The sequence below is a fragment of the Gobio gobio genome (assembly GCF_949357685.1).
Source record: "Gobio gobio genome assembly, chromosome: 5".
NCBI lineage: Eukaryota > Metazoa > Chordata > Actinopteri > Cypriniformes > Gobionidae > Gobio > Gobio gobio.
Genome location: NC_137101.1, coordinates 49,105,823 through 49,242,558, shown reverse-complemented (window position 1 = coordinate 49,242,558; position 136,736 = coordinate 49,105,823). Strand labels below are relative to the sequence as shown.

At 43.5% G+C, this 136,736-nt stretch overlaps 1 protein-coding gene across 1 annotated transcript; it reads left to right on the top strand.

The window, feature by feature from the left end:
* Positions 1–27,788: 27,788 nt before the first annotated feature.
* On the top strand, positions 27,789–64,866 carry LOC307126318 (guanylate-binding protein 4-like; the record flags this gene model as incomplete). The annotated part of the gene is made up of 11 exons (XM_079816782.1): positions 27,789–27,963; positions 28,044–28,171; positions 36,650–36,759; positions 41,150–41,340; positions 41,698–41,940; positions 42,034–42,314; positions 42,573–42,785; positions 42,875–42,977; positions 52,795–53,188; positions 62,621–62,773; positions 64,782–64,866. The coding sequence occupies 11 exons, from the start codon at positions 27,789–27,791 to the stop codon at positions 64,864–64,866; spliced, it is 2,076 nt and encodes a 691-aa protein (XP_079672908.1).
* Positions 64,867–136,736: the final 71,870 nt, after the last annotated feature.

The window sequence follows — 136,736 nt, the reverse complement described above, 5'->3', positions numbered from 1 at the left end:
CACACACATGCATGATGTACAACAGTGCAAATGGCTAAATGTTTAGAGGTAGAAATGTGCAAAAAGAAAACCAAATCAGTCTATGATGTATTGTTTAGCGTCTGAGATTGGAGTTCAGTAGGCTGACAGCTGAGGGAAAGAAACTGTTCCTGAATCTGCTGGTGCGACAGCGAAGGCTCCTATAACGTCTCCCTGGTGGGAGTAAAGTAAACAGTGTGTGGTTTGGGTGAGAGGAGTCTTTAGAAATACTTCTTACTCTCTTTAAGCAGCGTTTGTAGTAAATATCTTTGACAGAAGGTAGAACAACACAAGTGATGGGCAGTTTTCACCACCCGCTGGAGGGCCTTCTGGTCTGAGACAGTGCTATTGCCATACCACACTGTGATGCAGTTTGTAAGAATGCTTTCAATAGTGCAGCGGTAAAAGTTCAGTAGGATGTGAGGAGACAGGTGAGCTTCCCTTAGTTTCCTAAGGAAGTAAAGGCGCTATCGCGCCTTCTTGACCAGTATGGATGTATTGAGGGTCCAGGAAAGATCCTCAGAGAGATGGACACTGAGGAACTTGAAACTAGTCACACGTTCCACTTCAGCTCCATCAATGTAGATGGGCGTGTGCGCATGGTCCTTCCTTGTTCTCCGGTAATCCACAATCAGTTCTTTGGTCTTCTGGGTGTTAAGTTTGAGGTTATTATTGGCACACCACACTGCTAGATGCTGAACCTCGTCCCTATATACTGTCTCGTCGTCACCGCCGATCAGGCCAACCACAGTGGTGTCATCTGCAAACTTGATTATGGAGTTAGAGCCATGCACAGGTGTGCAGTCGTGGGTAAAAAGGGAGTAGAGGATTGGGCTCAGCACACAGCCCTGTGGCACACCAGTGTTTAAGGTGAGGATGGAGGAGGTATGATCACTGATCCTAACAGACTGTGGTCTGTTGGTAAAAAAGTCCAGAGTCCAGTTGCAGAGGGAGGGGCTGATGCCAAGATCACTGAGCTTGGAAATCAGTTTGGATGGCATCACAGTATTGAAGGCCGAACTCAAATCAATAAATAGCATCCTGACATACGCATTGTGACCGTCCAAGTGAGTCAGGGCAAAGTGGAGAGCTGAGGCAATGGCATCCTCAGTTGACCTATTGGGTTTGTAGGCAAACTGATATGGGTCCAGTGTTGGAGGCAAGCATGTTTTCAGGTGGGAGAGAACTAGCCTCTCAAAGCACTTTGCGATTATCGGAGTGAGAGCGACAGGGCGGAAGTCATTGTGGGCCACTGCAGCAGCATGCTTTGGTACTGGTACAATGGTAGCTGTTTTGAAGCAGGTGGGGACAATGGCCTGAGCCAAGGAGAGATTGAAGATGTTTGTGAAGACCTCAGCCAGCTGATCCGCACAGGCCCTAAGCACCCGGCCAGGGATGCCGTCAGGCCCGGCAGCTTTATACGCGTTTACCTTACTCAGGGTGGAACTCACATCACTGATGGAAAAGGTGAGCGGTAGGTCTTCAGATGTGAGCACAGCTTTAACAGGCTGTACTGTGTTTCCATGATCACTGCTGTTCCGCATGACTGCAACTCTGACCGCAACTCCAAGATGGTCATGTTGGTGCAGTGAGAACATGAGACATCCACCAGTGCTGCCTCAGCGTGCTGAACGGCCAAACACGAGATACAGCGCTGGTGACCATCCCTCGGTGACAGATAACCTCCGCATCCAGAAACACACAGATAGAATGTCATCTGTGTAAGCTCTTTTAGAAGTACGCTCTCCTTGGTGCTGAAGCCCGCTGGAGGAACGGTTGTGGCGTCACAGTCAGGGAAGTAGTGCAGCCTGACATGCACACTCGCTCTCACAAAGGCGCTCTCTTACCAGCCATAATAAAGGCTTTTTAGCGCTCCCCACCTAGCGCACCGAACCAGCTGTCAGAACAGCCTTTGTGTTTGCTCTTACGAACAAAAAACAGAGATAGTATGAAAACCACGCAACCCGCTGCTGTGCTGTCACACCAACACCGACTGAAGAGATCCACTTCCAAAAGGCAGGCTCAGTCAGTTCCACTGCTTTGTAGAGCGTGATTTCAGGACAAACCATCCACCACTCGGCTCCGAAGCAAAAAGCTAATTTGATGCAAGCACCTGTGCCTGATTTAAACCCGCGCTGCGTGGCATGAGCAGCTGGATCTACAAACTGTATCTAAACCGCAGAGGTGTGTATCTGTGTGTGAGAGTGAGTGAGTGAGTGAGTGAGTGAGTGAGTGAGTGAGTGAGTGAGTGAGTGAGTGAGTGAGTGAGTGAGTGAAACTAGTGGGGTTTTTAATGTAACATAATTTTCCTACATTAATTTTTTAATAGTATTTTTATGATGTAGCCATGTGGACTTAGACCAGTGGTTCTCAAAAGGTGTGGCATGGAGTGTTGCCAAAAGTACTTTGGTACCAAGTCAATCCCAAAGTTGTAAATATAGTATTGATACAGATTGATACTGAAATTGTAGAAATGTAATGATACTTTCTGCCATACAGATTTTTTTTCAGCACGAGCTCAGATTAAGTTCTGTATGCTTGCAAATCCTCTTATTATAACCAACAACAGCAGACACAGCTTGTAGGATTATAATGGGAGTTTTTGCAAATGTGCAGAATTCAGCGAGCTTGCACTGAAATGAAGTGATTAACAGCTTCAGTGATTATAAAGGGAGCCTTCTTAATATATCCAACTATTGGAATAAGAGTTGAATGCTGCTACAAGGACCATACTGATAACCATGTTAACAGATGAAAAAAAAAAAAATCAAATGTGTCAAAAAAGATCAGAGAAAAAGACTGATCGACCTGCGACTGCAACACTGACACACAAAAAAACACAAATAAGTGTTAGATAAATAAAAATATATACATTTTATTATTTATGTGCCTATTTGTTATTAATTTTATAATTGACACTTGACCTTTTTAAAACAATGTTTACTTAACCCTTACATACATGACTGTTTTGTGAATCATTCTTACATTTTCGGGTCTTTAGCGTCCCGTATCTATATCTAAGACGGATGACTCTCTACCTGTTGCGATAATATAAAACTCTCCTGATGTTAGAGCAACAATTACATAATAATAAAATAAAGTATATTTTGTTACCTTTTGGAGCTTGGAAGGGTTCAGTTTGAGCAGATGTTTTATACCATCCTCACTGTCCTCGTCAGAGATAATTTCCCAGTACATTCAGCATCTGGCTCATATTCATGTCTCAAACATATTCTCAAAACTATCATTTTCAACGTCTTCAAAATCAATATTTTGATCACTGACGGCTTCTTCACCAGATCCACCATCAAGTGACAGTGACACTAATATTTGATTGCGTTCAGTACTTGCTCTGCTGTAACAATAACGATCGCTGAGCCATTTCAAGGTTTGCAGATTATAATTATTATTTTTTTTGTTTTCGGTCTGCAGTAAGTGTGAGGGTGTAATGTCACTTCATTTTTGTTTATCCCCACCTTGTGGAATAAAGGTGATTTGCACTTATACAGTCATCAAAGAATAAATTATTGTTGTGAAGTTATATTGTTTATAATGAATTGATTGAGGTTTACTAAGAAGGTTGATGTCTAACTTTAAAAAATGAATTAGGAGGAGGGCAGTGAATGACGTCCCGGGTCGCTAAAGACCCGAGGTATGCATTTAAGGGTTAATTGAAAAATGTTGGCAGGCTATATGCTAATATTGTATTGTATTGTATTATTTACTTGAAATAAATATAAGCATTAACTTCTTTATTTATTTTGTTACAGTCAAAATGTTACAGTTTAAAGTGTTACAGTTAAACGCGTTAAAGCAGTTTATTTAAAGCTGCGGTTTGTCTTTGCATCATTACGTCATAAGGAGTCCCTTTTGGTTTTCCCAACCGACAACCGCTGTTCATTATCTGATTATTAACCGTTAACTGATAAGACTATAATATTGAATTGGCATTATATAAAAATACGATTGACGAGTGTCTGTGACCCTTTAAAAATACTTTTTTCACAGGTTTATTTTACCATGCAAACAGCCTATGTAAAATGATTGATAGTGTTAAACATCTTTACATTTTCACATCTGTTAAACCACTACATATGTCTACCTGAAGGTGATGCAAACGCTTCATCTCGAGTCTTTTTTTGGGGGGGCTTCTCATGGCCGGACTCTCGTTGTCTCTTCCCGGTCATAGTTCTTGTTTGGCATCCATCATTTACGAGGGGGGAAACGGACGCACAGCGACGCATATTGCAGTGCACAGCAACTTATTGAACCTACTTATTAAAAAATATAAACATATATTCTCTGTATTATATTTACATATTTTAATTTGGTATGAATGGACTGAATGTCCCCTACCTTACCTTACAGTAGCTCGATCTGAGTTGTATGTTGTGGCTTCATGATATTCTACCTATATATTTTAGACATCTCTAGGTCCAGCCCCTGAAAGCTGATTGGTTTAGAGTGAGTTCTGTGAGGTCGAGGTCTCTAAGTATCTCTCTGGTTATTATCTATAATCAACCTTTTATTGACCATGAATGGTAGTGTGCAGTTTAACATTTGGTTTTGGTTTCAAAATTAGTAATTGTGACGGCAGATAAAATGTAAAAACAAAAAAATGTTGTGGCATACTATGCCACACAGGTTGGCATCTTGTATATCTGAACTATGCAACAACAATGGCAGAGAGTTACAGTTAAAAAAGAAGAAGATAGTTTTAACCTGTGGTGTTTTTTTCTTATAAAACTCAATGGAAATTCCCAACAATTTCCTTTATCTTTTCTGTGCATAAGACACCATTAAAAGAATGGGAGAAATATCATATAATCCTGAGTTAATAAGTAGTGCATGATGCTAACATTGCAAAGTTCAAGAGTTCAATATCCAGCTGTCAGGGGTGGTTGCAGTAATCGCATGACGATAGAGACTTCAAACAAAACAGTCTTTAATAAATCCAGCAGGAGATAACAGGAGTAACAATAAAACACAACCACGTAAAAAACAACGACAACACTGAACCAAGAACTGTGAGAAATAAAGGCTTAAATCAAAAACCTACAAAGAAAACATATAAGCTTAATGATTTATATATTAAAACTGTATATTCATACTAATATAGATGCAAAGTTTGGTAACACTTTATTTTGATAGTCCATCAGTTGAGACTCTAGTTATTAGTAGCCATTCAGTAGCATTTCAACAGTGCATCAGTTGACATTCAACAACACTGTTTCAGCAGACAAATACCATTCATTCAACTGACTGCATATAGACTATAGAGCTCCGGAGGTTGACGTCACGCAATATAAACTCCGTCATTTTGGCAGGAAATCAGGGGAGAGCTAGAGCAGCTGTGGCATTGACATCTACAGTATAGTGGTCGAACAATAATTTAAAACCAGACTGTTTAAACTTACTATTTCAACATGGTGGACAGCTGCTGTGCGGAGAATAGGCGGGGAAAGCTAATGGGAAATCATTTTATCGTAGTAAGTTGTTGAAATGCCGTGAATTTCAGTTTATTCTTAATTCTTAACTACGTTTGCCTCACGAAACCTAATGATAAAAATAAGTTCCCATTAAATACGATACTTAATCATGGATAACATAAGTGCTTTTAAACTTAAGTAACATTTAGAAAATGTAGGCTATTTGAAACGAAATTAAGGATCAATAAATAAATACTGAAACAAAAAAATAAGAAATTACATTTAATTTTTATGACTGATTTATTTGACATGTAAAAACACGGACCGATGGGACAGATGCACACAGCGGCGCGCTGTTTTGGACAGATTTGTGTTAACCACTAACATACGTTAATCTATTCGCTTAATGATTTCTCTCTTAAAATGTGAGCCAGTGTATATGTCAGCATTATCATATATGTGTAAAGAATTTAATTATGTCATGTAAAACAAGAGCTTATTGATGCAGTTCAGTCTGCCTGCTATTTTATTCTATCTGTTAACGTTACTCTTGATCGGAGGCTTCCGTAAATATTTAGTTTACGTAGATTTAGTTCCCTTTCGTTCAGTCACTCCAACGTACGTCAGTGACTGACGAATGGGGATTTCGCCTAGAAGCCAATTACCTTCGAGGTGTTTAACAGCGCCCAATGGCGTGCCAATGCCATGGGCATGCGGAATTTGCATGCGTAACTCCGCCCCACCTCGTGGGTATATAAGGAAGTACGCTAGCAACATCGCATTATGTTTCTGCTTTGGAGCCAAGAGTATCTCTTCACTCCTTCAAGCCTGCTAACTGAGTCTTTGTCAGCCTTCGAGACGAACAGCTTTCCAGAGGCGTTGGATCTACGGCGCGTTCCAGCGATCGCATACTGCCTGCCTGCTGATCTGCGCAGTCCACTGCGGGGACATGACCATCGCGGTGCTGCAGTCGAGACTCAAGGATCTTCGTAATGAAGTGAGAGTCCCCTCAACCACACCCGATCTACCGTGCCCCCCGTGGTCGGTACTTTGGCTGGTGGTCAGGGTGACCTGAGGGTTACGGTGTGGAACAAAGCCCCGACGCTCATGCCTCGGGCCACACCCCCCTCTAGCGCTCTGCAACCCGCGAGTGTCCAGGCTGAAATCGCGGGGCCAGCTCCGGCTCCCTCACGCATTTCGTTTGGCGCTCCGGAGGATGATGCAATGTCGGTCACCGCATCACAAGGTGGGCTCGAGTCCTCTGAGGATGATGACTCAGCTGTGCTGCCGCCTTCGGGCGCGCCAGCATTGCCCGAGTCAGACCCAGAGCTGACAGCCATGCTATCTCGGGCAGCCGCGAGTCTAGGGTTAGAGTGGAACCCTCCACCCTGTCCCGAACGCTCGCGGCTTGATGATTGGTTTTTGGGTGCCCGCGCTGACTCACTTCAGTCCCCGCCCCCAATACCTTTCTTTACCGAGCTGCATGAGGAGATTGCCCGGTCCTGGAAGTCCCCGTTGTCTTCCCGTGATCGGTCTGCAGTCTCCTCCGCCTTCTCCACCCTTGATGGGGCCGCGGCCAAAGGGTACACTGGGGTCCCCCAGGTTGAACGTTCTGTTGCGATGCAACTGTGTCCTCAGAGCGCTTCAACTTGGCGAGGTGATCCTAAGCACCCCTCCAAAGCCTGTCGATTCACATCAACCTTGGTGGCGAAATCGCACAGAGCTGCGGGGCAGGCTGCCGCCTCGTTGCATGCCATGGCGATCCTCCAGGTCTACCAGGCCAGGATCCTCAGGGACATGCACGAGGGTGGAGTTGATCCGGGGCTCTTAAATGAGCTGCGTGCCGCCACCGACCTCGCTCTCCGGGCGACGAAGGTGACCGCACGCTCCCTGGGTCAAGTGATGTCCACAAATGTGGTCCAGGAGCGACATCTGTGGCTAAACCTGGCCGATATGCGGGACACCGAGCGGACACGTTTCCTCGATGCCCCCATATCCCAGGCTGGCCTCTTCGGCGGAGCGGTTGAAAACTTCGCCCAACAGTTTTCAACCGCCCAGAAGCAGACTGAGGCAATCAAGCATATACTGCCCCGGCGGCCAGCTGCTGCTTCCACCCAGCCGCCGACACAGTCGCCTCAGCCTGCTCGCCGCCGAGGACACCCTCCTAAGGCTCCCGCCCCTCCCACCCGGTCCAAGCAGCAGCCTTCACCCGGGCCGGGTCGCGGAGGAAGCCGTCCCAGTCCCCTCAGGCCGCCCCGCTAAAGGCCGCCCCGCATCTTGGGCTTTAGCGCATGACGCCTCGCTAACAGACATCTGCAGAGCTGCAGGCTGGGCGACACCCAACACATTCGCCAGATTCTACAATCTCCGAGTGGAGCCAGTGTCCGACTATGTACTCACCCCCCGAGGGGCCGTTAATGGACCAGGCTCTGGTGTCTTCGCTTGCTCGCCACTCCACTCCATGGACTGGATACGTGCGATATTTTCCTCAGGTGAGCTCCCCGGGAGCCCTGAGCTCCTCCAGCACTGTCGACGCCGACATCAGTTCAGTCTGCCCTTTCGAGCCCAGACCCTCATGTCCGGCCAGGTGCCCCGTGTGCATGGTTCCCTCCGGCGACCCCCACACGAGTATTTCCACCGTAAGCCTCCTCAGTGAGCAGGTGTCTTTCCCTTGGCAAGCCCCTGCCACCCCTAGGGTTAAAAATCCACCTTCGGCTGGTACCCAAGAGTTTCCCATATGCAGCCCACAGAGGGTCATATGTGTACTCTCTAAGTCCTCCCCACGGGTAGGCATCTTTGGCATTCCCTCACTGGGATATGCTTCCCAGTGTACCCTGGTAATCCTGTGATAAGTGGGAGTCCTACGGCCTTAAGTGGCGGGATCTCACACTTACGCAGGGCACTGGACGACAGCTGAGTGGCGCGGTTATATTGGAACCCCCATTCGTCAGTCACCGACGTACGTCGGAGTGACTGAACGAAAGGGAACGTCTCGGTTACGTATGTAACCCTCGTTCCCTGAGGAGGGAACGGAGACGTACGTTCCTCAGCCACGTCAGCTGTGCTGCTGGAACGCGGAGTTCAGATCTTGGCTCCGCAGCAGATACATAATGCGATGTTGCTAGCGTACTTCCTTATATACCCACGAGGTGGGGCGGAGTTACGCATGCAAATTCCGCATGCCCATGGCATTGGCACGCCATTGGGCGCTGTTAAACACCTCGAAGGTAATTGGCTTCTAGGCGAAACCCCCATTCGTCAGTCACTGACGTACGTCCCCGTTCCCTCCTCAGGCAACTAGGGTTACATACGTTACCGAGACGGCTTCAACTAAGTTTAATGGTGCAACGCAAAAATATTGAGTAGTGCATAAGTTGTAACTTAGTGCCCATTTACATTAAAACTAGGCTAGTTGTAACTTGCGCACAGCTGGTGCAACCAGGTGTCCTGACAGGAAAGCGATCAGTTCCTTTATCCATACACGTGAAAAGCACTACGGGGTCATTAAAAGGATCTGTTATGTTTAATCTATTAAGTTTTGCTATGTACAGGTCTAGGTCTTTTGAATTAAAGTGCACATTGAACTCCATTGCCTTGAAACTCATGCTGGCGTCATTAGGGTGGCTATTTCCATAACACCAAAAAGGAGGACACTTTGCGGCATTTAGTGAGGCAAGAATAATTGCATACTACATAGGTGTACTCGCAACTACAATATAATTTTGTCCATCATATCGATGGTACAGTGATTCTGAAATAGCCTACTCTGTTCATTGCCAGACAATTTGATCTACGATATATCTTGATGTAGACCTATGTGTAACAGAAGAGGGAAAAAAAAGTTCATAGTATTTGTATTTATTCAAGACATTGTGATGTCTGTTTCAAAAACTGACCACTGAGAGGAACCTGTCTTGCAAAGTGCTCAAGTTCACCCTCTGCAGCAGCTCAGGCGGCTCTTTGGTAAGAACTGAAATGTGTATTTATTTATTTTTCGCATTCATTATTTGTTTATTTATGTATTTCTGTTCTTTCCAGAAGTCCAGAAATGTTATGTTTTCTGGCACTGTGCCAGATTATTTAGTTATTTATGTATTTATTTTATACAGTATGAGTGGTGATGCTTGTCTGCATGATTATGATAGATTTTACAAAGCTCTGCAGCGGAGATTTTGTCATCCTGAGGTGACAAAAAAAATGACCTAAGGGAAGACGTACCTGGGGCTCGTCATTAACTTGTATGTTTTTTTCGTGCTGGCATGTCGGTCAATGGCAGCTTTCCCTTGACTACAGGGACACAGTGTGCTTTTTGATATAAATTTGTGCTCTTTACTTTAGTCCATTCCGGATTAATGAGGTCTGACGTTTCGGCATGATAACGTTATGATATGATGTAGCCAGCACGTCGTGGAGGCTTGTTTACATTTTTAACCAACAATGATATATCAGATATTTATTTGACACCGCTTTCAGCCAATCATTTGTTTGACCAGAGATCTTACGGTATTATACACTATGCTGCTGCGTCCCAATAAAGATTCTAGAGCATGGCTTTTTTTTTTAGACCGATTCAGTGCAACTCCAAAAAGGAGGACAAATGAGTGTCCAGCTTGAGGCTGCGCCGGACAGGGGGCTTAAAATCCGGACTGTCTGGACAAAATCTGGATGTATGGCCACCCTAGGCGTCATTCATTTAATATTCGCTCTTGTAAGATTACAAATTGAAGTATAGGTTTAAAACTAAGGGAAGTACACTGTGTTTAGCATTTAAGGTAAATATGATCAGATTGTAAGTCAAATGAGCACCATTTGTCTTTAATGGCTCTTGGAGCCCCTGAGTGATTGAATTATCATATAATAATTATATATAATTATAGTTATACTGATTGGATCAGAACTAGTGATTGGTCATTGCTTTGTTTAGAATTGTCTCCTCCCCTACTGTGTGAAGACCTTTAAAGGTCCCGTTTTTCGTGTTTTTTTGAAGCTTTGATTGTGTTTACAGTGTGCAATATAACATGTGTTCATGTTTCGCGTGTAAAAAAAACAGTATTTTTCACACAATTTACTTATCTGTATACTGCTGTTTTCACTGTCCTCAAAACGGCTTGAAAGATTTCCCTGTTCTATGAAGTCCCTCCTTCAGAAACACGTAACGAGTTCTGATTGTGCCAGCTGTTCCTGTGTTGTGATTCGACAGCAGCTTAGCGCACGCAGAGCGCACGTTACCGGAAAGGTCACGCCTCTCACCATAACGGGGATGCATGCGCTCAATGATCTCTAAGTACAGCGTCCCTGGGAAAGCCAAACAAAGGTGACTTGACTCCGGGATGAAAATAACAGCGTCTCGACGACATGGCAACAAACAAACTATACGAACGCAACCGAACGAAACACTTCCTATTCTCCACGCGGGAGCAACAAGACCACGCCCCCTTTTTCGCGTGTTCTTGTGGGCGGAGGTTAGTCGACATACTGCTCTACTGACGTAATTAAAGCAGGAAATACCAGGATGTAGTCCTAACCAGCCGTTCGCTGTAGGCTTTGAAAGGGAACTTCTGTTAAATAAAATATCTCGCTTGGCATTGAACTTTGAGCTTTATAATTTTACAGGTATTATAAATGCTCTAACAGCAACATTACACACTAACTAAAGTTTGAAAAATGGGATCACGAAGAACAGGACCTTTAAGGACTGCCCACTGAATGCCTATAATATACCATGTGCAGCTCCCTTATTTAGACTTGTTTAGATGACTACAGCCGAAGAACAGCACGTGTTCTCAATAAAGAGTAAAGTCTTTTTGAAAGATATCCCAACGTCTCCTGGTCTCTTCTTCAAACGAGGAAAAGAAGTTCACAACACTCCCGGCTGTCCCTGACTACCAATATGGTTTTGTAAACAGAATAGGTCCCGTGACGTCTATAAGGTGCATTTCAAGTGTTAATTAATCTACAGATTTTACAAAAGGTGCCTGTTGACTGTCAATATGGTAATATTGACAATAATATAGGTTGTTAACCAATTGTAAACCAACTTTCTGTTGATTGAATCACCATCTAAGTTATCTATGGAGGACCAGGAGTGCCACTTAAAAATAAAATGAAGAATCAATTTATCAATTTAATAATTCAAACATAAAAATCTATGTTTAAATGAATCACTTTTTAATGGACAAATTAATAGACATATTTAAAGTTGTTTATTTAATTTGTGTTTTTAAATGTAGTTTAATAAAACAATAAATTAAATTAGATATTTAAAATGTATAAATAAATAGACACATTTAAAACTGTTTATTTAATTAATGTTTTAAAATGTACATTAATAAAACAATAAAAAGTACATTAATAAATAATTTTAAATGCACATTTTAAATCGCTTTTTAAAAAAGCATTTGCCAAATGCTTTTCTTTCTATTTGTCAATTGCTTTTCTTTGTCGTTTTGCCAAATGCTTTTCTTTATCCATTTGTCAATCGAGTTAAAAATGCCATTGAACAGTACACACGTGGGAGCCACCAATCAACTTTCATCTCACATTTTAAGAGAGAAATCATTAAGCGAATAGATTAACGTATGTTAGTGGTTAACACAAACCTGTCCAAAACAGCGCGCCGCTGTGTGCATCTGTCCCATCGGTCCGTGTTTTTACATGTCAAATAAATCAGTCATAAAAATGAAATGTAATTTCTTATTTTTTTGTTTCAGTATTTATTTATTGATCCTTAATTTTGTTTCAAATAGCCTACATTTTCTGAATGTTATTTATATTTAAAAGCACTTATGTTATCCATGATTAAGTATCGTATTTAATGGGAACTTATTTTTATCATTAGGTTTCGTGAGGCAAACGTAGCTAAGAATGAAGAATAAACTGAAATTCACGGCATTTCAACAACTTACTACGATAAAATGATTTCCCATTAGCTTTCCCCGCCTATTCTGGCATCCTGCCGCGCAGCAGTTGTCCACTAGGGCTGTGTATCACCAACAATGTCACGATACGATACGCATCACGATACTGAAGTCACGATACGATACGTATCACGATATGGATCAATTTGGAATTAGATTTCTTTTTAGCAGAGTTTAGTAACAGTAATATCTGTTTATTGAATAACCAGTGTTAGAACAGTTGTGATAACTGAAAAACTATTTTGTTTTTGTCATTAAAAAAAACAGTTAAATTAAATAAATAAATTGTCACAAAAAAAACATTGGAAAGGCTTGGTTCTTGATTATTTTGGATATATATAAGGTACAATACATGGCAAATTTTGGAATGTAAAACAAACCTCATGATAAATCTAAAATCTAAAACAAATTTGGGAAAACAAATCTCTTAACTAATGCTGTAAACTATGGGAGTCAGTTGTACTATAATATTAAAGGTAAAAATAAAAAAACTGATTTGTACAAACACTAAAATTACACAAAATTACATGTTTTTTTATAATAATAAAGTTATAATGCTAACTTTACAAATTACATAATCATATACATATTTTTTGAAATATAAACATTTAAATGGTGGCAGTCATAAAAACTTGCCAGGTTAATTCAAACATGCATTCAAAATTGAAGAACATTACAAATTATAATGAAAATGGAATATGGTACATTATATTTAGCAAAATGCTCCTCTCTAGAGTAAATTTTTCTAGCTGACTAACGAGTTTATGGACACTGGATATATTTTTTTTCTGAGGTAAACGTTACATGACATTGTTTACAAGCTTTTACTGGCGCCTTTCTGCGTTTGAAACACTGATCGAGTGATATGTGACATGATACGGATTTCGATAAGTTGTACTCTATCTTTTAACACAGGTTAAGATGTTCATTCATGTTTATTCCACGCTGTAACTGGTATTAAAGGGGCTATATGCAACTTTTCCCCCAAAATAAATGTAACAATAGCCTTTTTATTTTACCATTTATGACTCAAACATCTCCTGATGAGCATACTGACACCTTGTCCGCTCACAGTGGGTTCACCTATAAGCCTGTATCCTATTTTTCCTATTTTCTGTCGGGTTGGATTTTTCCCGCGCTGTCTGCGGATGTGACGTCACCACCGCTGCGAGAGCGAGCAGAAAATAAGAGCAGTTCTGTTTTTTGGCCACAGGTGTCAGTCGCGAGTTTAAATTTCAGAAAAACGCATATAGCCCCTTTAATGCTGCGTTCCAGGCAGGTTTTTGAGCCTGTGAATTACAACTTCAAACCACGACTCACGACTTTGTAGTGTTCCAGGCAAAGTCACGCCAAACTGCCTAGCGCAAGGAATTGTGTGGTAGTTAGATGTAAACAAAGCATGTCGGACCGTACGGGGTGTATGCTCATTTACAATCAAAGGTGCTTACTCCTTGCTTATTTGAGGGAAACGGAAGAGAAAAACAGCGCAGTCGGCAATAAAAACGGTTATACCTTTTTATTTTATTTTTACCTGTTTATTTTTACCTGTTATTTGTATATTTGTTTCATAAACACTGCATCCGTAGGGGGCTGCCATTGTTGCTTCGCTGGCTATGTGACATCAAAACTCGTAACTGGGAGTACATCGATCTAGTACGAGGTCACGGGTGGGAAGTCACGGGTTTGGCTGCCGTTCCAGTGCACTTTTACGGTTAGAAGGTTGGAAAAACACGGGTTACGGGTTGCCTGGAACGCGGCATAAGTATTAATGCGGAAGAGAAGATCCGTTCACGTGCGCTGCACGTGGCCACTTCTCTAGAGCTGAGCTGCGCCAAAACGATCTCACGCCACATTGCCAAAGCGGTATATGTTTTTGAATTTCGTAATAAAATGGACGTAATTTGAAATCCGAGACTTTGTTTTATATCAATAGCAACAAATCACAAAGAATATTGCTATTTAATGGATGTGAGGCTGCAATGCTCCGTTCATTCATTAACTGAAAACCTTTTCTCCATTGTGAATGTCTTGCACTGCTGCTCGCGTCGCGTTGGTTACATTCAAAAGCACACAGTATTGATACGGCAGCTGCTCTATCAATACACGCATCGTCAGGAGTTCATGACGATGTAACGCTGTATCGATATTCTGAGCACAGCCCTACTGTCCACCATGTTGAAATAGTAAGTTTAAACAGTCTGGTTTTAAATTATTGTTCGACCACTATAGATGTCAATGCCACAGCTGCTCTAGCTCTCCCCTGATTTCCTGCCAAAATGACGGAGTTTATATTGCGTGACGTCAACCTCCGGAGCTCTATAGTCTATAGGCAGTCAGTTGAATGAATGGTATTTGTCTGCTGAAACAGTGTTGTTGAATGTCAACTGATGCACTGTTGAAATGCTGATGTCAACTGATGGACTATCAAAATAAAGTGTTACCAAACTTTGCATCTATATTAGTATGAATATACAGTTTTAATATATAAATCATTAAGCTTATATGTTTTCTTTGTAGTTTTTTTTATTTAAGCCTTTATTTCTCACAGTTCTTGGTTCAGTGTTGTCGTTGTTTTTTACGTGGTTGTGTTTTATTGTTACTCCTGTTATCTCCTGCTGGATTTATTAAAGACTGTTTTGTTTGAAGTCTCTATCGTCATGCGATTACTGCAACCACCCCTGACAGCTGGATATTGAACTCTTGAACTTTGCAATGTTAGCATCATGCACTACTTATTAACTCAGGATTATATGATATTTCTCCCATTCTTTTAATGGTGTCTTATGCACAGAAAAGATAAAGGAAATTGTTGGGAATTTCCATTGAGTTTTATAAGAAAAAAACACCACAGGTTAAAACTATCTTCTTCTTTTTTAACTGTAACTCTCTGCCATTGTTGTTGCATAGTTCAGATATACAAGATGCCAACCTGTGTGGCATAGTATGCCACAACATTTTTTTGTTTTACATTTTATCTGCTGTCACAATTACTAATTTTGAAACCAAAACCAAATGTTAAACTGCACACTACCATTCATGGTCAATAAAAGGTTGGTTATAGATAATAACCAGAGAGATACTTAGAGACCTCGACCTCACAGAACTCATTCTAAACCAATCAGCTTTCAGGGGCTGGACCTAGAGATGTCTAAAATATATAGGTAGAATATCATGAAGCCACAACATACAACTCAGATCGAGCTACTGTAAGGTAAGGTAGGGGACATTCAGTCCATTCATACCAAATTAAAATATGTAAATATAATACAGAGAATATATGTTTATATTTTTTAATAAGTAGGTTCAATAAGTTGCTGTGCACTGCAATATGCGTCGCTGTGCGTCCGTTTCCCCCCTCGTAAATGATGGATGCCAAACAAGAAGTATGACCGGGAAGAGACAACGAGAGTCCGGCCATGAGAAGCCCCCCCCAAAAAAGACTCGAGATGAAGCGTTTGCATCACCTTCAGGTAGACATATGTAGTGGTTTAACAGATGTGAAAATGTAAAGATGTTTAACACTATCAATCATTTTACATAGGCTGTTTGCTGCTGTTTGCATGGTAAAATAAACCTGTGAAAAAAGTATTTTTAAAGGGTCACAGACACTCGTCAATCGTATTTTTATTTAATGCCAATTCAATATTATAGTCTTATCAGTTAACGGTTAATAATCAGATAATGAACAGCGGTTGTCGGTTGGGAAAACCAAAAGGGACTCCTTATGACGTAATGATGCAAAGACAAACCGCAGCTTTAAATAAACTGCTTTAACGCGTTTAACTGTAACACTTTAAACTGTAACATTTTTACTGTAACAAAATAAATAAAGAAGTTAATGCTTATATTTATTTCAAGTAAATAATACAATACAATACAATATTAGCATATAGCCTGCCAACATTTTTCAATTAACCCTTAAATGCATACCTCGGGTCTTTAGCGACCCGGGACGTCATTCACTGCCCTCCTCCTAATTCATTTTTTAAAGTTAGACATCAACCTTCTTAGTAAACCTCACTCAATTCATTATAAACAATATAACTCCACAACAATAATTTATTCTTTGATGACTGTATAAGTGCAAATCACCTTTATTCCACAAGGTGGGGATAAACAAAAATGAAGTGACATTACACCCTCACACTTACTGCAGACCGAAAACAAAAAAATAATAATTATAATCTGCAAACCTTGAAATGGCTCAGCGATCGTTATTGTTACAGCAGAGCAAGTACTGAACGCAATCAAATATTAGTGTCACTGTCACTTGATGGTGGATCTGGTGAAGAAGCCGTCAGTGATCAAAATATTGATTTTGAAGACGTTGAAAATGATAGTTTTGAGAATATGTTTGAGACATGAATATGAGCCAGATGCTGAATGTACTGGGAAATTATCTCTGACGAGGACAGTGAGGATGGTATAAAACATCTGCTCAAACTGAACCCTTCCAAGCTCCAAAAGGTAACAAAATATACTTTATTTTATTATTATGTAATTGTTGCTCTAACATCAGGAGAGTTTTATATTATCGCAACAGGTAGAGAGTCATCCGTCTTAGATATAGATACGGGACGCTAAAGACCCGAAAATGTAAGAATGATTCACAAAACAGTCATGTATGTAAGGGTTAAGTAAACATTGTTTTAAAAAGGTCAAGTGTCAATTATAAAATTAATAACAAATAGGCACATAAATAATAAAATGTATATATTTTTATTTATCTAACACTTATTTGTGTTTTTTTGTGTGTCAGTGTTGCAGTCGCAGGTCGATCAGTCTTTTTCTCTGATCTTTTTTGACACATTTGATTTTTTTTTTTTTCATCTGTTAACATGGTTATCAGTATGGTCCTTGTAGCAGCATTCAACTCTTATTCCAATAGTTGGATATATTAAGAAGGCTCCCTTTATAATCACTGAAGCTGTTAATCACTTCATTTCAGTGCAAGCTCGCTGAATTCTGCACATTTGCAAAAACTCCCATTATAATCCTACAAGCTGTGTCTGCTGTTGTTGGTTATAATAAGAGGATTTGCAAGCATACAGAACTTAATCTGAGCTCGTGCTGAAAAAAAATCTGTATGGCAGAAAGTATCATTACATTTCTACAATTTCAGTATCAATCTGTATCAATACTATATTTACAACTTTGGGATTGACTTGGTACCAAAGTACTTTTGGCAACACTCCATGCCACACCTTTTGAGAACCACTGGTCTAAGTCCACATGGCTACATCATAAAAATACTATTAAAAAATTAATGTAGGAAAATTATGTTACATTAAAAACCCCACTAGTTTCACTCACTCACTCACTCACTCACTCACTCACTCACTCACTCACTCACTCACTCACTCACTCTCACACACAGATACACACCTCTGCGGTTTAGATACAGTTTGTAGATCCAGCTGCTCATGCCACGCAGCGCGGGTTTAAATCAGGCACAGGTGCTTGCATCAAATTAGCTTTTTGCTTCGGAGCCGAGTGGTGGATGGTTTGTCCTGAAATCACGCTCTACAAAGCAGTGGAACTGACTGAGCCTGCCTTTTGGAAGTGGATCTCTTCAGTCGGTGTTGGTGTGACAGCACAGCAGCGGGTTGCGTGGTTTTCATACTATCTCTGTTTTTTGTTCGTAAGAGCAAACACAAAGGCTGTTCTGACAGCTGGTTCGGTGCGCTAGGTGGGGAGCGCTAAAAAGCCTTTATTATGGCTGGTAAGAGAGCGCCTTTGTGAGAGCGAGTGTGCATGTCAGGCTGCACTACTTCCCTGACTGTGACGCCACAACCGTTCCTCCAGCGGGCTTCAGCACCAAGGAGAGCGTACTTCTAAAAGAGCTTACACAGATGACATTCTATCTGTGTGTTTCTGGATGCGGAGGTTATCTGTCACCGAGGGATGGTCACCAGCGCTGTATCTCGTGTTTGGCCGTTCAGCACGCTGAGGCAGCACTGGTGGATGTCTCATGTTCTCACTGCACCAACATGACCATCTTGGAGTTGCGGTCAGAGTTGCAGTCATGCGGAACAGCAGTGATCATGGAAACACAGTACAGCCTGTTAAAGCTGTGCTCACATCTGAAGACCTACCGCTCACCTTTTCCATCAGTGATGTGAGTTCCACCCTGAGTAAGGTAAACGCGTATAAAGCTGCCGGGCCTGACGGCATCCCTGGCCGGGTGCTTAGGGCCTGTGCGGATCAGCTGGCTGAGGTCTTCACAAACATCTTCAATCTCTCCTTGGCTCAGGCCATTGTCCCCACCTGCTTCAAAACAGCTACCATTGTACCAGTACCAAAGCATGCTGCTGCAGTGGCCCACAATGACTTCCGCCCTGTCGCTCTCACTCCGATAATCGCAAAGTGCTTTGAGAGGCTAGTTCTCTCCCACCTGAAAACATGCTTGCCTCCAACACTGGACCCATATCAGTTTGCCTACAAACCCAATAGGTCAACTGAGGATGCCATTGCCTCAGCTCTCCACTTTGCCCTGACTCACTTGGACGGTCACAATGCGTATGTCAGGATGCTATTTATTGATTTGAGTTCGGCCTTCAATACTGTGATGCCATCCAAACTGATTTCCAAGCTCAGTGATCTTGGCATCAGCCCCTCCCTCTGCAACTGGACTCTGGACTTTTTTACCAACAGACCACAGTCTGTTAGGATCAGTGATCATACCTCCTCCATCCTCACCTTAAACACTGGTGTGCCACAGGGCTGTGTGCTGAGCCCAATCCTCTACTCCCTTTTTACCCACGACTGCACACCTGTGCATGGCTCTAACTCCATAATCAAGTTTGCAGATGACACCACTGTGGTTGGCCTGATCGGCGGTGACGACGAGACAGTATATAGGGACGAGGTTCAGCATCTAGCAGTGTGGTGTGCCAATAATAACCTCAAACTTAACACCCAGAAGACCAAAGAACTGATTGTGGATTACCGGAGAACAAGGAAGGACCATGCGCACACGCCCATCTACATTGATGGAGCTGAAGTGGAACGTGTGACTAGTTTCAAGTTCCTCAGTGTCCATCTCTCTGAGGATCTTTCCTGGACCCTCAATACATCCATACTGGTCAAGAAGGCGCGATAGCGCCTTTACTTCCTTAGGAAACTAAGGGAAGCTCACCTGTCTCCTCACATCCTACTGAACTTTTACCGCTGCACTATTGAAAGCATTCTTACAAACTGCATCACAGTGTGGTATGGCAATAGCACTGTCTCAGACCAGAAGGCCCTCCAGCGGGTGGTGAAAACTGCCCATCACTTGTGTTGTTCTACCTTCTGTCAAAGATATTTACTACAAACGCTGCTTAAAGAGAGTAAGAAGTATTTCTAAAGACTCCTCTCACCCAAACCACACACTGTTTACTTTACTCCCACCAGGGAGACGTTATAGGAGCCTTCGCTGTCGCACCAGCAGATTCAGGAACAGTTTCTTTCCCTCAGCTGTCAGCCTACTGAACTCCAATCTCAGACGCTAAACAATACATCATAGACTGATTTGTTTTTCTTTTTGCACATTTCTACCTCTAAACATTTAGCCATTTGCACTGTTGTACATCATGCATGTGTGTGTATGTATGTATGTGGATACCTCATTGATTAACGCTCATTGATTAATGCACCCCCTGTTTTATATTGTACTTGGTGTCTCCGTTCCCTCTTTCAGGGAACGAGGGTTACATACGTAACCGAGGCGTTCTCCATGTTTCATATCCTCTCCAACAACTAAGCAATTAAAGGGATAGTTCACCCAAAAAAAATATTATGTCATCAATTACTCATCCTCAAGTTTCACCCCAAACTTGTATGAGTTTTTTTTCTTCTGTTGAACACAAAAGAAAATATTTGGAAGAATGTCGGTAACCAGACAGATTACGGTAGCCATTGACTTCCACAGTAAATTCAATCTGTTCATCATATAAAGTGGTCGTGTCTCTCCATATAATTCGAAATAGGCTGCGTTCACACTGCAGGCTGAAACGACCCAATTCCGATTTTTTTGCCCTTATGCAACCAGTATCTGATCTTTTCATGACAGTCTGAACGACACAGATCCGATCTTTTCAAATGCGACCCAGGCCACTTGGGTATGTGGTCCAAATCCGATACATATCCGATCTTTTGAAATGCGTCTTCAGTCTGAACTGCCAGGTCACATGTATCCGACCCGCACGTCGTTGATACGCGACAAACGTCATCATTGTACGTTGAAGTAGGCGGGAATGAGAAGATAAACAACTATAAATAAAAGAAGTATGCACCTGTTGCTAGCCAATACACTCCAACTCCAACTCCAACGCGTTTCTGCACTGTTATGGGCCGCCGCAGACGTGTCTCTTCCCGTGACAAAGTTAGTTGAAGGCGCTCACAAACATAATTGAAGGTGGATCTGGTCATTCTGAAGTTACTGACGAATTCGGTATCAGTAAAGCCACTCACATCAGTATCCCACCACTCCTGGCTGCGACTCACACGTTTCTCTGTACCGACGTTGCTACCACTGCTCCACAAAACGCCATGGCAAAAAACCTTGCTCTCCTCCTCTTTTTTAATTTTCTTCTTAACATGAGAAGATTGTAATGGTGCCGGCTCCGTTGCGAAAATAACTTTAATAAAGCTAAACGAACTCCAATGCTGACACCCATATTTGGCTACTTCCGTAAACAACAAGTGACGTCGTTGACCGTTGAGTACTCTTCTGCGCATGCGGGTCACTTCTGGGTCATTTCACGTTCACACAGGAGATCACAAAAGGTCGCATTTAATTGGAAATGTGAACGGCCTTGCAAAAAAATCGAATTTTTTCGAAAAATCGGAATTGAGCATTAAGCCCTGCAGTGTGAACACAGCCTTAGTTCCCTTTCGTTCAGTCACTACGACGTACGTTAGTGACTAACGAATGGGGGTTTCGCTTAGAAGCCAATCATCTTCGAGAATTCAACAGCGCCCAATGGCAGTGCCAATGCCATGGGCATGCGGAATTTGCATGCGTAACTCCGCCCCACCTCGTGGGTATATAAGGAAGTACGCTGGCAACATCGCATTATGTTTCTGCTTTGGAGCCAAGAGGATCTCTTCACTCCTTCAAGCCTGATCTGAGTCTTCGACAGCTTTTCGAGACGAGCAGCTTTCCAGAGGCGTTGGTGTTACGGCGCGTTCCAGTGAAAGGTATTCATCATACTGCCTGCCTGCTGATCTGCGCAGTGGTGCGCTAGACAGCTGGTGTGTGGTCCCTGGGCGCTTCGGCGTTCTCTGCGAAGCTTCCTCTCCTAAAAGAGCTTACACGTGACGCGTCCTTTTCAGGATGTCTCGTCCGTGTACTTCTGGGTGTGGCCGGTTGTTATCTCCCTCTGATGGGCACAAACACTGTCTGATATGTTTGGGCTTTCAGCATGCTCAGACAGCGTTTGTGGATGAGTCATGTTCCCACTGCGGGAACATGACCATCGCGGTGTTGCGGTCAAGACTCCATGACCTTCGTAATGAAGTGAGAGTCCCCTCTACCACACCCCGATCTACTGAGTCCCAGAGGCCCAGTACTTCGGCTGGTGGTCAGGGTGACCTGACGGTTACGGTGTGGAACAAAGCCCCGACGCTCATGCCTCGGGCCACACCCCCGTCTTGCACACTGCAACCCGCGAGTGTCCAGACGCAGATCGCGGGGTCAAGTGATGTCCACAAATGTGGTCCAGGAGCGTCACCTGTGGCTGAACCTGGCCGATATGCGGGACACCGAGCGGACCCGGTTCCTCGATGCCCCCATATCCCAGGCCGGCCTCTTCGGCGGGGCGGTTGAGGACTTTGCCCAACAGTTCTCAATCGCCCAGAAGCAGACTGAGGCTATAAAACACGTACTGCCCCGGCGGCCAGCTGCTGCCTCCACCCAGCCGCCGGCACAGTCGCCTCAGTCTGCTCCACGCCGAGGACGCCCTCCTAAGGCTCCCGCCCCTCCCACCCAGTCCAAGCAGCAGCCTTCACCCGGGCCGGGTCGCGGAGGAAGCCGTAGGAAGGCGTCCAAGTCCCCTCAGGCCACCCCGCGCCCCGCTAAACGCCAGGCCAAGCGGCGCTCCTGAGACGGACGGCTCAGGGATGGGAAATTCTTTCGAGGAGATGGTAGCAGGACCACTCCTTCCCCCGGTGGAGGGCCAGGGGAGAATCCTTTGTTCAGCTGCTGGCCCCCGGGTCAGCAGCACCCTATTTTGGTCAAAGAAAGAATTAACACTCCCATCCCTGAGCCCACAGAGTCCGGTGATGACGGTGCGCGCCACCCATGGGTCCCGCCACTCACATCCCACTCTGTCGCCAGCCTCCTGGCAGAGCAGACCCCAGTGGAACGTGCGTCCTTCCCTGGTCTCCTCTGTCAGGACGCAGCAGTCAACCGTGCCCCCGCACCGGGACGCCCCTCAGCCTCCCATGTCCGGGCCGGTGACGCTGCATCGCTGCAAGCCCACACCGGGTATGTCTGTACTCCGTATGACCCCGCTGGTGCAGTTTCTGGATGTCTGGCTTCAGCTTCCAGGGCTGTCCCGCTGGGTCGCGCGGACCGTCAGGCGCGGCTACGCGATTCAGTTCGCGCAGGTTCCTCCCTGCTTCCGGGGAGTCCGTTCCACTATGATCGGGGCCAATGCCCCCGTCATGCGAGCGGAGATTGCCACCCTACTGGCGAAGGGTGCGATCGAACCTGTCCCTCCAGCCGAGATGAATTCCGGGTTTTACAGCCCGTACTTCATTGTACCCAAAAAGACCGGTGGGCTACGACCGATCCTGGACCTGCGCGTCTTGAACCGTTACCTTCACCGGTTTCCGTTCAAGATGTTGACAGCGAAATGCCTTTTCGAATGCGTTCGTCCAGACGATTGGTTTGCAGCGATCGACCTGAAGGACGCCTACTTCCATGTCTCCATTCTACCTCGACACAGACCGTTCCTACGGTTTGCTTTCGAGGGGCGGGCATATCAGTACGCAGTTCTACCATTCGGGCTATCTCTGTCCCCTCGCGTCTTTACGAAGATTGCCGAGGCAGCCCTTGCGCCCCTTCGGCAGCACGGGGTTCGCATCCTGAACTACCTCGCCGACTGGCTCATACTGGGTCACTCTCGAGAGCAGGTTTGCGGACACAGAGATTTGGTGCTCCATCACCTAGCCCGTCTGGGCCTTCGGGTCAACTGGGAGAAGAGCAAACTTTGCCCCGCGCAGAGGATCTCTTTTCTCGGTATGGATATCGACTCGGTCGCCATGTGCGCGCAGCTTTCGAGCGAGCGCGCGCAGTCTCTGCTGACTTCCCTTCGTCAAATCGAGGGCAAGAGTGCGGTTCCACTGAAACTATTTCAGAGGCTCCTGGGGCATATGGCATCTGCAGCCGCGGTGACGCCGCTCGGATTGCTTCATATGAGACCGCTTCAGCACTGGCTACGCGATCGAGTCCCGAGATGGGCATGGCGGTCTGGCACGCTCCGGGTACGAGTGACTCGGGCCTGCTTACAGACACTCACCCCGTGGTCGAACCTCAGCTTTCTACGGACCGTAGTGTCCTTAGAAGGAGTTTCCAGGCATGTTGTTGTATCAACAGATGCATCATCCACGGGCTGGGGTGCCATGTGCAATGGACAAGCAGCCGCGGGCTCCTGGATAGGACCCCAGCGCCTTCTGCATGTCAATTGCCTCGAGTTACTGGCAGTACGGTTCGCCCTGCACCGCTTCCGAGCGTTGCTGAGGGGTCAACATGTACTAGTCAGGACAGACAACACGGCCATAGTAGCGTACATCAACCACCAGGGCGGTCTACGCTCCCGCCGTATGTCTCAACTCGCCCGCCATCTCGTCTTGTGGAGTCAGAAGCGCCTGAGGTCCCTTCGTGCTGTCCACATCCCGGGAGACCTGAACCGTGCAGCCGACGAGCTCTCACGGATTCAGCCTCTCCCCGGAGAGTGGAGACTCCACCCCCAGACGGTCCAGCTGATATGGGAACGGTTCGGCGACGCACAGGTAGATCTTTTTGCCTCCCAGGACTCTTCCCATTGCTCCCTGTATTATTCCCTGACCAAGGGCACCCTTGGCACGGATGCACTGGCGCACAGCTGGCCGCCAGGGCTACACAAGTATGCGTTTCCCCCAGTGAGCCTTCTTGCACGGGTACTGTGCAAGATCAGGGAGGACAAGGAGCAGGTCATGTTGGTCGCCCCGTATTGGCACGGCCAGACCTGGTTCCCAGTACTTATACTCCTTGCGACAGCCCCTCCCTGGCCTATTCCTCTGAGACCGGACCTCCTCACTCAGAGACGGGGCACCTTTTGGCACCCGCGTCCAGCGTTCTGGAAGCTCCACGTGTGGCTTCTGGACGGGACGCGGCAGGTTTGAGTAGTCTTCCACCTGCGGTGGTCGCTACCATCACTTCCGCTAGAGCTGAGTCTACGCGACGTCTCTATGCGTTGAAGTGGAACCTCTTCGTCACATGGTGTTCTTCCCGCCAAGAAGACCCCTGGAAATGCCCGATCGGGTCCGTGCTATCGTTTCTCCAGGAGGGGGTGGAGCGAAGGCTGTCTCCTTCCACCCTTAAAGTGTATGTGGCCACAATATCTGCCTACCACGATCTCCTGGGAGACAAAAAGGTAAGTCAGCACGACCTGATCATCAGGTTCCTGAGGGGGGGCCAGGAGACTGAATCCTCCTCGCTCTCCTCTCGTTCCCTCTTGGGACCTCTCAGTAGTCTTAAGTGCTCTGCAGAGGCCTCCCTTTGAGCCTTTGCGGTCGGCTGAGATTAAGTTCTTGTCTATGAAGACGGCTCTGCTGACCGCATTGGCCTCGCTTAAGAGGGTCGGGGACCTGCAAGCATTTTCGGTTGACGAAGCGTGCCTTGAGTTCGGGCCGGCTAACTCTCACGTGATCCTGAGACCCCGGCCCGGATATGTGCCCAAGGTTCCCACCACTCCGTTCCGAGATCAGGTGGTGAACCTGCAAGCGCTGCCTTTGGAGGAGGCAGACCCAGCCTTGGCATTGCTCTGTCCAGTACGCGCTCTCCGCGCCTATGTAGACAGTACGCAATGTTTCAGGACCTCAGACCAGCTCTTTGTCTGTTATGGTGGAGAGCGGAAGGGAAGTGCTCTCTCAAAGCAGAGGTTGTCTCACTGGATAGTGGACACCATTGTTTTGGCTTACCAGCAGCAAGGTCGACCATGTCCCCTTGGTGTGAGGGCACACTCCACCCGGAGTGTGGCCTCCTCTTGGGCTCTAGCGCATGGCGCCTCGCTAACAGACATCTGCAGAGCTGCAGGCTGGGCGACACCCAACACATTCGCCAGATTCTACAATCTCCGAGTGGAGCCAGTGTCCGACTATGTACTCGCCCCTACGGGTGGCCGGTAATGGGCCAGGCTCAGGTGTCTTCGCTTGCTCGCCATTCCACTCCAAGGACTGGATACGTGCGATATTTTCCCTCAGGTGAGCTCCCCGAGAGCCCTGAGCTCCTCCAGCACTGCTCACGCCGACATCAGTTCAGTCTGCCCTTTCGAGTCCAGACCCTCATGTCCGGCCAGGTGCTCCGTGTGCATGGTTCCCCTCTGGCGACCCCCACACGAGTATTTTCACCGTAAGCCTCCTCAGCGAGCAGGTGTCTTTCCCTTGGCAAGTCCCTGCCTCCCCTAGGGTTAAAAATCCACCTTCGGCTGGTACCCTAGAGATCTTCCATATGCAGCCCTTAGCGGGTCATATGTGTGTTCTTAAGCCCTCCCTACGGTAGGCATCTTGGCATTCCCTCACTGGGATATGCTTCCCAGTGTACCTTGGTAATCCTGTGATAAGTGGGAGTCCTTCGTCCGTACTAGTCTTACGACAGGGTACTCACACTTACGCAGGGCACTGGATGACAGCTGAGTGGCGTTGTTGTATTGGAACCCCCATTCGTTAGTCACTAACGTACGTCGTAGTGACTGAACGAAATGGAACGTCTCGGTTACGTATGTAACCCTCGTTCCCGGAGGAGGGAACGGAGACGTACGTTTCCTTTGCCACGTCAGCTGTGCTGCCTGGAACGCGGAGTTCAGTCTTGGCTCCTGCAGCAGTAACATAATGCGATGTTGCCAGCGTACTTCCTTATATACCCACGAGGTGGGGCGGAGTTACGTATGCAAATTCCGCATGCCCATGGCATTGGCACTGCCATTGGGCGCTGTTGAATTCTCGAAGATGATTGGCTTCTAAGCGAAACCCCCATTCGTTAGTCACTAACGTACGTCTCCGTTCCCTCCTCAGGGAACGAGGGTTACATACGTAACCGAGACGTTTTATGATCTCTTTATGATCTCTTTAAGCGTTAAAGTGGTAGTTGCGTGGCTGTCATTATAGAGTACAGAAAGCTCACAGATTTCATCAAAAAGTTCGGGGGAGTGATTAGAGACAGAATTTTCATTCTTGGATGAAATAAACCTTTAACTTTTCACTTCTAGTATGCTGCAGTTAAAGGATTAGCTCACTTCAAAATGAAAATTTCCTGATATTTTACTCACCTCCATCTCATCCAAGTTGTTTGTGTCTTTCTTTCTTCATTTGAAAATAAGTTTTTTTGAGGAAAACATTCCAGGATTTTTCTCCACATGATAGACAACCAAAATGTTGAATGTCCAAATCAATGCAGTTTCAAAGGGCTTCAGAGGCTCTGCACGATAATCTCAGACGATGAATAGGGTCTTATCTAGCAAAAAAATGTATATACCGTTTAACCTAAATTGCTCATCTTGTGCTGCTCTGCGGCTCCCCATGGATTGCGTAATCACATTGGAAAGGTCATGCAAGACGTAGGCGGAAGTACCGCCCCAAGCGAACGTGCGAGGACTAATAGAAACGCCCTTTACCAAATAGCACTCCATCTTCAACGTGAAAATCGTCAGACATCTTCGCTTTACCTTTTTATAGCTAAAGGACATTTGTTTTAGTCTCCGCATGTGCGCTTTGTAAACATGGGGCGGCACTTCTGCCTACGTGTAGCGTGACCTTTCTGGCGTGATTACGCAATCCGTGGCGAGCCGCAGAGCAGTGCAAAATGAGCAATTTAGGTTAAAAAGTATAGACATTTTTTCTATTTTTTGAAAATGACGTTGGTTTCACTAGATAAGACTCTATTCCTCATCTGGGATTGTGCAGAGCCTCTGAAGCCATTCAAAGCACTTTGAAACTGCATTGATATGGACCTTCAACATTTTGGTTGCCATAGAAGTCTATAATGTGGAGAAAAATCCTGGAATGTCTTCCACAAAAAACGTAATTTCTTTTCGACTGAAGCAAGAAAGACATGAACATCTTGGATGAGATGGGGGTGAGTAAGTTATCAGGAAATTTTCATTTTGAAGTGAACTAATCCTTTAATTAAAAGGTTTAAAATGTGTATATCTGTTTAACAGCTCCATTTCCAGTGACCATGGACAAACCAATCTGCTTGATTGACACGGAGTCAGATGGGAAGCTGTGTGTGCAGCAGTCAGCGCTACAGATCCTGCAGCAGATCCAGCAGCCAGTGGTGGTGGTGGCCGTGGTGGGTCTCTATCGCACTGGGAAGTCCTACCTGATGAACCGCCTCGCAGAAAAACAAACAGGTTAGACCCCACAGAGAGCACTGATAGCATCCAAAAGCTTAGGAGAAACATCATGCAGGTTTTTGATGTGGCATTATCAGGGTTTGCATTGGGTAGCACAGTCGAGTCCAAGACGAAGGGCATCTGGATGTGGTGTGTGCCCCACCCCACTAAAGCAGGAACCACTCTGGTACTGCTGGACACTGAGGGACTTGGAGACGTGAACAAGGTGAAGTAACAAGTAAACTACAAAAACACAACTGGCATCAAATGTCACAAGCAGTTTTGAGTTCAAGAATACTTTTACTTTCAAAGAAGAGAACCATATTCATATAAAAAACTGCAGTACAGCTTGATGTTTAAATAGGAGGCAACCAGGCAGGGAATGTAAAAACTGTGTTTTCCTAAATATGTGTGCATGTGTGACCTGTTGAAATACATAAGTTAATAATTAAAGTTTCAAACATCTCATTTTTAAATTATTTGGTAACAAAATTGACAAAGTAAATAATTCAATGTGTTAGAAAACGTACTCGGTTACGTATATATGTAACCTTGGTTCCCTGAGATAAGGGAACGAGTACTGCGTCAAAGACGCTAGGGGTTAACTCCTGTTCCCCGATTTCACTGAAAGCTTATAAAAGCACACAGTGCTACTGCACAGCCATAGCAGTGAAGAGGGCTCTCGCACGCTATTGGCTGGCCAGTGGGAACTGCATGAACCAATGGCAGAACGGCGTAACTGCGCGAACCAATCGGTGCTGAGCCCGCGAAGCTGAGCGCAGAACCCGCCAATATAGGCGGGGCATCTGCCTATAAAAGACGCTCGTAATGCCGACGGAAGCGACGGTCGCCAGATGGTAGCATCATAGCATGGCAGTCTTATGCAGTACTCATTCCCTTATCTCAGGGAACCAAGGTTACATACGTAACCGAGTATGTTCCCTTTCGAACGGTCAGTTGTTCTACGTCGAAGACGCTAGGGGAACCTATAAAATCCTGCCGTGCTTATGATAGCATAACGATATATACTCCCTCATGCTGAAGCGCTGGAAAGAAGGGCCCCAGACCAGATTTATTGACATATCTTGATATATCCTCTTGCAAACTGGGCTCACCAGCTATACACTGGAGGGGGAAAAAAAACACTGGAGCATCAGGACACAAGGCTCCGAATGTCACTTAGCGAGGAGCGGGCTCATAGAGGCCATCCACCCTCTTATTCATACCCCAAGGATTTCTGCCTGCAGAGCAGGGACCTCCAGGTTATAAAATCTGGTAAATGTAGATGGTGAGGACCAACCTGCAGCTCTACAGATATCATCGATAGAAACCCCACTGGACCATGCCCAGGAAGAGGCCATGCCCCTTGTGGAGTGCGCCTTGATACCTATGGGGCATTGTAGGCCCATAGAATCATACGCCAACGCAATAGCACCAACCAGCCATCTGGATAGGATTTGTTTGGTGACTGGACGGCCTTTCATGCAGCCACCAAAGCTCACAAAAACCTGCTCCGACTGTCTGAAGTGGGGGGATCGCTCAACACGAGTGCCCTGACCGGGCAAAGCAGGTGAAATTGTCTCTCGTCCTCCTCAGGGGGAAGGGCAGAGAGGGTATCCACTTGTGCTCTAAACGGTGTTGAAAACACTTTGGGCACATACCCATGTCTTGGTTTGAGGATGACTTCGGAGTCACCTGGGCCAAACTCCAGACAGGAAGCGTTCACGGAGAGCGCTTGTATGTCACCCACACGTTTAACTGACGCTAGTGCTAATAGCAGGGCAGTCTTAACCCTCTTGAGTCGGCAATCACACCGGCGTGATTGGCTTGCTTTTTTCTTATCAGTGTCAAAGAGACTCAAATAACTCTGTCATTTTTTATCATTCAGGCAAGTGTTATACATCATTATAATCTGTTAAGTTTCTTCTTTTTTTTTTAGTACAGTCACAATAAAAACAAATTGTTGTGCTTTTTGCAAAATAAAGAAATTAAACATGATGCGCGATCTGCAGCCTGTCAAAGACGTTCATTCAGATAGTCTTCAGAAAATGACCTCTAGCTTATTGAATACTTTTCTCACAAACATGAGCCATAAGTCTAAAGAAACGCTGAAATGTCAGGTTTTAAACACAGTAAACCAAATCAAAAACAAATATTCTGTGTTTATGTAATCCGTTTGAAAGCAGATCGATGTTAGTCGTTCCTGAGCGGCTCATTATACGTTAATGCGACCACGCCCTCGAAGCGTGCGCTCTATTGAGATTCAAATACTGAGGCGACGCCCACACACACATCAGCTCAAACAAACACATCGTGCAACGAGGCGCACTGAAGCTTTCTTTGTTTAAATTAGCTCAAAATTACTGTCAGATGTAAGTAATTACCCTGACAAACTATACATCATTTAAAAGATCTAAGACTCAAGCTTCCATTTTTGACCTCTGTTTTATTCTCAAAGACATATAGTGACCGTAATTTGTTAATATGTGTCAGGAGTTATGAATATGAAAACCGTCGGTACCTTCTAAAGATAGTAATACGAGCATCAGCTGCTCTCATTCATAAAAAACTCTTCATACTTCATACTGGCAGCCGGAGGGCGCTCCGTGCACATGTAGTCCATATATAGCATCTTCTATCTTCTTCATGCATGCTATATATGGACTACATGTGCACGGAGCGCCCTCCGGCTGCCAGTATGAAGAGTTTTTTATATTTTATAAGCCAATATATGGCTTATCTGTGTTATTTATGCCATGTTGGGTGTTTTCATAATAGATTATATTTATAATGCAATGCTACTCGAGCTTTTATAATTATGCAGAATATTGTGAAATATATATTCTCTGTCTGATTTTTTGATCCAAAGCCAAAAGTAAGTTTGGAGTAAAAACATGGTTTTAATCTCATTAGCAAATTGTTGTGTTTTAATAAATTGGTGTAATAAATCATAAAATATAGTTTAATAAAGCATATATTGTTGTGGCAGAGAATATAGATTGCTTTAAGTTATCTGGTCTACCTTTATGAAGCAAATCTTGATTTAAGAATTTTAAATATTTGGACTGGAAACAAGAAAAAATACCAAATAAGAAGAGCATTTTTTGCAGTGTAGTCAAATCTTCTGATCATTTAAAATATAATAGGCCTTTGTTGATTACATTCCAAATATAATAAACTACAAAAAAATATTTTTCCTTTGCCCTGTTGCTCTCTGTCACAGACTTAACTGAAGCTCATTCATTATGCAGCTCATTAATGCGAGTCCTTTGTTATCTCATTATTATTCATTAGCTATCACGCCTCCTCGCATATTGGCTTTGAGAAGAGAAACTGTCTTACAAATTTTAAATCAGTGTATTGTTTTATGTGAATGAGTAGACTCAATGAAAATACAAGATGGAGTCAAAAGTCTTGGGAACAGATATCTATTGTGTGTTTTGAGGCCTTCATTTTAAAACAAATGTTTTTGTTTTTTCAAAATCCGTGCATAAACATTTTTCTCTCAAAAATACAAGCATGTACATACATGTTGCTCACATATTATGGTAGCCCAGTTTGTGCTGAATACAGTGTAATTACACTTTAGCCATTAATGTGTTTATAAGCAACTGAAAAAAACACAAATGTCAGAGCATGTCAAAACTTCTAAAGGGCCCAAAAAGAGCTCAGACTCCAGAGGGTTAAACGTGAGTGGCTTTAATTCGGTCGTCTGCAACGGCTCGAAAGGAGGCTCTTTAAGTGCTCGTAGGACTAGAGAGAGGTCCCAGGAGGGCACCATAGGAGGCCTGGGGGGATTCAGCCTTCCGGCTCCCCTTAAGAAACGCACAATCATGTCGTTTCTACCTACTGATTGACCAGCTATTGGCGCGTGAAAAGCGGCAATAGCTGCCACATAGACTTTGAGTGTGGATGGGGCTCTTCCCGCATCCAACAGCTCTTGCAGAAAAACGAGTATCTCTGATACATCTCATGATAATGGTTCCTGGCTTCTGGTTGAACACCAATCAGAAAACACAGACCATTTAAGAGCATAGAGGCGCCTGGTCGACGGGGCTCTAGCTTCACTCATGGTGCTCAGGACGTTCGCTGGGAGGTCACTGAGCGCCCTTTGAGTGGCCATACGTGCAGCGCCCACAGTTTGGGGTGGGGGTGCCAGATTGTCCTGTTCGCTTGAGAAAGGAGGTCTTTCCTCAGCGGAATTGGCCATGGGGCTGCTGATAGCAGCTGGACCAGCTCGGGGAACCAAAACTGGGTCCGCCAGAGTGGGGCCACTTACAAGCCTGTGTGGTCGCTCTTCCTGATCCTCTTCAAGACTTGGGGATGGAGCGGAACTGGAGGGAAGGCATAAAGCAAGTGGTTGGGCCATGGAAAAAATATATTTTTCACTCTTAATAAAAATATATTTGGCAATGAGCGTTGTCTTCGGAGGCGAAGAGGTCGACCTCAGCCCTCCCGAAAACTTCCCATATTATTTGAACCGTCTGGGGATGGAGGGTCCATTCCCCTGGGGTCACGAGGCCCCTGGAGAGCATGTCTGCTCCCTGGTTCATTTTGCCCATCACATGCACCGCTCTCAGCGAGCGCAGGTTGCCCTCTGCCCATAGGAGGAGACTTCTAACCAGCTGGCTGAGTCGTCTCGACCTGAGCAGACTGAAACCACTGTCGTGTTCTCCGTGCGGACTAAGACATGATGACCCGAAAGACGAGGTAGGAAGGTATTGAGGCCTAGCACCACCGCCAGCATTTCTAGGCAGTTAATGTGCACCCGTGACTGTGCACTCGACCCCGAGCCGAAGGCCGGTTTGCCCTCAAACAGAGCGCCCCAAGCCGTGTTGGAGGCGTCCATGGTTACCACCATTCGTCTTGAGACCGTCCCCAAGTCCACCCCTGTCTCGTAGAGGTGGGGTTTTGACCAAGGGCCCAGGGTGTGCGGCCACAGCCTCTTCAAGTGGGGGAAGCTTCTCATATCCCTTTTCGTCAGCGCCGTCAATCGAGGAGAGCGCGTGCGAAGTGGATGAGCAGAGGCGCGCAGAGTAGGGCGCACGCCATGACTTTGCCAGTTCTTGATGAACTTCTGGGGAGTATGCCGCAGCTCACTGACGAGGGGCCTGTTGACGCCCCGGCAGGAACCATTCATCCAAACGGCTGCGTGCAAGCTCTTCTGGCAAGGCCCAGCTCGCCGACGGCTTTTGTGAGGACGTGGGTGAGTTCGGCGTCAACACCAGCCCTGGGTCATCGTGACGCTCCTGCGTGTCATCATCAGACACACCGTAAGAAACCTGTCCCTCGTCGTCGAGCGGAGGGTGCAGGTCTGTTCGAGAGAACATCACCGGAGAGAGGCGAAAGCGAGACACGCAGGCACTGGGACGACGTGAGTTCACTGGCCTCAGAATACTCAGCCCTCTGGCTTCGCCACTTTTTCCGCCGAGGCTCGGACGGGAAAGGGAACGGGAGAGCGAGAGGGGCGGGGTCGCACTCTGAGAAGAATGCTATCCGCGAGCGGAGGGAGGAAATGGGCATGCTCTCGCAGTGAGAGCAGCCTGACCCGGTGAGAGCTGCATCCGCATGGGCTCTGCCCAGACAGTACAGTACACACTCATCATGGCCGTCCTCCTTGTACAGTTCCAAGCTGCACGTGCCACAGAGGTGGCTCGACATTAAAATGTTGTCTGCTCTTTTTCGAGTTAATGTCAGAAAAAAAGGATACACCAAGTGCCGGAGAGCGCAGAGGAGACGGCGCAACAGCTCGCGGGATCGCGCTGATATCAGGCCGCTGACTGTCTCTCAGGAAGGCCGGGCTGGGTAGCTCGCTGTTCTGCTGCTGGCTCGCTGTTCTCAGCAAGGTGAAGCTTTCGAGGAGGGATCAATGAGGTGAGTAGACCGTCACTGAAGGAGAAAAATCTGAATATATGGCATTACGAGCGTCTTTTATAGGCAGTTGCCCCGCCCATATAGGCGGGTTCTGCGCTCAGCTTCGCGGGCTCAGCACTGATTGGTTACGCCGTTCTGCCATTGGTTCATGCAGTTTCCACTGGCCAGCCAATAGCGTGCGAGAGCCCTCTTCACTGCTATGGCTGTGCTGTAGCACTGCATGATTTTATAAGCTTTCAGTGAAAGCGGGGAACAGGAGTTAACCCCTAGCGTCCTTGACGCAGTACGACTGACCGTTCGAAAGGGAACTAGGCTATATAACGCATTCCTATTCAGAGTAATCCACATTTTCTATTGGTTTATTAAATTTAACAATACTATTCGAATTAAAATTTCATAATGAACTCTCATGTGTAATAATCTAAAATACTAGTACAGTACAGTAAAAAAGTAAATGCACTGTAAAAGTAGTCGGTTGCACTTTATTTTACAGTACATGCACTTTCAATACTCCCAGTGTACTTACCAAGAAAGTACTGAGTACTTTAAGGTAACTACATGGGTTAAGATTAGGTTTAGGGGTAGGTTCAGGACTAGAACCTGGTTATTACCCAGTTAATTACTACAATAAGTATATAATATGTATATGCTACAGTGCCAGCAAGTAGTCAAATAGCTGGAACATTAAGCACAGTAATAGGCATTTTGGTTGACTACCTACTGTATGTACAACATTTTGAAGATTAGCAACTAATTTCTCAAGAAAACCACAAAAGACCTTAAAGCTTCTCTTTTTTTTCCACTTCTCATTTAATAAATTGGGCAACAGCATTTACTGTGTTTAGTTGCTCTGAGACACTGAAAACACTGTTATGATGAACTGTTTGCGAGTAAATGAACACAGTGCTAAACAATTCTCTTTGATGTTTAGTGGAACATTTCAGCAAAATACGTTGAAAGGGGGTTACACACATTCACCATATACATGTTTTTTTTCACTGTCATTTTCATCAAATTCATCACATCAGTTCTGTAAATTTAGCATTACCTGGTCTTTATTTAAAGTGTTTTGCTTGTGTGTGTTGAGTGACAGCTGAACACCTGTCCGTATCCAATTTGCACACTATAAAGGCTACAAACAGTGTTAATTTTGACAGCCATTCTTCGTCTTCAGATGAAAATGCTTATTAGTCTTAGTCACATTTTAGTTATTTTGTCTTTCATAGTTTTAGTCTAGTTTTAGTCTACGAAAAGTCATTCCATTTTTGTCAAGTTTACTTTTAGTCAAACTGCCTGTTACCAACATTAATTTTGGTAGCTTTTTTATATATAGTCTTTAGACAAAAATGGTCATGATAATTTTTCTCTATTTAGACCAATTAAATTGGTCGTATGAGAAATTTAAATCTAGGTAACAGACTGTATTGACATTGCAATCTTAGTAGTAGCACTTGTGCAATGCTACATATTCCTTTTCCTTAGTTAGATAGCCTATATGCTGTGCGAGGTAGGATCATACATGAAGGATAGATAAAAATTGTATTATAGTTCAAGAATCAAGTAAAACAAACTCTCTCAGCAAATGCCTGAGATGCAGGCACAGCAAGAAGGTCTTGGGCCAGGGGTTTTAGAAGCTGATAGGTAGAGCCATGTGCACAAAGCTTTCTGAAATTTATAGAAGAAAAATTGTGATATATTACTTTAAAAAATAAAGTTTTGATCATTTATTATTATTACATTAGTGTTAGTATTATTATTACACTGAGACGCATCTCAATTCTACTGTACAAATAAACCAAACTTTTATTTTGACGGGTTGCCGTGAATACCTTTGAGTTTGTGTGTTTATGATATGATGGTATTTTTTCTCAAATGAAATGGTATAATGCAAATTAATTGACTGACATGTCCTCTTATGAGATGTTAAAACGCGACCGTCACACGCAATTCTCTCTCTGTGTGTGTGTGTGTGTGTGTGTGTGTGTGTGTGTGTGTGTGTGTGTGTGAGAGAGAGAGAGGTAAATAAACTGCGTTTCAGCATCATTCATTCACAGAGACATGCAGGAATCGTAAGACTGTATAGACAGTCTTCTTGCTGTTTACTATTCACAGACACTAGTCTATATCACCAGGTGCGTTCGCAACTTCTCAGGTACCAAAATTTGGTACCGATTGATTAAATGTGAAAAAATTGTACAGACGTAATTCGGTCTGTGCCCTTAAAAGTGTTCGGTACCTAATCCTAATAGCCACAGGGCTTCTCTCCGTGTTCTGTGACACTTGCAATGTTTTCCCTTCAGATAACATATAACAGAAATGCTTCCGTAGGTGCTGAATAAACCCATTGTTGCCGCGAGCTTGCTAGTTCGCGTTTTGGTAGCCTAGACTACCCGTACTTGTGACGTCAGCTACCGCTGCGGCTGCCTGAGAGACGGACAAACATTTTTGAGACAGCATAGGAAGAAGACATCATGTATTTTTAATGTACAATATTCCTCAAATAACATTCTAGTCCCGTCTCGTCTAGTAAACAAAGAATAAGCATACGTTTCGTCATAGTCTTTATCATCAGATATTAGTTTAGCTTGTCAATGTCTCGTTTTAGTCACAGAAAAAGTGGGCATTGACGAATATTTTTCGTCATCGTCTTCATTAATGAAATTAACACTGGCTACAAATACACAAACAAGTAAAATGAGTAAACAAATTAATATCGAGAATGGGAACTCATGAGCTTATGACATTTATTGTCCAAACAGAAAAAACGTATTGGGCGAGGCTGATCATTAAAAAATGGACCCCTGTCCATGATTGTCTTTCTACCTCACAGGGAGACTCAAAGCATGACACCAACATCTTCTGTCTGGCTGTGTTACTGAGCAGCACTCTGGTCTACAACAGTCGAGGGACGATTGACAACAGGGCTGTAGAGGAGCTGCAGTATCCTTCTGACCATTTGCAGATACCTACTGTCTCTGCGGTCAAATTCTCGTTTACATCAAATTTATTACATTGTTTCCCAAAATAAGGCGATGTGAGCATTATGGAGTGCCAAACACTCTAATCTAATGTCTGTTTCATTCATACTGGAAGACGGAGGATTCCCTTGTACAGAAATCCACAAGGGAGACTCAAAGTCAAAAATCTTCTTATATGGACAAAGGCATCTAGAGATCGCTAGTCCATGAAACATGATTTTCATAAGAATAATGTACATTTAAAATGCAATGCTAATCGACATAGCCTTTATCACTGTGCAGAATACTATAAAATAATATTTGTTCTGCCTCGTTCTGTGATAAGCCACTTGAGATCACAGGTTATTTCAAACACTCGACTGATGTTAGAAAGTGAGTGTAATGCAAAATCATGGTGTTAATCTGTTTAATCTGTATTTTGATGCTGCGCTAAGATAACATGCTAGCCAGCCCTTATTTACTGAAGGCTACCAGGATGTTCATTCACAATATGTACACATTAATGCGTATATATATATGTACACTATGTCTAATACAGGGCCGTAAGCCGGTCTTTATAAGCACACAGGTCATACATTTGAGGTTGTCAGGGGGTTCGGGGGCTCCCCTGAGAACATTCTATTTCTCTGATCTATAAATGTTCATTTCAAGATGTTTGAAGGCCAAAAAAGGGATAAAAAATAGCTTTCTTTAAAACCATGTCAGAGGGCAGTAGACTATTTGTCAATTCCTGCTCTCTCCTCATCTCCATCACTCTTTCTTTTTCTCTCAGTCTACTTATCTTGCCCTGTCTCTACCCCTTTTAAAGCTGAGAATTTTTAGCTTTTAGTATGAATAGGTTAGCTTTAAGGTTATGAATAAGCTGGTGTGTTCCAAAACAATGACAAAATTCGCATTTAGGGGATATAAGCATTCAAAACATACAGTCTTTCACATCCACTAAAATTGATCACAGATTTTTTATGACATCACCGCGGACTTCAGCTTCTCATCACATCTTCTGTCCAATCAAATGCTCTCTAGAATCTGAAGCGTCCCGCCCCTAAATAGACGCTGAAGCTGCGGCTGAAATCGCTCACTTGTTCACACATTTACTATTTTCTACATGATAAATGGCACATAGTGCACTACATAGGGGATAGGAAATGATTCAGACAGTGTAAATATGCTTTCAGTTGAGGCAAATGAGGTCTGGTTTCATGTTAGTTTCATGCGCATCGCCGCAGCAATTAGGAGATAACAGTGGCTTTACCGATCTGAAAGGATCTATTCACATTGATTATTAATCTTATGCCTAATATGATGAAAACAGCTTTCTTAATGTTTGTTGTGATTGGCTGACATATTTGCATTTGAAATGAGCGGAGGGGGCGTGGTTTGACGAGGTCTACGACGCACGAGCTGCTGCCAGAGAGACGGATGGACCTGAGTTCACTTCTCATCAGTTCTCTTAGCATGTCTCAGTTCAGGGTGAACTGTTGTAGTTACTAGAATATACTTCAGGTTATTAGTTTATTTCTAGTCGGAGGGGCTGTCACTCATGTCAGAAAGTTAGTAACTTTAGTAAATTATGGATCAGCGCTGACTCGAGACGCGAACCGTTTAGAACGATTCAGTCCGATTTGGTGAACTGGTTCGGTTCACTAAAAAGAACCGATTCAAAAGAATGATTCGTTCGCGAACCGGACATCACTAATGTACCAGGACATCACGGAGACGGAGCGATTGCTAACAAAGTTATTTATAGTAACTACTGAGTTGTGAGAGCTCTGTCAGTCAGCGCGAGTTTATTGTGTTTGTATCTGAGAGTTCTGAATAAACACGAGTCCCAGTCACGCCGAGTCCGTCTTCATCATTATTCTACCAACTTTGTAACACATGCAATGTACCATTACAGCGAGATAAACGAGTTAGTAAGTTTGATTAAAGCATTATTTCTAGATATGTTCCAATCATATGAAAAGCGTCAGTGACGCGCATTGAGGAACTTACACAGCGCTGACAAAGACACAACAGCAGTAATCGAATGTAATCCAGTTTATTGTGGGGAAAGCTGGCTAGCCTAGCCGGATATGCTCACGCTTACCCCCCTTCTGCTTAATCTCACGCCGCGTTTGGTGCCTCCGCTGTGGGCCAGATGCAGTACTGGGGGTTGGGGATGTTGAAGGCCGAGCTTCGGCGTGCGTGAGATTTATCTCTCAAGATGTGGCTCTGCCGATGTTAAGCAGAAACTCCCGACTGTATGCACATTTAAGAACAGATAGACACGACGAGGACGTACAAAAACACTGACTCACAAGATAGAAAACACGAAAACACCGTTCTGTCGGGAGAGAGAGAAGCCGCAGTGTGTGCACGAATAATAAATAATTAGCTACACATAAGAAATCACAGATCAGAAGGAACTGAAAAAGAATTCTGTTTTCATTTGTACATCCAAACACTGAGAAACTGCCAGCGTTCACTCGTTCACAACCCATGATCTCTCGAGCGTTTGCATGGGCGTGCCAGATTCTCTGGGCGGAGGAAAGGGAGGGAACCGTTCCTGCTTGGACGTCAAACCAGGAGACTTCAGGATTGGCTCGTCTGGCCTGTCATTTTCTCAAAGGCAGAGAAAGACAGCCAGAACTCGGTTTTACACCGATCAACATTTCTATCCACTTGGGAACAATATTCAGGCTAGGGGAACTCATATTAATGTTGAAATACCTCATAAAATGAAAATTTCATGCCATGGGACCTTTAACCCTTTGTTGCAATTATATTGTTCCGTTCTGGAGATAGTTAATAATTACAGAGTAATTCAGAAAGGATCAAAATGTAACAATTTTATTAACAGTGAGGTAAATGTATAATGCCAATTACATAATCAATTCAAAGATAATTTGTACATAACATCAAATACTCTGTAGCAAAGAATAAGATATCGATACCTGACTGAATATTACGCAACGCAGAGTGTCGGGTCGAACTCATTACAGTAAGCGCCCCGAACTCATTACTACATTGCTTTAAATAACTCAGACCAGAACGAAAACTGTTTCAAATGGAAATACATGAAAACAAAGGGAATTTAAATTGAGTCGAATTCCCATTTGGCTCGATTGAAAGGAAACCAAATGGCTCCAACAGCCACACCCACCATCATTAGTAAAATACCTCTAAGCTCTAAACATTCTTATTAACTTCTTGTATACTTCTGTGATTATGAGATTATTGTACCATTCGCACTGAGACATTTCAAACGATACCAAACACATATAATATTGTATAGTGAGAAATTACATTGAAATATACCCAAATCTATTGGATTTGGTGATATCCCAGGAGAGGGGATCAGGAGTTTGGGGGAAGTTTGGGACAAGGTAAATACATGCAAATGAAGCCATTCTCAGTTGACTCACTCAGTGGGACGTTGTCTCAGATGAGAGAGATAATTGCATGAGTGGATTCAGATGTTAATCTCTTTCATTTTTTTCAGACAGTCTTTGTTCCTCATCCAGACAATCTGGCCTTGTTCTTTACATTCTTACAAAAGTTTAGCCGATTGACACACACACAGTCTGCTCCGGTCCAGACACAAGAGCACAGAGCGGATCACATACGCGAGTCAGCGCAGACAACAAAACATATCAGACCCATTTGAATTCTATTATTACATTACATGAATCACGTTACATAGGCCAATTTTCAATTGTAATTTTTGTAATTCGTTTAACATTTCTGACCAAAAGCAGCTGTCAAATATGTACTATTTAGCTATACTTGCATATTATCCCACCTAAGCCCGCCTACTTTGATTTAATTGGTTATCTCAAATATTTTGACATTGACGAGTGGTGACAGACCAATGAGGCTCAGATGAACGCACACACCTTGTCCTCTGCTTCTGACGTGCGCTCTACTCGGTGCTGTTGTGGATTGAAGAAGCGCGTGCTGATTTACGCAGACTAAAATACAGGGTGAAGCCACAACCTGCTGCCGGTTTCATAAAGTGGAATGATGCAATCATGAATTAGTCTTCTAATCACGGAGTTAATCACACATTTTATTAGTGGGGCTGGGCAGAAGTAACTAGTGACCCCCATGATACCAGCTGACAGGGCACTCTGTATGTTTACAGCATTAGGTGAGGTTTTTTTTCATATATCTGACTGCTTGTATTCATTGACAAAAATGCAGCCATGTGCAATAATATTGAAAATTGAGGATGCAATACATCGTGATATCAAATCAAATTGTTGACATGATAATCGTAATCGAATTGAATCGTGAGACCAGTGACGATTCACACCCCTACTATGTAAATTTTTTTTTTGTCGCTTTGTGTTCATGCCTGAACAAACTGTCAGATACATTACTGAACTAACTGAGTGCATTAAGGTCAAATCATCAGATGAGGATGCCGACGATTCAAGTGAGTTTGTGAAGTTCTTCCCTAGTTTCATCTGGGCTGTGAGGGACTTCACACTGGAGCTAAAGATCGACGGCAAAGATGCAACAGTGAATGAGTACCTAGAGTTTGCCCTGAAGCTGAAACATGGTAAGTAAAAAATACTGCAAAAGTTTATTTTAAGAGTCCTCCTAATCACTATAACAATGGGTTCTTGTGACTAGCTTCTCAGACTTGACTTCTCAGGTTTGTCAACAGATCTGTTGTAGTACTATTTTAAAATTTATAATTTATTAAGGTAATATTTTTGGTTTCACAACATGTGATCAAATCATTACTGTGGTGAATTATTTTGGTATTCAAGCTTACTATTTCTAGACTACAAACTTGTCACAATTCTATCCAGTAGTTCAACCAGCTCCACTCTAAACATAGAACAAGCATGCTTTTCTTTACTCCTCTACAATACAATTGAGAGCAGCTAGAGAATTATCTAATCTTTTCTAGGCACTTCAAGAAATGTGATGGAGTACAACTTTCCCAGGGAGTGCATCAAAAAATTCTTCCCTTCCAGGATGTGCTTCATTTTTCCGTTTCCAACTGCCCCAGAAAAATTGTCTGGTCTGGACAGCTTAAATCCTGCTGACCTTTCCTTTGAGTTTCTGAAGGTCACAGACAATTTCTGCAAGTTTGTCTTTCATGACAGCAATGTGAAGAAGCTGAAAGATGGAATCACAGTCACTGGCAGAGGTGATTTAAATATAAAGAGTTGGCATGTACTTACAGATTGTTGTTCAATACATTTTCCGTATTATAGTGTTTGAATGCTTTCCTTCTCTGAAGTTCTGGGTCAGTTGGCAAAAATGTACGTGGACACCATCTCCAGCGGGGCTGTGCCATGTCTGGAGAACGCTGTGATCGCCATGTCAATGATTGAGAATGAGTCTGCAGTGAAGGAAGGGCTTGAGGTTTACCAGAGTGGAATGGAGAAGCTAAAGGACTCCTTCCCTATGGAACTGAAGGAAGTGTCTTCAGAACACCAATGTCTCCGCAGCACAGCAACACAAACCTTCATGAACCGTTCCTTCGGGGACACTGACGGGAAGTACCTGAAATCTCTAGAGGTAGACCGGATCTCTTCACAGATTTCCAGTTTCAGTTAATTTAGGATGAATGATTGTCAACCAACTAAACACTGAATCTCTCTTCTGGCCTTTTGTTGTTTCTGAGTACATATTGCATATCTAGTAATCAATGTGATTATTTTGCTGCCCCTCCCTAGGGTTTAGTGACATGAAAATATGTTGAAGTTTATGTCCCTGTCCTCTGATTCATTATAAAACTGAGAACTACTACTGTCATGCCACATCTTATGATTTTAGGAAAACATTAATAAACTCTTTGATGGATACCTGTGCCAAAACGGGCAAGCTTCAAAGAGACGATGTGAGGATCTCCTTTCATCCCTCTCGGCACCAATAACAAAAAAACTCAAACAGGGTTTCTATGCTAAATCCGGCGGCTATGATCTCTTCTGCAAGTATCTGGAGGACATTGTGAAGAAATATAACAGCCAGGCCAATAAAGAAGTCAAGGTTGTGCCCATATCAGACATCACAGGAACATGAACTCTTTCATCATTATCGTCATAATTGTTTTCCTGTATGTATTTGTATGTCAATAGGCTGTAGAGGTCCTAGAGGAGTTTCTGAAGCAGAAGTCTGTGGATTCTGAAGCCATTCTGCAGGCTGACAAGAAACTAACTGACAAGGAAAAAAAGATTATGAGTGAGCATTTAAGTCATAAAATCCCAATTTCTCTGTTTCTAAATTCTTCCTAGGTTCCTTATAAAAGATGTTCAATTGTTTAGGTACTTGTGAGAGTGCTAATGCACACTGAAGGATGCGTCCCAATTCAGAGGCTGCATCCTTCAAAGGATTGGAGGACTGTTTTTGTCACCTAGCAAATGTGACAGCTGCCATTGATGAGTGGCAGTAATGTTTGTAGTGGGCTTTGTAAAGTTATATTCAACTGCCTAAAAACAAAAAAGCGTTTTAGCCAGCAGCCATATCACCCTGTAGCCCAAGACTGGTTTCCCACTGAAGCTAAGCAGGGCTGAGTCTGGTCAGTACCTGGATGGGAGACCTCCTGGGAAAACGTCTCGGGTTATGACTATAACCCTTGTCCCCTTCGAGGGAACTCGCACTGCGTCGTCGAGTGACGACACTCTGGGGAACGCCCACAGCGTTACGCATCTGAAGTATGAATGAAATCAAGCCAATCTGATTGGTGGTGCGTCGTGACGTAGTGGATGACGGCATACCCGGAAGATACAAAAAGGAAGCTGATGCAAACACACACTAGCTCTTTTGCGATGAAGCAAGCGCTCTAGCCATGATAGGTGTGGCGACGAGACGCAGTGTCTCGTTCCCTTCTCGGGGAACAAGGGTTATAGTCATAACCCGAGACGTTCCCCTTCGAGGGAACTCGCACTGCGTCGTCGAGTGACGACACTCTGGGGAACGTTAATACCCACTAGGCCACACCAAATCACCCCCACGTCCCTGTGTGAAGCTGGAAACCCAGGCACACTCAGGACGCAAGAACTCGAGCACCAGGCGTCACCGGGAGGTGCAGACTGTAAAAACGTATGAAGGTGTGCGGGGTGGCCCACCCGGCCGCCTCGCATACCTCTTGAAGCGAGACGCCGGAAAGGAGGGCCACTGATGAAGCCATGCTCCTGGTGGAATGGGCCCTCACGGCCATGGGTGAAGGCAAATTGCACACCCTATAGGCCGTGGCTATAGCCTGGACGATCCAGTTACTGATCGTCTGAGTTGACGCAGGCAGCCCCTTCTTGGGTGAGCCAAAGCACACCAACAACTGGTCTGACCTCCTCCAATGGGAAGACTTCTCTAGATAAATACTCAGAGCTCTGACCGGGCAGAGCAGATGAAGTCTCCCCTCTTCCGCCGTCAGGTGGGGAGGGGGATGGAAAGCCTGAAGAACCAGAGACCGGGCTCCCTGAGATGGAACCTTGGGAATGTAACCCGGTCTAGGGTGAAGGATGGCCCTTACTCCGCCGGGGGCAAACTCCAGGCAGGTTGGCGTGACCGCCAAGGCCTGGAGATCTCCTACTCTCCTCAGAGAGGTAATGGCGAGGAGAAAGGCCACCTTCAGGGTCAGGTTCTTGGGCTCAGCCAGCTCCAGTGGCTCGAAGGGGGCCTCAGCCAGCCCTTCCAGAACCACCGCCAGGTCCCAGGTTGGGACTCTGGAGCGAGCTACCGGCCTCATCCTCAGAGCCCCACGGAGGAACTGTACAACCAGGTGGTGCTTCCCCAAAGGTCCATCACCTAGAGGTGCGTGGAAAGCCCCAAGGGCAGCCACGTACACCTTCAGGGTGGACGGGGTAAGACCAGCGGAGAAGCGATCTTGGAGGCACTGAAGCCACTGGGCAGTTAACTGGATCCACCTCACGCTCTCTACACCAAGTGGAAAATACATTCCACTTGAGGCTGTACAGTCTCCTGGTAGAAGGAGCCCTGGAGCTGAGTAAGGTACCGAGCCCCCTCAGGGGCCAGACCCAGAGGCTCCACAACTCTGGCCGGGGGTGAAATATTGTGCCCCCTGCCTGAGAGAGCAGATCCCTCCTCAGAGGAACCTGCCACGGAGAGCCGTCTAGCAGAGCTATGATGTCCGAGAACCATACTCGAGTGGGCCACCGAGGTGCTACTAAGAGCAGGCTGATGCCCTCCCGGCGGACCCGCTCCAGAACTCCCGGGAGCAGAGCGATCGGGGGAAATGCGTACAGACGCAGCCTCGGCCACGTCTGCATCATGGCGTCCAGTCCCAACGGGGCTGGATGCCTGAGAGAGAACCACAGTGGACAGTGGGACGTCTCTCGAGACGCGAACAAGTCCACTTCCACTGGGCCGAATCTCTCGCACATGGCCTCCACCACCTCTGGGTGGAGTCGCCACTCCCCGGGCCTCAGCCCCTGCCTCGACAGGATGTCTGCTCCCTGATTTTGGTCCCCGGGAATGTGCATCGCCCTGAGGGACGATAACTTCCCCTGGGACCACAGGAGGATTTGATGCGCCAGTCTGCATAGAGGGCGCGACCTCAAACCCCCTTGGTGATTGAGATACGCGACAACCAAAGTGTTGTCTGAGCGTATCAGGGCATGGTGGCCGCGGAGGTCCGGGTAAAAGCTCCTCAGAGCTTTGTAGACCGCCAGCATCTCCAGGCAGTTGATGTGCCATGAAGAATGCCGGGTCTCCCACAGACCTCTCGCAAAGCGGCCTTCCATGACCGCGCCCCAACCAGTGAGGGAGGCATCTGTTGAAACGGCTTTACGGCAACATGATGCTCCCAGCACTGGCCCCTGGGACAGGAACCAAGGTTTCCGCCATATGACGAGGGAACGAAGGCATCTGCGCGTTACCCTGATCATACGAAACGGATTTCCCCTCGGGGAAAACCCCTTGGCCCTCAGCCCCCACTGTAGGGGTCTCATATGCAGCAGGCCAAAAGGTATCACGTTGGACGCTGCTGCCATGAGCCCCAGCAGTCTCTGGAACTGCTTCACAGTGAGGCTGCGGCCTGGCTTCACTCTGGAGACCGTCGCCAGTATGGATTCCACGCGCGGGAGACATACGTGCCCGCATCGACGTGGAATCCCATACGACTCCCAGGAATGTGGTCCTCTGGGAGGGCGTCAACACGCTTTTCTTCGTGTTGAGTCTCAGCCCAACGACATCTCGCGCGATCTGGCCAGTATGAGCCAGTCGTCGATGTAATTTAGTATACGGATGCCCTGGAGTCTCAGCGGAGCCAGTGCTGCATCCATACACTTGGTGAAGGTGCGAGGGGAGAGTGCCAGGCCGAAGGGAAGAACCCGATATTGGTACGCTTCGCCCCCGAAAGCGAATCGCAGGAACTTCCTGTGGGTTGGAAGGATGGAAATATGGAAGTATGCGTCCTTTAGATCTATCGAGACGAACCAGTCCTCGGACTGGATCTGACTCACGATGGCTGGAATTGTGAGCATCCTGATCCTGAATCTCCTCAGAGACCGATTCAGGAGCCTGAGATCTATTATCGGACGCAACCCACCATCCTTCTTGGGAACTATAAAGTACCGGCTGTAGAACCCGGAGTCCCTGTTCGCCAACGGAACCCGCTCTATGGCTTCCTTGGCTAACAGGGCCTGTACTTCTTGTTCCATAACCCGAACCTGCTCTGGGCCGACCACAGTCTAGACCACCCCGTTGAACTTCGGGGGAGGAGAACCGAACTGTAGTCTGTAACCCAGCTCTACAGTCTGCAGGACCCATGTAGATACACTCGGAAGGCATGTCCATGCGCCAAGATAATCTACTAAGGGAACCAGCCTCTCGAGGCAGGCCTCGGGTGTCAACCGAGCCTCGTTCCGGCAGGGAGAAGTCGGGAACGATTTTCGGTGGGTGCACACGTTTGCGGGAGATCAGTGAGGCCCGAAGCGTCTGTGACGGCGGGAACACAGCACTGATCTCCCGAGAGCTCCGTGGGGAAGACGACCTCGGTCGTTCCGTCCCGAGGGGGGCAGCTCTCAGCGATCCAGCCGCAGCTAGGACCGCTTAGTGGCAGCCTTCTTCGCCTGAAGGACGGTCCTCAGATCGACCTTAGGCTCGGAAGGTTTGCCACGAGAGCGCCGCCTCTTTTGCCAAGCTCCCTCAGGAGGGGCACGAGAAGCGACGCTCTCTTTCTGCACCTGCCGGTGCGAGGAGCTAGTAGACGGCCGAGGCTGTCCCTTTGAAACAGCCTTCCCCGAGGAGCTGGATCGACGAGGGAGATACTGCTGGAAGGCCGCCGCCTGCTTTCTCACCTCCTGGAACCTCTCGACGACGGTGTTAACCGCGCCGCCGAAAAGCCCAGAAGGCGAGACCGGGGAATCTAGGAGAAAGTGTTTCTCTCTCTCCTTCATCCCCGACAGGTTTAACCATAAATGTCTCTCCACACACACCATACCCGCCATGGAGCGGCCGATGGAACGGGCCATCTCCTTGGCGATGCGGAGAGACAAATCGGTGGCCTTCCTTAGTTCGAGGACATCGTCCGGAGACGGGCCCCCGCCCTCGTCGAGCTCCTTGAGGAGGTCGGCCTGGTAGGCCTGCAACACCGCCATAGTGGCCCAGCCGCCATATATGCCCTCCCTACCAGCGCTGATGTATCGCGCGCTGGTTTGGAGGGCAATACCGGGGTCTTCAGGGACGAAGCGGCCTCGGGAGAGAGGTAGCTCGCGAGAGCCTCCTCTACCCTCGGCAGTGTCCCATAACCCTGTTCGGCCGCCCCCAGTACGTTACCAAAGTCGAGTACTGGAGGGCTGGTGAGTCTGGCCGAATAGGGTTTATCCCAGGACCTACACAACTCATTGTGTAGGTCCGGGAAAAAAGGCAGACCCCGGCGTGGAGGTTGAGGCTTGCGCCTGAAGAACCGTTCATCCAGTTTACTGGGCGGCTGGATTTCCGGTTCTTCCTGTGGCCAATGGATGTTTAACTTGGCCACGGCGCGGGTCAAAACCTCCACTAGCTCCTCTGGAGCGGGTGCGTGAAGCGATGGCTGAGGCTCCACTGCACTCGCCTCGACGCTCAGCACATCCGACTCCTCGGAGCCAGACAGCTGAAACGTCGGGTTCTCCACCCCGCGGGAAGAAGCCGCATCGCGGGCTTCCGCACGGGCCGGGAGAACATCGGAGTCCTCGGACAAGGATAGGGAAAGTGCCTGAGCAGTCCCATATCCTGTCACGAGGTCCCGCTGCGAGCCCCATGATCTACGGCGCCGCCGTGCCTCAGCAACAGCGGGCCCAGAACCCTGGGGCTCGCGGGCTTGGCCGGTCTCACTGAACACAGCCAGCCGTGAGCGCAACACCCTGAGCGGCAGCTTTTCACACTCGCTACAGGCGGCTCCCTCGAGAGCCGCCCTAGCGTGCTGCACGCCCAGGCATTGTACACACAAAAGGTGTGTGTCCGTGCCCGAAATGAATCGCGGACACGGGTGCACACACCTTGTGAACTGTTGCTCACTAGCCATCTTGGAGGGAATATTTTGTGACAAAACAACACCAAATAGACAGACAATTTCACATATAGCGCTTCGCTGAAGAGCAAAAAAGCTAGTGTGTGTTTGCATCAGCTTCCTTTTTGTATCTTCCGGGTATGCCGTCATCTACTACGTCACGACGCACCACCAATCAGATTGGCTTGATTTCATTCATACTTCAGATGCGTAACGCTGTGGGCGTTCCCCAGAGTGTCGTCACTCGACGACGCAGTGCGAGTTCCCTCGAAGGGGAACTAGGTAGCTGCTGGTAGAGCTATTAGTGAGGCCAGCAGGGGGCGCTCACCCTGTGGTCTGTGTAGGTCTTAACAGCCCAGTATAGTGATGGGGACACTAGACTGTAACAAGCACCGTCCTTCGGATGAGACGTTAAACCGAGATCCTGACTCTGTGGTCATTAAAAATCCCAGGATGTTCTTCAGAAAAAGAGTAGGGGTGTAACCCCGGCATACTGGCAAAATTTTATACCATGTATAAGAAAGAAAATAACAATACTAAATTTGGGGCTCCCCTGTCTGAACAGAAGAGTCAGAGATTTTCTGTTTGTGAGACACACTATAGCAGCCCGGCTTCCAAGTGACCTCCTGCCCTTCCAAGGACCCGGTGTTCCACACTCACCTGAGTGTGTACCGTCTTTCTTCCCAACTCTCACAACCAGAAAGTACTAAACAAAAATAAAAAAAAGTTTGAATTAAAACAGTTATAAAAATAATTAAAATTAAATTAAAAGAATAAAAAGATGATACATACAGTGTTAATTTCGTTGACGAATAATTTTCGTCATAATTTTCGTCAACGACCTTTTTTCACTGACAAAAACGAGGCGATAACTAAATAAAAACTAGTGTTGGATGACTAAAACTATGACGAAAACTTACTGTGTAACAGTACTGTCCTGTGTAACAGATGCGCACATTTGATTTGACCGTGCTAATCTAACTGCTGGAAAACACGGCTCACGCATCCCCAATCCAGCGCTCCAGCGGTTCAGAATCAATGAATAGCGCACATTTATGGCAGGCAATTGTATATGAACTAATGCTGATGAATAATGAATAATTTACTTTACGATGATTATATAGTAATATGTTTTAGACAGTTGTAACAATGCATTTTTTATCTCCTGAACTTGAACGAGCTCCTGCAACTGCAACAGAGGTGCAGCAGACATTTCAAAATAAGAGTCCCAATGTATTTCGAGCTTGTTTATAATTTAAAAGTCACGCATTATATAATTCGTATTTGGTTACACAATAAGCTGTATTTCATTTAATTCCCATTTAATTCATAGTCAGGAGGAAAGACCAGTATTTGACACATATTCAATAAAGTATCAGGGTTATAATAGTTAACTAAAACCATAAAAAAAAATTACTTGAAATTAAATAAATGTTAACTGAAATTAAAAATAAATAAATAAACAAACTTATTTGAAGCTTTAGCTTTACCTGATATGGCCTACTAACTAAAAGAAATACAAAGTTATAAAAACTATATAGATGTTTTTAAAAAACAAACAAAAAAGTGAATTGAGCTCTCTTTCGTGTATTTTTAATGTCAAAAACAAAATGATGTCAAAATTAAATGGAGCTTAAATGCTTAATGTATTACAATTTAACTAAACTCATTAGATTTTAGGAGACTAAATCTACAGTAGATTTTAGGAGACTAAAATCGTATGATATTTAGTCAACTAAAACTAGACTAAAACTAAAAACAATTCAGGTGACTAAAATATGACTAAAACTAAATGGCATTTTAGTCAAAAGACTATGACTAAAACTAAATCAAAATTTGCTGTCAAAGTGAACACTGGATACATAGATAAGATAAGGTGCAATCAGTCGGACGTACAGTTGCACAGCTCATTCAGTAAATGCACAGCTAAACAGATGTGTTTTGAGTCTGGATTTGAAAGTGGCTACTGTTGGAGCACATCTGATCTTTTCAGGAAGCTGGTTCAGCTACGGCTGGCATTATAGCTAAAAACAGACTCTCCTTGCCCTTGGTATTTCTAATTGACTTGATCCTGATGATCTGAGTGATCTGTTGGGTTTATATTCAGTGAGCATATCTGCCATGTATTTAAGTCCTAGGCCATTGAGTGATTTACAAACAAGTAACAGTACTTTAAAATCGATCCTAAATGTAACTGGAAGCCAGTGTAAAGACCTGAGGACTGGTGTGATATGGTCATATTTTCTGGTTCTGCTCAGGATCCTGGCAGCAGCGTTCTGTATGAGCTGCAGCTGTCTAATGGTCTTTTTGGGAAGGCCGGTGAGAAGACCATTACAATAGTCCACCCTGCTGGTAATAAAAGCATGAAAGAGTTTCTCTAAGTCTTGTCTGGAAACAAAGCATCTAATTCTTGTGATATTTTTGAACTAGTAAGCTGATTTAGTTATTGCTTTGACATGACTACTGAAACTCAGGTCTGACTACAAAATCACACCAAGATTCCGGACTTGATTTTTTGTTTTCAGACCTTTAGGCTCAAGATATGCGTTCACCTTGAGAATTTAATCTTTATTTCCAAATGCAGTGAGTTCAGTTTTGTCTATGTTTAACTGAAGAAAGTTTTGCCACATCCAGTTTTTAACATCAATGCATTTTCACAGGGAGTCAATGGGGCTGTAGTCATTAGGTGATAGGGCTAAGTAGATCTGGGTGTCGTCAGCATAGCTGTGGTAAGCAATTTGGTTCTCTATCATTATTTGGCTCAGTGACAGCATATAGGTTGAATAGGATTGGTGCAAGAATTGACCCTTGTGGGACTCCACATGTCATGGATGTCCACTCAGACTTATGGTCACCTATACTCACATAATAACCTCTCCCTTCTAAGTATGACCTGAACCATTTAAGGAACCATTTTTGTGGCTCTACAGTAGCAAAAAGAGTGCACATTTTGTTTATGTTTCTGATTATAATATTTGAGAAGAAGGTCTGTCTAGCTTTGCTTAGTTCCACATTGAAAGCATGAAGGCTGTCTTTATAAATGTTATAATGGACTTCAAGTTATGTCTTTCGCCACATGCGTTCAGATTTCCTGCATTGTCTTATCAATATTTGCACTGCTGTTGAGTTGCACTGCTCCAAGGTGCTTTTAAGTCTGCAACACTTTTTCCAGACGTTCACAGGAGCAATATCATCAATTACACTCTTATCTTTTGAGTTAAAGGAGTCAAGGAGAAAATCAACAGAGTCTGTAGATATGCTTGGTGTTAGAGATATAGCCTTCATAAATAGTACACTAGTGTTCTCATTTAAGCATCTCATTTTGACAGAGACAGATCTAGTTTCAATGGCAGGAGAGATTGATATATCAAAGAAAATACAGAAATTATCAGACAGTGCCACATCCTTAATAACAATCAATGAAATGTTTAGACCCTTACTGATAAGTAAATCTAGAGTGTGTCCAAGATCATGTGTGGGTTCGTATACATGCTGAGTCTAATCAAAAGTATTTAAAACAGTTATGATTTATTTTGCCATATTGATTTCTGCATTATCTATGTGAATGTTAAAATCCCCAGCAATAGCAAAACAGTCATACTCAGAGGAGATTGTTGATAACAGCTCTGTAAAGTCCTCAACAAAGGCTGGGGAGTATTTTGGAGGCCTGTAAATAATGATAAGCAGGATGCGTGGAGCACCTTTTAACACAATACCCAGATATTCGAAAGACAAATAATCACCAAATGATACTTGCTTTCACTGATAGACAACTTTTCAATAGAGCAGCAACACAATCTCTCCTAACCGCTCTGAAGACACCCATAAAAGTAAAGTTAGGAGGGGCTGTTTCATTGAGGACTGTTGCACTACAGCTGTCTTCTAGCCACGTTTCATTTAGAAGCAAAATGTCTAGGTTGTTAGTGAGCTAACATGATCATAAAACAGAGGCTCTGTCAGAACCCTGACATACAGCGCAGCTGCACCTCCGGCAAAACTCTTTCTTTTGATATATTCACCGTTAATCTAACAAAATATTCTGGGGGCCATGAAAGATTTGTGAATATGATCAGAAATGCTGGTGGTGGCCAGCAACTTAAAAATACTCTGGCGGGGGAAGAGTTAAACTGTGTATTATTATGTTTAGAAACACCAGCATATTTAGAACAATGTTAGAGCAATGAATCATATTTTTAAAATGTATTACCATGCAAAATCTCTCTGCCTTAAGAGGGTCACACACTCCAGACGAGAAGCATGGTGCCATGTCTTTAAAATTTGAATTCAGCTATGACTTGCATAGTTTTCCTTTACATAACATTATAATTGAACCAAATAACTGTTAATGCACCTAATGACATCATCCTTGGCTGCAAAATACATTGTGTATAGACATTTGTTCTGTAACAAGTTTGCTTTTTTTTTGGCGGTTTGAAAAAAGTAAAAATTGTCACTAGTTTTACAGTAAAATAGATCCCTTAAATATCATGGTTTAAGTTTCTTCTCACATACTTTTTCTTCCCTCACTTTTTGTCAATGAATGACCAGAGGAAAAAGAGAAAGCAGCCCTCCTGGAGCAGGAAGTCAAAGCTAAAGAGGAGAAACAGCGACAACTCGAAGAGAAGATGGAAGCAGAGAGACAGAGTAATGAAGAGAGGATGAGACAGATGAAGGAGAAGATGGATGAGGAGATGAAGCTCCAGAGAGAGGAGGCTGAGCGTGCCATGGACAGTAAACTGAGGGAGCAGGCCGATCTGTTGGAGAAGGGCTTTAAGGAGAAAACAGACAGGATGAGCCAAGAGATTGAAGAGTTCAAGAGACGGAACGTAGAAGCTAATAGAGCTAGAGAGTTTGCAGAGATGTTAGCTGCCAAAAGGAGACATGAGGAGTCTATGGCTATGATGATGCAGCGGCAACAGAGAGAACAGATGATGGCCATAAGGCAGATGAATGCACACTCTTCAGACGATTGTTGCATGATGTGAAATGCTTTAATTCTGTGATCATCATATATCAATAGGAAATTATAATTTCACTTCACAAGCTTGTTTGTCATGTCCAAATGGCCTATAGCTATGATCCATCGTTATTACATGTTTATTTGATGTTGCTAATTAATTATAAAATAATATATAGATACCTTATATCCCCCAAATCCTGTAAAAACATAAATATGGGATTGTGTATGTTAAGAATGAACAGGTAATAATAATAACTAAAAAATAAGTACAGTTGTTAAAAAAGGAATAAAATAATATATGCTCAAGATGGGACTTTGAAATTCTAAATGTGTCTTTATTCATTTATTACACGGCTCTCCGGAATACTTGATTCTCATTGGTCAATTGTGCCATTCAGGTGTTTGTTATTGCCGGCACTAGTTTCATATCTCACGTATTACACAGCAGAAATGCTCTCTTGATTCATTCAAACACAAACACAAACCTGCCATCTTGCGTCTGTTATCGATTGTATTAAAAATGACGTCGTATTATTAAATAAGAGGACGTCAGTATTAAAATTACTATAATATTGTTGCAGTGTTTGTCTTGTTGCCAGGCTCGTTGTTTTGTGCATTGTAATGATTTATCTTTTCCTTAATGGAATACATTAATATAATATATAGGCAAGATTTTAAAACGATTTCAACTCCAATAACAAGCAACTGAAGAATGTGAGGAGATTCTGTCTGTTCTATCATTGGTTCATTGTCTTGCTTGTTCTTGTGTCCCTTATCCTACACATTAGTCCTTGTGTATTTAAGCCCTCAGGTTTGCCATGTGTCCTGGTCTAGTATTGAATGTTTGTGAAACCGCTGTATAGTGAGTTTTGTCTGTTCATGTTTCAGAGTTTAGTTAATGTGTCAAGTCTTTGTTTGTTTAATGGATGGTTCATGCACCTAATGTAAATAAACTGCACTTGGGTTCTGCAAGCTTGCCTTCAGTGGATCACTCTGTTACACATGTTCCCATATAAATGTACGTCCCATATGAATGGATGTCTGCATCAACACGCACTCATGCTCATCTATATACTTATTCATTAACAAACTGTATTCTTACTTCTATGCCATAGCTATTATATTGATTAATAATAGATAGTTAGCTAATCTGTGTGCTTGTATATGTGCAATTCTGAAATGCATAACATGTACAAATCAATTAAATTGTAATGTAGATGCTTTTTCTGTGAAGCTGCTTTGAAACGATATGTATCGTGAAAAGCGCTATACAAATAAATTTGAATTTAATTGAATTGAATATGTACTAGTGCAAAACGTCGGCAAAGTAGTCTCAATCTTTTGTGTTGGTTTGTGCCGTAAAAGATTTGCTTGTGCTGCTTTAGTTTTTAACTATTGGCAATTACGTCAACATTTTCTTAATAAATAATAGACCAATTTACTGTTTGTAAACATACAGGATGCGCGCTCAGCTAAGTTGCAGAAAACCAGGGGGAGATAGCGTTTACGTATAGAAAATTACATGAATACGGTACAAAATCGTTAGATTTAAAAAGATTATAGATTATTAGATGTTATTTTCAAAATGTTGTCCGCATATTACATTAGTTTGTCACCCACCGATAGGGCTGTACGTGACAAAACGAATAAAAACGAGTATCATCAGCGCTGGTCGGACAAAAAAAACTTAAACAAAATAAATAATAGATTCGCAATTAATTAATTAAATGTTACATCGCAGCCATGAAAACATATTATAGCCTATTCATGGCGAACGAGAGAGGTAGGCTTTGTAAGGTGAGCCAAATTCAAGATTTGCCTACGTTTTGCGATCTGGTCACCCGATTTTCCATGAATTTAACAATAGGCTTACTCCATTTTATTCTACTGGACAAGGAATCTCTTATTTATTTTCCCAAATCTTCATTCACGTCTCTCAGGGGATTATACACGTTTCTTCCTTGTTTGCTTTTAATTAGGAGTTTGCATAATTTACTGTGGTAAAGTAGAAAACGGTGCTGTAGGACAGATACATTTTACTTCAAACTATTTAACACAGTTTGTGCTTGTTATAAAACTTAAGGTGCGTCAAGTTTATGTGTATAGCGCTGTCACAGTTATGTTCTGTTTGGTTTTGTTTTCATGGACATTCAGTTTGGTCTCATCTGTCACATGTCTTCCTTTGTTCTGTTTTCACGCTATCTTCAATCACCATGGACACTAATTTTCATCAGCTGTTTGTCATTTGAGTGTCACCTGATGTTCGTCATCTGTGTTAATTCATCTGTGTATTTAGTTCTAGTTCGTCTTCAGTTCATTGTCTGGTATTGTCTGTGCACGAGCACACTGTTTCACATGTTTGCTGTATTTTGAGACTTATTATTAAAACCCTGAGTTATCTTCATCGACTTCGTCTCCGTCTTCATCTCCCTAGAACCTGATTGTAACAAGCGCATTTCATAAATGCCGGATATTTTTTGTTTCGCTTTCTCTCGCAGCGCATTATCAAACAACACATTCTCACACCCAACTCGTCACATATGGACGCTTGACCCGGACCCCTTGTCGTCACTTTTCAACGAACTGGGCGTACCTTTATCGTCAATTTTCGACGTGCAGGGTAGTCTGATAGACTTCTATAGAACTCTGAACTGGAGCCTGTGGCGTTGAAATTTGACGTATTGGGTAAGCACACCGCAGCCCGTTGTTTGCGGTGAATGGGTCGAGACTACAATAAATAAAAATTAAAAGGAATAGGCTACAATAAATGATCTATGCCAGGGCTAGTCAAAAGGCAGCCACCAGATCATATTTATTTGGCCCTCCAACTGGTTTTTGATGTTCAAAACCCCTCGCAATCTGATATCAAAGTGCCCTCTGTGCAAAGGTTTAGCTCGTTCATAGGCAACCGCATTCAGCGGTGAGTTTAACAACGCAGGTAAAATGGCATTCAGAGGTGAGTTTAACCAAGACAACGCTCAACTGCAGGTAAAACAGCATTCATAGGTGAGTTTAATAACCCTCCATGGCGCGTTCAAGTAAGCATTTAAGCGTTTTCTTGTCATGGGTAACATTAGTGACAATGCTTTAACTAGAGCATGATGGATAACGGATATTTAATCGGAGGTTTGTTGATGTTAATAAATATATATTTAATATGCTACGATTGTGTTCAATTAGTCAAAGTTGTGTTTAATTAATTATTTATATTTATTAAATCCTCTTAATTAATTATGTTGACGTCACTGTGGGGCGACCCCAAGGACCATTGAGATTTTTGCGATTTTCCACTCGGTAAGTAGTAGAGTTCATTAATAGAGGTGGATACTATTCTTAAATTTACACATCAAAAACTGTTGAATCAGGGCACTAAGTTGTGTTTAGAACCTTTAGACGTGTAAGGTGGTAATTTCTAATGACGCTAAATGATATAGAAGACATTATTAATAAATATATAGGCCTAGCTTTCCTACACCTACAGGCTAGCAAAGTTAGCTAATCAAATACTGAAAGTTCATTTTTGTCGTATATAATCATGCAAGGTACAATCATAGGGAAATGTAAGATTTACAGTATTACATTAGCCCACAACTTTTATCCAACATTATAAATGTTCAGATGAAGAACGGTGTTGCCAGATTGGTTTTTTTACAGCCCAGTAATTGTTTAAAATCCACACAAAATTTTATAATAAACACCCACATAAATCTATAATAAACTTTACAAATGAATTCATAACTACAACATTGTGCCTCATCACAAGTTTTCAATATGAAATAAAACAATTAATGTGTATAATTAATGTAATAAGTAATGCTGTCATAACTTATTGACTGATTCATATATATATATATATATATATATATATATATATATATATATATATATATATATATATATATATATATATATATATATATATATATATATATATATATATATATAATTTAAAAGTTCTGCTGTGGGTTTGTTTGTTTTTTTTGGGGGGGGGAGAAATAGAGCAAAACTTACATTACTATTTTTTTTGTCTAAAATGTAATTATTAACAATAGTAACTTGTGTATTGAACTGTATAAAATCAATATCACATACACTCTAGCCCATTCTGGCAGCACAGATGAAGAGAATACTGGTGTAAAATGTTCAAATCTGTTTTTCTTTTTTTTTTTAGGTCCTTCAAATTTGGCAGCATCAATTTCATTTTATTCTACCCCCCACCATATATACACACACACACACACACACACACACACACACACACACACACACACACACACACACACACACACACACACACACACACACACACACACACACACACACACACACACACACACACACACACAAACAAAGGCACTTTTAAGAGCCACGTCCGTCCGTCCGTTAACTTTGTTAACCTGTACTCAGTCTCTCTCTCTCTCTCTCTCTCTCTCTCTCTCTCTCTCTCTCTCTCTCTCTCTCTCTCTCTCTCTCTACATCTACATATATTTGTTTTATCTGTCCATCTCTTTGTTGTGAGTCTTTCTGTTTTTTTTTGTTTTTGTGTATATTTGTCTAGTCATCATGACAAGGCCCAAATTCAGGCCATGCCCTTCTTGCCAGACTCCCAATCAGGCAAGCAGGAAATCTTGCCATGTCTGCTTTGAAAGCTTGTCTACCAAAAAAAAAATACAAGAAAAAGTGGTGTCACTGGATAGGCAGTGGGGGAAATCTGTCCTTAAATGCAGGAATGCCGGACGTATCATTGATTCGGCCCGTATTGCAGTAAGTAAAATTGTTAATATTTCATAAGTTAGTGTTACGTGAAGTGAAGCTAAAAGCCTGTGTTTTTCTCATACTGAATATCAGACAAGTACCAATGTGATCTGGCCTTTAAAAACATAGTCTTATTATTTAATACGTGGAAGAATCCATCTTTACCTATAAATTGTGCTAAAGAGTAACAATAAGTTGTGTTCTCTGTCAAGTAAGTAAGTCATGATGGCAATGGCATAAATGGCTTTATCTGAAACTGGCCATTGATTGTATACAGTTCAAGAGTAATGTTTCTTCTAAAATAATCATAATGAAACAGGTTACGGCACATTTTCTTGCATTGTACTCCAACTCCATTAAATCTCTTTAAATTAAAATTGCTTTATACAGTACTGATGTTTCAAATAATTCAGTGGATTTAACTAATGTGTTATTACTGCCTTTCCTTTAACCCTCCCTTGTCTGGCTTATGCTACTCTGAGCAATGCCTGAACTTTGTATTTTGAGCACTTCTTGCGTTGTTTTTACCTATTCACAATGACTCGCTTGCTTTAATCCTCAATTGTAAGTCACTAAATTACAAATTACTAAATGCTAAATGACTAAATGTAAATGTACTGCTTTTGTTCATTTCAGGTGAGTAAACTTGAAGCTGTGGGGTACAAGCCGATTTTATTTATTGGCAAGCCAGATAAAAGGGCTTCCAATAAATGGGTTGCAGAAATTATTACCCATCTGCACCCCACTCCTGTCACTAAAAATGTTTTGGAGAAGATGCGGAGGGCCTATGAACTTATATTGACAAAATGTAAGTAATGTTTTGGTTTAGAAATTATGAATATTTAGAATACATTTATATTTCTTTGTTAATATGTACAGATTTTAAATGAAAGTAAACTTTTATTATAGCAACCTCCACAGCACAGCAACCAGAAAGTCAAGCCGTGGGGGAGAGTCAAGCCGCCGCAGAGGAGAGTCAAGCAGGAAGAGCAAATACGGTCTCAGACTCCGCGGAGGAGAGTCAAGCCGCCGCAGAGGAGAGTCAAGCAGGAAGAGCAAATACGGTCTCAGACTCCGCGGAGGAGAGTCAAGCCGCCGCAGAGGAGAGTCAAGCAGGAAGAGCAAATACGGTCTCAGACTCCGTGGAGGAGAGTCAAGCCGCCACAGAGGAGAGTCAAGCCGCCACAGAGGAGAGTCAAGCCGCCACAGAGGAGAGTCAAGCCGCCACAGAGGAGAGTCAAGCCGCCACAGAGGAGAGTCAAGCAGGAAGAGCAAATACGGTCTCAGACTCCGCGGAGGAGAGTCAAGCCGCCACAGAGGAGAGTCAAGCCGCCACAGAGGAGAGTCAAGCCGCCACAGAGGAGAGTCAAGCAGGAAGAGCAAATACGGTCTCAGACTCCGCGGAGGAGAGTCAAGCCGCCACAGAGGAGAGTCAAGCCGCCACAGAGGAGAGTCAAGCCGCCACAGAGGAGAGTCAAGCCGCCACAGAGGAGAGTCAAGCCGCCACAGAGGAGAGTCAAGCCGCCACAGAGGAGAGTCAAGCAGCAAGAGCAAATACGGTCTCAGACTCCGCGGAGGAGAGTCAAGCCGCCACAGAGGAGAGTCAAGCCGCCACAGAGGAGAGTCAAGCCGCCACAGAGGAGAGTCAAGCAGGAAGAGCAAATACGGTCTCAGACTCCGCGGAGGAGAGTCAAGCCGCCGCAGAGGAGAGTCAAGCAGGAAGAGCAAATACGGTCTCAGACTCCGCGGAGGAGAGTCAAGCCGCCGCAGAGGAGAGTCAAGCAGGAAGAGCAAATACGGTCTCAGACTCCACGGAGGAGAGTCAAGCCGCCGCAGAGGAGAGTCAAGCAGGAAGAGCAAATACGGTCTCAGACTCCGTGGAGGAGAGTCAAGCCGCCACAGAGGAGAGTCAAGCCGCCACAGAGGAGAGTCAAGCCGCCACAGAGGAGAGTCAAGCCGCCACAGAGGAGAGTCAAGCCGCCACAGAGGAGAGTCAAGCAGGAAGAGCAAATACGGTCTCAGACTCCGCGGAGGAGAGTCAAGCCGCCACAGAGGAGAGTCAAGCCGCCACAGAGGAGAGTCAAGCCGCCACAGAGGAGAGTCAAGCAGGAAGAGCAAATACGGTCTCAGACTCCGCGGAGGAGAGTCAAGCCGCCACAGAGGAGAGTCAAGCCGCCACAGAGGAGAGTCAAGCCGCCACAGAGGAGAGTCAAGCCGCCACAGAGGAGAGTCAAGCCGCCACAGAGGAGAGTCAAGCCGCCACAGAGGAGAGTCAAGCAGCAAGAGCAAATACGGTCTCAGACTCCGCGGAGGAGAGTCAAGCCGCCACAGAGGAGAGTCAAGCCGCCACAGAGGAGAGTCAAGCCGCCACAGAGGAGAGTCAAGCAGGAAGAGCAAATACGGTCTCAGACTCCGCGGAGGAGAGTCAAGCCGCCACAGAGGAGAGTCAAGCAGGAAGAGCAAATACGGTCTCAGACTCCGCGGAGGAGAGTCAAGCCGCCACAGAGGAGAGTCAAGCCGCCACAGAGGAGAGTCAAGCCGCCACAGAGGAGAGTCAAGCCGCCACAGAGGAGAGTCAAGCCGCCACAGAGGAGAGTCAAGCAGCAAGAGCTACGGTCTCAGACTCCGCGGAGGAGAGTCAAGCCGCCACAGAGGAGAGTCAAGCAGGAAGAGCAAATACGGTCTCAGACTCCGCGGAGGAGAGTCAAGCCGCCACAGAGGAGAGTCAAGCCGCCACAGAGGAGAGTCAAGCCGCCACAGAGGAGAGTCAAGCCGCCACAGAGGAGAGTCAAGCCGCCACAGAGGAGAGTCAAGTCGCCACAGAGGAGAGTCAAGCCGCCACAGAGGAGAGTCAAGCAGCAAGAGCAAATACGGTCTCAGACTCCGCGGAGGAGAGTCAAGCCGCCACAGAGGAGAGTCAAGCCGCCACAGAGGAGAGTCAAGCCGCCACAGAGGAGAGTCAAGCCGCCACAGAGGAGAGTCAAGCCGCCACAGAGGAGAGTCAAGCAGGAAGAGCAAATACGGTCTCAGACTCCGCGGAGGAGAGTCAAGCCGCCACAGAGGAGAGTCAAGCAGGAAGAGCAAATACGGTCTCAGACTCCGCGGAGGAGAGTCAAGCCGCCACAGAGGAGAGTCAAGCCGCCACAGAGGAGAGTCAAGCCGCCACAGAGGAGAGTCAAGCCGCCGCAGAGGAGAGTCAAGCCGCCACAGAGGAGAGTCAAGCCGCCACAGAGGAGAGTCAAGCCGCCAAAGAGGAGAGTCAAGCAGCAAGAGCAAATACGGTCTCAGACTCCGCGGAGGAGAGTCAAGCCGCCACAGAGGAGAGTCAAGCCGCCACAGAGGAGAGTCAAGCAGGAAGAGCAAATACGGTCTCAGACTCCGCGGAGGAGAGTCAAGCCGCCACAGAGGAGAGTCAAGCCGCCACAGAGGAGAGTCAAGCCACAGAGGAGAGTCAAGCAGGAAGAGCAAATACGGTCTCAGACTCCGCGGAGGAGAGTCAAGCCGCCACAGAGGAGAGTCAAGCCGCCACAGAGGAGAGTCAAGCCGCCACAGAGGAGAGTCAAGCCGCCACAGAGGAGAGTCAAGTCGCCACAGAGGAGAGTCAAGCCGCCACAGAGGAGAGTCAAGCAGCAAGAGCAAATACGGTCTCAGACTCCGCGGAGGAGAGTCAAGCCGCCACAGAGGAGAGTCAAGCCGCCACAGAGGAGAGTCAAGCCGCCACAGAGGAGAGTCAAGCCGCCACAGAGGAGAGTCAAGCCGCCACAGAGGAGAGTCAAGCAGGAAGAGCAAATACGGTCTCAGACTCCGCGGAGGAGAGTCAAGCCGCCACAGAGGAGAGTCAAGCAGGAAGAGCAAATACGGTCTCAGACTCCGCGGAGGAGAGTCAAGCCGCCACAGAGGAGAGTCAAGCCGCCGCAGAGGAGAGTCAAGCCGCCACAGAGGAGAGTCAAGCCGCCAAAGAGGAGAGTCAAGCCGCCACAGAGGAGAGTCAAGCCGCCACAGAGGAGAGTCAAGCCGCCACAGAGGAGAGTCAAGCCGCCACAGAGGAGAGTCAAGCCGCCACAGAGGAGAGTCAAGCAGGAAGAGCAAATACGGTCTCAGACTCCGCGGAGGAGAGTCAAGCCGCCACAGAGGAGAGTCAAGCCGCCACAGAGGAGAGTCAAGCAGGAAGAGCAAATACGGTCTCAGACTCCGCGGAGGAGAGTCAAGCCGCCACAGAGGAGAGTCAAGCCGCCACAGAGGAGAGTCAAGCCGCCACAGAGGAGAGTCAAGCCGCCGCAGAGGAGAGTCAAGCAGGAAGAGCAAATACGGTCTCAGACTCCGCGGAGGAGAGTCAAGCCGCCACAGAGGAGAGTCAAGCCGCCACAGAGGAGAGTCAAGCCGCCACAGAGGAGAGTCAAGCAGGAAGAGCAAATACGGTCTCAGACTCCGCGGAGGAGAGTCAAGCCGCCACAGAGGAGAGTCAAGCCGCCACAGAGGAGAGTCAAGCCGCCACAGAGGAGAGTCAAGCAGGAAGAACCAATACGGTCTCAGACTCCGCGGAGGAGAGTCAAGCCGCGGAGTCTGAGACCGTATTTGTTCTTGACCTTGTTCCTCTGTCTTCCCCACTCTCTCCAACCTCTCTCTTTCCTACTTCCTCTTCTACTTTTCTTCCTCCAGTTTCTTCCCCACCACCACTGTCTTTGCGACAGATGAAAAGGGAAAACTCCTCAACCTCTTCACGCTATTCTGCCTCTGTCTCTCCTCCATCTGCCTCTTCCATTGCCACGTCTTTGAATCCGGAGGGGCCACGTGTGAAAACCAGAAGAAAAGGTAACTTTTTGCATAGTACATACTTACTCTACACTGTTAATAAATTTGCTCCCAGTCACAGTTGACTTAATGTAAATTAGATTCATCGGCTTACCGAGTCATTTGTAGCCAGTTTACAGTATTTAGTTATTTAGCTGTGGCCAATGTCCAAGGGTGGTGATTAATGTCAATCCCTGACTTAAGCTAAGAGGACTTTGGGAAAACCAATCCTGTACTTTTTGCTTGATTCACATAAACAGAGACAAATTCACTTTGACATGAATGGAAAGGACTGCATATCACCTCACATGTGAAATTATTAATATGGACGGATTCAGCTACTAAGCATGGCATTCATGGCTTAAAAAACTTTCCTTGTCTTTTCATCATTTCAGGTTGCCGAAAATGTAATAGGCAGAAGGTGTTCCTTTTTGATCGTATAACTGGGGAACGGATAAATGTGGTAAAATATGTTCTGCAAGGCTGCTTTCTTGTCTCAATGGCTGATTCCGACCTTTCAAAGATAATACAACAATATGTTATGCCCTATTCAGTGATTGCATAAACAGAGTATTTATTACTTGTGTTTGTGTGTGCAGGGGAAAGCCGAATTGAGAGTCCACTGGTTGCCTTGCACTGTGTGGTAAGTCATGTTTTATTAATTATTTAATTCCATTGCGATGCAAATTAGTCCATTCCATGACAAATACAATATAGGCAAAGTTCAACTGGTTTCTTGCAAGCAGCATGGAAGTTCATGTCAGTGTTGTCTGTGGCAAGAGAAAACTCCCCGGTCCTGTAGTTGATCTCGTCAGTAAATCATCTTCTGTGGTAGCCTTTAGAAAAACTGTGAGGTCGATTGTCAGTACTCAGAAGCAAATAGCGATGAGGGGGAGGCATTTGGAAGAGTTAGATCTGGCAGGTAGGCCCTTGTAACCTTTAGGACATGCATTCCGATGATGAAAAAGTATGGAGGAGGTAAGGAGGTAGATCATTCTCCCATTTGTCTTTAAAATTATGGAATAGTCTTCCGAGCATTCCAAATTCAGACTCAGAATCAGAATATCTGTAGTGTCTTTAGACTGGACTGAGAGAGTGTGTCCTAATTTGAAATGCTCAGAAGACTATTCCATGATTTTAAAGACAAATGGGAGAATGATCTACCTCCTTGTCTTCATTTAGAAAATTCTATTTGTAAGATCCTGGAATTTTTTGATTAACACAATGGATTATAGGTAATGAGGAGCTGGACCATTCAGTGCTTTCTGGGTAATTAATATAATTCTAAAATTAGCTGACAGACAGCCAATGTATGGAAAATAAAATGGTCCTGATGTGATCATGTTTTCTGTTTCTAGTAAGTATAGCGGCTAGCTCTAGCTCTGAACTAGCTTATTTATTGAGCCTGCAGGACATCCACTCTGTAATGCATTACAAAAGTAGCAGTGATTCATGCACACATAAATTAATCTTTCGGCATCTGAAACTCGTATGTGTCATAATTTAGTTTTTCTAAGATGGAGAATCCAGTTGTATGTGCTGGAAATGTTATTTTTAAAGGAACATAAGAACATCAAACATAAGATCTGTGTTCTAAACTGTTGTAGATGACATAACATTTTCCTCATCCCACCAATGACAACTTAATCCCTCAGTTTATTAGAAACATTTTTAAATCAGGAAATTTGGAAATACATGGATTTCAATGTACAGAAACTGTATGGAAAATTGTGTAACTAGAGCTGCCAGACAATTGTAGTTTAGGAAAAAGTACCATATTTTCCTGTGAGATGCAATGTTGTATAAAAAAGTGTAAAATGAAAATACACCAATTAAGTCCAAGTACCTCAAATTTGTTATTAAGTAAATTGAGTAAATGTAATCAGTTATATTCCACCACTGGGCTTAACCAGGGTTAATGCTACTTTAACAAGCATCAATACATTTCAATGAGCTCTCTAAATTGAACCCAACAGTGATTTTTTTCTCTTTGTGTTCTAATGAAATTTTTTTTTGCACTATTTTACAGTGGCAAAACCTGGGATGACACATGGGAGCCTGCCAGTGAATTCCTACATGTTATGCCCAAGTCCCCAGATCCCAACCAGCTTTAAGCATGACAGCCTAGTCACCTGGACTCATCCACTCATCCTCATGAAGTTTATTTTTGAGGGGCTTTTTTTCTTCTTTTTTTTCCTTCTTGCTTTTCATTAAAGTGTTTTGCACAATACCCGGTCTCTTTGTGGGTTTATTTTCTTAATGTGTTTTTAAAAAATAAAAAATCTTTTGCATTTTTCATGAAATGAAAGCTTTAGCGTAAGTTCTGCCGAGAAGACTCAATTGTTACGTCACTTATTACCTTCGCATCTCTCCAATCATGTGCAAAAACTTGCTGTACAAAAAATCGGTACTTACACATGTCTGAGTTTGCAGATGCTGACGCCTACATTCACCTCTCCCCTCCCAACCCCCCCACCACCACCAGCAGGATGGTCCCTTCTCCTCCTCCACACCACCACCAGCATGATGGTCCCTTCTCCTCCTCCACACCACCAGCAGGATGGTCCCTTCTCCTCCTCCACACCACCAGCAGGATGGTCCCTTTTCCTCCTCCACACCACCAGCAGGATGGTCCCTTCTCTCCTCCACACCACCAGCAGGATGGTCCCTTCTCCTCCTCCACACCACCACCAGCAGGATGGTCCCTTCTCCTCCTCCACACCACCACCAGCAGGATGGTCCCTTCTCCTCCCCCCCACCACCACCAGCAGGATGGTCCCTTCTCCTCCTCCACACCACCACCAGCATGATGGTCCCTTCTCCTCCTCCACACCACCAGCAGGATGGTCCCTTCTCCTCCTCCACACCACCAGCAGGATGGTCCCTTCTCCTCCTCCACACCACCAGCAGGATGGTCCCTTCTCTCCTCCACACCACCAGCAGGATGGTCCCTTCTCCTCCTCCACACCACCACCAGCAGGATGGTCCCTTCTCCTCCTCCACACCACCACCAGCAGGATGGTCCCTTCTCTCCTCCACACCACCAGCAGGATGGTCCCTTCTCCTCCTCCACACCACCACCAGCAGGATGGTCCCTTCTCCTCCTCCACACCACCACCAGCAGGATGGTCCCTTCTCTCCTCCACACCACCAGCAGGATGGTCCCTTCTCCTCCTCCACACCACCACCAGCATGATGGTCCCTTCTCCTCCTCCACACCACCACCAGCAGGATGGTCCCTTCTCCTCCTCCACACCACCACCAGCATGATGGTCCCTTCTCCTCCTCCACACCACCACCAGCATGATGGTCCCTTCTCCTCCTCCACACCACCAGCAGGATGGTCCCTTCTCTCCTCCACACCACCAGCAGGATGGTCCCTTCTCCTCCTCCACACCACCACCAGCAGGATGGTCCCTTCTCCTCCTCCACACCACCACCAGCAGGATGGTCCCTTCTCTCCTCCACACCACCAGCAGGATGGTCCCTTCTCCTCCTCCACACCACCACCAGCAGGATGGTCCCTTCTCCTCCTCCACACCACCACCAGCAGGATGGTCCCTTCTCTCCTCCACACCACCAGCAGGATGGTCCCTTCTCCTCCTCCACACCACCACCAGCAGGATGGTCCCTTCTCCTCCTCCACACCACCACCAGCAGGATGGTCCCTTCTCCTCCTCCACACCACCAGCATGATGGTCCCTTCTCCTCCTCCACACCACCACCAGCAGGATGGTCCCTTCTCCTCCTCCACACCACCAGCATGATGGTCCCTTCTCCTCCTCCACACCACCAGCATGATGGTCCCTTCTCCTCCTCCACACCACCAGCATGATGGTCCCTTCTCCTCCTCCACACCACCACCAGCAGGATGGTCCCTTCTCCTCCTCCACACCACCAGCAGGATGGTCCCTTCTCCTCCTCCACACCACCAGCATGATGGTCCCTTCTCCTCCTCCACACCACCACCAGCAGGATGGTCCCTTCTCCTCCTCCACACCACCAGCAGGATGGTCCCTTCTCCTCCTCCACACCACCAGCATGATGGTCCCTTCTCCTCCTCCACACCACCAGCAGGATGGTCCCTTCTCTCCTCCACACCACCAGCAGGATGGTCCCTTCTCCTCCTCCACACCACCACCAGCAGGATGGTCCCTTCTCCTCCTCCACACCACCACCAGCAGGATGGTCCCTTCTCCTCCTCCACACCACCAGCATGATGGTCCCTTCTCCTCCTCCACACCACCAGCATGATGGTCCCTTCTCCTCCTCCACACCACCAGCATGATGGTCCCTTCTCCTCCTCCACACCACCACCAGCAGGATGGTCCCTTCTCCTGCTCCACACCACCAGCATGATGGTCCCTTCTCCTCCTCCACACCACCAGCATGATGGTCCCTTCTCCTCCTCCACACCACCACCGGCAGGATGGTCCCTTCTCCTCCTCCACACCACCAGCAGGATGGTCCCTTCTCCTCCTCCACACCACCAGCATGATGGTCCCTTCTCCTCCTCCACACCACCACCAGCAGGATGGTCCCTTCTCCTCCTCCACACCACCAGCAGGATGGTCCCTTCTCCTCCTCCACACCACCAGCATGATGGTCCCTTCTCTCCTCCACACCACCACCAGCAGGATGGTCCCTTCTCCTCCTCCACACCACCAGCAGGATGGTCCCTTCTCCTCCTCCACACCACCAGCATGATGGTCCCTTCTCCTCCTCCACACCACCACCAGCAGGATGGTCCCTTCTCCTCCTCCACACCACCAGCATGATGGTCCCTTCTCCTCCTCCACACCACCACCAGCAGGATGGTCCCTTCTCCTCCTCCACACCACCAGCAGGATGGTCCCTTCTCCTCCTCCACACCACCAGCATGATGGTCCCTTCTCCTCCTCCACACCACCAGCAGGATGGTCCCTTCTCTCCTCCACACCACCAGCAGGATGGTCCCTTCTCCTCCTCCACACCACCACCAGCAGGATGGTCCCTTCTCCTCCTCCACACCACCACCAGCAGGATGGTCCCTTCTCCTCCTCCACACCACCAGCATGATGGTCCCTTCTCCTCCTCCACACCACCAGCATGATGGTCCCTTCTCCTCCTCCACACCACCACCAGCAGGATGGTCCCTTCTCCTGCTCCACACCACCAGCATGATGGTCCCTTCTCCTCCTCCACACCACCAGCATGATGGTCCCTTCTCTCCTCCACACCACCAGCAGGATGGTCCCTTCTCCTCCTCCACACCACCACCAGCAGGATGGTCCCTTCTCCTCCTCCACACCACCACCAGCAGGATGGTCCCTTCTCCTCCTCCACACCACCAGCATGATGGTCCCTTCTCCTCCTCCACACCACCAGCATGATGGTCCCTTCTCCTCCTCCACACCACCAGCATGATGGTCCCTTCTCCTCCTCCACACCACCACCAGCAGGATGGTCCCTTCTCCTGCTCCACACCACCAGCATGATGGTCCCTTCTCCTCCTCCACACCACCACCAGCAGGATGGTCCCTTCTCCTCCTCCACACCACCAGCAGGATGGTCCCTTCTCCTCCTCCACACCACCAGCATGATGGTCCCTTCTCCTCCTCCACACCACCACCAGCAGGATGGTCCCTTCTCCTCCTCCACACCACCAGCAGGATGGTCCCTTCTCCTCCTCCACACCACCAGCATGATGGTCCCTTCTCTCCTCCACACCACCACCAGCAGGATGGTCCCTTCTCCTCCTCCACACCACCAGCAGGATGGTCCCTTCTCCTCCTCCACACCACCAGCATGATGGTCCCTTCTCCTCCTCCACACCACCACCAGCAGGATGGTCCCTTCTCCTCCTCCACACCACCAGCATGATGGTCCCTTCTCTCCTCCACACCACCACCAGCAGGATGGTCCCTTCTCCTCCTCCACACCACCACCAGCAGGATGGTCCCTTCTCCTCCTCCACACCACCAGCAGGATGGTCCCTTCTCCTCCTCCACACCACCAGCAGGATGGTCCCTTCTCTCCTCCACACCACCAGCAGGATGGTCCCTTCTCCTCCTCCACACCACCACCAGCAGGATGGTCCCTTCTCCTCCTCCACACCACCAGCAAGATGGTCCCTACCATACCTCACAGGGGGTCGGCTGCGGCCCTGCCTACATCTTCAGGCAGGAAATGCAGATTCCGTACCCTCGGATTGCGAGCTACGCACAGGGCCTATATGCCAAATAACTTTATATCTCAATACTTGCTTGTTGGGCTGTTATTAAATGCATGATTGTTACGTTATTTTGCCTCACGAGTTTCTGGTAGAACTGCACAACAGCCAGGAAGTGTGAGAAGTGTGTGTAAGTCTACTTGCACTATTGGTCTGGTATGCCAGCCATGAATAAATGCTAAAGAAATAAATAAAAATACTACAGAATACTACTAAAGCTATTAAAATGTCACTTAAATGTTGTAGTCCTGTTTGAAATGTTCAGTTACAATATTATATATTAATTCCTTTAACATTTATAATTGTCATTAACTATTTATATTTGCCTTGCATTCACAGCAAAATAATTTAAAATGAATCATATATATATATATATATATATATATATATATATATATATATATATATATATATATATATATATATATATATATATATATATATATATAGTTTTATTTTGGGGGGCCATTTGTTCTTCAAAGGGAAGAAAATAATGTATTTTCTGGTGGCTCCTGGTTTGTTTGTTTTTTTAAAAAGAAAAGAAAAATTAAAGTCTTTAAATAGTTTGGCATATCAATACATTCTGTGAAATTTGTACAAAGTATGTGCAATCATCTTTAAATGTTACAGAAGCATTTTATTTGATTAAGAGATGAACTTACATCTGTTTAAAACAAAATGCTGCATGCTAGAATAACTATAAAGAGTAGGCTACTTTTCTTTTTCTAATTAAAAGGTAGGCGGGCTCCCTACAGTCGGAGGAGCCTGTTTTAAAAAAATATATATTATTTATTGCAGAACTTATAGGCTACATACATGATGAGGGAAAGCGTTGTTGTATTTCTTTCAGTGAAAAATAACAACAAAATAAATAAATATGCTGGACGTACATCAAAAGTCGGAAGAGCTTGTAAATTCCATATATGGACATGTGTGACGTGATTTTGACGTTTCCTTGGCACAAGCAGGACAAGCTGTGGGTGGAATAACGTTTAGTAAAATATAAAGCGCTCCATATCGCAAACTATGTTTTGCTGTCGTTATGACGTAAGTAATACTGTCAGTTAACAATGAGGTGTTGCTATATTGAAAGAAATTACACGTTTACCGAGATCCCAACCCTAACCCTATAGTGTAACTACACACTTCAATGAACTACAATTTACAGCGCCAGTCCCATCGACACAATGATAGAGGCTTATGGGTAATGTAGTTTAAAAACGTCTAGTAATATAATTAAATAAATACAATCTCTAATGAACAAAGGGACATCCAAATATGTTCATTATACAAACCTCTTCGACATATTTGAGAGCCAGACTGAAATTTGGTATTTTACTGTGGGCACTTTTTAAAATGTTTTTATAACACCTTTCCATGTATGCCAGACATCTCTGTCCAACATTATGTATTAAACATAGCATAAATAATTGTCCTACAAATTTTCACTTTGATACGCTTATCAAACTTTGCATTTACAGACTTTGCAGAATGTGCATTTTTTTGCTCTTCCATGGGTGCTGTGGGACCCCAGAGGGAGGAAGGGCAGTAAAACCTACACAGATGTACTCTCTTCATCATGGACTGTATTGAGTCACATTTATATCTGAACTTTTTTTTTCTCCCCCCCCTTTTCTATATTGACATCATGCTTGTGTTAGGTTTTGATTATATTGCAAGACTCGAGATTATATATCGAGGAAAACAGACACACACACACACATACACACACACACACACACACACACACACATTATTGAGAATGGTGATGTTAAAATTGGTAAACATTTTCAAAAGCAGTGTGTTTTTTAGGAGAAACGCAAACAAAATCTAAGATGCATGAAACACAAATGTCTCCAAACTGTCACACGCATAACGTTTTTTGGTATGTTTTAGAGTCAGTATACTACAATGAAAACTTTGTCACTTGTGTAAACTTTGTTAAGCATGAAAGTACTGATAAACATGCTGTGGGCAATAACTGTTTAATACAAACTAGAACCCAACTCTGATGTGTTTGTTTCACATTACTGTAAATGACCTCACTTGCAGTTGCTAGCTAACTATTGAAATGTACGATATGTTAAAAACATTTTGGTATTCTGCCGATGAGTACAAAAGTTGCTCACCATATGTTTAGCATTTTTATATAAAGGTTTTTGGACAAGACCTAATAGACGGACACCTAAAACACTGGTGTTACCGTATTGATGTGCAGCGAAAAAAAACATGAATCATCCCACCTTTCACCTAAAATATCTACCCATCAACTGTAATTAATTTACTTAGCCGTTGTTTAGAGACGTACACAAAATAAATGTGTATGACTGCTGTGAAATGCACAGCTTTAAGTGTAATAGTTAGAAACGTTTGACATGAATTAGTTGTGTAGTTGTAACAGAAAAACAGAAAGACTCACTTTGACATGTTGAGGTGTCATGTCCACATCATAGACAAACCAGAAAGATGTCCTAAAAGAAATATCATTTGTTTAGTCTTAAACACTCTCATGTAGAAGGACTGTCATTGTTCATGTGTTTTTAATTAGTTCCTATGAACATGTTTGACCATGCCCAGTGACTAGTTTTATTACAAACTGTACAAAACAAAAGAAACAAAATCGACTAGAGGAAAAAGGTCACTTACAAATCAACATAAACTTTCACAATAGACCAGGAGAGAAGATTTCTGTATTCATTTTAAATGGTTCATGCTATTTATGTTTAGTAAGTTGCTCTCTTGAATAAACTTTTGTGCAAACCTAATTTCTGTATAAAGATTATGTTTGAATCTTATCCATAGCCTTTAAAAGAGGAGCATCATAGTTCTTAAATGTATTAGTATTAGTGGTGGCATATCTAACAAACCCCACAGAAGAGCAAAAATGTGCAAAGATTCTTAGCACACATAGTACTTTCATTTGCATGATGATGATGATGATGATGATGATGGTAAGATGGTGATAATAGCTGAAAAATACTATAATCTTTAATGTCAAGTAGGATGTTGAAAGAAGCCATTCTGTGTACATTAAACACCTTAGGGGGGAAAAATATATATTTGAAATGCCTGTTTGTCAAAAGAGAAAGTTCAATCTTAAAAGTTTATTAAATGAAAGGTCTGCGTTTAACACACGCTTTCCCATGTGAGGAATAGCTTGAACTCACAACTCTTTGTTGACAACATCCAGAGAAGCGTCTTCACCTAAAACAGAACTCACTCTAGCAAACAGAGAAACGTGAACAGTGTTATGCTATCTGGACAAGATGGCTAAACCATATTGGAGTAAAAGAAAAAAAAAATGTAAATCCACATTTACAAACTTGTAACAAACTAGCAAATTGCTCATACATGGATTTTCTGTATGCATTACAAACAGTGCTTTTCTTGTATGGTGTATGTTTGAGCTATATTTTATTTGTTATTTGGGGGTCTTGAATTTAGATGGTGTGTTGTTTTTTCTCATTTTGTTTACGGGTTTTACCAGAGTTGTACCTTTGTTTAACAACCTCAAACTTTAATGAATGTGTAGCTTTCAGTACAATAGTCAGATGTGATTCAGTTGTAATTGTTTTAAGTGTAAAATACACAAATTTATTTGTGTTGTACTTCATGCGATACCACATCATAGATAGCTATAAAGTGGCACTAAAATGTCAATTTGATCAAACCTTCTCAAACAGAAAGACTATTACTTAAATTCTTTATTTTTTATTTTATTTATTCCAATAAACATTGAATGTTGACAGCTCTCAAAAAGAGTCTTCACCTAAAAACACATACAGTCCAACACATAAATGTGAACAGTGTCGTCTGCTTTCTGAACAAGATGACTAAAAATCCTGTCTAACTTTACAAAAAACGTAATTCACAAAACAACATTTACAAATTTCCAAAACTACTCACGAATGGATTTTGTGTGCTTATTATAATTGGTACTTCACAAAATGTGCTGTGCCCTCTTAGTTATTTAGTCTTTTGAATTTTACATGGATGTTCTAGATACACATAATACCTGTGAAGAGTTTATGTTTGAAAGTTATCTTAGCCTTTACAAGAGTGTGAAACTTTGCATCACAGCGTTGTGACATATCCCTGACAAAATATGTAGGTGTGTAAAAATCAAACAAAGATTTTAGCACAACTACTGGGTAATCATGTGGTATTCCCTGTGGTTGTTAAACACTTCATGAAATTAATTTTAAATGTAGGTTTTCTGCTTTTGTGACACACAAACATGTATAAATGTTTAAATCGACTTTGGATCATTCAATTGGAATCCATGCTTTAGAGCATCATGGTTTTAGTTTTTAAAAATACAGAAATAAAGGAATAACTATATGGCTAACTGGGGAAAAATAACTGTGGGTGTAAGTGAAAAATCCTACGTTTTGTCTTGTTTTAGTAAAATAACCGTACTTGGACAAGCAAAAGTTGCATTAATGTTTTTATAATGGTTTATCAATTTCTTGAGAGAAACCTAAATTGTATATAGGCTATATGTAAAGGTTTGCAATGCCAACCAAAGGTCACAATGCCATCCAGAGTTCACGATGCCAGACCCTTGCAGATTGACCAGAGCTGTGTTGTAAAACATCGCAAAACATCTTTAGCACATGTTTTACAGCCTGTGACGCTTTACTGATTCTACGTCACGACAAGACATCCTTTCTCGTTATACAAAACAGCATGATACAAAGTATTTACATTCTGTAAGATGGAATTCTACTGTCTGTGTGTGTGTGTGTGTGTGTGTGTGTGTGTGTGTGTGTGTGTGTGTGTGTGTGTGTGTGTGTGTGTGTGTGTGTGGGGGGTGGTTGTGCTAGGGCTAAGATGCTTGAAAGATCAAAGAATGAGTGAATAACTAAATTAAATAAAATTACGTTTAATTCTTTTACCAAAGTTTAAATCTACACCCCTGGTGTGTGTCTTTGCGTTGGCCTACATTTCCTTTGGTCGGGGAGATACAGCTATACACACCAGTTCTATCCTCATTTCAAACATTTGTCATTTGCATGTGATGACGTCTCAAACAGAACAGATTAAGCTATTTGATGTTGAATGTTAAAAACTGCTCGTTGGACAAATGTAAACTACTGTTGCGTGATATGTCTAATGCTTACGCATTGTAATCGTCACTTACAGTAACTTACTGGTGCATCTGTTCATCTGGTACCTTTCATGACAAAGGAACATTTCAACTTTGCGTCGAAGCTGGTTTGAAAACAGTAGCTTAGAAACACATTTTACTTCTTCTGAAATTGTTTACATCATGTGAAAACATTGTACCTATCCTATCCTGTCTTGGCTTTTCTGTTGTTAGCATTTTTAATGTTGTTTAATGTTTTGATGGGGAACCACTCTTCAAATGTAGGCCTATGTTAAAATATTTTAATTAAAAACACCCTGATTGCAGTATTTAAGATCAAAAGTTTCACATTTAAAAAGCATATAGTTTTATACTGTTTCAATACATTTTACTTTTTTCTGATAAAATTTTACAATGCCTGAATAGGCCTACTACATTTTTAAAGATCTGCATCACTTTAAAGTTTTAAAGTTATATGTGAAAATGTTACATGTGTGTGTGTGTGTGTGAAAAACTTTCTTCAAATGTATGTAGTTAATAAAAATGTTCTTTAATAAAAAGCCCCGTCGAATGTACTGTTTGGAGACAAATGTAGGCTATAAGATTTTTAATTAAAAAACCTGAATCAGCTGAATCTCAGAAACTTGTTTCACAATTTTACATTTTTAAAGCGTTTCAGAAACACGTTTTACTGTTTCTGGTAACATTTTACAATGCCTGAATAGTACGTTTTTGTTTTTAACTATATGTATCGCTTTAAAGTTTTAGTTGTATGTGAATGTTTCATGTGTGTGTGTGTGTGTGTGTGTGTGTGTGTGTGTGTGTGTGTGTGTGTGTGTGTGTGTGTGTGTGTGTGTGTGTGTGTGTGTGTGTGTGTGTGTGTCTGTGTGTGTGAAAAATGTTCTTCAAACGTATGTAGTCAATATAAACTTTCTTTAATAAAAACTCCCCTTGATCACACTGTCTACCACCCCAACTGTATGGGGTAAGATTTTTAAATAAAAACAACCCCTGAATCCAGTGTTTAATCTCAAAACCTTGCTTCACATTTTTTACCATTTTAAAATCATATAGTTTTATACTATTTCAGAAACACATTTTACTTTTTCTGATAACATTTTACAATGCCTGAATACTACATTTTTAGTTTTTAACGATCTGCATCGCTTTAAAGTTTAAAATTAGTATGTGGAAATGTTACATGCAAAAATAATTTCTTCAAATGTAAGAAAAAACTTTCTTAAATAAAAATCACCATGTTGATCGCCATGTTTACTACCCACGTTTTGCCCTTTTTTAAGTTTAAAGCACATAGTTTTGAACAGTTTAAACTTTTTTTTCTTTTTTTAAAAGTAAAATAGTTTATTAAAAGGGGGGGGGGCTTGAGAGACGATTAGAGTTGAAAGAGCTAAGAGAGAATAACTAAATAAACAATGAACTAAACAAAATGTTAAAACTAATAATATTTATAAAAGTCATTTGTTTAATTATTTTAAGAGGGTGTATTCTTCTGCTCCGAGGGGAGTGTTAGGGGCGGAGTCTGGCGGGGTTTACGCACAGCCCCCAGAGTCCATTGATGATCTAGCCATCAGGGAGAGAGGACGCGTTTGCACGGAGTTCCATGTGTGTGTGTGTGTGTGTGTGTGTGTGTGTGTGTGTGTGTGTGTGTGTGTGTGTGTGTGTGTGTGTGTGTGTGTGTGTGTGAGTGTGTGTGTGTGTGTGAGTGACTTGAGGCTGTTAGAGTTGGGAGAGCTAAGGGTGAATAACTAAATGTTAAACCAAATACTAGGCCTATTTATTAAAAGTCATTTGCTTAATTATTTTACCGTTATTTAAACGTCTGTATGACTGGGAGGTGTATTCTTCTGCGCCGAGGGGAGAGTAAGGGGCGGGGTCTGGGGCGGGTTTACGCACAGCTCACCTGAGCCCATTCATGTTTCATCGTCAGAGAGAAAGGACGTGTTTGCTTCTTGGTGTGTAAGAGAGTGTGTTTTTGCCTAAACTAAATAGAAAATGAACAGTAATTGTAATGTGAAAAACTTTATATTATTCGTTTTTGCTTTATTTATTTATTTATTTTATTTATTTTTAACCTCTGTTCCGTACAGAGTGTGGGTGTTAGGGGCGGAGCTGAGGGAGGGGGCTTCGCGCGAGCCTCCGGGTACATTCTTGTTTCTGTCGTCAACCTGAAAGGACGTGTTCGCACTGATGTCCGTAAGAGAGAATTATTTTAACTAAAACTAAAGAAAAACTTGATATGTTTAATGCCTATACTTGTTTGAAAACAGTGTTTACTCTATCTTTACAAACCGTAAGTCAAAGATATTCTCTAACTTGTTTTTATATTTATGAAAAAACATTTTAACGGCTCAAAGTTCAAATGTATGTGAAATACTATCTTTGTTTAATAAATACTATTCCCTGATCTTGTCACTGTTATCCAAACACAATGTCTGACATTTTAAAACGTTTCAAGCACATTCGTTTTTAAAAATTCTTTGATCGTTTTCTAACTTTTTAGAAAAACACACAAAGTTACAAACAGTCGTAAATTCCTTTGAATGGGGAGGAATAGCAGGGGGAGGATAATAAAACAGGTGTCCAGAACAGGTGTCCAGAACAGGTGTCCAGTCCGGTGGGAGGGAGGGGGGAGGAGGGAGGGGGGGTGGAATGTTAATTAGGGGTCATAAATCAATCAAAAGTGACAGTACGTGCCCTTTATTACTCTCTCTCACAGATGTGCACAAAGCACAAAATCAAAACCACAGATGTGCACAAAGCACAAAATCAAAACCACAGATGTGCACAAAGCACAAATTCAAAACCACAGATGTGCACAAAGCACAAAATCAAAACCACAGATGTGCACAAAGCACAAATTCAAAACCACAGATGTGCACAAAGCATAAATTCAAAACCACAGATGTGCAAAGTACAAATTCAAAACCACAGATGTGCACAAAGCACAAAATCAATCCACAGATGTGCAAAGCACAAATTTCAACCCACAAATTCAAAACCACAGATGTGCAAAGTACAAATTCAAAACCACAGATGTGCAAAGTACAAATTCAAAACCACAGATGTGCACAAAGTACAAATTCAAAACCACAAATGTGCAAAGTAAAAATTCAAAACCACAGATGTGCAAAGTACAAATTCAAAACCACAGATGTGCACAAAGCACAAATTCAAAACCACAGATGTGCAAAGCACAAATTCAAAACCACAGATGTGCAAAGTAAAAATTCAAAACCACAGATGTGCAAAGTACAAATTCAAAACCACAGATGTGCACAAAGTACAAATTCAAAACCACAGATGTGCAAAGTACAAATTCAAAACCACAAATGTGCACAAAGCACAAATTCAAAACCACAGATTTGCACAAAGCACAAATTCAAAACCACAGAAGTGCAAAGTACAAATTCAAAACCACAGATGTGCAAAGTACAAAATCAAAACCACAGATGTGCACAAAGCACAAATTCAAAACCACAGATGTGCAAAGTACAAATTCAAAACCACAGATGTGCAAAGTACAAATTCAAAACCACAGATGTGCAAAGTACAAATTCAAAACCACAAATGTGCACAAAGCACAAATTCAAAACCACAGATGTGCAAAGCACAAATTTCAACCCACAGATGTGCAAAGCACAAATTCAAAACTACAGATGTGCAAAGTAAAAATTCAAAACCACAGATGTGCAAAGTACAAATTCAAAACCACAGATGTGCACAAAGTACAAATTCAAAACCACAGATGTGCAAAGTACAAATTCAAAACCACAAATGTGCACAAAGCACAAATTCAAAACCACAGATTTGCACAAAGCACAAATTCAAAACCACAGAAGTGCAAAGTACAAATTCAAAACCACAGATGTGCAAAGTACAAAATCAAAACCACAGATGTGCACAAAGCACAAATTCAAAACCACAGATGTGCAAAGTACAAATTCAAAACCACAGATGTGCAAAGTACAAATTCAAAACCACAAATGTGCACAAAGCACAAATTCAAAACCACAGATTTGCACAAAGCACAAATTCAAAACCACAGATTTGCACAAAGCACAAATTCAAAACCACAGAAGTGCAAAGTACAAATTCAAAACCACAAATGTGCACAAAGCACAAAATCAAAACCACAGATGTGCACAAAGCACAAATTCAAAACCACAGATGTGCAAAGTACAAATTCAAAACCACAGATTTGCACAAAGCACAAATTCAAAACCACAGATGTGCAAAGTACAAATTCAAAACCACAAATGTGCACAAAGCACAAATTCAAAACCACAGATGTGCATAAAGCACAAATTCAAAACCACAGATGTGCAAAGCACAAATTTCAACCCACAAAATCAAAACCACAGATTTGCACAAAGTACAAATTCAAAACCACAGATGTGCAAAGCACAAATTCAAAACCACAGATGTGCAAGGTACAAATTCAAAACCACAGATGTGCATAAAGCACAAATTCAAAACCACAGATTTGCAAAGCACAAATTTCAACCCACAAATTCAAAACCACAGATTTGCACAAAATCAAAACCACAGATGTGCACAAAGCACAAAATCAAAACCACAGATGTGCACAAAGCACAAATTCAAAACCACAGATGTGCACAAAGCACAAAATCAAAACCACAGATGTGCACAAAGCACAAAATCAAAACCACAGATTCGCAAAGCACAAATTTCAACCCACAAATTCAAAACCACAGATTTGCACAAAGCACAAAATCAAAACCACAGATTTGCACAAAGCACAAAATCAAAACCACAGATTTGCACAAAGCACAAAATCAAAACCACAGATTTGCACAAAGCACAAATTCAAAACCACAGATGTGCACAAAGCACAAAATCAAAACCACAGATGTGCAAAGCACAAATTTCAACCCACAAATTCAAAACCACAGATTTGCACAAAGCACAAAATCAAAACCACAGATGTGCACAAAGCACAAAATCAAAACCACAGATGTGCACAAAGCACAAATTCAAAACCACAGATAAAACCACAGATGTGCAAAGTACAAATTCAAAACCACAGATGTGCACAAAGCACAAATTCAAAACCACAGATGTGCAAAGTACAAATTCAAAACCACAGATGTGCAAAGTACAAATTCAAAACCACAGATGTGCACAAAGTACAAATTCAAAACCACAGATGTGCAAAGTACAAATTCAAAACCACAGATGTGCAAAGTACAAATTCAAAACCACAGATGTGCACAAAGCACAAATTCAAAACCACAGATGTGCAAAGTACAAATTCAAAACCACAGATGTGCAAAGTACAAATTCAAAACCACAGATGTGCACAAAGTACAAATTCAAAACCACAGATGTGCAAAGTACAAATTCAAAACCACAGATGTGCACAAAGCACAAATTCAAAACCACAAATGTGCACAAAGCACAAAATCAAAACCACAGATGTGCACAAAGCACAAAATCAAAACCACAGATGTGCACAAAGCACAAATTCATATAAATTCAATATTTCGTTAGATAAAAACATGTTGTGAATTATGGAAATGATTAGAACCATCTTTTTTCAATGCATTTTGACTTTTGGACTTTACAATGCTCTGGAGTTATTGGAAATGTTTAGATCCCTTGAATCGTAAACACTATGCAGATACCAGCATCTTCAAGGCTCACAAGCAAGGTTAAAACCTCTGCGCCTCACAATTTCTTGCTGATATTTCAAAGGTCAATAGCATAGGCCTATTTAAACAACTAAAAAGTTGCTTTAGGCATCAGTGACGCGCATCTTCACTGGCGGGGAAAATAGCAAACTGAAATACGCGACATTCCGTCTGTAGTGTGTGTATGTGTGTGGTCAATTTGACCGTTATGGCCATTGTACAAATACTCAGAACTCTTTTGTAATTTTAATAAAACAAGAATATTACAACAATTTAGGTCAAAAGTCAGGGTACAATAGCTGTAGGCTATGGGTTTAATTTCAACAAGGTTATTACATTGTAAAATATAAAAACGGTCTAACTGACTGCCTTTGGTTACTTCCATTTAGATGATTTTCCCCCAAAACAAGACTTGTAAATGCTTCTTGATTTCATAATTTTCAGATGTTTGAACTACGCCTACAAACAAGACACAAATTGTTTTTTTTGTTTTTGTTTTTTTTAGCCTTGAATTGTAAGAATGTATACAAGTAAATAAAACCGCAGCACTAAAACTGTTACTAAAAATTTAACAATTGCACAGTTTCTTTTGTCAAGTAGTCTGAGGCTGAACTTGTAATACTTTTTGTTTCAGAGACAAAGGAGCAGACCGCTGAATTTATTAAACTGAGGGCCGAAAATGACCACCTATTTACTGGGGCCAAAAACTCTGCCCTTGTGGCCTGGCGGTAAGGCATTAACCTTTTGTAAAATTTCCATTAGCTGCCTCTTGGTTATACAAAAAAATAGCCCTCACCCTATAAAAATAATGGCAATGAGACGACAACTACATAAAGCAATAGTCTTTCACTTTGCTGTTGTTGTTTTTTGTAGTGCCGTCATGCAAGATATGTCTACAAATATATATATTTTTTTATCAAACTTAAGGATCCAGGCAAATAATTTCTGGAGTATTTTCTATAGAAACAACTGTAACTTTCTAATGTTAAGATTGCACCCCTGTGTTAATATTTTTTCATTAGTCCTTCCTTTTTGTCTTATTTTAGGAGAATTCTGGAGAAAATGGACCTGTTGGGGAAGGTCACTCCCTTGCAGGCCAAAAAGAAATGGGACAACTTAAAAAAAAAAAACAAAGTAAGCAAGTCAATTGACCCGTTTGCTGAAATGTGTTGTTGTAGTTGTTAACAAAAGACATGGTCTATTTGCTCTGCCTTAGGATTGCAAGTGTCCTGGGACAGGTGAGGGGGTGAGCGGGAAATCCACTGCTGCAACTTGGCCGTGGTTTGTCCAAATGGATGAGGTCTTGGGACAGAGGCCTTCCAACAACCCCCCTGTCCTAATTGCCTCCATCCCTGATGACCAACCAGGGCCAAGTTCAGCAGTGGAGGAGGAGGCCCCAGCCCCAGGCCCAGCCCGAGCCCCAGCCTCAGGCCCAGCCCGAGCCCGAAAAAGAGGCTGTGAGGAGGACCTCATTGAAATAATGAGGGAAGACAAGGCATTTCAAAGGGAAACTGAGGCAAGGAGGGCACAAGACAGCAGGGAGAGGATGGACAGACTCTTTTCTCTCCTTGAGAGAATGATAGAAAAATAAATCACGCACTTTAAAATTTTGTATATATTTGTTTGTCACTTTTTTCTCTGCACATGTTATTTTGGCAATGCAAATTAAGTCGTATTTATATTTTGAAAAGTGTTGTAAATGAAGCGTAGCATTTTTTTTAATATAATATACAAGTTGGCATTTGGAAATAAAAATATGGAAACTGAAAACTGATTACTTTTTTAAATTATAAACAAACATACTTTTTTTTTTTGGCCATGTAAATTTCAATTTGTACATAAATGATTTATTTTAACAACTATTTACAACAACAGAAAAACAACTTTAAATTAATAATACATAAAATTGATTGGGAAAAGTTATGCATGCTTTCATTGAGCTGAGCAGGGAGACCCTGATGGTGCTGCTGGATGAGATGGTCCACAATAGAGACCCTGGTAAAGTCTCTGCCGGTGGGACATCATCTGGGATGCTCTCCTGAGTGTTTGAGTGCATATTTCCACTGTCCACTGCATTGTCTACCAGCAGGTTTGCAGGGCTGACTCAATCGACAGCTGCCATGTCACTATTTTCAGAAAGAGGGAAGAATAAAAGAACTCACATCAAACCATAAAATATAAACATGCAACACCTTTTTTTCCTTAGGCATTGTAGCTTTATAGCTCTCTTACTTGCCTGTTACAAATAGTCATGGTCAGCGGGTACCTCCTCCAGGGCAGACAGCTGGTCACGCCATGGAGCACCACTGACGGTCTCCAAACCCTGCTCCCCCTCATTCTCAATTTACTTACATGAGGTACAAAGGTGTGGTGCACCTCCAGCGCTTGCAGGAAGATGGCCCTAAACCTGGTCTTCATCATCCCAAAAGCACGCTCTATAATGGAGCGAGCCCTGGAATGATGAATATTGAAGCGCTGGGCTCCCACACCTTGTACTGGCCTCTTGTAGGGAGTGATGAGGGGGAGTGGGCGTTGGAGGCATGGGTACCCTCCGTCTGCCAGGATGAAGTGCCCTGGAGGAGGGTACACTGACCTCCTGTACAGTGGGCTGTGGCGGAGCACTCGTGCGTCATGCACTGACCCGGGCCAGCCCACATAGGTGTCAATGAAGCGGCCCTGATGGTCACAAATCCAGCAGCACTGTCAGGGCCTCCCTGCTCAGCCGAAAGTCAGGACGTGTATCTGAATTACTAAAAAATCTGTCCAGCAGTGGGACATTCAGGTTAATCCTGCAGTTCAGGGGTCTGGTCTGATTTAGGAGAAGAAGGAAAAGAGAAATTGAGAAGTCAATGATGGCTTGGGTGGTACTTCAGTAGACCTACTTTACATTTCTACATGAATATTTTAACAAATTTAGTTCCTTACAGTCCACAGTTCATTTTGAAAATTAAAGTAACAAAATATATATTTTTTGATGGTTAAATTGCCTACAAATAAAACTGGGTTGAAAACCTGTCTAAATACATTGACCATGGTGAAGAGAATAAACTATAGCCTATGAAATAGCATCTTGGCAACGTATAAGTCAACATTCAAACCGCTTTATGTGTATTTTGTGTTTTCATGAGTCATAAGTTTATTCAAGTTAGTTGAAACCAAATGCTAGCAACAAATACAATGTTTAATCCGTCAAAAAGGATACAGCAAACCAGTTTAACTTACCTGCCTATGGTCTTGGCAAAGTCTGAGATAAATGAACCGGCGGCGCCGGGGTTGAAACTCCACCATCTCCTCCAGTAACACATAAAAAATTAAAATAAAAAGTAGCAATTCTGGCTCCATAGTTCTCAGGATGGCAGCTCTCCTCTCACACACAGCTAGGTGACAGGAGCGGTAATAGGGCACACCTGGTGGCTCAATTACCAATTACCAATGAAGGCTACATGTGGAGCCTCCTTCGAAGGCCATGTAGGCTCCTGAATTGGGACACAGGCTGCGTTCGAAACCGCATACTCATTGAGTAGGTACTCATTTTCAATAAGTACTTACTTAACGAGCTCTAAAAGAGTAGGTACTATATTGCCTGATCTCGTTAAGCATGAATGCGATCCGCACTTTATGCGCCAGGTTGACGTTATCATGTGACCTTACGACGTTATCACAAGCGCAACAACTTGAAAGACGAGTGACAGGTTTAATTCATCGATCTATAAATATCTTAATATTGATTAAACTTGCTAATTGTGTGGGCTTGTTGAAGAAACAGCTGCCCATTTATTTTGTGATATTAACCCTACTAATCTGACCCAGTTTTATCCTTACCAAAACCCACAATCGTGATCTCTTAAATATGTTGTTAATTTCTTTATTTTATATGCAAAACATGTCATCCACAAGCAAAATTGGCCTAAATCTCCTTTATATTTTCCTTTTTAAATTTAACTCATGTTTTATCCCTCAATCCCTTATTCAAAGATATCAAACCTTGTTATTGTTTTTTCTTTGTATATAATGTATGCAAACCCATGATATTTGTTTTATTATTAGGATTGTTAAAGATACAACCATGTAATTATAAAATAAAAGATAGGCCTATGAGTGACAGGTGCAGTAACAGCTCAAAGCATCAGTAACTCCACCGCCCGACCTGTGCGGTTTCCCTCAGAGTCTGCAACGAGGACGTCTTTCAGCTGCTCGAAGATCTCACCTTTGGAGAACACTGTTGATTTTATACTCTTAAAATGTAAGTTATTACTATTCAAAATTAAGATTACCCCAGAATGAATTGCATTGCTAGCCCACTAAAACACTTACAATAATAATAATAACAAATGCTGACCAATACTTAATTATATTACTTTTTTTTTTACTGAAAATTATATTGTTTTAGTAAAACAAGCAAAATGCAACTTGTTGTCATATGACATAGCGATGCATGAAAATACACTAGAACAAATGCAGCCGATGTGAATACCAATTTTCAGTCAAGCAATGAATAAATGCATGAGTTAATAAAATATTTTATTTACTGACAACAATAGGAAACATGAATTAATGAGTAAAAGAATGAATAAAAGTAAACATCACAAATGAATAAGTCACCATGAAACAAAGCTTTATTCAAACGTATTGTTCTAACAAACCATCACACATTTACAGACGGTGAAGCCCACATCTGCTGCCATCTCAACACAGCTTGATGAAGCAGTTGACCACCGTGAACACCTTCGCCTGTCCTAGCCGTCCCTCATGTCCTTCTGAACCCCACAACCTTGAAGCAAGAGTGGAGAACATGTGTGGGACAATCTCTGACTGCTGATGTCTACTCCAAACATCCGTGTGCCTGCTCTCCATCAGCATGACTACTTAAAACGTTTTACAATTCATGTTGTCAGCATCCCATTTCTTGCCATATTTGATTTAATATTTTTTACAATTACATGCTACTTGTATTGTAGCTTTATGACTTTTGTGGTGTAGTGGGCTGAACACTGAACTGATAAGCAGAAGGTTTCTGCTTGGATCTCCGCAGCCGTCACCACCAGTGTGTCCTTGAGTAAGACTCAACCACAGAAGCTCTGCAGCAAACGCACAGACATCAAGAATCAGAAAAGTGCTGAAATAACTCTGTTTGAAATTAAAATAAAATCAAACTTAAGATTTAAATGTATGTTTTATTCATTTCTGTAGTATACTCAAAGCCTTTGATGACAGGCTTCCTTCATCACCCTCTCTCCAGTCTCCACCAGATAAACACACACGTGCTCTTCTGCCCCTGTAACATCAGACAACATTCATCTTAACTGGATCTTAAACAACACCTTGATAAAAGCATAAAAGTTTATGTGCTCAATAGCCTTAAATGTTGAGGTAGTTGCTGATGTGTTAATGTTCCTCAATTCATCAACATTAGGCCTACTAATGGACAAATAAAAAAAGATAACTTATGTTTAGTTACTTTATGTAGATCTATTAACATTACTGACGTTCATGTAAAGCAGTGTTGACCACAGTGAACTCTACATTATAGCACACACACATCACTCTGATCAGATGTCTATTTCATGCTGTGATGTCATCTGCAATACTTATCGAAAATGTTCCTGTCAGATGTTAAATAAACATTTAGTAAGCATCTTTATCTTTAAGTATATCGTTTATGTAAATCCACTTTGGAGACGTGTGTGTGTGTGTTACTGGATCTCATACATAATAAAACGTGTTTTTACAGCCCAATCACAACTACACTATACTGTCTGTCGTCTTTACACTTTTAACAATTCAACAGTTTAACGTTACTCTACAGTAGTCCAACAAATGCGATTTTAACACAAGGAACGGTGATTTTGGTTTGTAATACTCACATTTGATTGGCTTTTCTCCGCCTGACGTATCCTTTCCTGTGGCCTCATGGGAAGGCAGGGATAGAAAAGTATCCGACGATGGGTACTTCACAATCTGGGTGGAATCAGTAGGCCATCCGGGAACTTCTCGCCTACTCTTTTATGAAAACTGAGGTTTCGAACATACTTCTCCTTTCACGTACTGTTTTCTCCTACTATATATTAGGTAAGTAGGCATATTCGAACGCAACATCAGTATACGCACGTCCGAATCTCGCGAGAAATACTCCAAAACCCTGGTAGTTCTCGCCTACTCTTTTATGAATACAAAGGATTCGAGCATACTCTTCGCTCGCCTACTGCTTTTTACATACTATATAGTAGGGAAGTATGCGGTTTCGAACGCAGCCAGTCTCTGGCCAGTAGTGATGGAGAACTGAACTTTTCGAAACTCCGAGTCAATTGAATCAAAAATTTTGCAAAATGATTCAGTGATTCGAATCGTGACTCGAATAAAACGGTGTAAATTAACGAGAACAAACACTAACATGTGTTATGACAACTTTAACACACTAACTGCTAATGTTTTCATGAAAGTGCAATCCTTAAAATAAAATCTGTAATTCATTAAATATCAAATGTTGATCATAAATGCCACGATGTGTCTGTAATCCCTCTCTGACTCTTACCAGTGACTGAACGGATTGAGACACTCAGAAATTGAGATTTGATTTTGCTTTCCTTTCTGTTTTTTTATTTTTATATCATCTTAAACAGGACAAACACAAAGATAAACTCTGGGTGAAGTGACTGAGATCCACGTGACACTATTATAAAGATGGAGTTTATTAAAGAGGAGAGTCAAGACATGAAGATTGAGGAAACATTCAGAGTGAAAGATGAAGAAACTGAGGAACAAACAGAGAAAGAGGAGAGTGAAGACGTGAAGATTGAAGAAACATTGAGAGTGAAAGATGAAGAAACTGAGGAACAAACGGGTTGGTTTCATTCTCAAAGCTGAACTCACTCATGTGATCTTTATTAAAATGTCCAGCTCTACAGAAATAGAGAATATACAGAAGTATAATCATACAACGATTTAATACTTAAGTACCCTAAACAAAACAATAATTTAGTGTTTTAAACCCAATATCTACTTGCTATAAACATTTTAATATCCCTGAACATAAATAAAGGGTAACTAAACCCTAAACCGACTTTTTTTAGTTAATGATCTGTAATACTGGGGCTTTATTAATACGCCTTATTCACCTACGTCACTTCCTTAAACCAAACCGAGGCTGTGTGGTACAGAAGTAAGGTTGGCGCTCAGCAGCTTCTGCCATCACGTTACTACACTGCCGCCGCATTGTTGTGTTCCCAGATGTACATCGTCAAAAAGAGGACGTGTTTGTTTCCAGGGCAACGCTGATGAGAGCTCGGAAGACTTGTCACAATAGACTGTAAAAAAATATGGACGTAGTGTCCTTGACGTCACCCATAGGATTCTGATGAGCCGTTCTGAAGCGCAAAGTAGGGTCGAGCTGGTCTTGGCTGCATCTTGGCTGCGCGTCACTCCCGGATAAATGAAAATGGGCAAAAAGGCGGCACGTGGGCGGAGCTTAAGTGACGCGATGACTAACAGACAGCAGATAAACGGCTATCCACCTGTCACTCAAAGTGGCCACGCCCTTAATTATGCAGAACTTTAATGCTTTATATAATGTAATAGTGTATAATGTATAAAAAAATTCACCCCCCTCACAGTCGTCATGAAGGGCAAAATTAGCCGTATAGACCAAAACCACAATTTGTACCAGGCTGTAAACATGCTTTATTCTGATGTAAAGTTGGCCATTTTAACATAGGGCTCAATGAGATTCTGCTATAAACGGGTCTTACAGGGGTCTTAACAGGGCTCAATGAGATATCTTTTATAAACGGGTCCTAGAAAAAACAACATTAATGATGTGCATCTTTACACAAAACATTGAGCACGTTTACATGCACACCAGTAAACTGCCAACGCAAGTAAACCGTGTTTACATGACTTAATTAATAAATCGGATTATTTCCTTGAAGTGACGTGAAAAATAATAATTTCCGTATCTGACTCCGAGTATTCCTAATGTTATGTCAGTTGTAATAAAGTTAAATAAAGCTTGCAACATGTGGAAATTTAGGACTCATATTATTCTCTCGTGCAGTTACAGATGCAGCGTTTTAACTAAACCTCTTCTACTTCTGCTGCATGAGATGAGAACACATTTTTGCAAATGTTCTGGGTCTTAAAGCCCTGTCCAATTTTCAAAACCGCATCTTTTTCTATGCGGTTTGGCCATTCGTCCACGCTTAAATGCAGTATCCAAAGACTGAAACCGAACTTTTTTGAAAACTCTGGCCAGGGTGAAGATTTTTAGAAACTCTGGTTGCACTTGTGTCATGTGGACAGTGGAACCGGAGATTTTGCTTGTTGCGTCAGAACCGGAACCGGCAATAACCTTATTTCCAGGCTTCTGATTGGCCAACATGGCTTTATGGTTAGGGTTATATTGCCACTTGTTGGTTTGGCATGCTCTTGACAGCGCTTCCTAGTGTGTAATGCGTTTTCATGTGGATGCGATTTTTTTTTTTTATTAATTTTTTTAAACGGAGGAGGGAAATACTCGGTTTATAAAAATACCCATGTACGTGTGGACTAGGCCAAAGAGTCTGTGTTTGTGAAATATTTCCTTCTTTCTTTCATGCAAAACGCTCGCTCTGTCTGGATGCGTTTAAATCTGCTCTAAGGATGCGTTCCTGTCACGTATCCCACATGCGCACTTCAATAAGCCCACAGAAAGCAGGTTAATGCATTTACATGCCGCGCAAAATCGGGGTAAGAGGCAAAAACTACCTGTGTCAACCTGTTTATGTTTAAGCCGTTTATGACCGTACTCCGATAAAAGAAAACGGATTACCGCATTTACATGACCATGTTCGTTGTCGGCTTATTAAGCATAATCGGCTTAATAATAATAATAATAATACGTTTTATTTATATAGCGCCTTTCCCAAGCTCAAGGTCGCTGTGCAAGAAAATACATACGTAAACATAGTATCAATGTAGAACAATGTAGAACATAGACATACAAATATACAGGGAAGAGGGGGGAGGAGAAAGAAAGAAAAAAAAACCTAGGCAGAGGATGGTTGGAAATATACTGTAATGTATGTTTTTAGCGGTGTCGCGTAGAGATAGAGGGAGGGAATTCCAGGCTTAAGAACGTGCATGTAAACACACTCAATGTAAACTCTATTCAGACAGGACTAGTTTTTCAGGGGGACGTTAGAGAAATTTGTACTTTGCGATTTTAATCCTGTCCAAATCTGCCAAGTGTTTTTTCTCACACAACCTTCAGGGTAAATTACATACTGTTTTTCGGCAAATTCAGCGGTCCTCTGAGAAATCTAATCCTGTCCGAATGTGCATGTCCGTCATATTATCCTAACACTTCTCCTCATGTGTTTTTTGACTTACCTGAGCTACCGTTTGCACACCAGTCTTCAGCATGCTGTCATTTAGTTTATTAATAATAATAATAATATTAATGTTTTTTTTATAGCGCCTTCAAGAACCCAAGGTTGCTTCACAAAGTAGTACAATAGTACAATCAATTGAAAAACGTTACAGTCAGCCTGCTTATTATTACAATCAAACAAGCAGATGGAGACAACAAATGACTACAGATAATGAACATAAGTTGAGAGCTACGGACGGAGCGCGAGCGCAATCCAGTGAAAGGTGGTAAAGAGTTCAGTGTGTCTGTGAAGGAGAGCTGTGAGGGCGTGCAATGATGTCAGTGCAACGTGTCCATTAATTCATGCATGTAGTATAGTCTAATGTTTATTTTAAAATATTGAATCACGATTCATTCGATTCTAAGCATTTTAACTCGATTATTGACCAAAATCAACGATTCAAAAATACATGTTTCAAGATCGATGCATTGAGAAAACGAGTGAATCGTTACACCTAAGCTGAGGCTGTCAGGTGATTTTAATTTTTTTTATTATCTGTGGGTATTTGATATGAGACTCAACTAATCTCTGCGACTCTCCATGTGTGATCCTTGGAGAGTCTTTGGCCACTCAGACTATCCTCCTCATCATGCATTAAAGGGATAGTTCATCCATAAATCACCCTCAAGCCATCCTAGGTGAATATGACATATGATCTTTTTTCAGACAAATACAATCGTATTTATATTAAAGGGGTCACGAACTGGCTTTTAAAAAATAAAATTATACTGTTGCCTGAAGTCAACTTATGATGTTCGGATAGTTTTTACGTTCAAAAACATCATAATGAATAAGTAATATGCTATTTTATACCCTGTTATTTTAGTTGAGCCTAGCTCCTGAAACGCTTGCTTTTTATGGGCGTGCCGCATTGAAAACCTTGAAGTAAACGCCCACAGCTATGATTGGATTACAGTTTTGCATATTATAATGAGCTTCAGCTCCCCCATCAGTACATGTGGGAATTGTTTTGAAAGCGTGTGAGAAAAAGATTCGTCCACAGGGTTCACAAAATGTCTTTATCAAAAAAAAATTGTTTTTTATTTCTCATCGACCCGCATTTTATTGGAATGCTATTTTTATTGGCCCGCCCGATCAGTGGATATAACTGCAAACCGCATCACTAACACACACACACAAGTGCACACGTGCATCAGCAAAACTTCACAGCAGACAAATCAGCATGTTCAAAGCTTCAGCTATTGTATTTTTTATTTAAATATCAAGTCAAGACAGTGAATAATGCACATCAAGAAAGGAATGTTATTTCACTATTTAAGATAGCCCATCGGGCAGGCCGGGGATACATTTTGGACGTCGGGTTTTGCAAGCCCTGGCCCGTACATGTTCTAGTTTGATCTCAAAACACAGGACAATGAACCAACAACACCTCAAATACAAAGGATACTCCAGCCTGTGACAGCGTGGTAAGTTATGTTTAGTTAGACACATAATCAGTAGATATCAAACGATCTGTAACAATGCAACACTATCACACATAAAAAAAACCTGTTTTACTCACATTGGTGTGTTGCATCATTCCTGTTGGATCGAAATGGCACAGCATTGTTTTTAATCTCAGTCTGTCTGCAAATCCAGTCTCGACCTGTGTCTTGTTTACAAACGAATCCACAGTGAAATGAACAAGGAAGTTTTCAGCTCTGAAACTTACCGAATATTATTATATTGCCATGACATTTTATATATCGAAAGTTGATTTCTCAATTCATGACCCCTTTAAAAAATGTTCTGTCTAATCCAAGCATTATAGTGGCAGTAAATGGCAGCCCAAAATTTGAGCCAACAAAGAGCATCCATCCATTACAGAAAAGTAATGCATACGGCTCCGGGAGTTAATAAATGCATTCTGAAGTGAAACGATGGGTTTGAGTAAGAAAAATATCCATATTTAACACCGTATAAAGTTAAATATATAGCTTCCTGCATACTGACTTCTGGTGTAAAGTGTTGAAAAAGTGTGAAGCACTTGAAAGTGCTTGAATTTCAATCTAGGAACCTTGAAATGAATAATGTAAAAACATTGGACTATTTCCGCCACAATACCATTGTTACAGTTAGCGCTATTATATTAAATCCACGGTGAATGTTGGTGAAAACTTGCATTGTATACTTCTTATACCTTTCATATTTCTAATACCTCTTGATGGGTTCAACATTTCATTCAGTAACGTTAAAAAGCTTTGCTGAATAATGTTTGATGATTGCATTAGTTTGCATGTACTTGATCAAAGCTTCTATCACTTGTTTCTGCTTCTTCTTTGTTGTGTTACGATCCGGAGATTCTGTACTGATTCAGATGTCGTCATATGACACCAGTGACACCAGTGAAAACATAGACTGCCGGAAACTCCCGTCAATGGCGGCAAAGCATTGTGTCATAAATGATAGAAAATCTCATCAATGGTGTAGCAACAATGACCCGATTCAATCAGATTTTGGGCCGAATACATCACCGGATGAGGCTTCTACACACCAACTCGTGACTCTCCTAATCAAATCAGACATAGACAATGGGGTGTGTGTGTAAGAGATATCGAAGTTAATGAACAACCACGATGTCCGCCAGATTGTCTGAGTCTAAAGAATGGACCATCGAATTGTTCCGCCTAAAGGCATTCACATGACTTTACTCCACACACACACACACGCGGTTGACCACGTGAAGTTCGAACACGCACACACACATAGTTGAACACACGGAACCCAACTTATAGGAACCATGCGGAAAAACAGCCTCCATAATGTTTAAATATATATATTGTGTTGATTTGATGTCCTTATACAATGTATTAGAATAACTAGAATGTTTACTGTTGTAAATCAAAACCTGTATGCCAGTAACTGTGATAATCTTGTATATCTGGACGCGCAAATCGCAGAATGACCGTTCTTAGTATCTCTGTTATCGCAAAATTATGACTAGGCCAAATTTGGTTCAAAAATCAGATTTTGATGCATAATTTCAGAAATACCAGCTTTCTAAAGAAAAAGAGGCTTAGAATTTCCACCCTATTGATTAACTCAGAGGAGGGGGGTTCAGAGAACAATGGAACACTCGCGCCTTCTCGAGAAGATCTCTCCACGGACGTGATTGGATCTTTCCATAAGTCGGGCTCGGCCAGTCCATCTATAAATGCAGAAGTTATCATTAACTCCTTGCGCTCTGCCACTACGAGGAGAAGACGACCCTGGCCTTCGGCCCCTCCCCTTGAGAGAAGGACCCCTTTGGCACCAAGCCAAAAGAGAGAGACGGACCTGCAACTTCTGGAGCGACTTTCCTGAACTTCACAGAAATTCTCCGGACTCACCTCCTTAGCGAACTTCCACGACGATTCGAACTCAGACACGTACACGAGAGAGCCTAATGCAAGTATTATATTTCACCTTTAAACTGCTTGTACGAGGTTGTCTTAATTAATCCTGATTCACGAAATCATAAATGTCTGAAGGGTTTTGGTGAAGTGATTGAACTGTCTGTCTCTCTCTCTCTCTGTCTCTCTCTCTCTCTCTCTCTCTCTCTCTCTCTCTCTCTCTCTCTCTCCCTCGTGGATTCTCTCTTCCCATCATTCTCTTCCCTTTGATTTTATTCGTTAAATTTGATTTTTCCTTGTTTGTACCATATCGTTTGTTTCTCCTATATATATGCATATTTACCCCCGTGTGATTCGTAGCTTTGTATTCTATAGTGTTTTATTAAAACTCAATAATTGCATTAAATTGAATCCTTATTGTTTTGCTCACAAATCTCGAAGTCACTGAAGCGTAAGATCTAAGCTACCCATTTAAGCTTGATTTTCATGTATTACTACTTCAGTAATACAAATTGTGCAAACATAAGAGATATTATTTGTCCTGATCAAACAGATCAATGTTTCTTAAGGTTTGTAAGATTGATAATTGATGAAGAAATCAATTTGGATAAAGGTTACTTTTAAATGATTAAAGGTTCCGTTATACGTAAATTTTTCTGTACAACAAGCTAATAATATTCATAAACTCATGAATATTCATACCATTTGAATTAATTATTCCCCAGAACTTATTGTTGCTACAGTGGTGGAGATATATTCGGGCAGTTTCAAACTTTGTTTTTGTGAGCAATATTAATATTCATATTCATGTGTAATTTTTGGGTATTAATATTATGCACGCGCGTTTTCGTTCGTTTCTTTGAACTGTGAGACAAATCGCGCAAGCGAACTCACTCACAAAGGCACGACGCCGAGCTCAGTTTAAAGCATATTAACAGATGCTAAATTGGCAATATTAAATGTCCTGCAGAGATAAAGAAATCTCTGTTCAGTCCGTACATGAGTAATATTGTTTTGTCCCGCTTGACTTGAACGACGAAATCTTCTTTCAAGCGGAAGATTGAAATAGGGCGAGCCTCCCCTATTCAATAATAGGCCTAATATAATATTAAATCGTTAAAGATAAACGATAAAACTCCTGGTTTCGCATTGGGGTAGCTATCCAAAGCCAGACCTAACACATGACTCATAAATGCTGACGGACCGTCAGCCAGTTTGATAAATGTCTATTGGAGTTATTTTAAATGTGAAGCAAAGCAGATGTTAATTCCTGTAGCCACATGTTTCTTGTGCCATTATAGCACAAAAAGGCCCGCCGTGGTCTAAAAGTCATTATGTGTTAATTCTGGGTGCGGCCATTATATGATTTTTGGTCTTCAACCCCCACGAGCGTGTGTTGCAACTCCGCGTGCTAGACGCCCGAGGGCGCGAGCTCACAGCTCTCGAATTACACTTCCTCATAACTTTATCCCGAGCGAGCGCAACAACGCCATCTCGTGGGTATTTTCGGATAGTTCTACTCTCCGCTAGTAATTTTGTCTTGACAGACTTAATTTTCCTTCCTAAGTTGAGCATGTGAATTGTTAATGATTACTGTTAGGAACGTTTTCATTTATGCAATTTTACTAAGCATTAGGCAGCAACCAGGTCTCATTCTCGCTGATTAAAAACACTTATTTGAATTTGGGTTTAAAAGGAAAAATGAATTTCCTCTAACTTAAATTGAAAATAGGTTCTTAAAGTTACTGACAGTCCGCTTGGAAGGACGCCACCGTGTGGCCGTACCCTGCTAAGTCAGCTTACAGCTCTCTCTCTCTTTTCCACTTTCTTCCAATTCTGTCTGAAGTGCTTATTCCTGTTTCCCTTGCTGATTATTAATTTTTTTTTTTTTGGTTATTAATGATACTCCAACTTAGCATTAAATTGTTATAGGATATTATTTGGACTTGCTTTCTTTTATTTACATTCTCCCTACAGGCTTATTTAAATTTAAATTTTAAACTTGTTTTGAATTTAATTTGAATTAAGTTTGTCTTGTTTAATTTTAATTTTAATTTTCTATTTAATTTTATTTTATTAATTTTTTTTATTAGTTAAAATTTTTATTTTTTTATTTTCTTCCTCTCATTTGGGTTAGGTTCATTTTGATAGTTACCAACATTATCAAAATTGCCTTTTGTTTTATCATTAGTTGATAGAAACCTTTGCCTTTTTCTAAATCACTCTCGATATAGGATTTTGCATTTCCTTTTCGCCTGCAACCATAAATCACTTGATCCGGTAAACAATAGAGTCTTAATTAATTTTGATTTCGCCTGTTTACCCTCTTTTGTGTATTTATCGTAAGGCTCACAAGCATCTGTGGTGAACTGAGAATCGTCTCAACGTGGTCTCCACGAGCAAGGTTGTCCAACCGACGTGACCTGCACCGGCTGTGTGTGAATCTCGGTTTCTTTTACCTCTGTCCGCCGTTGCGGCACGCAGTGGCGACATCAGCAATCTGACACTCCAAAGCCGGTCAACCAGTTCAGCTGACACACACAAGGCAATGTCTGGTGCCCGTACCCAAACCTTGGCTTAATAGGGAGCCACTCTTGAAAAAGAGGGTTCTGGGGAGCGTGCCAACTTTGCTGTGCTGGCTGGCGGTTGACGGGTGGGTGCTGTCAGGTCGTGTTTAAAGTCTAAACTGTTTGAGTGGGCGTAACGCGACAGAGTAACAAGGACCGAGGACACGGCAGTTGGGTGTTTGGGAACGCCCGGAAGGCCGACTGCGCCACTGGTTTCCACCTGAGCGACCTCAAATCGCCCCGGATAAACTAAAGGTAATAAAATCCACATTATAAGCCAAATATTAGATACTCCCCGAGTATAGCCTAAACGTTTGGCCCACCTTTCCTCTCTAAGCCGCAACCTTTTCCTAGGTTTCCCACCCCGATAGCCACACATGCTGTAGGCCCTATCAGAAACTCTTACGAAAGGTAGCAAGTTTAACCCCTTTAGTACTTCTCTAACACTCCCAGCGTTCGCGCTTATTCTCCTTGTTATTGCAGACCAATTCATTTTGTGTTTGTTTTCACTGTGCTCTTTCCTACTTTCACTGTCTGGACTGTCGTAATCTTGTTTCTTTCAGTTCACCAAGAGACCCCAAGGAAAGCAAATTAATAGAGTGACAACCAAGCAGCCGGCGTCACCAGGTGACCCACAGGGCTACCGCCCGTCAAAGCCTCTATTTCAGGCCGATCCAAAAATTGGCCCGCCTAATTGCCTAACTGTCTAACAGTCTACATCAGTTAGCCAAAATTCTTGTCGACGGCATAGTCCGTACAAGAGCTCGTAAACCTTAGAACAAACTTGCATTGGCCTCTTTGTGTGTGTGTGCTGTGTTTCTCTCGCCCACAGTGAACCAGTATGTCCCGTTCATCCAGTCCCGCTGTCCCTTGGGATCGCCTAGCGGTATGGTTGGAAGCGATGACGAGCACTGTTCCGTCGGAGGACACCAGTGATCTGCAACTGCTGAACCAGGAGGAACTGGACACAGAGCTAGACAAGCTGACGGCACACGACCCGACGCAGAGTTACTCTCACAAAGAACTGGCCAAGATCCTCGGGAGCCTCGCCCACAACCTTATCACCCAGGCACGGCTAAGAGAAAAGAGCCACACCGACCTGGAACAGGAAGCGGCAACACTAAAGCTCCAAGCCGAGGAGGCCCGGAGAAACCAGGCCCTCACCCAGCGTCATCTAGACCAGCTACTTCTAGAGACCGAGGAAAAGGGTGAAACGGACACAGAACGAGAGAAAGAAGTAAAAAGACTTCAAAAGGCCCTGGAAGATCTGCGTCTGGACAAAGACCGCAGAGAGCAGTCGGAGAAAGACACCAGGGAAGAACTCAACGAACAGCTCCGGCGAGGCGAAGCTCTCCTAGAGACAGCCAACACTGCGCTCAAAGACAGAGATGCTAAAGCCAAAGCCTCCGAAAACCACTTGCAGGCTGCCCGAGCCGAGATCAATGAGCTGGTCCAGCAAAGACATGAGCTCAAAGATGAACTTGACCTTGTTCACAGAGAACTGAAACATTCCTATAAACTGCAAAGTGACCGGGAAGGGGGAACGCACCACACAAAGTTTCCCCCGACCAGCTGGTCCGCACCTTTCAGCCAAGAACCAAGAGCCGGAAAGGGGGGTGACAGCCCACTGCTCAGACTGTCACCTGCTAGCCTCCCCGAACCCCCGCCAGCAGCGGAGGAAGGGACGCCCTTCCAGGAAGTCAGGGCCAGCAGCCACGTAGCTCATAAGGACCTTTACAAGCTGGCCAGAAATATCCCTACTTTCAGCCCAGACCCTGCAGGAGGACACGATGTTTATGCCTATTTGCAAGACATAGACTTTCACCTGCAGACTGTCGCTAACGCGAGCACTTGGGACAGATTGTGCCTACTCAAACTCACGTCTAACCGGGACGTGCGTAGCTTTCTAGACCGCCAACCAGAGACTGTCAAAGCGGACTACGGCCAGCTACGACGAGCTTTAATTCGTGAATACTCTGATCCAGAATCAGTCCAGGGGCTCATCGCTGCTGTGGACCTCAGGCAAGGTCGACTTGAAACCCCACAGAACTTTTATAATCGACTGCGACATACCTACTTCGGCGCACGAAACGAACCAGGTATGGAGGAGGACCTCAGCTTCAGAACCCTGTTCCTCCGAAACCTCCACCCCACGATTAATCACCATCTGGGAGTTCTGGTTTGTCCACGCAGCATGTCCACCCAACAGTTAAGAGACTTAGCTCACAAGGCTTACACCAAGCAAAAGGCTATTTCTGAAAAGACTGTAAAACACCCAACCATTTGCCCTGTCTCTGAGCATCGCCCAGAGCTGACCCTAGAGGGCGCCCAACAGAACCACAGTTACGGACCCGTCAACAGAGAGTCTACACCGTTCCAAGCCAGCAGAGGGCAGCATGATCGTGGTAATGCCCATCCAAGGTACCAGAACGATCGCTCTGGAGGATCCTGGGACCGGCCTCGTCCCCTCCACAACCAAAAGGGGAGGGGCACATGGGAAGCCGGCCGGCAACCCAGAAGGAGCCGAACCCTCTCTCCCAGAACGCCAAGCCCAGAAAACCGACGGAGGGACCACTCTCGACGTGGTACTGGTAAGCGCGGATCTGAGCCCATGGCTAACAAGAAAAGTACGGTCGAGTCCGAAGCTGCAGAACTGCTGAAGGTACTGAAGGAGTTTCTACAAAAGAAACCCCGCAAGACAGACAAGAAGGATGAACCAGACACCGCATGACTGGACCGGACGCCTGAAATCAACCTTCCTGACCTTTCTGCAACTGAACCTAACACCCAGAACACTGTTTCCCAACCACAGACTCTCGAACTAACTGTTGCACCCCCACACGTCAGCAACACCCACTCACTCCAGCTGACGGCAACACTTCCTGACCGAGACAGTGTCACTCCGCCCACCAAGGTACATGAAAGTGCTGTCCTGGTTATCTGCACTCACAGTGAGACACAAGAGACATATCCCGACTGCCTACCGATCAACACACAGGCCCCAACACCCAGACTCTTGGGGAACCTGATCGAGAAGGGAATGGCTCGAAAACTCTACCTAACCATCACCTTGGAAAAGGAACTGAGGCTCGAAGCCCTGGTTGACACCGGCTCCGACCTAACGTTGATATCCGTTCAACTGTTTGACAAACTCAAATTTGAAGCACAGAGACAGAATCGCACTCTTAACCTTCACACGTGTAAGCTGAATGTGCAGTCGTACAGCCAAGACGACATCCAGCTCAAAACCATAGCTCCCATTCACCTGACAGTTGGGCCTATGAGTCTTGTACATCCTGTCTATGTGTCACCTATGAACACTTATCCGTTTCTCATCGGCAAAGACCTGCTGGACCGTTTCGAACCTTTACTGGACTTCAAACAGCTGAAATTCTGGGCACAAGTGCGAGAACCTCTTCCCCTCCAGACACACAGGTCTTCTGAGCAAGACTGTCAGGTCACAGAGGTCACGGCAACCCCAACAGAACCAGACTGTCAAGTCATAAAGGTCACGGGAACTCCTGCAGCCAGCCGTGAGAACACAGTCTCAGACCCAGAGCAAACTTCAAGTTCGCTACTCTGCACATTTCAGCTCACCATAGACTCTGATACCTACAGCCCCAAGGTCATGACTAACCTGCAGCTGAATGATATCACCACAACGAACACTATTCTAGCATTATGGGCAGACAACTCAGCCATTAGTCTCTCACTGTTCAATGCACTCAGGGAACACGCACCAGACCCGCCTTATGCCAGCAAGCGCACCCGTTTCCCTTTGAACTCACACCCCTCCTCTATGGTGTCCGCCAGAGGAATCTGTGCGCTGCGCTTGACATGGAATCATCGGTGCCTGACCCATTACTTCCTGGTCCTTCCGGACCCGCCCCACGATGTTTACATCGGAGCAGACATTTTGGTTCGCCTCCGGGCTCATGTGGACACGTTTAACGAAGTGGTATGGGCCCCATTGACTTTACAGCCACATGTTTCCATCAGCCATGACAACCTCATGTCAGGACAGACCATCCCTGAGGTCTGCACCCTAGTCAACGAACAGGGAACGGTGGTACCAGCATACACCAAAGGGGTCGCTGTTCGGCTCAACATGCGATGTGGTCAAACCTTAAACCACACGCTGGGTTTCTTCCAACCCTCACCTGAATGTGTGGAACTCGGACTCACACTTGAAGCCACACCCCTCACTGAAGTGTCATCTCGTGTAGTCTACATCCTCTTCAACAACTGCACAGCAACTGACATCAACATTCCCAAGGCCTACCGGCTGGGATGGCTAGTGAGCCATGACTTTCATGACTTTGAACTTGTACTACCCATCATTGGGCCCATTCCACCTGCACTGATACCCGAAGGGAGCACAGATAACACACTGTTCACCGCACCCTTCAAATTCATTGCCATCACGTCTGTCATGCCAATGACCAAAGACCAGGTGTGCCGAACGGAGCTGACTGAGGACAGTCACCTCGCGGTATACACAGTCTCCCACCAGCCTGTCGGTGAGACTGATGACCCTGCCACACCTCCCAAGACCAACCTGACTGATGACACACATACGGAGGAACCGTACCCAGGTTTTGAGTCTCAAGTGCAGCAAATTCTACGAGACGCTGACGCGCTCCAGAGCGAGACAGACCGTCAAAGACTCAAACAAGTCCTTTATAAGTTCAAAGAATCCTTTGCCAAAGACTCTTTAGACTGCGGTCTCACCAACCTCCACACGGTGCGCATCCCAACGCACCCTGATGCGCCTCCCACTTTTGTCAAGCAATACAAGATTCCCATCGCCTCACACGAACCAGTGCAGGAGATCATCGAATCCATGCTTGAAAAAGGTGTCATCCGTCCTTGCAACAGTACCTTTTCAAGCCCCTTGTGGCCTGTGCTGAAACCCAGCGGAGCCTGGAGACCCACGGTCGACTATCGGAAATTGAACCAACAGGTACCGTTGTCAAGATGGCCTATGACCCAACTAGAACAAGAAATACCCCGAATAAGGGGAGCCACAATCTTCTCTACACTTGATGTGGCCTCTGGATTCTGGACCATTCCGGTGCACCCAGAAGACCAACACAAGCTAGCATTCACATTCGGCAACCGACAATACACCTTCAACAGGTGTCCGTTCGGCTATGCCAACTCACCAGCTGAGTTCAACATCTTTCTGAACAAAGCCTGCCCAGACGCCAGAGTAAGAGGCAACCTGATCTATGTAGACGATGTTCTCATGAAGAGCACAACGGTGGCCGACCACCTGAATGAAATAGACTATGTTTTGAACCAACTGTCCGCAGCCGGTGCCAAGATCGCCCTCCACAAAGGACAGTGGTGCCGGACCAAGGTCAACTACGTGGGCCTGCTCATCGGATCCCAAGGCATTGAACCTCAATCAAACCGTATTCATGCCATCCAAAACATCAAGCCTCCTACAAACGCCTCTGAGCTGCGCAGTTTTCTAGGGGTATGCAATTACTCCCGACAGTTCATCGAAAACTACTCAGACATTGCTAGACCTCTAACAGCCCTGCTGAAGAAAGACTGTCCTTTTGTCTGGTCAGACGCTCAAGAATATGCCATGACGGCACTTAAAAGACATTTATGCACAGCTCCATGCCTTGCTTACCCCGATCCACAGAAGGAATTCTACCTGGAAGCCGGGTTTTCCGACCAATGTCTCAGTGCTGGCCTATATCAACAACATGACCAAGACAAAAAGGTGGTCGCATATGCCAGCAAAACGCTTCTCCCACCAGAGTGCAAGTTCTCTGACTGTGAAAAAGCTCTGTTCTGCACGGTGTGGGCCATTCAGCGATTCTCCAACTACATTGGGGCACAGAAAGTTATCATTGAGACTTGCCACCAGCCCGTAATGTTCCTCAACAGCCAACGCATCCGAGATGGCGTTGTCACTAATTCACGTATAGCCACGTGGTTAATGGCCCTCCAGGGACGCAATGTTGAGGCACGGTACGCACAAAATCACAAGTCTGCACTGGGCAATGGCCTGGCTGCATGCCAAAACTGCTCTGATAACACGCCTGCTGCTGCAGCGGATGCACAAGAACCCCAACAACAACAACTGACCTGTCACAGATACTTTGAACCGAATGCGTGCCAGGGCATGCCCACGGCCTACGTCGATGGGTGCTCCTACAACCACGACGGCGTCCTAAAGGCAGGTGCAGGAGTGCTGTGGGTGAACGATCAGCCGTGCCCACCACAACACTTCAAGTTGGGCCCCCAGTCATCGCAATATGCAGAGATAGCAGCTATTCTCATAGCCCTACAGATCGCATCAGCCAATGACATCAGAGAACTGCTCATCTGCTCAGACTCTAACTATGCCAGACTCAGTTTCGTGTGCCACCTTCCAAGCTGGAAACAGAATGGTTTCAAGACCGCTAACAACAAGCCAGTCAAACACCAACACCTGTTCCAGGAATGTGACAACATCACAAGAACACATGACCTGACAGTGTACTGGAAGAAGGTAAAAGCACACTCGAAGCTACCAGGTCTCGACAAAGACTTGAATGACCAAACAGACGCCCTCGCCAAGACGGGCGCACTACACGGCGACATGTGGGTACCCCCGAACCCCACATCCAGCCCCAACGTTGCAGTGCTAACCCGCAGCAAGCGACCGGCACCGGCTACAATGCCCGTCTCGCAGCCACTATCGCTAACTCCGCAGATTTCCAACAACGACATCGCGGATATGCAAGCCTCTGACACTGCAATAAAGACAATTCTTGACCACCTCTCTGACCCCTCCTGCCACCCTATCACTGACTCTGAGCTCACTGATGACTCAAGCCTCAGACATCTACATAACTCCAGACACATGTTGCGTATACAGGACAACATTCTGTGGTTTGCGCCCGATGACAGCACAGCACCAAGGCTTGTGGTGCCACGGTCGCAAAGGGGGGTCATGCTAATGTATGCCCACGACACACCATGTGCTGGACACCACGGCACCAGAGCCACGTATGACACACTGAAACAGGTGGCATATTGGCCCGGGATGCAACAAGATGTGGCAGAGTATGTCAGAGAATGCCTGGTTTGCTGCCAGTTCCAACCAGCAAACCCGAACCACAGAGCCCCACTGCAACGCAGAGGGATCACGTTCCCGTGGTCAGACCTACAAATCGACTGGGTGGGACCCCTGCCCAGGTCCGCAAGAGGCAACAAGTACTTCCTCACGGTGGTGTGCCAGTTTACCAAATGGGTAGAGTGCCTGCCAGCACCCAATGACACCGCCCAAACCACAGCATACCTCCTGATGAACCACATCTTCTCCCGGTTTGGATTGCCACTGAAAGTCAACTCAGACAGAGGGCACCCATTTCACGGCCGAGATCATGCAACAGATCTGGAAATGCCTAGGGGTACGGGCTAGACTTCACATCAGCCACCATCCAATCTCGTCCGGCCAGGTCGAGAGATCGAACCGAACGGTGGTCGCCATGTTGAAAAAGTATGTGTCTGCTAACCAGAAAGACTGGGATATGAAACTCCCCCTCGTTCTGATGGCTCTCAGAGCTACCCCGCAGGAATCGACAAGGGTGTCCCCCTTCGAGCTCATGACTGGGCGGCAGATGACTCTGCCACTTCACTTGCTGTACCAACCCGGAGACTCCAATCTTGTCACCGCGTACACCACATTCCAGTACCTCGAGGAGCTCCATAGACACTTAAAAGCAACCTTCGCGTTTGCCCAGCAACACCTGCAGAAAAGCGCTGAAGGTCAGAAAGCATATTACGACCGGAAAGCATCACACCAGGAACTGGATGTGGGCGACAAGGTCTTGTATTACAGCTTCAACCCGCCACCTTTGACAGGCCCCCGGCGGCTGTCGAAGAAATTTCTGCCTCACTGGACGGGACCCCATGAGATTATGAACAAACTCTCCCCAGTAGCGTACCAAATCCAGTTAAACCGGGGATCCAGAGAACCAGTTCTCAAATGGGTCCACCGGAACCAGATTAAGAGACATGGGGCCACTAGCATAGAAAGACAGGGAGGGGCCAATGCAAGCTAGAACTCAACCGCCGTCACCGAAGCGAAAAGACTGTCCCATCCAACCCGGGACAAACCTTGCTGACCTGTTCCTTTTCTCTCTCCCCTGCTCCTCCCTACCTCTCTCACTCTCCTGCCTGTAATAGGATGCGGCTGTGGATCATCCTCCTATGCCTCCTGTCAACCAGAGGCCAGCCGCCACCCGACCTCATCACACCAGGCCCCGCCTCGGGCATTGTATTGAGAGAACAACCGGGGCTCCTGATCACCAATTGCCGGACGCACACCCAGAAAGTGTACGTTCGACTCGACCCTCGCAACGTCTACAGAGCACACTACCCCAAAGCAGTAGCCCAGTACAGCTGGGCCGGTGCCCGGTGGACAGAAGACTCTCTCCTCCATGCCGAGGCCGATGTCAAGCACATGCTCAACCAACTGGAGAAGATGACAGTCACCCAAGCGGAGTTAGGCGGACACAACCGCCGCTCCAAACGGTTCCTGGGAGCGTTGCTCGGAGCCGCCGCCGCCGTTGGAACTCTGTTTAACATTGGCATGTCCAGTGTCAACGCAGTAAACATAGCCACGATAAGACGGCATGTGGCTGAAATTCAGACGGAACTCCCACAGCTAAAAGAGCAACTCACCACACAGAGTGCAGCTTTACAAACCGTCGGCCAGACATTAAGAGGAACGGTGGTAATTCTGAACACCCACAGTGTCCTGTTGAACCAGACCGTGAACTCCATGAAACAGCTGTTTACAGTCTTCCAGAATGACTTTGCTCAAACGCAGCTGGTCACAGCCTTAATGACTGACATGCTACGGGAAATAAGCTCCTCCATCGATAGCTTAGCCATGGGTAGAATACCACCATACCTCATACCCTTAAGCCTGGTGCAAAGTGTGCTGGCGTCTGCTATCAACACACCCGCCGACCCTCTGCAGGTACACCTGGCCTACTCTCTGGGTAGCGCCATTCCCCTTTATGTGGACCCCGAACAGAAGGAGATGGGTTTCCTTCTTAACTTACCCATCATCGAGTCGAGCCGAATCTACCGACTCAAAGACATTGTCAATGTGGGCTTTTGGAAGGGTAACACACACCTTAAGGTGCGCACTCCTGAGGTGGTCGCCTACCACGACAGCGATACACAGCTGTACTTGGCCCCAAACCTGCACATGTGTACCCTGACTAAAGACATTCACTACCTCTGCCCTAGCAAGCCCTTCCTCAGAGACAACACCGAAGGAATCTGCGGACTGCAACCAATGATCAGCAACACCCGCTGCCCTACCGATGCCACGCCTCGTACCCAAGTCACCGAGACGCAGGCAGAGATCGTAGGTGACAGGTGGCTCGTCAACACTCCGGTGCGTACCGCTATGCTGATCTATGACCAGCATGACACCGCCACCCGCATCAACTTGCTGGACCAGAGCATGTGGATCCAAGTACCACGAGGGGCCATCCTCCACCTGGACGATTTGGCTTTGTACCATCTCCCAAGTGAAGAGTATCAGTCAGAGCTAGAAATCCCAGCCTTTTTCAAGGACCACAACTTCACCCTAGCTCCAGAACTAGAACGGTGGATTGAAAAAGGGGGGCCTCAGCTCATTGACATTGTTCCCCTCGACACAGCCCTCCAAGCATTGTCTCGATTGCCTATCCTGAATACCTCACCTGTTGTCCAAACCTGGACCGCCGCTGACACTGCGCTATGTATCTCCATGATCATCGGCAATACCCTAACCCTGGGCATAGCCTTTCTCCTGTACAGGAAGTTCAACGAGATGAAAACCTCTACAGCCAAACTCACGACAGCCGTGTCTGGAGGTCTCCGATGGAAACCCCGGAGGGAGGGTACCATGCCAGAAGCAGATGCGAACCTCATCGAGCTGGCTCCTCAGCCATAACGAACACCTGCGACCCAACCGTCCCAAATCACCTGCCATCCGACCATTGCGATGGGGGTTGTCCGATAATGACCACAGGACATCATCCGACAAAAAGGGGGATAACTGTAGCAACAATGACCCGATTCAATCAGATTTTGGGCCGAATACATCACCGGATGAGGCTTCTACACACCAACTCGTGACTCTCCTAATCAAATCAGACATAGACAATGGGGTTGACCACGTGAAGTTCGAACACGCACACACACATAGTTGAACACACGGAACCCAACTTATAGGAACCATGCGGAAAAACAGCCTCCATAATGTTTAAATATATATATTGTGTTGATTTGATGTCCTTATACAATGTATTAGAATAACTAGAATGTTTACTGTTGTAAATCAAAACCTGTATGCCAGTAACTGTGATAATCTTGTATATCTGGACGCGCAAATCGCAGAATGACCGTTCTTAGTATCTCTGTTATCGCAAAATTATGACTAGGCCAAATTTGGTTCAAAAATCAGATTTTGATGCATAATTTCAGAAATACCAGCTTTCTAAAGAAAAAGAGGCTTAGAATTTCCACCCTATTGATTAACTCAGAGGAGGGGGGTTCAGAGAACAATGGAACACTCGCGCCTTCTCGAGAAGATCTCTCCACGGACGTGATTGGATCTTTCCATAAGTCGGGCTCGGCCAGTCCATCTATAAATGCAGAAGTTATCATTAACTCCTTGCGCTCTGCCACTACGAGGAGAAGACGACCCTGGCCTTCGGCCCCTCCCCTTGAGAGAAGGACCCCTTTGGCACCAAGCCAAAAGAGAGAGACGGACCTGCAACTTCTGGAGCGACTTTCCTGAACTTCACAGAAATTCTCCGGACTCACCTCCTTAGCGAACTTCCACGACGATTCGAACTCAGACACGTACACGAGAGAGCCTAATGCAAGTATTATATTTCACCTTTAAACTGCTTGTACGAGGTTGTCTTAATTAATCCTGATTCACGAAATCATAAATGTCTGAAGGGTTTTGGTGAAGTGATTGAACTGTCTGTCTCTCTCTCTCTCTGTCTCTCTCTCTCTCTCTCTCTCTCTCTCTCTCTCTCTCTCTCTCTCTCTCTCTCTCTCTCTCTCTCTCTCTCTCTCTCCTCGTGGATTCTCTCTTCCCATCATTCTCTTCCCTTTGATTTTATTCGTTAAATTTGATTTTTCCTTGTTTGTACCATATCGTTTGTTTCTCCTATATATATGCATATTTACCCCCGTGTGATTCGTAGCTTTGTATTCTATAGTGTTTTATTAAAACTCAATAATTGCATTAAATTGAATCCTTATTGTTTTGCTCACAAATCTCGAAGTCACTGAAGCGTAAGATCTAAGCTACCCATTTAAGCTTGATTTTCATGTATTACTACTTCAGTAATACAAATTGTGCAAACATAAGAGATATTATTTGTCCTGATCAAACAGATCAATGTTTCTTAAGGTTTGTAAGATTGATAATTGATGAAGAAATCAATTTGGATAAAGGTTACTTTTAAATGATTAAAGGTTCCGTTATACGTAAATTTTTCTGTACAACAAGCTAATAATATTCATAAACTCATGAATATTCATACCATTTGAATTAATTATTCCCCAGAACTTATTGTTGCTACAATGGCATGAAAAGTTATATATGGGTGATATAGATTTTTGATAAAAGATTTTTTTATCACGGAATCCAGTCACAAATGGAGCTTTCTCTATAAAGTGGAAGGTCACAAAGTTTTTGGATGAATAGATCAAAATAATGAATAGTCCATATCAATATCTTATTTATTGTACAGTGTCTGTGAATATTAAAGCTCATAAAGACAGAAATCTGAGGTCTGTTTGTTCTGCCCTAAATGAGCGCTGCGGTTTTGTCTACTACTACACAAACTGTTCAGCATCTGCTGTTTCACTATATGAGGGCACATGAACTTCATCTGTAGTGTCAGTCACTTAATGAACAGTTTACCGTTCAATTTGATAAAACTTTTGACATTTGTCATTTCATATACCCAGGAAATCACAGGTCTTTATAACAACCAGTCAAAATAAAAGTTTGCCATAACATGAACTAATAAATATATTAGTATTGTACATTAGAGCTATTGTACTAATAAAAACTTCTGTTAAATCACCAAACTCCAGCAAAAAGCATGATTGTTGGTCAAACCGCCCAGCACTACTCCTTCCTTGATCAAACACACCTGTAAAATTCAACCCAACCCCCAAATTTAACTTTAAATCTTCAAGACTGTTTGAAATTAAAGGCAGGCGTCTTTCATTAAAGCGTAACTCTGCAAGACAGTGGCCCTCCAGAACCAAAGCTGCCCACCCCAGATCCCTAGGATAGGAAAGGTTATATATCATACTACCCTATACCCTGTTATTGATGCTTTAAATGTCTAAATTGTTTTGTGTCTGTTTTTGCCCTAGATCTCATGGCATTGAAAGAGGCAAGTCATGTACTTAATGAAAGGAAAGAAAAGAAAGCCCATTGTGATAAACATCATGATTTCATGACTGGAGAAAGATCGACACGGGCTAAAAATACTTCCTCACAAAAAAGAGCTCAAAAGACAGGAACTAAAAGTTATTCCACCTGCCAACAGTGTGGAAAGAGTTTCACACACAAAGGAAACTTTAACGTTCACATGAGAATTCACACTGGAGAGAAGCCTTTCACCTGCCAACAGTGTGGAAAGAGTTTCAATCATAAAGGAAACCTTGAAGTCCACATGAGTATTCACACCGGAGAGAAGCCTTTCACCTGCCAACAGTGTGGAAAGAGTTTCAGAAATAAAGGAAACCTTGAAGTCCACATGAGAGTTCACACTGGAGAGAAACCTTACACCTGCCAACAGTGTGGAAAGAGTTTCAAAAGTAAAGAAATCATTGACAGGCACATGAGAATTCACACTGGAGAGAAGCCTTTCACCTGCCAACAGTGTGGAAAGAGTTTCAGACGTAAAGGAAACCTTGAAGTCCACATGAATATTCACACTGGAGAGAAGCCTTACACCTGCCAACAGTGTGGAAATAATTTCAGACATAAAGGACACCTTGAAGTCCACATGAGAATTCACACTGGAGAGAAGCCTTTCACCTGCCAACAGTGTGGAAAGAGTTTCAGACATAAAGGAAACCTTGAAGTCCACATGAGAATTCACACGGGAGAGAAGCCTTACACCTGCCAACAGTGTGGAAACAGATTCAGATGTAACGAAATCCTTGACAGGCATATGAGTATTCACACTGGAGAGAAGCCTTTCACCTGCCAACAGTGTGGAAAGAGTTTCAATCAACAAGGAAGCCTTAAAGTCCACATGAGAGTTCACAACAGAAAGAAGCCTCACACCTGCACTCTATAGCCGCGTTTCCACCGAAATTATCCGGAACAATTTGTACCAGGAACTTTTTTTACAGGAACCCTGCGCGCGGCTGCTCCTCCCAGTCAGCATAAGACAGTAATAATTTTTGCGCGACACTGTCTGCAACAATAACAAGTATGGAGGAGATGCAAGCAGCGCTGCTTTTGGTAGTTATGTATTGTTTTAATAAAGAGGTTGTAGCGTCTGGAGTGTCTCCCAACTAGGATCAAAGTGATCAGAGATGCTTTCCTCCAAACAGCTCTGCATATAAATTACATTTCTGGGCCACTGGCTCCGGCGCGTCTGAGTCAAATGGCACCTCCGACTGTTTAATGGCCAGCTAGAAGATGACCAGAAGATACTGGCGATGGCCCTTTCTGAACTTCAATCAGATTTTAATCAGCCAGAACAGTTCCCTCACCCTTCAGTCTGGAGGGGCCATGGGGGGTGACTCTAACACAAACACACACACACACACACACACACACACAAGCATTCCCCTCTATTTAGCCTTTAATTAAACTATCCCAGAAATTACATATATGATGATTTCTTAAGTGTATGCATGCTCCCTATATTTCTTATGCTTGCGTGATGTAAGAGCGATCTTAAACGCTCCAAATTGCTCTGTATAGAAGATGCACTGCCTTCATGTCTGTAAACCAAGGCATGTTTGATGTCTAAATGTTCCTTTTTCTTTGTCTCAGTCAATGGTACAAAGTATATGATTATGAGATGTACCTCTAGTATGGTTAGGTCTTTGGAGTGAAACTTTACTAATTCTGGCTTCCAGCAAGAACATTCCATTGAGTAATAAAGTCCGAACAAAGAAACTTTCTCCCGCCTGAAATTCACACCAACGATTGGTTGCCGCCGGGAAAGTGGGCGTAGTTTAATGGATCTCAAAAGACAGTAACACGAGCATATCGGGGCGCAGTCAACTTGCAAGGACCCCGACGAGACACATTTCCTTTTCCTCCCATCTCATCAGCGCGGCTCGCGGGCTTCGACCTGCGAGCCGGCGCGGCCCAGCCAAGCTGTTGTTTCCTTTGAAGATCGACGCGCTCCGCGACGCAGTCAGCGGCGCGTTCCACCGGACCGGGGAACTTAGCTTGGACGAGATGAACTTTCCCTTCCAAGACGCTCCCTTCCCAAACACCTTTAAAACTCCCGCGGACCAACGAAGCTCCGGAAGAACCAAACGGAGAGAGCGCTTCAGCGCACGAACACTCTGAGAAACGCCAACGCACGCATCTTGCTTTACACAACACCAAGAAACCATGCAAGTATCAATTCTACCGAAATTTAGATGCGTTTTAAGATTGTACCCCTGTTTAAGGTGATATGGTTCTTGCTGGCTCTAGTGGTTATGTCTGGAAAAGGTGTCGGATCGGACACGATCAAACCCTTCTTCCTTTCCCTTCTCCTCTTCCCTCCTCCTCATCCTTTCCCTTCTCCTCTTCCCACTATTCTGTAAATACATGTATTCTTTGTTTAGTCATATGTAATCGTAGTATTAATCTTTATTAAAACCATGATATCCACGTTTTGATTGTCATTGTTTTGCTCACAGAACACGAGTCCCTTTAATGTCAGATCTAAGCTACGAGCTCTTATAAGCATCGTTGAATGCTTTAATTAATAGCATAACTCGGAAAGTTTGTCCTTTGTGGCCAGAGGGATAAACTTCCCGAAAATTGGGTAGGAAGAATAGACCTAGTGAGTGGATAAAGAATTACAGCTCGTTCTATAAACGGAACGGAGAGGAATCTTGAATCAGCTCCATAGAGGTTATTCTGTGATTATTTAATATAGATATATCTGTAGTTAATTACAATAAATTGTTGTTAACTATATATATATATATATATTATATATTGCATAAATACCGAGGTTAGGTATTCCCATTTTGGGTGATTTTGGAGATTTGTGATTAGATTATAACCCATTGTGATTAATCATAAATCCCTAAATATTAATACCCATAATTCCCTATTGAGCTAATTTTTAATTTAAATATATATGTAACCCCAAGACGTTACAAGGTCATTAACAAAACGGCGGAAAAGAGGTGAGCACTAATACTAAAGCTTATTCTGAAAGCTCGTAAAGCTACATTTAAAATAAGACAACGTATGTTATTATCAGCTATTACGGACATTGACCGTGAGATGGCTGAGATGAACACGCGCCATCAGACAGAAAGAGCAAGACTGATATTTACTGAACGCAGAACAAATCTCGCGAAAGACTTTTAAAAATGCCGGTTGAAATAAAACGCTGCGTGAGTTCAACCAATCAGCATGTTCAGCATCCCACCCCCGAAAAGTCTCACCCCCGAAAGTTCCTGAACTTTGAAAAAGTACTAGCCCGGGAGCATTCATTCATTCATTCATTTAGACCCTGGTTCCTGCGGTTGAAACACAGAGTACCAGCCCAAAGTTCCTAGTTCCTGGGGAAAGTTCCTGCGGTGGAAACGCGGCTTATGTGGGAATAGCTTCACACGGAAAGTAAGCCTTAGGGAACACATGAATGTTCACACTGGAGCAAAGCCATTTACATGTGATCAGTGTTGAAAGGGTTTAAGATGTAAATGAACCCTTAATTACCACATGATAATTCACACTGGAGAGACGCCATTAATATGTGGTCAGTGTGGAAAGGGTTTCAGATTTAAAAATAACCTTAATGCCATGTTTAGACTGCATGATTTTAAAACTGGTCGGATCACAGTTCTATGGATATGTAGTTCTATATATATATATATATATATATATATATATATATATATATATATATATATATATATATATATATATATATATATATATATATATATATAGATAGATAGATAGATATATCTATATATATATCTATATATATATCTATATATATATATATCACCATTTGCCAGAACCATTAGTTGGTTTCCGTAAGAAGCATTCCCATACAATTCTCTTCCATTGCTCCATTCTGTTCAACAGCACTGCATTTATCCATTCTGTGTTCACATCATTTATTGGTCTTATTGTTTCATTCATTACTTTCCTTTTTGGTTATTAGTTTACTATCCTTTAGAAGTGCATATTCATTACTAACATTATTAACCGTTGAAGTATTTACTCTTGCATATCTATTGTTAATAAATTTCATTCATTTTATTACACTGTCTTCAATGTGTTGATGATCAAAGACTCTACTAGTTGTCCAGACTCACAAATCCTTCAGATAAATCAGCTGACCAACTCCCTTTAATTTACATTAATTCTGAATTATTGAACAGTTCTTTTGGGAGTGTTCTGATATTGGGAGTGTTGGGTTGGGTTGGGGGGGGGGATCAGGGACGGACTGGGGCTAAAAAACAGCCCTGGACTTTCTCCCAAATAGGCCCATCATCCGGCCATTCGCCCCTAGCCGTGCGCAACAGAAACTAGAAAGGATGTACTATGCCACAATACTGTCAGACTATCAGACAAGGTATTCACAACAAATGACATCTCAAATCTATGGCTAGGCCCTATTCATTTTGTCTGTGAAGCTTTCACAAACAACCACCAGGTCTTTGCCAATTCCACAATAATAAACACAAATATGAAAGACAAGGAAAAACTGCACTCTGATGGAAGACAGACAGAAAGTGCAAGCTAGGATTTTTTGGTTAAACAAAAACGTAGTCAATTATTTAGCCCCCTCCCTTGTATGTTAGCACGTTTAGAGTGGTAGCAATGCATGCCTGATGTTTTCCCATTTAATTCAATACCTTAGTCTTCATTCCACCAGAAAATCAGAGCTCACTACAACCTCTCACATACAACAAAGTGAATGAAAGAAATGAAAACCAATGCGATGATGAATGTCCAAAAGATGACACCCACAGACTGTTTTTAAATGGGGTTGGATACATATTATTTGCTTTTAATCTATGTGTATGTGTGTGTGTGTGTGTGTGTGTGTGTGAGAGAGAGAGATATTTTGGTTAGATGACAGTTGTAGGTTACAGTTTGACAAAAGCACAATGTTTTGTTTTATTGCGAGTGTACACAAATATAAGCAAACACTTTGCAGTTTGAATGATGTTCTGTATGAACAAAATGACGGAGTATGTATTGTTCTTATGTTTCCAATGTTCGATCGTAGCATCGCGTTCGGGCCTCTCTCTCTCTCTCTCTCTCTCACACACACACACACACACATCACGTCTCTCTCTAACTGTAGTTCTCCGCATTACATTAATTTTCGCGCAAGTTTTATTTATTTTTATATCGTGTATTCTCAACCCGTTCTCACTCCCAGCGGTAAATTCATGCACCGAGCCGTGACGCCCGTGCCAATTCCGGATTCCGGAAATCCGAGGACCAATCACAAACTGGCTAGTAGGCCGACTCTTCTTTCTCAGGTTTTTTTTTTTTTTGTTGCACATAGCAGCATATAAGTGATTGTATTAGTGCCCCTGCTGTTGGCTGTTCATATTGCGTTATTAGACTCTTTTCTTTCTTTTTTTTTTTTTTTTGCCGACGGCCGGGGGACGGCCCTCGGTTGGACGGCCGTTCTGGACTTTTCCAGAACGCACAGATTGTCAATCCGTCCCTGGGGGGGATTCATCTGATACACTCATAACCACACCTTAAGTGACACATGATCTAAAAATAGCTACATCATCGGTGAATTGAGTAAAAATCACTACACCGTTTACTTTGAGGTCCATATATTCATCTGTTGCTACATTAGGCCCATCAAAATGAAGTGAAAAACTAAGAAATGCTGTTGAACGACTCTTAAAGGCCAACATACGCTACTAGTCAGTGGATTTTCAGCAGACAGTCAATAGATGCAATAGATATTACCGACACTCAGGCGCGGATTAACGCACAGCCTAGGGGCCCCCCGTGGCCAGATTTTTTAAAATATTTTTTTTAATTCAGCTCGAACATAAATAAAAACGCTGAAGAAGATGTGCTCTCCTAATCTAGAGGCGCACTTCATAAACTAAGCCTTTCTACTCGCCGCGGGAGTTTTCCTCGTGAATGTTTACATTCCTCCAGACGCGCGTGTGAGCGCGGCGCTACAACAGCTGGCTGAACAAATAGCTGAGACTGAACAAAGGTATCCAGACTCTCTTTTAATCTGTTATCATCCTGGGTTTTCCTTTCTCTGTCTCCCTCTTGTGGTCATTCACGTACGCACTCGCTCATCACGCTCATGCCTACTCATTATCTCTCACAGCTGTTTTCCCTTCCCGATCTATTTCCTCACCTGTTATCTCTTTTGTCTTGATTGTCTCAGCCTCTTAAGTCCCTCTCCGTCTTGGTCTAGTTGTCGGATTATTACTTCTGCAAATGAGAGACGTTGGTTTGTTACCCGATCTTGTCATGTCCTGTCCAGTGTTTGTGCTCATATTGTAACTGTGTGCAGAGTACCTGTGTGGCGCCTGGCTGTTTCTCCCGTGGCCTCCTACAAGGAATCATCACTCTGTCCTCGTGGGATCCTGAGTTGTTTCAGCCTTGTGGCAGTTTCTGTTTAGGCTCTGTTGCCTGACGTTTTGTTCAGTTTTGCTATTTTGAGGACTTTTTCCTTTTGTTCTATTAAAGACTGTGAACTGCATCCTCCCTGGTTTCTTCATCCTCCTTTCACATAACAGAATAATCCGACCAAAAGGATGGACCAGACGAGTAGCAGTCCTTTTCATACGGCCGTCGAGTTCCAGGGTGCTCTGCTGGGTAAGCACGAGGAGGACCTAGCCGCCACGAGACGTGTTGTGGACTCTCTGACCGCCCAGCTTTCTGACCTGACCCAGCAGCTCCACTATTATCGCCAGGAGGCCACGAGTTCCGCTGGAGGGCGTGATCCGCCTGAACCGCGCATCAACAATCCGCCGTGCTATTTGGGTGAGCCAACACAGTGCCGATCTTTCCTCACACAATGCGAGGTTGTGTTCTCTCTCCAGCCCTTGACTTATGCCAAGGAACGGTCGAGAGTGGCTTACGTGATTTCTCTCCTTGACGGACGGGCTCGAGAGTGGGCTGCGGCTAACTGGGATGCTGAGGCAGACTGTGTCCAGAGGTTTTCTCTTTTCAAGGAGGAGATGATCCGAGTTTTTGATCGCTCTGCTCATGGGGATGAGGCATCTCGTCTTCTGTCCACTCTGCGTCAGGGGAAGAGGTCAGTCACTGATTACTCGATTGAGTTTCGTACTCTGGCTACCACCAGCGGATGGAACGGTCCTGCTCTGCAAGCCCGTTTTCTCGAGGGTCTGTGTTCAGAGGTCAAGGACGAGGTCCTTGCCCGGGAGGTCCCGGGGAACCTTGATTCTCTGATCGAGCTGGCTCTGCGTGTGGAGAGACGGTTCGAGGTGCGACGGAGGGCCCGCAGACTGGAGTCTTCTTTGTTCTCCTCTTCCATACCGAGAGAGTCGTCACATCCTTCGCCCGCGGATCCCGAGCCGATGCAGCTTGGGGGTCTTCGTATTTCCACACGGGAACGTCAGCGCAGGATAATGAATCGCCTGTGCATGTACTGTGCTGCCGCTGATCACTTTGTCTCCAGGTGTCCGGTAAAAGCCAACGCTCGTCAGTAGGCGGAGGGTTACTGACGAGCGCCACTTCATGGGTCTCTCCTTCTAAGTCCTGCACTTCTCTTCCCATTCATCTTCGCTGGCCGGGGTCGTCAGTTTCATGTTCTGCGTTGATTGACTCTGGAGCGGAGGGGAACTTCGTTGATGAGTCATGGGCTCTAGAGCAAGGTATTCCTCTTTCTGACTTACAAGACTCCACCCCCCTGTACGCTCTTGACGGTAGCGCCCTTCCTAGGGTACAGAGGAGAACTGTTCCATTGACGCTTACTGTTTCTGGTAATCATAGAGAGACTATTTCTTTTTTTGTTTTTAGTTCTCCCTATTGCCCAGTTGTTTTAGGCCATCCTTGGCTTGTACTCCACAATCCCCAGTTTAACTGGGCGGAGGGATCTATTTTGTCTTGGAAATTGTCATGTCATGTTGATTGTTTGTCTTCTGCTGTTCCTCCTGTCTCGTCTATTACTGTTTTTCAGGAGGAGCCAGGAGATTTGTCTGGAGTCCCGGAGGAGTATCACGATTTGCGGGAGGTATTCAGTCGTTCTCGGGCCACTTCTCTTCCTCCTCATCGCCCGTATGATTGCGGTATAGATCTTCTCCCGGGGACCACGCCTCCTCGGGGAAGACTATATTCGTTGTCTACTCCCGAACGTAAGGCTCTTGAGAGTTACCTGTCCGATTCGCTTAACGCCGGTACCATCGTTCCCTCTTCTTCTCCTGCGGGAGCTGGTTTCTTCTTCGTTAAGAAGAAAGACGGCTCTCTGCGTCCCTGTATAGACTATCGAGGTCTGAATGACATCACTGTCAAGAACCGTTACCCCTTGCCACTGATGTCATCGGCCTTCGAACTCTTGCAGGGAGCTAAGGTTTTTACTAAGCTCGATTTACGCAACGCCTATCACTTGGTGCGAATCAGGGAGGGGGACGAATGGAAGACCGCGTTTAACACGCCCCTCGGGCACTTTGAATATCGAGTCCTTCCGTTCGGGTTAGTAAACGCTCCCGCTGTCTTTCAAGCCTTAGTCAATGACGTCCTACGGGACATGCTTAACGTATTCGTTTTTGTTTACTTGGACGACATTTTAATTTTTTCACCGTCACTCCAAGTACACATCCAACATGTTCGTCGTGTTCTTCAGCGGCTATTGGAGAATCGTCTTTACGTTAAGGCTGAGAAGTGTTCTTTCCACGCTCCCTCTGTTACGTTTCTGGGCTCGGTCATCTCGGCAGAAGGAGTTAGTATGGACCCGGCTAAGGTTCAGGCAGTCACTGACTGGCCCGTACCCGAGTCTCGCCTAGCGCTACAGCGTTTTCTTGGTTTTGCTAATTTTTACCGTCGTTTTATTTCTGGGTTTAGTCAGGTGGCCGCTCCTCTTACCGCTCTTACCTCTACCAAGTCACAATTTAGGTGGTCAGAGTCGGCACAGGCTGCGTTTGACGCACTAAAATCCCGATTCACCACCGCGCCGATCCTTTTGACCCCCGACTTTTCTAAACAGTTTATCGTTGAGGTCGACGCTTCCGAGGTGGGGGTCGGGGCTGTTCTGTCCCAGCGTTCCGCCGCCGACGGAAAGATACATCCCTGCGCTTTCTTTTCCCATCGGCTCTCTCCCGCTGAGCGTAATTATGACGTTGGAAACCGGGAGCTGCTCGCCATTCGTCTAGCGCTAGGCGAGTGGCGACAGTGGTTGGAGGGATCTCCCGTTCCGTTTTTGGTCTGGACCGATCACCGTAACCTCGAATATATTCGTAAGGCTAAGAGACTCAGCGCCCGTCAAGCCCGTTGGGCTCTGTTCTTTACTCGTTTCGATTTTACCATCTCGTTTCGCCCGGGTACCAAGAACGTCAAGCCGGATGCGTTATCTCGTCTCTTTGATTTATCCTCTTCCTCTGAACCAGAGGAAATTATCCCTTCAGGTCGGGTAGTTGGTACGTCCATTTGGGGAATAGAGAGGCTGGTTAAGCGCTCTCTCGCTCGTGTCACTGTTCCGCGTAATGTTCCTAGGGGACTTCTTTTTGTCCCCGTATCCACGCGACGTGCTGTCCTTCAATGGGGACACACATCTAAATTGACTGCCCATCCAGGCGTTCGGGGCACCCTCTCGTTTATCCGCCAGCGCTTCTGGTGGTCCTCATTGGAGCGTGATGTACGTAGTTTTGTGTCCTCGTGCGTTACGTGCGCGCAGACTAAGGCTGGTAATTCTCCTCCAGCCGGTCTGCTTCGGCCGCTACCGGTGCCTTCTCGTCCTTGGTCTCACTTGGCCCTTGACTTTATCACCGGGCTTCCCCCGTCGGCAGGTAATACCGTTATTCTCACGGTGGTAGACCGCTTCTCGAAATCAGCCCATTTTATTCCACTCGCTAAGCTTCCTTCTGCCAAAGAGACCGCCCAGATCCTGGTTGATCAGGTTTTCAGGCTACATGGTCTTCCCTCTGACATAGTGTCGGATAGGGGGCCTCAATTTTCGTCTCAGTTTTGGAAAGAGTTTTGTCGTCTGATTGGGGCATCCGTTAGTCTCTCGTCCGGTTATCATCCCCAGACTAACGGTCAAGCTGAACGAACCAATCAGATCATCGCCCGCATGCTGCGCAGTTTCTCTCACCAGAGTCCCGCGTCCTGGTCCCAGCATCTTTCCTGGGCCGAGTACGCCCATAATTCGCTTCCATCCTCCGTCACCGGACTGTCCCCTTTCCATTGTTGCCTCGGTTACCAGCCGCCGCTGTTTGCTTCCCAGGACTCTGAATCGAACGTTCCTTCCGTACAGTCCTTTATTAGTCGTTGTAAGCGTACCTGGAGAAGAGTGCGGTCCGCCCTTTGTCGAGCTAGAAAGCGCATGACCATTGCCGCTAATAAACGCAGGATTAAAAGCCCTCGCTACGTTTGCGGTCAGAGAGTGTGGTTATCCACTACTAATTTACCTCTCCAGTCCGATTCACGCAAGTTGTCGCCCCGTTTTATCGGACCTTTTCGCATTTCTAAGGTGATTAATCCTGTCGTTGTTAAGCTTCACCTCACCTCACGTTTCTTGCGTTAAGCCTGCCATTCGCCCTCCCTCCCGCCCTGTTCGGGGTCCTAGTATTAAGGATATCCCCGTTTTTAGGGTTCGCCGTATTCTGGACATGCGCCGTCGGGGACGTGGTCATCAGTATCCGGTTGACTGGGAGGGATACGGTCCAGAGGAGAGAAGCTGGGTTCCCTCCCGGGACGTCCTGGATCCTTCCCTCATCTCTGATTTCCTCCGGTCTCGGCAGGTGCCCCTAGGAGCGCCGGGTGGCGCTCGTTGAGAGAGGGGTACCGTTATCATCCTGGGTTTTCCTTTCTCTGTCTCCCTCTTGTGGTCATTCACGTACGCACTCGCTCATCACGCTCATCCCTACTCATTATCTCTCACAGCTGTTTTCCCTTCCCGATCTATTTCCTCACCTGTTATCTCTTTTGTCTTGATTGTCTCAGCCTCTTAAGTCCCTCTCCGTCTTGGTCTAGTTGTCGGATTATTACTTCTGCAAATGAGAGACGTTGGTTTGTTACCCGATCTTGTCATGTCCTGTCCAGTGTTTGTGCTCATATTGTAACTGTGTGCAGAGTACCTGTGTGGCGCCTGGCTGTTTCTCCCGTGGCCTCCTACAAGGAATCATCACTCTGTCCTCGTGGGATCCTGAGTTGTTTCAGCCTTGTGGCAGTTTCTGTTTAGGCTCTGTTGCCTGACGTTTTGTTCAGTTTTGCTATTTTGAGGACTTTTTCCTTTTGTTCTATTAAAGACTGTGAACTGCATCCTCCCTGGTTTCTTCATCCTCCTTTCACATAACATAATCATTCTTGGGGATTTTAACAGAGCAAATCTCTCCTGTGAACTGCCAAAATACAGACAGCACATGTCCCACCAGAGACAGTAATATACTGGACCACTGTTACACAACAATAAAGAATGCATAATACTCCGTCCCACGGGCAGCTTTGGGGCTCTCTGATCACTGTGTGGTTCATCTTATACCGACCTACAGGCAGAAACTGAAATCAGCTAAACCGGTAATAAGGACTGTAAAAAGATGGACTAATGAAGCAGAGCTGGACTTACAAGCCTGCTTCGATTGCACTGATTGGACTGTTTTCGAAGCTGCTACCACTGATCTGGACGAGCTCACAGATACTGTTACATCATACATCAGTTTCTGTGAGGATGCATGCATTCCTACCAGGACATTCTTATCATTAATGATAAACCATGGTTTACTGGGAAACTCAAACAGCTCCGTCATGCCAAAGAGGATGTTTACAGACGTGGGGATAAAGTATTGTATAACCAGACCAGAAACAGACTGACAAAGGAGATCAGAGTTGCTAAAAGAAGCTACTCTGAAAAGCTGAGAAACCAGTTATCAGCCAACGACCCGGCTTCAGTCTGGACAGGCTTGAGGAACATTACCAACTACAAGTCACCATCCCCCCGTTCTGTAGAGAATCAACAACTGGCTGAGGATCTGAATGCATTCTACTGCAGGTTTGAAAAGCCCAGTCTCACACCACACACCCGCTCTGATCTGCAATTCACACGTCCCCCATCACCTCCTGCACCCCCTCTCCTCCCCCCTCCTGTCATCCAACCCGAGCTTAAGGTCTGTGTGGAGGATGTGAGCAGAAGAAAAACAGAAGACTAGGAAAGCTTCAGGCCCAGACAGCATCTCATCTGCCTGTTTGAAAGCCTGCGCTGACCAACAGGCCCCAGTCTTCACGCAGATCTTCAACAGATCATTGGAGCAGTGTGAAGTTCCCTGTTGCTTCAAACGCTCCACTATCATTCCCGTCCCCAAAAAACCCCAAATCACTGGACTTAATGACTACAGACCTGTCGCTCTCACGTCTGTGGTCATGAAGTCGTTTGAAAGACTGGTGCTGGCCTGAAGGACATCATTGGACCCTTGCTCGATCCTCTTCAATTTGCCTATAGAGCAAACAGGTCTGTGGATGATGCAGTCAACATGGGACTGCATTATATCCTGCAACATCTTGACAGACCTGGGACTTACGCAAGGATCTTATTTGTGGACTTCAGTTCTGCCTTCAATACCATCATGCCTGATCTTCTCTCAGCTAAACTGACCCAGCTCTCCATGCCACCCTCAATCTGTCAGTGGATCTCCAGCTTCCTGACAGACCGACAACAGCTCGTGAGACTGGGGAAACTCACATCCAGTACTCTCACTACCAGCACTGGCACCCCCAGGGGTGTGTTCTCTCCCTGTACACCAATGACTGCACTTCTAAAGACCCCTCTGTGAAGCTCCTGAAATTTGCAGACGACACCAGTCATCGGCCTCATCCAAAACGGTGATGAGTCTGCTTACAGACTGGAGGTTGAACAGCTGGCTGTCTGGTGTAGTTATAACAAGCTTGAGCTCGACACGCTCAAAACGGTGGAGATGATAGTGGACTTCAGGAGGAACAGCCCAGCTCTCCCCCCACTCACCATCATGAACAGCACTGTGGAAGCAGTGGAGTCATTCAGGTTCTTGGGCACTACCATCTCTCAGGACCTGAAGTGGGACAATCACATTGACTCCATTGTGAAAAAGGCCCAGCAGAGACTGTACTTCCTTCGTCAGCTGAGGAAGATCAACCTCCCACAGGAGCTGCTGATTCAGTTCTACTCATCTGTCATTGAGTTTGTGTTATGCACTTCCATCACTGTCTGGTTTGGTTCAGCTACCAAATCTGACATCAGGAGACTACAACGCACAATCCAGACTGCGGAGAGGATTATTGGTGCCCCCCTGCCAACCCTCCAGGACCTGTACTCTTCCAGAGTGAGGAAGAGAGCAGGGAAAATCATCACAGACTCCGCTCACCCTGGACACCGCCTGTTTGAACTGTTACCATCAGGACAGCGACTCCGATCACTGGCCACTAGAACATCTAGGCACAGGAACAGTTTCTTCCCACAGGCCATTTCCCTCTTGAACAGTTAAATACACCCCCCCTTCCCTAAAGTACAATACTCTGACTGTTTAGTGCCATCAGTGTCTGATAAACTTTGGAGCAGATAAACACATACAAAATTCAAACATTTGAAAAAAAATTACTATTTCCAACATTTTAAATGATAATAATCCATGACTAAATTTATTGCAAATATTTCTCATCACTAAAATGTAGTGATTCAAACTAATGTAGTGAAAACAGTGACCATATTTCTGAAATGGAAACCGGGGACATTTCCTATTTGAGTGGTCAAAATATCACTCAAATCTCATTTGTTATTATATTTTAATTAAAAAACAGGGACAATACATTTTTGAATGTTTTTGTTGTTGTTGTGGAGTCCTATTATATTAGTATATTATTAACCTTAATAAGTATTAGGATTTAGTTTGATTATTAGGATTTTTGGTCTGGATTTAATACAATAAAAAAACACAAAAAAACAGACAAACAATGAAAACAGTTAATGGTAAGCTTACCATTGTAAATAAGCAGTTCAAAACAATATTGTAATATGACTTAACATAAACAAAACATAAAACATAAATATGATAAATAAAACTATTCAACAAATATTCTAACATTTTATAATTGTATTCAAGTTTATACTATATAAATTATATATTTTATAATTCATATATTTTAGAAATATGTATATTTTAGTCAGAATTATTGCGTTCCTATTCTATTGTGCTCTGTCTGTTTGGGGCGCGTGCACGCGGTGGCGCTCGATCACGGAAGCCTGAATTTTAGCGGAGATTCACTTACAAAAGCTGATCCTCTCCAGACAGCAAATTGGACATATTTGCAAGACTTTCTAACATTTACAGATGGAGAATATACCTGTGAAATGTAAGTTATGCACTGAGGAAAGCACCACATCTCAAACGCATTAAACACTGCAAGTAGGCTTTTTGTAAATAGGCTAGGCCTATATCTGTCATCTCTCAGAACATCTGAAAGGGCAAGCTGCTTTAAACTATAGGCTACATGTTAAATATCTTACCAGTTATTTTGAAGCCCTCATTATAAAACATTAGTCATGTTCAGGACAAATTGTATCATGATTCATGCACTTTCCCTGCATCAGCTCATTCTGCTCCGCTATTTTTCAGATGCGTTCGTATAAATCTGCTCGAGAATGCTCGCGTGGCTTTGCTTGACTATTTCTTTTTGTTTCGAATTGTTTAGTTTAAAAATGAACATTTCAAACTTTCTATACACATATTTCTCATGTCTGTGAGGCCAGTATAGCTGCTGAGTTTGGGTTTATTTGAGACGCGCTCCGGTTCATGTACAAAGTGTGATCACGATTATTGTCTGCTATTGCCTATTTGCTTATTTATTAAATCCAGGCAATTGAAACACTGATTAAAATAAAGATAGGCTACAATTTATACAAAACGAAATTAACTTCAAAGAAATTCAAAATCATTTCTTACCCTATGTCTTCGACTTTGTCTATGCAGTTTTCATAAAAGCCTAGATAAAATTTAAAATAGCACTATAATATTTAAACATAAATATTAAACAAATTAGCTACATTTAATAGCTACAACAAGTACAGGCAAATTTCATGTCAGAACTGGATTTGAGTGAAGGTTGTTTTACTGGTGAGCGCGCAGTTCATGAGTGGAGCATTCGCTTGGGCCGTGAGATTGAGCGGAGCGTCACACCGCACCGCTTCGCTCATTACAGGCTCGTTCTCGTCAGAACCCAAAGCGGAATGTAGCTTTTGGTCGCACTACGCCGTATTAATTTGCACATTTATCTTGAACCCCCTCACTGAAAGCATAACTACCGTAGTCGATAGAGTAGCTGGTAACTGGTAGATCTGTAAACTCTTCTTTCAGGCATTTGACCGAGCAGGTTGACACTTCAGCGTGAGGAATCGGGGGTGTGGCGTGTGAAACCAATCAAATGCGTGTGTCTCAAGGCCAATGCGTGAGAGTTGGCAGCTCTGAATATGTACTCAACGTGTTTAATTACACGTTAAGCGTTTTCCTCCCATAGAAAACCATAAGAAAACGCTTAACGTGGCTTAATGTAGGCTACTAAGACAGTGTTATTAAGAGACCAAACTCAGGAAACATAACAAAAATACTATTCGATAGAACTGCTTGTGCTTGGTTTGTTACCACAGTTATGTGCGGCTATCTTTCCTTAAACTCCTCATGATCCATCTTGACGACTGCAGTGCAGGCAGATTGCGCGCGCGGTTGTGATTCTTCTAGGAGGGCGCACGCACGCCGCGCGGCCACAAATAAACTGATATGGATTTGAAATTATTTTATCAACTTGAATTACAGGCAAGGCATATTTTTGTATATGCATATTTTTAGGAACACATCTACAATATCCATGCATATATTTATATATATATGTCTATATTTGTTTGCACGTGAGTGTTTAAAACGTGTTTAGACCCGTGTTCTCCCTTGTCCGACCCGCACCCGTATCCGACACAGTAGGATGTTTTTCACCCGTTTCAGCAATATTCGCGGGTCACCCGTCGGGTACGGTGCAGGACTCTGCGTCTGGTGACCCTATGGTTGATCCAAGTGATTGACAGGTGATGCCAGGCGGCATATGACAGATTGGGTCAAACCATCCTGGTATGGGGGAGACTCTGGGTTTTTAGGATAATGAAATTGAATAGCCTACTGAATATAAAATTCATTTTATGAACTTATACTTATATTTTCCTGAAATATTTATCAAATAATTATTTTTAAAGGATTTTTGCATGGATGCTACTTTTTAAATATATGTAGGCTATATTTTAAAATCGCACGTACCCCCTGGAGTGCCTTCACGTACCCCCATTTGAGAACCACTGCTCTACAGCCCTGCTGGGGCTTGGCCCTGTAAAACTGCTTGCAGTTCTTGTTTTTTCTTTTGTCTTTTTCACACTTGTATGACAGAGATTAGAAAAAGAGAGTTTTCTGCATACTGCCTAGCAAATCTAACTCCTATCAGAAGAAATGGAGAGCTTGAGAAGCAGAGCGGTCTGAAGACAAAAGACCTGACGGTGCACCTGTGGCACATCTAATTATAGCCTCTGATGCTGGCGCATTCTGATGATGTCACTAACAGAGGCTATAAAAGTTCATTGACGTGTTGCACACATATTCACAGCTGGTCATATCTAAAGACAGTCCCATAGCACTGAATTGACCTATCGTAAGCCCCTCCCCTCGAACGCAGATGAGCCAATGGCAGTTGAGTATCAGTTGCGCTGGGACCGGAACTCGGACATCTTTAGGTGTCAGCGCCATAGAGAAACATTGGAAAATCCGAAGCTCTCATCGGTTTGATGATGTTTATGCTACAAAAATGCTAGAATGTCGTGCCTGAGGTACTGTAACACTGACTCCAGGGATCCTGAGAGGATTTTCTGGTTGTCATACTCTCATTAAGTTACGATTAAAGTCCCTGCTAACATACAAACCTTAATAACTAACTGTTCTCACGTCATGTAACACTGTAACGTTAGATCAAAAACACGAAGGTCTACATTTCAGTGCCTCTCCATATTAAACTGGTTATATGTAAATTAATTTAATTGTAGATATGTTTAAGGTCTACATTATTTGTCCTACTAAGGAGGACTCCTATTTGGTATTATAGTCTACGGGTAGTGAAAGGAAGAACTCGCACGTAGTTTATCGGAGTTGTTTTGCAGATATAAAGTTTACCAGTTATTAACTGCACCCTCGGAAAGGCATACGGTCTGTGTATATGTTTGTTTACTGTTAGTTGTATGAGTGTTTTTGTGTAATTTGCTGTGTATGTTAATGGTAATGCAACGGAGAGAGATAGTTTGTGAATGAGACGTTAATGCACACTTCTTAGGCTTTATTTGTTCAGCTCTTACGATGATTTTTTGGAGTGAAAAAGGACATAATAAACTTGATAAACCATCAGTTAAGTTTGGCCATCATTCGGACGGGATATACGCTACATTCTGTGTCCAAAAACATCTTGGGATAAGGTTTTCACAATGACAGCTGTCATTGTAAGATATAGCAACTTCGTTTGTTTGTCCGAGTTAGCAACAGTAACTAAGGGGGGCAGGGTTTACCGATAGGTCAATTAAGCGCAGCATTAAGTGTAGCTTTTGAAAGGGAGCAGCCGTGAATGAATCGGTTGAATCTCAATGATTCACTTATTAACGGGGACTTGCTGCCACCTAATGGCGGCTTTAATTTCACATTTAAAGTATCTTTTCATGTTTTAAAACATTTCAAATAACAATATTCAACGTTTTATGTTTTAAAGGGGTCATGAACTGGCTTTTTTAAATTTTTTATACTGTTATCTGAGGTCAACTTATGGTGTTTATGTGGTTTTTACATTCAAAAACATCATAATGAATAAGTGATAGGCTATTTTCTGCCTTGCTTTTGAGGCTCTCTGAGAAACACTAGGATTTGATGGGCGTGCTGAACTGAAGACTTGGAAGTAAACGCCCACGGCTAGGATTGGATATTATTTGCATATTTAATGAGCTTCAGCTACCGTCTGTCCCAGGAATCGTCTGGGGGAAATGCTCAGAGAACTCGCAAAATATCAAACAAACACTAAATCTCTCTCTCTCACACACACACACACACGCGCGCGCGGGGAGACAGACACACACACACACACACACACACACACACACACACACACACACACTCGCGCGGAGACACTCGTGCGGAGACACACACACATACACACACTCGCGCGCGGAGACACTCACACTCGCGTGGAGACACACAGACACTCACACTCGCGCGGAGACACACAGACACACACACAGACACACACACTCGCAGACACACACATAATGTAAAGTCTCTCTACACATAATCAATACACAATCGTACACATATCAAACGATCTGTAATAATGCAATATACTATCACGTATAAAAAACATGTTTTACTCACATAAGTGTGCTGCACCATTCCTGTCGGGTCCAATATAGATGGAACAGCATTGTGCTTCAATCTCAATATGTCTGCAAATCGAGTTGGAACTTCGTGAAAAATAAAGTTCAACCACATATTCCTAATATTAGGATCCAAGGGAAGCTTATGCAGCGACTGTGTTCTTCCACAACCAGGAATAGCGCAATATCGTGATCTCCTCGGCATGTTTATTGCTGCTGGCTAACGCAATCTGACCATCTCCATGAGTCGGTGGGCGGGGCAACTGAATTACGCGTGCTTATTATTCTGTAGAGGCGGAGTTTTGTTCGCACGATGACGTAAAGGTGAAGCACAAGATCGTTTTCAGGGTCTGGTGTCTATAAAAGCTTTTCTTTGACTAACAAGAAAGTTTTCAGCTCTGAAACTTACAGGATATTCTTATATTTGCCATGACCTCTTATATATCAAAAGCTCAAGGGAAAGCTGATTTCTCAATTCATCACCCCTTTAAACATTATTTATGCACAACTGCAGGTTATTAATTTGTCACATGCCACAAAGCTTCTGTGTTTTTCTGTCCATTGCAAAAAAATTTGTTGATGCTTATTGAATTTGATTGGTAACAGCCCTATTGTGTCATTATTACATTTATGAAATTGACACAAAAGATGATGCATGCATATAATTAGGTTAAAATAACATTTATAAAGGTAAAAATGCCCATAAAAGGTAAACATCTATTTAAATTTAAAATATTATATCTGTCACTGCTGTGAACTGACCACCACACTGAATATGAAGAATATCAAACATTTTAAGAGTCAGCTGACCACAGTAGTTCTAAACCTGACAAGTTACAAGCACAAATATTGTCTAATTATAGTTATCAATAAAATCTTGTCAATATCTGATGTTGACAAATGTGCGATCAGTTAAAGAATAATAGTATAGCAACCTAACGTTTCATGGCAAATATGGAAGCATAGGCTATTTGGATTCTTGCCAAATGAGAGACTTTAAAATATTTTAAATTAATAAATTTTGGCTTGAGGTGTTGTTGTTTATAATGACTGCCACTATGACTAACTTATTATCTAATTTGTATTTATTTAATAATTTAATATAAATAAATAAACTAAAGTTTAGTTCCCTTTCGTTCAGTCACTACGACGTACGTTAGTGACTAACGAATGGGGGCCCTGGTGAAAAACAAGTATACTTTATTGTATTTCAAGTATATTCTCTTTTTCAATAGTATATTGTAAATATACTAACAAAAATTGTACCATTTTTAAATATATAAAAAGTATATTAGCATCATATTTTCACAATGTAACTTTTAATGCACTTAAAAATAATTGTATTTTAGTATATTTTAGATATACTTAAAATGAAAGTTCTGTGTACTTTTTAAAAGTGTACTTATTTGAACATTACTTAAATATATTTTTAGTATATTTTAAACTGTGCTCAGCACTGAAAGCACATTTTAAAAATACATATTAAAGGTGAACTATGTAGGATTTTTGCAGTAAAATATCCAGAAACCACTAGGCCAGTGTTATATATTTTGTTCAGTTGAGTACTTAGAATATCCCAAATGTTTCCAACTATTTGTAAATCGTGAGAAATTGCTATTTTAACCAAGGAACCCGGACGTGTGAGCTATGCGTGTTAGGGAGTCGCCTGTCGATTGTCATATCTGCGTCACCCTCGGTTTCCGGTTTTATCCAGTGAAACACTTTACTCTCACTGCAGTGTGAACAAGTGTCATAGCAGCCGCCGAGTGAACGTCATAACTTCCTTTTTAACACACTCAGATGTATATAATACGATAAACAGAGTTGTGTTACCTCATACTCATGACTGGAAAAGAGGAAGTGGCGCCGGCAACCGTGTCATAATAAAAGTCCCGCCGGCGACTATGCCATAATAACAGTCCCGCTCTTCAATCGCTCCTGCAGCCTTGCTCAGCTCCACAACACTCGGTCCTGCTCTGCTTCAGACTACAGTAATGTTAATAATTGCATCCATGAACATGATTTCTGCCCGAGTCCGATCCTGACTGTTTCCCACCGGCTGTGAGCTGAAGACCACATGTCCCAAGATACTGCGCTCAAACGTGCCGTCATCAAACTACGCCTTTGTTTTGAACAGGCGACCTCTAGTGGACGGAAAAGTTACATAGTGTAGCTTTAAATATCCTTAATGTTTAAAGTTATTTATTCATGCTTAAGTGTTAAAATTAAGCATTAATAAATAAGTGTTAAAATATGACTAATGCATTAAAAGCCCATGTTTTATATGTATGCAGTGTACAAGCCCTACTGTAGTTGTGCTTTAAGTGTAAATATGTTTAATGAGTTTACACTGGCAGAGAAGAATCGTGTTACAATCGCACACTAAAATACAACGCAAGAAAATATGAGTTAAGTATTATCGGAATTCAAATGTCTCTTCAACTTGTCTGTGACCAATCAGATTGTGTTGTTCACCGCCTGCAGCCAATCAGAGGCAGAGCTGCTGTTTGTCTGTCTGACGCTCTCTCCCTCGTCACTCACTCGTGGGAGGTTTGCAGCCTGACCTTGATGGCCACGATAAACTGGCTCGGAATAAAATGGCCTAACGTTACGCGATGCCGAAAAGAACTGGAGAAAAAGTCCTGTTGTTTGGAGGTTAGTAATAAGTAAGATTAATGTAAACGTGAATAAAAGTTGTATGAACGTTGTTTGACCTTATGTCTTGTATATTCTGTGTACAGATGCTGTTTCTTCACGAGTTTTTGCTGTCAATGCCTCTGATGTGCAAGCGGCCATCAGACACAAGTGTAAAGATGAGCAGCCTATCAGAAAAGTGAATATAATGTGTAATTTATATTTGTGTATAGATATGTTTTTTTTTTAATCTTCCAGTGTTCTTTTAATGAAAAACATAGTAAGAGAATTTTGTTTAGTTTTGGTGAAACCATGTGAAGTTTTTGGGTTTGTTAATGGACTGTCTCTTCACAGCCTTGGTAGCTCATTTAAACTACTGTATTGTGTGACATTATGTCATTCAAAGTATATTGTACAATGTATAGCTAAGTAATAATACATTATATTGTTATTGACTACAAAGTGTATAATTTTTGTAATTATGGAAGGTAAAGTAAATAAATAAACCTGAAAAAATAATATATTCATAGTATATTGCTTGTGTGTTCTGAAGACACAGGTAAATAATTTGTAATGTACTTAAAACACAAATAAATATACTTATAATAAAAATAAAGTACACTTTACACAAATCAAGTATACTTATAACACAAATAAATATACTTATAATAAAAATAAAGTATACTTATAATACAAATAAAGCACATGTATATCACTAATCAAGCATGTAATTAGTCCCTATACTTAAAGCACACTAAGTATACTTAAAGTTGTTCCAATTTAGTACATAAAAGTACACTAAATACACTTCAAAAAAACCAAAATATACTTAGTACAAAATTAGTTGTTTCAAAATAGCACACTTCAAGTTAACTAATCATTAACACACTTCAAGTATACTGATAATTATTCTTGCTGCAAGTATACTTAGCATACTTTTTTTCACTAGGGCATGGCAGCGCAGAGGAAAACAAATTTGTACTGGTCTTTAAGGTTCTTTTGGATAGAGCAGCACTCACCACAACCCTTGGTTGAGAGAAACATTCGGTCTGGAAATCTTTGTTCAGCTGGAAGTTTCGCTCTGGATTCCAGTCTGGAACGTAGGCAGATCTTTATCTTTGAGCTTGAAGTTTCAATCTAGATTTCAGGTGAGGAAGCTGGAACTCTATCCGGGTCACGGCACCATCTGTTGTGAACTTCTTTTGTTTCTTGAAGTAGAGACCTGGGGCCTCATTTATAAAACTTTGCGTAGGATTTGCGTCAGAATTGGCGTACGGATGAAACATAGGACGTGCGTACGCACAGAAATATTCGGATTTATAAAACCGTGCGCACGCACATCCTACGCAGTTTTCCCTTAATAAATCACAATCAATTCTAAATGTAGCGCAGCTTTTGCGGCTTCTTGTCACGCCCATAGTTGCCCATAAATAGTCCGTGAAACGCCCACAAGTTAATATTCATAGGTTGCGAAATCATGGCAAACACAGAGAGGAAATAAAAAAAAAACGTAACTTCACTCAATGTGAGGAAGTTATCGTTGGTGAGGTTGAAAAGAGAAGAAAAGTGTTGTTTGGAGGGCACAGTGTGGGCATTACTAATGCCAAAAAGACACTTGAGTGGCAAAAGGTTGCAGACGCCGTAAATGCTGTAGCCTCACAACCTCGGACTATCGCCGAAATAAAAAAGAAATGATCGGACATCAAAGTCGAGGCAAAAAAGCGTCTAGTCTCCATCGCCAGAGTGTGTCCTCTTGCTGTCTGAAGATGCGTTCACTCCGAATCCTTCCATTCGCCACATCTTCTAGAGCACAAGATCAGCCATTGTGCGTCATTACGCATTGAGATGGGCATTTTATTTCCATCCATTTAATTGAATCTGACAAGCTACAGATGTCGGTTATAATCTACGTGGAAATGGGAAATAGTTCCGTGCCAATGTAATGTCTTGCAGCTTTCTGAATGGTTGAGACATACGTCATTTTATCAAAAAAAAACTAAAGGCATATGCATGAATACCATGAACGTAGCTGATGAAGAAATTTTACTATGAAAACAACTTTCCCCAGTGGACAATTAATACATCTATCTATTTATCTATATAGGCCTATCTCCCTAATTATCTATCTATCTGTCTAATTGCATCTATCTGCTCCGCCAGACGGACACTTGACGAGAATATCAGTTTTGTACATTATTTCGTTGTTTACCATATTTATGAGGATGAATTGCAATGCATAACATGCCAATATTATTGCAGAACATATTTCACTTTTCTTTTTGCAAATATGTGTTAATTTGCATTTATGTTGTAATTTTCGTTTGATTTTGTTTGTTTTACACTGCAGATCGATCAAACGGGTGTTCGTGTAGGCTGTTCATTGTAAGACTTGCTTTGTGAAGTCTTAATGTTATTTATGAGAGGCATAGCCATTTCTTTTACACAACGGTCTACAGTTTCACACACTTTCACGTGTTTCTTCCATCTGCCGACGGTGTCGCCATTTCTCATTTCACCCGTTTTTGTGCGTACGCCTGGGTCAGAGCTTGCGTGAAAGACCGCACATTTTCCCGTCAAGTTTGCTTTTTATAAATACCAATTATTGCGTAGAGAGCGGCGTACGCCTTCTTTTGTGCGTACGCAACGTTTATAAATGAGGCCCCAGGAGAACTTGGGATATCTTTAAAGCAGACGTTACTCGTTTATTGAGAATCGTGCTGTTCTCCGGCTGAGGTTCCAAGTCTAACTCAAGGAGTTATACATTGTATTTTATCTACATTTTAGGGGGAGGGATTATACAGCAGGGGAGGAGACACTCTGAACAATACAATGCAAATGTTTTATAGGTAAAAGGACACACCCTACATAACTGTGTCACCTGTCCAGATTCAATCAGCATAACAGTAGCCACGTTTACATGCGCACCCTTTTGTCATTCCGATTAAAATCATTCCGATTGAAAGATTCGGTGGACTGTTTACATGAGACGTTATCTAAACCGATCTGGTGTTTACATGTGCTGACTTTCAGTAGGAATCATTTTGTGACATGCGCACACAGTTTGTCTGCCGCCTCAGATTCGTTACGTATCGTGGATCAATAATTCTGTGTTGGTAATTTTAATATTTATTTATTTTTCTGTGGGCGGACATGCAGTAGTTTAACCTAATTTATGTCCTATACAATGGCTATTTCAACAGCTGTGAATGATGAATGCGGAATCAAAAATGAATTCAATTCATTTATTTTGAAAAACACAAAATTAACAATAAAATGCACTCAAATTATTAATAAAAACATAGGATATACGGTGAAACATGAATGAAGCATTCAAGACGTGCTCAGCATCATTACTAGTAGGCCTAGTACTAAAGATATATATTTTAGATGAATAAGGAAAGATACCATAATCACAAAGGTATAAATATTAACAAAAGTAATTAAAGTAGACTGTGGGTAATGTTACTTAACAAATTTGAAGCAGTTGTCGAAATTTTTTTTTATAGCTAACTTAACTAACGAGAAACAGAGAGCAGCTTGAATGTTCCCCGTTGAAATGGCAGCTCTCAGCGGCCACCAGGACTTGTACAGTTTTATAAAAGCTATTTATTATTTGTCGTAAAGTGTAAGAATCACCTCAGAAAAATAAATTATTCTGTCAGGCGCAGTTGAAGCCTCGGACAAACGCTGTCAAGATGAGATGGTGTAGCCAGGCTATGTCTGTGTCATTATTCAAACATCATGTTCATAACATGTTACGAAATAAAAAGTTTAATACCTCAGAAAAATGAACTTTCCTTTCTTGTCAACATTAGACTGGTGTGAGCGCGGCGCGCGCTCTTCAGTTGAGGAGGCGCGCGCTGTATATCACGTCACAGAAAGACGTGCACTCAAAGTAATCGGATCAGATCGTTTACATGGTGGAATTTTTCGTTTGATCGGTTCATGAAAAGGTTTATCCCACCCCTCTCAAACCGATTACAATTTCATTCGGTTTGGCCATTTTAATTCCGATTGAGGTGTTTATATGGAGTATTTTTATTCGGATTGGACTTTTAAACCGATTACAGTGCTCCATGTAAACGCACCTACTGTCATTCAAATGCATAGATGCTAATCCAATCACTCAAGGGCTCCAAGAGCCATTAAAGATAAATGGTGCTCATTTTACTTACAATGAAGAGAACAGGAACAGGCCTGGAAAATGCAGGTTTTGGGAAACTTGCCCAGACAGAGTATCACCAATCTCTGAGCTTGTTATGCTAAATGGTCAGGAAGTGCATAAAGACAAAAGACTTAATATCTCCAACCCATGGGCTGATTAACTTGATCATGTTAGAATGTAGTCAATCTTTACCTTAAACTGTTCCACAATATATTTCAAACATTAATACATTTGTAATCTTACAACTGGAAAGGACAACAAAGACAGTATTTAGTCTGCTGTTAGTCAGTATGCAGGGATAGAGGAATTTTTGGCTGATGAGGAGGTCAAAATTCCAATTCACTGCACTATTGCAGAGTGTGACAGTGTATATTACACATATGATATTGATGGTGTAGTAATGGAAGTGAAGGAGATGTGTGGAGTGACTGGAAGAGTGCATTATCTCTTCCTTCCTGAGTTTCAGAGTCACATGGTGGTCAACCATTTCAACATACTTAAGAAGCATGTGAAATTGAGTTTGTTCACCCAGCAGGAGATATCTGCATTTAGAAATTCATGTGGATGGACAGTGGGTCATGTGGATGGCGGATTCTTTTTAAACATATCCATTGTGCCAAGTAAGGGTGGTGCATTAAACGATATGTTCCTTAACAAGGTGTCTGCACAGGTAAAGGCAGCTGAAGTCCTCAATAAGGTGGTCAGTGAGTTCCAATCTTTACTGTGTAACATGGCACCTCGTAAAATGGATCGTCCTTCCATGCAGAAGGCTAACTTCCATGATACATCGAGGATAAATGTGCTTGATCCTGACCAGGGATTTGTTTTCATGCTTTTGCAAAAAAAGCATTGAAAAGGTCAGTGAAAGCCTCTCAGTTAAAATGCTGCTGACAGTGAGCCAATTTGGCCAAAAGATGGATGACATATTGGACTACAGTAGCATTGTGGATCCTGAATATATTCAGTGTGTGTCTCTGCACACTGCATTTAATGTGCATTCAAGAGACCCCAGGATCCACTTGATGTGGTCGCGGTATGGAGTACAGGAGGTGGTTGGGAATCATGGGAGTATTTTTTCCTGCCTCTCCATGTCTGAAACTGCGAATTTTTCTTCTAATCTTGACCATCGCAAGATAGACATATCAAAGACACTTCAGGCTTTTTTTCAGGAGGCGGAGCTGGGGTACAGATTGAACTTTGTTCAGCTGTACAACAACACGCCACACAGCCGTATCCCCATGGTTCATGTTCACCCAGTAAGTGGGTGTTTAGTGAGTTGTGGCCTGTGCCATCCACGGCATTTGAAAATAATGTCTGGTAGGGCCAAGACTTATTTGACGTATATGTCAAATCTTTGCCTCAAGTTTGGCCCAACAGTGATGGCCCGGATTGAGCAGGTGGCTCTTTTTGAGAATGCTTTTCACCACATTTAATGAGGACGCACTGTCAGCCATGCTGGTGAATAAGCCCATGCTGGTCCCTTTCACTGACCTAAAGGCAGATGTTGGTGTTATGAGTGTGGTGCGGGATGTTGCTCGGCACATGGTGGGGAAGTTGGGAACTCTTATGGAAAGCAACAACTGCAAGGGGGGGTATGATGCCACATGGGCTGCATACCAATGTAAATTGGGATTGGAGGAGATTTTCTTTGGCCACCCATTTTCCACACGTGACTTTGGCTACACTGTCAGTCTGGGGACCAGCTCCAGCAAGATTAACAGTGTTACATACTGGTGTGGGTTTGCTGGTTTTGCCCCTGCCAGCAGTGCTAGTGCTGGCCTTTCTCCTCCTCCGCTTACACACTGGACATCTAATGAAAAACAGTTTCCAGATTTTCCGTTTCTCGGATTCAGTCACTGCTGGGAAGTCAGCTTTAGGGGCGGAGTTGGTGATGGTGCTTCTCTGCGACCTCTATGATCGCAATGATCGTATTCCAGTTTTTTCCCTGCAGCAAAGTCAGTGCCCGGGAATACTGAAGGGCTACATGTCTGTTGAGGGTCTGTGTGAAAGCCTTGGAAATGAGGGTGCCTTTGTGTACCCTCACACTTTTTGCAGGGCCAAACAAATGATCTCTGACAATGGTCATGAAATTCTGTCGTGTTTGGAGGCTGGGTTCAAGGAGCACAAGCTCCGGTACTTTCCAGCCTTGAGATACTGGAGTGCAAAGGGTAATAGGAAGGTTTCCTGGAATTTTAAGGACTTCTGGGAAGTTCATAGCAAAAGTGAACAGCCGTCTTTAGAGGCTCAGGCAGTCAGTCTGGTCGGTGATGTCTGCCTGGAAATGGAGAGGCGCGGGCTGTGTTTCAGCCGTAACTGTGACAAGTACATGGTAAATGGCATGCCTTGGGTCAAGGCTGTGCTTGGGAGGCTCCCAGATAGGCTGGATCTGAAGGAACTTGTCACCGTTCTGACATTTGTGAGCTGTGTGGCATTCATCCAGAATGGTGATTATGTGAGTTTTTTTATCCTCCCTATTAGGCCTACACATCGTTGCAGCCATTAAAATAGTTCAGTTTCGTTTTTAATGTCAAAGTAGTTATATTTCGTTTTGTTTCTTTATTAAGTTAATTTAGAAAAATGTTTAAAGCATTTTTTTTTATTTGTTAAATTAAAATGTTAGTTTTTTAAAGTAACGACCAACCGGGCAACAGTGAGTTAACAACACGTTTGATACATTTATCCTCTTAAATCAACACTTGACTTGTCTTGCTTATAATAAAATCCATAGATATAAAAAATTTCAAGCATCACAATGTTAGTTTAAACGTTTATCACTTTTTTGAACCACTTTTAGTGCCATATAGAACTTTTTTTTCCCAAAATAAATAAATAAAAAACAGGCAGGTTGTCTTAGCAGGTTTCTCCGCAAAATTAATATAAATCCGATCTTCAATTTTTGCACTAGCCTATGCACATTTAACGGAGTTCACGTCAACGAAAGCAACAGATATGAGCTGCATTATATTCATCAGCTCATTTCAAGATCAAAGACCGCAATATCAGAACAAGTGACCTAAGCACTGTAAGAGCATTAGTCTCATTGGTTTTAATGAAGATGATTGTGTTTTTGAGCATCTAAGACGTTCGGCAGTTTGCGTGTTGGCTTGCTTTACTCATTTGCGGCGATACTCTAAACACTGCGAGCCGTCTTGACAGTCGTGGTGTCATGGTCTCATGTTGTTTCCACCAGTGCAGCACACCTCATTGTTTCTTTTAATTAATGAATGTCTAAAATATAAAATGAAGGAAAAAGCCTGCGTTTGAGGTATGCCGTGAAAATTGGCCCGAAGCCCGGCCCCAGGGTCAGAAACTACCCAGATAGCATTGTGACATTGAGTCAATGTTGAAATTCCATCAGAATCATCCATTTGGTTGAGGTTGAAATGTCAATGCTAAATAATATTGGATCAATGTTGAAAATTCGATGCAAAATAAATAGTGGACCAATGTTGAAAATGCAATGCTAAATAATATTGGATTAATGTTGATAATTCCATGCTTTTCAGTATTGAAAAGACAAACATTGAATCAATGTTGATTTTTGGTCAGCTTAATTCTCCACTGGTGAGGTTTACTGTCAATCTATCTGTCCCGTCATTCAACATGTTAAAGCAAATCCAAATCAATTGGGTACATTTCTGTGAAATGTGAGCACATTCATTCTCCTCAAAGGATGAATCTCTGCCAATAAGTGTGTGGATTAACAAAGAACTCCTACCATAAATTTAACTCAATGGGACGAACCAGTTGATTATTATTAGTAGGCATATTTTTAATATTACTGTTTTAATTATTGTTTTAAAATCGCCTCATCATGGAAAACATCTCCAATCCTCTAGTGTTTTCGGCTAGCTACATCACATGCAGAGAGATATTTAATGACTGGCACAGAGTCCTTAATTCTTGTGGTCATCCTAATCATAGAATGTTTTAAATTTATAAAATGTAGGCTATTATTATTATTATTATTATTATTTAAATCATGTATCATTTATTATTTTAATAATTTATATACATTTAATTATGTATCTAAAGAATACAGGGTTAATAAAGAATTTAGAATATTTTCCCCTACCG